General features: G+C 35.2%; 5 protein-coding genes and 1 pseudogene across 8 annotated transcripts; 3 read left to right on the top strand and 3 right to left on the bottom strand.

Annotated features, from left to right (window-relative positions):
• Nucleotides 1-16,797: 16,797 nt before the first annotated feature.
• Nucleotides 16,798-21,034, top strand: LOC142527172 (uncharacterized). The gene is made up of 2 exons (XM_075631898.1): nt 16,798-16,964; nt 20,304-21,034. Exon 2 carries the CDS (start codon nt 20,330-20,332, stop codon nt 20,861-20,863), a length of 534 nt encoding a protein of 177 aa, XP_075488013.1. The 5' UTR covers nt 16,798-16,964; nt 20,304-20,329; the 3' UTR covers nt 20,864-21,034.
• A 15,043-nt stretch (nt 21,035-36,077) lies between these two features.
• LOC142527276 (uncharacterized) lies at nt 36,078-43,645 on the top strand. 2 transcript variants are annotated; one of them, XM_075632031.1, is made up of 8 exons: nt 36,078-36,250; nt 36,321-36,459; nt 36,747-36,882; nt 36,970-37,023; nt 37,610-37,656; nt 37,742-37,846; nt 43,113-43,167; nt 43,334-43,645. In XM_075632031.1, exons 2-8 carry the CDS (start codon nt 36,421-36,423, stop codon nt 43,348-43,350), a joined length of 453 nt encoding a protein of 150 aa, XP_075488146.1. In that variant the 5' UTR covers nt 36,078-36,250; nt 36,321-36,420; the 3' UTR covers nt 43,351-43,645. The 2 variants fall into 2 exon arrangements, with proteins under 2 accessions (XP_075488146.1, XP_075488145.1); XM_075632030.1 differs by having other exon boundaries at nt 36,760-36,882.
• An 18,179-nt stretch (nt 43,646-61,824) lies between these two features.
• On the bottom strand, nt 61,825-64,044 carry LOC142527097 (putative CCR4-associated factor 1 homolog 7). 3 transcript variants are annotated; one of them, XM_075631812.1, is made up of 3 exons: nt 63,934-64,044; nt 63,305-63,670; nt 61,825-62,962 (listed from the first exon to the last, which is right to left on the bottom strand). In XM_075631812.1, the coding sequence occupies exon 3, from the start codon at nt 62,865-62,867 to the stop codon at nt 62,037-62,039; it is 831 nt and encodes a 276-aa protein (XP_075487927.1). In that variant the 5' UTR covers nt 62,868-62,962; nt 63,305-63,670; nt 63,934-64,044; the 3' UTR covers nt 61,825-62,036. The 3 variants fall into 3 exon arrangements, with proteins under 3 accessions (XP_075487927.1, XP_075487926.1, XP_075487928.1); XM_075631811.1 differs by lacking the exon at nt 63,305-63,670; XM_075631813.1 differs by lacking the exon at nt 63,305-63,670 and having other exon boundaries at nt 61,825-62,953; nt 63,934-64,035.
• Nucleotides 64,045-71,405: 7,361 nt separating this feature from the next.
• On the bottom strand, nt 71,406-73,625 carry LOC142526036 (uncharacterized). Its single transcript, XM_075630311.1, has 3 exons — nt 72,681-73,625; nt 72,035-72,277; nt 71,406-71,942 (listed from the first exon to the last, which is right to left on the bottom strand). The coding sequence occupies exons 1-3, from the start codon at nt 73,623-73,625 to the stop codon at nt 71,406-71,408; spliced, it is 1,725 nt and encodes a 574-aa protein (XP_075486426.1).
• Nucleotides 73,626-84,613: 10,988 nt separating this feature from the next.
• Nucleotides 84,614-87,366, bottom strand: LOC142527788 (protein STAY-GREEN homolog, chloroplastic-like). Its single transcript, XM_075632724.1, has 4 exons — nt 87,081-87,366; nt 86,818-86,991; nt 85,894-86,061; nt 84,614-85,270 (listed from the first exon to the last, which is right to left on the bottom strand). The coding sequence occupies exons 1-4, from the start codon at nt 87,207-87,209 to the stop codon at nt 84,911-84,913; spliced, it is 831 nt and encodes a 276-aa protein (XP_075488839.1). The 5' UTR covers nt 87,210-87,366; the 3' UTR covers nt 84,614-84,910.
• A 10,192-nt stretch (nt 87,367-97,558) lies between these two features.
• Nucleotides 97,559-110,728, top strand: LOC142526361 (phospholipase D gamma 1-like; annotated as a pseudogene).
• The last annotated feature ends 2,329 nt before the right edge of the window (nt 110,729-113,057 follow it).

A 113,057-nucleotide genomic window follows, 5' to 3' on the forward strand; every position in this document is an offset into this window, starting at 1 on the left:
TCAAGTGTTGAATTAATTAAATAACATTGGGCCTTGTAAGCCCAATTGGAAATAATTATTTAACTAGTGGGCTTGAGTAAAATCAAGTAAAGTTTAATTGGGCTCAAATATGTTTGAGACAATTTAAATAGTCCATGGGCCTTGTAATAGTTACAAGCCCAAGTCACATTGCATGCTTGGGAGGTGAAGAGTTGGGGAATACTTTTGACTAAAATAATGCATGGCATGCAACCTTTTTGGATCAATTTTTTGCACTACCAAGACAACTCTTACCTCCCTCATTCTACACCATGTTGGCCGAAATTTTAGGGAATTTTCTCTCCAAGTTTTTCTCTTCTTTTCTTCTTCAAGTGTTGAGGAAGAAATATTCTTCTCCTTGAAAAATCCTCTTAATTTTCTAGTGCAAGTATCCCTATTTGTCATGGATATTTATTTGTAAATATTAGTATAGTGGATGATCAAGATTGGAAGATGGTGGCCATGATGATTATGAAGATCGAAGACATGTAAATATTGGAAGCTTATGTAATAGTTGCATTTGCATCCCGTGCATTTCCCTAGGATTGGACCTAGGCCCGTGTTTAGCTCACACGGTCCATTAGTATTGAGGCGATTGATCATCCTTGTTTTGTTTACTGTTTATAATATATGCTCGATATGTTATAAATAATGAGTATGTGCGTTATTATTATGATAATAACAAAGTTGCATGAATCCGGCAAACATACGATCAAACATGGCGAGCTTTTAAATAAAATTAATGATGAGACCTTTCAAAATTAAAAACCCTCACTTTGAATAAGATTCAAAATTGATATCAAGCCCGAAAAGGAGAATTATAAATTTGTTTATAATTTCCATGTCTTCCATCGACAATGGGTGCATGATGAACGCTACCCGTACTCGGGGCTCGGCTCATATTATTGGGGGGCCCCTGGGTGCCGGAAAGCTGTGACATCCATTGACATGGTGATGTGAACTACGTGGAACTCCCATGATTTCGGCTCATATTATTGGGGGAACTCATGGCGACCGTCCATCAAGGTTCAACATCGATGGGTAAGGCTTGACACGTGAAGATGAACGACGTCATATTATTGGGTCATAATCAAACGTAAGACAAAAGTTTACGTAGAGGTTGCATTGTGATGCAATTGGAAACTACCTTTTAGGAATTGTGATTGGCTGATATTATTCGGGATCATAATTCGCTAATTGGACCTTACGTACCTACTGAGGAAAGGAGTTTCCCGTTTTCACTAGAGGGTAGTGAAAGATGTCAAAACAGTGGGAGCAAATATTTATGAAGTAAAAGTCCAAACTTCATATCTTACTAAATATTTTAAATAGTCATCAACATTTATCTGTTTTTACTTTTCAGTACAAATTGACAATGTCTTTGATTCGCAATCCGATATCCGTAATACTCGACAAACACATATTAACTGGACCTAATTACCTCACTTGGCTAAGAAACCTAAAAATCGTCTTGAATTCGGAAAGGGTAGCATATACACTGACTGAGTCGCCCCCTGTTGAGGCTCAGACTGACTGCACTCCTGAGGAATTGCAGGCTTACAAGGAATGGTGTGACCATGACTTGATAGCCAGGTGTTATATGCTGACTTCTATGAATGATGAGCTGCAGAGGCGTTTTGAGGATGCAAAGAGTGCTGCTGACATTCATTTGCATCTCAAGGAGCTCTTTGTGAGCAAACACGGCCTCTTAGGCATGCTACCGTCAAGGAGCTGATCACTTTGCGCATGCGAGATGGGGCCTCGGTCCATGAGCATGGCCTGAAGTTGATTGGGCTCGTGGACAAGCTCGTTGGCATGGATCTGATCTTGCCTTCGGAGTTGACCACCGATGTGTTGCTGTTATCATTGCCTAGCTCATTTGATCCTTTTGTGGTGAACTTCAACATGAACAAGATGGATCCGACCCTTGAGGAGTTGGTGAATATGCTTGTTACGTTTGAATCAACCATCAAGAAAGAGAAGTTGGTTCTGTATGTGGGTTCTTCATCTGGTACGAAGATTGATCCACATGGGAATGGAAAGAAGCGTTCTTTCCAACGTCCCAAGAAGAACGTGCCCTTGATGAGGCAATCTCCGAATTCCGTTGAGGCAGCCAGACCAGTTAAGGCTGACAAGACTGATGATGTATGTCATCACTGCAAGAAGCCTGGACATTGGAGGCATAACTGCAGGGAATTTCTTGCCCAGAAGAGTTCTGGAAACGGTATGTTCTATATCGAAGTAAACATTTCAATTAACTCTACTTCTTGGGTATTGGATACCGGATGTGGCTCACATCTCTGTAATGATTTGCAGGCAATGGGAAGAAGTAGAAAGTTTAGGGAAGGTGTGACCTTCTTAAGGATGGGCAATGGAGCAAGAGTTGCTGCCAAAGCTATTGGAGATGTTTACTTGCTTATGAACAATGATTTTAAGTTAATTTTAAGAGATGTTTTGTTTGTACCGGATTTGGTGAAAAACATTGTTTCCATTTCTATGTTGATAAAGATGGATATTCTTGTTTATTTAGCAAAGGTGTTTGCAACATTTACAAGAATGAATGTTTGATTGGTACTAGAGAACTTGAAAACGATCTCTATAACTTAAAATTGAAAGATATTCCACTAAATGTCCATTTAAAGGCAGACACCATATGAGATATGGATGGGTAAGCCTCCCAAATATTCTTGTCTTAGAATATGGGGGTGCCCTGCTTATGTAAAGCAGGTAGTGGGAGATAAATTGGATAGTCGATCCATTTTATGTTACTTTGTGGGATATCCAAAGAATTCGGTTGGATACTACTTCTATCATCCCCAAGAAACAAAGGTGTTTGTTTCTAGGAATGCAACCTTTTTTGAAAAGGAATTTCTATTGGATAGAAAAGGGGAGATGATAGAACTCGAAGAGGTTCGAGAGACACCCACAATTGTAGAACCCACACCCGAAGAGCCAAGAGAGGAGATACAAGCTCCTAGAAGATCCGAGAGAGTCTCGAGACCACCTATGAGGTATGGTCTGCTTCTTGAAGAGGGCCATGATGAGCCTAACCATGGATGTGATCCAAGGACCTTCAAGGAAGCGTTATATGATGCCGATTCATCCAAATGGCTTGAAGCTATGGAATCTGAGATGAATTCCATGCATTCGAACCAAGTGTGGAATCTCGTGGATCCACCTGAGGGAATTGTTCCCATAGGGTGTAAATGGATTTACAAGAGGAAACTTGGGGCGGATGGGAAGGTATTGACCTTCAAGGCGCGATTAGTGGCAAAAGGATATACTCAAAGACAAGGAGTTGATTTTGAGGAACCTTTTCTCCAGTTGCAATGTTCAAGTCCATAAGGATTTTGCTAGCCATAGCTGCATGGTATGACTATGAGATATGGCAGATGGATGTTAAGACAGCCTTTCTTAATGGGAATATTAAGGAAGAGATTTACATACCCAAAGGGTTTACATCCATCGGAAGTGAGCATATGGTATGCAAACTTCAAAGATCTATTTATGGTCTAAAACAGGCATCTAGGAGTTGGAACCTCAGATTCGACAGTACAATCAAATAGTTTGGTTTTGATAAGAATCATGAGGAACCCTGTGTGTATAAGAAGGTCAGTGGGAGTGTAGTGACATTCCTGGTGTTTTATGTTGATGACATTCTAATCATTGGGAATGATGTAGGAATGTTGCAATCAACTAAGATATGGTTAGCAAGTAAGTTCTCGATACAGGACTTGGGTGAAGCATCTTTTGTATTGGGAATACAGATCTATAGAGATAGATCAAGAAGATTGCTTGGTCTCACCCAGTCCACATACATTGATACCATCGTGAAGCGGTTCTCGATGGATGAGTCCAAGAGATGACATCTACCAATGTGTCATGGCGTGTCCCTATCCAAGTCTATCTCCCAAGACTAATGCAGAGATAGCGGCGATGACAAGCATTCCTTATGCATCTGCGATTGGTAGCATCATGTATGGGATGATATCTACACGTTCTGACGTGGCTTTCGCACTAAGTGTAGTGAGTAGATATCACTCGAACCCTGGTCTTCCACACTGAAAAGCTGTGAAAGACATCCTCAAGTAGTTGAGAAGGACCAATAAATTGTTCTTGGTCTATGAGGTGGAGAACTGAAATTGGAAGGCTATACCGACTCTAGCTTCCAAAGCGATATCGATGACTCGAAGTCAACCTCTGGGTTTGTATTCATGCTCAATGGTGCTGTTGTCTCTTGGAAAAGTTCCAAGAAAGACAATACTGCGGATTCCAGCACAGAGGCCGAATACATTGCTGCATCAGATGCAGCAAGGGAGGCTGTTTGGATAAGGAATTTCATCTAAGAGTTGGACGTCATTCCTTATGGAGTTGCTCCTCACCCGGTGTTGTGTGACAACACGGGAGCTTTAGCTCAAGCAAAGGAGCCAAGGTCTCATTAGAAGTCCAAACATGTATTGAGAAAGTATCACATCCTCGGAGAGATTGTGGAAAGAGGAAGAAGTGTCTTTTGACATAGTCGGCTCCGCAGATAATGTTGCTGATCCACTAGCTAAGCCTTTACCTGGACATTATTCGAGATGCATCGCGAATCAATGGGTTTGAAGCATATGGGTAGTTGGCTCTAGTGTAAGTGAGAGATTGTTAGAGTAGGTGCCCGTCGAGCCAAGTGTTGGCCGAGTGTTCACAATGAAACTCTATGTATAAGCAATCTTTATTTTAATAATATTTGAAATTATTGTTTTGGCAAATCTTTATCTGTATACCCATGCTAGTTGCATAGATAAAGCCCTTGAATATACAAATAGTAAAAAGAATATGAGATGCTCATATGATGAGTATCATGAAACTCATATTTGGAATACTGTATATTCTAAACAGTTCCTAGTCGATTCAGCCGCCGCTAAGAAGGATATAGGCCGCTAGAGTTCGAGACTAGTATCTGCGATGTGAGTACCATGTTTCATTGGTATGGGACATTGTGATGTTCGAGCATGCAGATAGGTGCTCCTGGTAGAGTGCACTGAACAACCCTTTATAAAGGACTTTCCAAGTGGTTCTCACTTATCGAGTGGAAACGTCCTAGTTTATGGTTGTACACCATTAGTCCTTATGACCCGGGACAACATTGAGACTCTATGTGCTAGAATTACACTTTGACTTGTTTACCGACTCTCAAGGGGTCATCAGGTGGCAAGGTTGGGTGTTCTGTCGAAACAAATAGGAGTCGATGCATTGTAGTCGGGGATTCACCGCTTACCTTCGGGTATGGATATCCTATGTGTTCTCATGTATGTGTAGGTTGAAATATCTGATCAGAGTATGGTGGTAATTATGAAAGGGGTTTCATAGATTACACCATCGATGCAACTACGACATGACACATAGTATCGATTCATTGACAACTCTCGATAAATCAATGGTTGTCGAATCGGTCGGGATATATGAGTTGAAGGGACCGTACTGTACGCTAGCCATAATTGAATGGTTCTTGCAGGCACTATCATTTGATACCTAGGGAATCATGTAAGCGATGCTGCTAGGCGTTTAACATGATTGGTTGGGTACTATCGGACTTGAGTTCTGACGTTCTTATTATCAAGGAGTTGATAAGTAAGAATGGGGCAATTGGGGTATGCTCATATAAGGACATGTTTAGTCCGAATCACATGGAGATGTGAACCCACGGCTAGTTGTATCAATGAACCATTGAGGGCCACACAAGTACTAGCTTTCTAGATCCCGTTGAGAAGTAAAAATAGTTCAATGTGTTGAACGGCTTATAAATGAGTTTATAAGCGTTGACAAAAATAGAAGTATGACTTCTATGAGAGAAATGTAATTTTTAATTTATGAATGTGTTCCTAAATTAAAAAATAAGCCAAGTAAATAATGTATTTGAAAATTGTGATTTTCATAAACATTGTTATGGACTAAATTAAATTAATTCAAGTGTTGAATTAATAAAACACTAGTGGGGCTAGTAGAGTCCAAATAATTAAATTAATTCAAGTGTTGAATTAATTAAATAACATTGGGCCTTGTAGAGCCCAATTGGAAATAATTATTTAACTAGTGGGCTTGAGTAAAATCAAGTAAAGTTTAATTGGGCTCAAATATGTTTGAGACAATTTAAATAGTCCATGGGCCTTGTAATAGTTACAAGTCCAAGTCACATTGCATGCTTGGGAGGTGAAGAGTTAGGGAATACTTTTGACTAAAATAATGCATGGCATGCAACCTTTTTGGATCAACTTTTTGCACTACCAAGACAACTCTTCCCTCCCTCATTCTACACCATGTTGGCCGAAATTTTAGGGAATTTTCTCTCCAAGTTTTTCTCTTCTTTTCTTCTTCAAGTGTTGAGGAAGAAATATTCTTCTCCTTGAAAAATCCTCTTAATTTTCTAGTGCAAATTAAGAGGGGATTTACCTAGTTGGTGGTGGGTCCTAATTTTGGAGGTTGGAAGCTTGAAGATTTGTTATCCACTCAAGAGCTAAAGTGTTTACACTTTAGTTGGTGCCATCATCAACCTCAAGAGGTTGATAGGTAACGATTTTCTCAACACCCTATGTATGATATTTGGTGTTTTATTGTATTTGCTACACATAACATGAGGTGGCCGAAATATCTTGATGAAAATCAAAATTTTTAACTTTCAGTTGCGCTTCCGGTCATCGTAACCGATCCCCTTTCATCTTTGTCAGAGTATCCCAGATAACTTTGGCCTGTTTTTATCTCAGAGATACTTGACAATACTTCATCTGCTATAGCCAAGTGCAAATTGGCAACAACATTGTCATTCATCTCATTCCACTTTCCATCATCCGCAATTTCCACCGGTCTATCTCCAATAGCCGCCAAACAATTCTTCTTTCTTAAAACTGCTTGTATCTTTATTTTCCACAGCATAAAATTGTTTCCATTGAACTTTGCTATCTCGTACCTTCCCGCCATTATGTCTACAACAATTTTAGTAGACTGGACAAAATAATTCCGTCTTAAATAAAAATCTCAAAAAATCTTTTCTGATGTGGAAGATCAGTCTAGGCTGCAACCACAGAGCATACTCAGAATTTTAAGAAATTTTAAAACAAGGCTCTGATACCACTTGTTGGTCTCACGTGCGGAATTTGAGATAATAAAACCCGAAAATAAAGAATAAACTGGACACCGAGATTTACGTGGAAAACTCCTAAAAATTATTAGGGTAAAATACCACGGGTAAGATGAAAAGAATTCCACTATAATATTTTGTAGTGTACAACTCACTCACTGTGTTTCCAAAGAGAACACACACTCTCTTAATACAGGAGAACAAAACACCTCACAAATATTATAGAACTAAGCACTCAAATGCTTATAAGATGAGAGAAAACTCGAAGAAGGGATGATTTCAGAATGAATGGGGGAGCTCTATTTATAGAGCCCATTGACCATGTGAATACGCGTATTCATATTTTCTTCGGCTGCAAATTAATACACGTTTTGCTTCTTTTCTTTGACTATTAAATAGTCTGTCATGCCCCACCTATTGCCGACATTTTACACTCCCAAAATTTTGGGTTCTCACATCAAGTGCCCGTCTGAGAGGTTATTTCCAATCATATCTGATGCATGCAAATGTTGAAACACAGAGGTAACAACATCTCAGACGGGCAGACCATTTGAGCACATGTTACTATAGAAAATAACCTCTCTGACGACATACCATTTAGAGCATATATATGCTCATTTCATTATTTTTTAGGACACTTCTTATAGTGAATGTTCTAAAGTTGGTCAAACACAAGGAGCCCGTCGAAGTAAAAGTTACTGCAATCTCTAAGCTATGCAGTTCAGCAAAGTTTAAAAGTCAATTAGCATGGAAAAGACTCATCAGCAGTTTTCGTCTAAGCTTATTCATGGGAATTTTCAAAGCAAACTTTTGAGAATATACTTATAGAGGGCGATCCTCGAAAAACCGACAAACAAATAATCAAATGATCTAGACTTGAAACACATACGAATACGCTTTCCTAAAACTATATTTGTCCCCTTTCAATGTTACTTAAGGAGTATGACAAATAGTTTTTGGGATATGACAAGCCTTTGCAATAATTTCTACAAGTAACAATAGATAATATTTAGGAGCTTGGAAATATGTATTTAGTTTGAATAAAAGATTTCAAATGAGTTGTAATAATCATTTTTTTTAGCTCACAATCACATGCACTATTTGTAGCCACCGAGAAGTCATCTTCAAAAGTCACAATGAATGAGATGTATCTTTTATCAAATATTACTAGTCAATGCACACGATGTTAGATTTAAAAAATAACTGAAAAATAATTTATTTATTATTTTTTTAAAAATAATTAACAATAAAACTGCATGTGGCAACAGTTAATTTCAATGGTCGTGTCATTTATAGATAATGATTTGAAACTAACATTTTCAACGGCTAAGACCTTTAAATTTCAAAATGAAATCAAGAGTTTATATATATAATTATATTGAACAAATTCTAACAATCCCGCACTTGTTCAAAATAATTTAGCATTCAAATCATACTCTGTGTTTATTAATACAGTATGATATCTTTCGATTTGAATCACACCTTAGTAAAAAATCACAAAACAATTGTAAAATTAATGATAGCTTGATTGCTTTGAATCATAATTTCTTATGAATTAATCACACAAACACTCATTTTCACAAGTTCAAATTTCTTGCTCAGTGCTTTAATTTATAGGCCTCGCACTCACCCATTCTCTGAACTTTTCAGAAATCAACTCTCAACTTTCTTTTAAGACAGCACCACCTTTAAGTTCATATAGGAAAGATTCTTCCAGTATCTATGTTACATTGAGATACTTGTTTTTTGAACTGAATCTTATTAAGAACAATTTATGTTCGACCATCTAACTGTAATATCTAGTACCTTTTCATCAAAGATGGGTCACTTATAATAAAATACTGCACACTTTTCACAATCAATAACTTGTTCTTACCCTTTGAACCTTATATTATTCAAATAATAATATTTGGTAGGGTTGCCATTATTGGTAATTTATTTCAATCAAGGAGTTTTAATCTCATTTTCCTCGATGTAGATTTTACTAATAAGAGGCTTAGTAAAATGATCTGCTAGATTTTCACTATATTACACATATGTGAGAAATAATTCCACTTTTAGTTAATTTTCTCACATAAGTATGTCTTAGGCTTATATGCCTAGATTTTCCGTTGTATATCTCATTATACGCCTTTGCAAGAGTGGCTTGACTATCATATAATATTGATATTGAACCAATACTATTTGAAGTCAAAGGTATTTCACACAAAAGATCACATAACCATTCTGCCTCTTTTCCTGCTTCGGCTAATGCAATAAATTCCTAATCCATGGTGGAATATGATATGCAAGTTTGTTTCTTGGATCTCCAAGATATTGCACCTCCTCCAACAGTAAACACACACCTCGAAGTAGATTTATTGTCTCCGACACTCGATATCCAACTAGCATCTGTATTTCTTTCAAATATAGCAGGAAATGTTGAATAGTGCAATCCAAGGTTCTTGGTTTTCCTTAAATAACCAAAAGCACTTCCAATAGCCTTCCAATGATAATTATTTGGATTGTTGGTAAACCTACTCAGTTTACTAACAGCAAAAGCAATGTCCGGCCTTGTGCATTGCAATGCATACATTAGACTACCAATTGCACTTGCATACTCAAGTTGTGTCACTGTCTTTCCATTATTCTTGATTAGTTTGATGCTCAGATCAATTGGAGTACTAGCTTCTTTAATATTCAAATGTTTGACCTTATCAAGCATTTTCTCAATGTAATGTGCTTGATTTAGTTCATAACCCCCACTATTTCTTGTGACTTTAATTCCAAGTATAATATCCGCTAGGCCAAGATCCTTCATTAATTTGAATATGGAAGATAGAAACCTCTATGTTTCAAATATGCCTTTCCGTGTTATTACTTACTATTAACAAATCATCAACATAGAGACAAATAAATATGATTAAATTTTTTCAAAAAATTTATGATAAAGACATTTATCAACAGTATTGTGAACAAAACCATTTGAAATAACATTATTATCAAATTTTGCAAGCCATTTTTTGGGGCTTGCTTCAAGCCATATAAGGATTTAATAATTTGCACACTTTCTTCTCATTTCTTGGTACAACAAAACCTTCAGGTTGTTCCATGTATACCTCCTCATCGAGATCACCACTAAGAAATGTCGTTTTTACATCCATTTGATGTACTATTAAATCATGAATAGAAGCTAATGCAAATAAAATCCTTATGGTTGTAATTCTAGCAACAGAAGCATATGTGTCAAAATAATCGATTTCTTCTTGTTGTTTATACCCTTTAGCTACTAGTCTATCTTTGAATGTTAGAAGTGTTCCATCATTATGATACTTTCTTTTAAACCCACTTACAACCAATAGGCTTAGAACCATAAGGTAAATCAACAAGTTCCCAATTGTGATCTGATAAAATAGAATTCATTTCATCATCTACACCATCTTTCCAAAGACTAGTCTCTTGAAGACATAGCTTCTTTATATGTAATAGGATCACTTTCAATTTGTAAGACAATTGGAACTGTTCTCACTATTTCATTTCTACTTCCTTCTACCAAGCAAAGAGATATTAACTGAGAATCAATCTCATTAGGATCTATATATTTTATTTTCCTTGTTCTTTAGTTTTTTCTAGGTTCAAAAGTTTGTTCAATAACCTTAGTAGATTTGTCATTTTGTGATCCATCTACAATCTTCTCTTGATATTTATAGTATGGAACTAATTTAGGACTATCTTCCACAGTGAGTGAATCCTCAAAAAATTCAACATCCCTTGATTGTCACGCTCCAGGGACGGGGGTTGGTTGACACCGGTGTTGCTCTCAAATTTACATTCGAAAACAACAAGCCTCAGAAGTACAAAATTCAGAAACCAGTCTTTTTATTCATAAATACTGAATATCTCAATGTCTGATACAAACTCAAATGTTTTACAGCAGAAATGTAAAACCGAACATAATACTGAGAAAAATAACAGTCTTATTCACCAGCCCCAGAACTGATGATGTTCTTCTTCTTCTAACAATTTTTTCTCGCTCTTATCTGAGATGGATTTGGTGGGTGAGTGATATGGTTGTCACTCAGTAAGCGAGGACTCAGTAAGCGAGGGCGGGAATAACTCCCAGTTTTCGAAATCATTTTCATACAGAAACAGTAATATGAATAATATACAGAAATTCTCATTTTCATAACAGAAATCAGTATTCAGTATTCTGAAATCATTAATCAGTATTCTGAAATCAGTAATTAGTATTCAGTAATCAGTAATCAGAAATTTAACAAGTAAGCACTGAGAACGTTCGTGAATTTCATGGCTAAACTGATATCAGTCCCTATATGTTCTCTCCTCTAAGGGGTGAGGCCAGTAATCAGTAATCAGTAATCAGTAATGTTCAGAATATATATTCCTACCATTAGTTCACTAAGTTTCAGTGCTTAAAAAATCAGAATTCAGAAATACTTAAAACAGAACTTATCAAACCGATTTCAAGATATTTATACATAGCCCACTTACCGTAATTTGCTAGGGTTTCGGTTGAAGTCTACTGAAAATCTGATTGCTCTCGCTACTGGATTTTACAGCTTCGAAAAATGCACTATCTTAGCTCTAATTTCAAGTGTAACTCAAGATTTTGGTAACATCAATTTTAGATATTGAAGGTGCTATTTATAGGCCAAAATATGACTGTTAGTCTTCCAATTAATGACCATAATCTGCCATTAACAGCCTTTATTTCATGTTAAATGCTTCAGTTACAAGTCCTGAGCAGAACCAATAGCTATCTGCTGGAATCTCGCTGCTGAACTCTTCTGCTGCTGGATTCTGTCTGCTGGATTTTGTCTGCTGGAAAATACCATCTTCTAAAATCTAAGTTGCTGCTGGGATTGTTAGCTTCTGCTGAAATTTGCTAGCTGCTGCTACTGCTGTAATTTCAGGTTCTCACGTTGATTTTATTATAACGTTGATTCTAATTCTAGAAGTCTATATGCTTTACTATTTGTAGCATATCCAACAAATGCACACGTAATTCATCTTGGACCTAATTTAGTCCTCCTTGGGTTTGTGTTTTTGCAATAAGCAAGACACCCCCACACCCTTAAGTAACCTATATTTGGTTTTCTTCCTTTCCATATCTCATAAGGAGATATATCATTCCTTTTTAGAGGAGTTCGATTCACAATATAACATGTAGCTAGCAATGCTTCTCCCCATAAAATAAATGGCAATTTTGCATTTAAAATCATAGAATTTATCATCTCTACCAATGTTCGATTCGTTCTTTCCGCCAAACCGTTTTGTTTGGGATTTCGAAGTGCAGAACATTGATGCAAATTTCCATTTTATTCACAAAATAAATTAAATTCATTTGAGAAATATTCACCACCTCTATCACTCCTAAGTATATTAATCTTTTTATTAAGTTGATTTTCTACTAAAGCTTTATATACTTTAAACATGTTAAAGGCTTCATCCTTATGTTTTATTAAGTAAACAAAAGTTAACCTTGAACAATCATCTATGAAAGTAGTAAAATATCTATTTCCTCCTCTTGTTAACATTCCATTTAATTCACAAATATCCGAATGAACAAGATCTAGAGTTTGAGTATTTCTTTCAACATTTTGAAATGGTTTCTCAGTCATCTTATATTTAACACAAATTTCACATTTTAAGGCCACATTTAACCATTCTGTTCATTGTAGATTTTCGTATATGTGCTAATATGCTATGCCATAAAGAAATAGAGTCGATCATGTGTAAGCAGAAGAAATACATTTATTTATTTCGTTGTCACTAGTACAAAATTTGACCATCCCATCACAAGAAAATCCTTTCCCAACAAAGTTATTAGATATTGAAAGAGTCAATTTCCAAGGCTCTTATGCAGCCTTAATCTTTGCCTTGCTAAGTAGTTCACCACTAACTAGATTTCGATTCATGTCCGGAACATGAAGAACATTTGTCAAAGTTATTGTCTTTCCCAAAGTAAAGTTTAAAACTGCCCTTCTTTTACCAACAACTTTGGAACGCCCTTCATTTCCCATTTGAATTTCTTGTCCATCTTCAACCTCTTTACAATTTTTGAACAATGACTTATCATATGCAACATGGACTGTAGCACATGTCACGCCCCGAGACCGGGGTTAGTCGACACCGGCGTTCTTTTACAACCGCACAATTGAAAACAACAAGCTTCGTAGTACAGTATAAATCAAAAATCAGTTTATTACTCATAATCAATCATAGAATTGTCTTTACAACATAGATTCGTAAAATGATAAAAATATGCAGAAGTGTTTACAACTTACATTAAATTTAAACTGATAATCTTGAAAATCACCAGCTCAAAACTAGTCTGACTCTTCTTCTTCGAGCTGTTCCTCAGGCTTATCTGAGAAAGGATTGTAAGGGGTGAGTGATATGGTTGTCACTCAGCAAATGAGGACCTTTCGAGCACAACATAACAATATGCATAAGTTTCGAAACACATACCATGTACAGTGTGACTCATATCACATGCATAACATTAACTAGGACTGAGATTCCTCTACTTTCCATGGTTTACTGATATCAGTCCCTAATTTTTACTCCTCTAAGGGGGCGATGCCATATAGCGGTTACATCCCCACCGCGTAAGGGTCCTATCATATCTTTGAGATTCTCTCCCATATCCAGTCGAATCCTCACAGTGCCCACACACACCATATGATAATCGTATCAAAAATGGAGTAGAAGAAGAATTTGCACTCGACCGAATTTTCGAAAACGAAAAATGCATAACCGAAAAATAAAACTTTAAAACAAATCCACTTACTTTAGACTAGAAGAAAAAAACGTGAAGAATTAGGAAACTATAGAATAATCATGCAATCGACACCTCAAAAACGCAGCAGCACATCTACCGAAAAATCAGCCGCCTTGTAAAATTCCTTGCGCCTTAATGAACTGTTGGATCGGGCTTAAACTTTTACAGTACGTTCATAAGTACGTCAAATAAATTATGAACGGTGGAGATCGGGTTTGAAAGTCTTTTTGACCTGCTTATGGACGACAAACCATAGGTATGCTGTTCACGCCTAAAATATGAGCAGTTTTCTTGCGAATATTATAAACAAAAAACCTAACCGTTGGATTTTTTTAAATTTGGATATGTTGTTCAAAACATATGAAAGCATATTCTGAACAGTGGAGATCGGATTCTGAGCACCTGAGAAAGAGAAATAATTTTCTGAACTTGGACAGAATTTTAATGACTGCAGCAGAATTTTGGAGAACAAAATTTCGAAAATTCTTGGGAGAGATTAGAGAGAATTTTCGAAAATCTTGTATAAATGGTGTGAAATTTGAATGGGAGGGTCTTCCTATTTATAACGGTGAGGATGAAAATTTTACCATAATTCGGTTGATATTCTTCCATAAATTGGAGATGCTCCTTTCATAAATTTCGAGATACTTCTTCCTTAAATATTGATATGCTTCCTTGTAGAGAAAAACTACATTGTATGTAATATTTTCTTCCAATTAGGTGGATGTCCAGCATTAATTTATCTTGTATAATGCATTGGATTTCGAATGTCTTGTATTTATTGGCTTGAAATTTCAAATACCATGTATTATTTAATATTTTCAAATTTATTATTTTTACAATAATACCATAATTCGAAAATAAATTCTTATACATGTCTATATTTCAAAATTGCACTCCCAAAATTTTGAGTTCTCACAGCACATGTGTCATACCACCAACCTAGAACTTTTCCTTGAACAACATCAACATGACTTATAGTTGCCACAATGTTGTCCATTTCCACAAACAAAGCATGATCCTTTGGACATCCTTTTGAATTTATCTATGGATTTTTTCGGACCAAATGGATTTCTTTTCCTTTTATTGTTATTGTCGAATTTTGTAGGCTGATTTATGATGTTGGCTTTAGATGTGTCTTCATGTGAATTTTCATTCTCATCTCTCGTCATAGATTCTTGCTCAATATGCAAATACTTTTGTATTTGTTCCAAGGAAAAATTTTCAGAACTATGAAGAATCTTTTTTCGGTAACTTTTCCACGTAGATGGAAATTTTTCAATGATTGCACCCACTTGAAAGGATTCCGGTAACTCGATCTTGACAGCCCTCATTTTGTTAACAATAACTTGCAATTCATGTACTTGAGGCAACAATGGTTTATCATCAAGAAATTTGTAAAAAGCTAGTTTAGTCTGAACTTAATACTATAAAAAATGAAACTCGTATTCTACTCAACTAAATGAAAAAATAGTATACAAATTGTTCTCGAATACAATAAATTACAATGAATTCTCTTAACACTTAATGATCCTCAATGATCAGGTACAATTATTTGTAAAGTATGCTCGACTGACTGAATTTAGATTAAATACTTGAGTGCTTGAACATGTGTGAAAGTTGTAGAGCTTTACTCAATTGAATTTCTTCTCTATTTGTAGACTCTGAGTCAAACGGTCTCGAGTTTCAAAAAGGATCCGTTCCAAATAAAAATGTTTGTTGGCTTGTCTTTTATCTACTTCAACATTATCTGACAATTGTACGCTAATGCGGTTAGTTTTGTACATAAAAACTTATCCAATCATCATTTTAGCTTCTCTAGACGTAAATCGATTGAGAATGTATGTTAATTTCCTCGACTGATTTACTTAAGTTTAGCATAGTTCAGTTTTGCTTTATGATTTGTTTAACACCTATACCTAAATTGATCCAACATAGAGAAATGTCCGGAGCTAACAAAAGATGACCCAATCTTTCCGACCAAGTAGCACAAAATCCACAATTATGAAAATTGTTCAAAACGATTGTATAATTTATAAGTTGTTTTTAAAAAGTTCTGTCGTCTTAATTTCAAAATGTTTTATTATGTTCAAACATATTTTTGTGTACTATATCATAAAGATTGATTATTGGGTAGCAATAAGTATTATTAAAATAATATGTATTATTTCTAGCATTATTTTAATTTTATTTATTATTTTATAATTAGTTAGTATTAATTACTAATAACATTTTATGTTAACACCACCATTATAACAACAATAATAATCCTATGATCATTATTACAATTATACTTATAATTATTATTATTGTAGTTACTAATAATAAATATTAATTGTTGCTATTGTCATTATTATATTATTATAAGTAAATTATTTTTTATAATAATAAAACTAATTTTATATATATATATATATATATATATATATAACTATGTTAATATAATATTTAATTTGTATTATTTTCATATATAAATTTTTTAAATAATTATCAAAACAAAAAAGATTTAATAGTAAAGACATTAAAATCTTTAAACTTCATAATCTTTTATCAAAACATCTAAATAGTTTGTTCACTCAGTAATGAAATATTTTTTAATTTCCATAAAAAAATCTCAATTTTTTTTATCTTCTTTCTAAAATAATCTCAATCATTTACTAATTAACAATATTATTTTTAAAGAACAAATATTAATATAATTTTTAAATTATTTAATGTATTTCACCATTTTTAAAATTTATTTTAATTTCTTCTCACGTGTACATTTTTTAGTAATACTTTTTTTCACTGTAGTCGCATTTAAATTGCTTGAATTTTGCTATAAAAAAAAATTTGCTGATATATAAATTTTATATTTTAATTTTTAATAACTTAATTAATTGATGGACTCGCCAAATGCCCAAACACCACAGTAGGTTAAGCCTAATTTTCAATTTTGCGGAGCTCGAATGAAGCGAAGTTCATCGCAGAATCTCGTGAAATTCTTCTCCAGATGGTAGTCATCGCCGGCTGAGTGATTTATATGCTGACGGAGTTCATTTTAAGGTAAAACCTTTTTATTCTCGGAGATCAATGTTTATTCCGAGTTGCAGATTTTGATTTGAACCGAAATCGGTGGAAAAGGAAATAATCTGTAAACCCCGTTATATTTATGTTCTATTGCCTCTCAAGATATGAGTTATTTTTTATCTGTTGTTGAATCTGGTTTTTGGGTTTTAGTATTGTAAGAAAAAATTATTAGTTTGAATTCTGATGGAGGTAGGGCATTAAGCTTGTCATGTTTTTGAGATGTTAGATCACTGATTGGAAGACCGAGCTTTATTTGATGACAATATGTGTCAAGGTTGGGGACTTGAGTATGTTTCTGGTCTCTCGGGAAATGGGAATATGATTTCGGTATCTTAGTGTTCAGAGGTGTGTAATATAATCTCTTTGTTATAAAGATAAATATCATGACATCAAGTGAGTTTTGGAAAGATGTTATGATTTGATCTATGAGACGGGAGAGGGATATAATCTGCCTTTTTATTTATTGCAGAAAAATGATTTTGTATCAAACTCAATATAATGCTTAACTGATCTAAGGTTAAGATGTGGTGCACAGTTGGATTATTGTTATCTTCAGTGAAGTAGGGGTGCCATATTCATAATGGTTATGAAAACACATTGAATGTTAATGTTACTAGATGGTACAGAGACGTGAATAGTTTTAGAATTACCTATGAGTGTGGAGAATACTAGGAAAACTTATTTCCGAAGTTCAGGAAGTCCATTTCTTGTATCTGTAAGCTTTTTTTTTTTTGGAGGATTGGTTTAGTGATTAAAATAACTGTAGACTATCTCATTACAATCGTGATTGTTTTAATTCGCCTGTCTGAGACTTGTACATTTAGGATAGACTTTTGAAACTGGAAAACCTGTGTTGCCAACTTGCCATATAATATCTACTGATTAAATATTTTAATTATTGAAAAGATTGGATGTTGACGTGGGACTATTGTACCTGTGGACTTCCGTAACTCTGATAAGCTTTTGTGGTTCTTCGAATGAATTTTTGTAGAACTTGGGGTATATACATAAAGAAAAAATGAATTTATATAGTGGAAAATGTCTTAATAAATGAGGTCCGGCAAACAAGTACTATGGTAGCAGTGTTGTAAAAATTGTCCTAGGCGCCGGCGGACCGCGCCAAAAAAGTTCTAGTCTGCCAGCCTAGGCGGCCCTGAAAGTTAGTTTTTTTGTGTTATTTTTTTTGGTTTTTTTTTTTTTTGAAAAGTTTTTTGGGCTTTTAATAATTTAAATTAAAAGCCTATTAAAAAATGAAAAATAATATTTTTATATACTCTAAACCAAAATTTAACGAGAAATGTGATTTGTTGGTTTGCCTTAACATACTAAAATTCATCTTATTATGTTGATACTGTTGAATCCGGCTAGCGGCGACTAGTCTCCGTCTGGACCGCCTAGGCGCTGCTTTTGCGCCTGGCAAATTTTAGAACTTTGTCTGGTAGTCTTTGAAAGTAACTGTGGGTAATTTGAGGATACACAAACTCTATAAAATAAAGAAGAGAGAATTTTAGGAATACCCATTGATTTTCAATTTCCAACAGTTTAAATGCATGGTATTTCATTACAGTCATGTTACTTCTACATGTGTAGGAAAAGGAAATTGGTTGCTACATTATCTTGCAGCCATAGTATAATTTAATCAATTTTCCATGTTGGTTCTCTTCTTCCTCTTAAAGATTGTTTTTCCTAGCATGAATCTGATTACTGATTACGGCATATTCTCTAGTACATTTAATGATCTTAGCTTTTTACCTGTGCATGTTGACCTTCTACCCACCTCAGAATGACATACAAAGTTTAGCAATTTATTCGGTGATGTCAATTATCCTGATTCGTTACTAGTGACATTTGTTATGAGTTGGAGAATCACCTTTGCTTTCTTTAGCTTTCCTTACGGGTGTTCAATATGGTTATGACTTTTTCATTGACACTAATTATATGCGTGATTAAGGAGTTTTCAGTTTGTAATTGTAAATTTCTCAGATGCATTAGAAACACCTATACAGAAATTTGAGGTCTTCTGAGTTCTTCTATGTGGACTTAATATTCCAATTGCAGTGTTAAGGTTGAATTTATCAGTATGCACTAAATATTCATCTAGTTAAGTCCAAGAGAGAAGGTGGAAACGAAATGCAGATACTGCCTCAACTATTTGAAGAACAAGTTTTTTCTCTTCTTCTCACTTCTATCTGTTTGTATAAATGCGAGAGAGCTGTTCTGGTACAGGATTATTCCTAATATGGAATTAATTTTTTGGTGTTTTTCATTGTCAACATTTTAAATTTGGATAAAATAGTTTCGGGTCGAAATTGCCTTTAACATTTGAAGAAATGACATGGTTATTATCCTGGATTTTATTCAGATCAATGCATACTGGATATTTAGTTAATCAATTTTCTTAATGCATGTACGATTTTAAGTAGAAAAAGTTAGTTTGCTTTTGTTTTTGGGAGTTTTCAGGTCCCTGGACAATGGTTGCTTCAGAATCTACATGAGTTTTTCTGATTCGTTTTCTCTGTCTTCTGATTTTACTTTGGAGAAAGCCTGTAAAGTTCTTCAAAATGATACTTCGAAATGTCATTTATATGCCTCTGCTAATTATGAGACCCTACTCGTGGATACACATAACAAAAGGGAAAAGCGTAGGAAATGAGGCAGTTCTTTTTCATCTATAGCATATTTCACAATTTATAGAGCACATAATTAACTCTAAGAAGCGTGTCTCTACTAATAAATGATTACCTGGAATCGATAAATAGTAGTATACTTTCCAAGAAAAGGTGACTATCCAAGGGGCTGGTTGAGTGACAACCTTTAAAGGCCAAAACTATGTCAGTGGGTGAGGTTTTTGGAGAGGCCAGTCTTTTGTCAATTCCTAGTGACTATAAACTTTTGCATGCGTTATGAAAAATTTAGAAATTGAAACACCACTGTATTAGTCTTGCTTAATTACGCGTGAATATTCAGCAAAAAATGTAATTAGATTAGCATTTTTGTCTCTTTTCACACCCACGATGTAAAAAAGATAGCAATGATGCAGAATGATGGAGAAATAATGCCATTGGACACCATGGACAATAAAATGAAGTAACAGAGCAATATATATACTGAGAGGGGGTGGTAGCGCTATATGCCCTTGTTTACATGAAAACATATTTTATGTTATGGAGTTGGTATGGGCAATGTTTTCCATCTCTCAGTAAGAATTTCTTGATTACTTTGCACCACAGGTGGTATTTAAATTTATTTAAACTGGTTGATACTCATGTTTCGATTATTTGGTCTGTTAATTTTGACTTTGATGAATACTTCCAGGTAAATTACCCGAACCTGCTTCGATTATGGGTGAATCATTTACAATTAAGCTAAGCAGTAATTTGGTTAGGAACCTTCTCGATGATGGTGAGAAGTTAAAAAAGAAAACAAAGAAGTCGAAACCAAAGATTCCACCAGAGCCAAAAAATTCCCAACCGAAGCAGCTTTCTATAGATTCGGAGACATTTACAAAACTTCCCTCTGCGGCAGGATGGCCACTTCAGCCTCCTGTGTACCTCCCAACTCTTCCTCCTAAATCTGAAAATGTGGAGTTAGATTCCATCAAGTCTCTCCTTCAGGACAGCCAGAACGTCGTGGAAAGATTGCAGAAACAGGAGGAGAATATGTTACAAGAGGTTACACAAAGAGCTAAGGCTCTCCATGATGAGGAGTTTAAGCTTCCAAATCGCCAGCCAATGCCCTGTTTGAATGAGAAAGATGAATGTTTGAAGTGCTACAAGGAGCATGCCAAGGACCCCCTCAAATGTGCTAATCTGGTTAAAGATTTCGCAGACTGTGCACGAAGAGTTAGGCAACAAGTCAATGCAGCAGAGAACTAGAGATCCTGATTGGCTCATATATTTTGGCCCAAGCTCGTAGGCGGTATAAAATTTACAATAAAGATTTTCTTGGAAGTATGTTGAGTTTCTTGATGTCGGAAACACCTCTTTGCTTTATGGATGCATTTTTTTGGATGGAATCCTTTTTGGGGAAAACATCTGACTTTTGTATGGCCTTCGAATTGAATATTGATGGAATGTTGGGTTTGAGAAAAGGAAAAAAAATGTCGAATAAAAAAAAGATTTTTGGCCTGGTGTGTTGGAATTTCGATTCCTTTTGAGGGGTTGATGCCGAGAGAGAATCGATTTTGGGATAATAATACAGGGATTCTTTATGGTCAATGTACCCCTATTAAGTGAATTAGTGAATCGCGCAAGTTCTTTCGGTTAAAACATTGTGCGACTCCGAAATGAAACTTTTTATGTTGGAATATTTTATGTTCGCAATCCTGATTTTGATGTTAACAAAATTTGTTATCGTGCTTCTAACATATTTACTTAAGTGTGAAGTTATTAACACAAGAAGGAAACTGAAATAGAGTTTAGCCAAATTGAATTTCTAGCGAGGCTTCGGTGTTTTGATAATATTTCTCAGCTGAATGATTCAAATGACAATCCGTCAACTTGACCGATTAGAAAATTCAATTTGAAGCAAGTTGTATTTCACGTCAGTTGGGCAAAATCGGATGTTATCTAGGTCAAACCGTTCGCCAAATGACCAAACTAATTGTTCGAAAACAGCAATCAGTTGATATGAGCAGTTGCGGTATTTTAGTCATATCTCTCAGCTTAGTTATTGGAATTAAACGATTCAGTATGCGTTCGAAAGATAAGACGATGATCAACAAATCATCTTCAGAAGTTAAAGTCTGAATCGAAGCTTAAAATGCTGATAAATTACGATGAAGCTACTGGTTTTGCACAAACTGAAATCAGCAAGCTGATTTCAGCACATCAGAGTGAACCGCTGACCAGTTTCAACCGCTGATCAGTTTTCAACCACTGACCAATTCAACCACTGATCAGTTTTCAACCGCTGAACGACCAGTTTAAGCTCGGGAAAATGTCCAGCAAGGTGAATTTGACCGTTGCAATTTCAGAAACAGCACAAAAACTTTCCAAACGGTCATATTCTTGTGTCTAACGTATATATCATTGTTGGGGCTATAAATACAACATATTGAAGATAAAAAAAAGAGCTGTTTGAAGGGGATTCAAAGCATGGGTAGTTAGCACGAACAAATCTGCTAGTTGAGAGCACAAGCCCTTGTGTGAGGATACATTGGAAATGTATAATGTAAATAATAAATTCCTCACACACGATCACTTACACATATACAAGAGAGTTGAACTTCAAAGTTTAGTTGAGTGAGTCTTCACACAAAGACATTAAATATTGTGTTTGTAGTCTTGGCATAAGAGACGTTAAACATTATGCGGATTGTGAAGTTGCGGCCTACAATCGAGAGTGTGCTAGGAATTTCAATTAGGTAAAAGAGATAAGTTTTAAGTTGAAATAGGTTTATACAAAGTGTTGTATAAATGAAAGTATTCTAGTGGTTCCTTCCCAAGGGAAAGAAGGGGTGAAGTAGGAGTTAATAATCTCCGAACATCCATAAACAAATTCATGTCTATTTATTTATTTTATTTACTTATCATTTCCATTGCTTTTAAAGATATATTGTTGAAGCATTTTATGTGTTCTTCAAATACCAAAATATTGTATACCAAGTGTTTGATAAAATGCTGCAACCAAAATATTTTTACTCATTCAACTTATATATATTTTAAATGCTTTACAAAAATGATTAATCGATTTCTACGAAGAATTATTTTGAGTGTCTTCCGCTTGGTTTGAAAACCAAACTCGATTTAATTCATCGGTGTTCAATATTTCAAGAACCAAGCTATTGTAGCTCAACGATAATCCTCTAATCGATCCTGTCACTTTATGATCATTGTACTCCAAAAATATATTTCAATTGCATCCATGTAAAGCTTATCGGCAATTGCTTTTAAATGAAAGATCCAATTAAAATATTTATTGTATCTGAAAATCGAAGGATTATAAACAGCATTCCTTCAACACGCCCTTCATGAAAGGACTCAAATGGGAATATGTTTTTACACAAAATATTTTTATTTGAATGAAAAACAATTTCAAATAATTATTACAATACAAAACCAATGACAAATTGTAACTATCTTCTTGTGACATATCGAAAAAGCATAAAACTCTTTATAAAGATCTTTTACAACACATATTTTTAAAAAGAGTAGGTATCTTGTGAGATGGTCTCACGAATTTTTATCTGTCAATCCTACCGATATTCACAATAAAAAGTAATAATCTTAGTATAAAAAATAATATTTTTTTATGGATGATCAAAATAAAAGATCCGTCTCACAAAATACGACCTATGAAACCGTCTCACACAAGTTTTTGCCTTATAAAAATATGACACATTTGCTCTATTTCCAAAAGGTTTTACCTCGGATTTTTAAAAACACTCGGTTTTAAAAGATCATTAATTTTCCAGAAGAGATTATATGTTTTTTGGAGTTTCTAGGGGGTGTTAAATGCTATTTGCCCCAAATACTGATAAAAGTGCTTTAGAATCTTGAAAAACCTAACAAAAATTTACTTTTTGATTTCATAAATTTTTTTTTAGGATAAATTGTCGTGAAATCTCCAACATTCTTAAATTTGTTGTTAGTTTCTATGTCAAACAAAGTTTGTTCTCACTCTCTTACAAAACTACAAGAATTATGTCCTTTACAGTGAATAATTGTTGATAAAACCAATGAATAAGATTTCTAAGTAGGATTTTTTAGTTGAAATTGCACTTTATGATTGAGTTTGTGTTTTATCTTTTCTCAATAGCATTCATTTGTGGTTTTTGAGTTCTGGTTGGCGAGAGGCATCTCGTTAAACCCTTACTTAAAAGGATCATTTATGACAAACCGAATGATATCATGAGATTTTTTTATTATGGAATAATTTTATGAAAGTTTACTCTATCGTGTCGATTCTACCGATTTGATGCCCAATATTTAGAGTTCAGTTTTTAGAGTGGATTTGTGTTTCGTCTATTTCAATCATGGAGTGATTATCTGAAAAATTTTGAAGTGCTCTATTATAACGATTTCATGCACAAATTTTATGGTTTAGTTCCTGAATCTAAAAATTAGGGATTATCTAGAAATTCCTTAGAGTACTCCATCTATTATAATGATTTCATACCAAATTTTTCTGGGTTTAGTTCTTGAATCGAAAAATTGTTACATTTTTGGGGATTATTTGGAAATTTCTTAGAGCACTCGATTATAATGATATCATCCCCAATTTTTATATATGGTTTTGTACTTGAATAGAAAAATTGTTTAATTTTGCCGAATTATCTGTAACTTCCTTAGAGTACTTAATTATAACGAGTTCATGCCTAAATTTTAATAGTTTAGTTCTTAAACAGAAAATTTGTAAAATTTTCAGGGATGATCTGGAATTCTAACTTTGCGTTTTGGGTAGCTATAAGTGTAAAAAAACAATTGTTTGTGATTTCAATAGCCAGTAGTTATAGTTTGATGTATATGATTGTGAGTCTTCCGAAAAATGTGCGGAGATTACTCTTGAATTTATGATTTTGCAATACGTAGCTTCACAAAACAATGTATACAAGACTTTGAACAATGATGATGTTCTTAATATGATTTATCTTCGTACATGTATGAAGCTCGTTATCTTAAAATTGATGGTAGAGAGTAAAAAAATCTGTTTCGGCAATCTAAATTTTTTTAGGTAAAATATATTAGATCTCTTATCATTTGTAGTTTTATAAATTTTTATGTTACATCTAGAAGTCTGAAATTGTGCAATTGTTGAAAATGTTGTGGTTATATAATCAATGTTTTAGTATTAAATAATAGTATATTTTCATGGCTGATTAGTAACTTTATGAATCTCGAAAGATTTGAAAACAATTTAGCACAAATGCACATGATATCGTTTATTTGATAATACTGTTCTTATGTATATTCTATAATTTTTATTTTGTATGTTAATTACTTGTTTTATACTTATTTGTTTATTATGCATTGTAATAATTTTATATCCAACTGGTAAGGATTGAGGAGGAGGAAGAACATGGGCCTAAGATTGTAGGGGCAATCCCGAGCTTGGCCCAACTTTTTATTGGATACACTCACACACACATATATATATATATATATATATATATATATATATATTCAAGAGTATACAGAGCTTGAGTATATTTCTTTTTCTTCTCTGTATCTTGACTGTTAAAATAACATACTCCTATAAATTGTGTTTTAAAAAAGATAGTCATTCTTCTGGCTATCTCGCTAAAAGATTCTCCGGATATGACTGATTCTTTGTTTTCTACCAAAGTCATATCCCATTCAATTTTAATTGAATCTCATAAGACTCATTTCCAGAAGTTTAATGAATCATTATTCTCTATTGAGATCGAGTGTGTCCTGCTGCTATTTTCATAGCTGATGTCCAATCATATATGAGATTTTCTTTGTTTTTGAAATCTAATACATCTAGGTTAAGCATAACCTCATAAGGATGTATATGTTCTAAAAAAGATTTCCCATAGGGTGTTTGGTGCAAAAGAATTTGATTCTTCCTTGACCTTGTTCCCGCTGGGTGTGATTCTCCACCAGTATAAAAGTCTGATTGGGATTCTCTCATATTTATATTCTGAGATTCCGCACTTTCTCTTGGTGGTTCCTGCGAAGATGATCAGGTTATGATGGGTTGTTCGCCCCCAGTTGTGTTCATCTTTAGATCTACAATCTTGAGATTTGCAAAAGATTCTGCAAGGTCTTGGAGATCTTCTAGACCAATCTTTTCTAAAGTTGTCATCAGATTGATATCTTTTCTGAGACTGTTTTGATTAGATTGATCATTTTTTATTCTTCAGTTAAATGTTTTGACATCAATTTGGCCTTCCCTTTTTGATGTAATAAGGGTTCAGTACCAAATAATGGTGATAACCTTTTTCTGAAGCCCTCTTACTAGAACTTGGTTGTTGTTCTAGGTTTTGAAGTCTTGTTCGAATATCCTTTAATATTCTAATAATTCTTCCTGGTTTTCAAGGATTTTCTCCACATTTTGCGGTACATAATACAACATATTTCCATAATTTTGTATTGTCTTTTGAATTTCTCCAATATCTCCGGAAAGTTTAGAGGAATCCAGTACTATTTCTCGGAACATGTTATTTTGAATCATAAGTTTACCTTAGAACTCTGATAAGTTCCTCTGTTTTCTTGATATCTAACATTGATTAGATCTTCCTGCTTCGAATATTCCAAAGATTTGGAATATATCTTGTAAATAATTAATCCGAATAATTAATCTCAAACCTGGGTTCGGATTCATGTTATTTGGTTAAATTCTCCTCATCGAACATTTAATTACCTAATAATAGTAAATCTGTATGTTTGAAATAATTTTACCTCGGCTCTTATACCATTTAGCCCCAGGAAAATCAATCATTTGAAATTAACACTTATAAGGGTAGTATTGTCTTTTTTGAATGGTTTAGGGGGTTTAAATAAATTTTTTGGATACAGGGAGTTATGATAAAATTGAAGTTAAGTTTGAAGATTTATTTACAAATTAACCTATATTATAAGGGGTGTGTGTACTCATACTACCTATACATAGGGATGTAAACAATTCAAACCACATTAAACAGTATCAGACTTGAGCTTGGTCTGTTTAGGATTGTTTGAGGCTCGAGCTTGATTCGAGCTTCTATTATCAGGCTCGAGCTCGGTTTGTATTGAAATTACTAAGCTCGAAAAAAGCTCGAGCTCGGCTCGTTAAAAGCTCGTTTATCATGTTAATCAAGCCGGGCTCGAGCTTGATTCATTAATAGCTCATTTATCATGTTTAACAAGCCTGACTTGAGCTCGGCTCGTTTTCGAGCTCGTAAAGCATAGAATTAAGCTCGATTTTGAGCTTGATTTGAACTTGTTAAAAATTAAATATATCTACGAACTAATTTTAAATCAGACATAAGAATATAAATTCATTCATAAATAACCAAAACGACAAAAAGAACAACTAAAAAAACATAAACTCATTATATTATTGAACATCCCAAATTAATACATCCAATATCCAGATAACAAATATTTGTCATACACTGATATCACCATATAAATAACATTGCAGTAATTTCACTCATTTAATACTCCATTCGCTGTGTTCCAAATAAATTTTATTTTTTAATCAATATAAATTCATTATATTCAATTTAATATAATATTTTAGGATAATAATTTTTAAAGTTTCTCAACATGTATACTTGGTGATGTAACTTTTTTGGGGAAAAAAGAATAAGTTTATGTATTTCTGTTGATTTATTATGTTTTACAGAACATTTTAGTATAATGATATGCAAATAAGATAAAAAAAATATAATTGTGACTATGTGGTGTAAATTAATCTTTTTTTCAACTATGTTTTGTGTTCAATTACTTCCATTAACATTAGTACTAATATTTTTATTTTTCAACTCAAAAAATGAGCCAAGTTCGAGCTGACGAGCCATCTAAACGAGTCGAGCTCGAGAGCCTATTATCAAACATGTTTGCGAGCTTATTATCAAACAAGTTTGCAAGTTCACAAGCCAAATATCCTTAGGCTTGAGCTTGGTTTGATTAAATTTTTGAGCTCGAAATCGAGCTTGAGTTTGGCTTGATATGATTAACAAACGAACTCAAACGAGCTTTTTATCGAGCCGAGCTTCAAAGAGCTCGCAAACGGTTTGGTTCATTTACATCTCTACCTATACATGTGTGCATTTGTATATAGGAAGTTAAGTAAATGAGACTAATATCTTTTAGTTTGTTTTATTTATTTATTTATTTTTTTGGGTCTCACAAAAAAAAGTCTTTTTATTTTATTTTATATGGGTTTGGATAGGCTTTTTTTTAGGGGTGGGCATAAAACCTGAAAAACCGAAAACATCGACCGAACCAAATAATTCGGTTTAAATGATTTGGTTTTATCAGTTTTTCGGTCGGTTATGGTTTTAAAATTTATGAAATTCGTTTTTTCGGTTCTGTTTTAATCCCCCAAAAAACCGAATAATTGAACCGGCCATATTTTTGTTAAGTATAGATTTTTATGTATAATGAGCCATATTATTTTTAAGTATAAGATTTTTATATATAATGAGTCTATTAAAACTTAGGAACTTAGTATCATTAACCCTTAATTTTCAATCCGATTGTTTTCTCTTCTTTCTCACCACTCATCAGTCGACGTTTTCTTTTCTTTTCTGTTCTATATATATTTCTTTAATTTTTTCGTAAGATCATTGATGTTCCATTCGAGCTGGTTGACACTTTGTTATCATTCTTATTACTGAATATTTCGTTCGATTAATGCATTTTCCGTGTTTACATGATTAATTAGTTATATATTGTTATTATATTCGTATGACATGTTTGTACACAACACAATTTATATATATATATAAGATTAAGTCCCACAAATTAAATATTTGAAAAATACTATGATTTATATTTTAAAGGCATAAAGTGTAATATCCAATATTTTTGTATAATCGTGATAATATTTCGTACTAGGATTTGCGCAATCTTCGGGTATCTATATCATTATAAGATGTAAGATTTGCAAGATTATCTAAAGTTAGTGGATAATTATATCGTGTACAATATTTTGGAGCTTGAGATTTAAGATAATATTATGCATATTTTTGAACTTGAGACAATAAATAGATCATGATATAAGAAATTAAATAAGAAATTTTTGGATATAATCAGGTAAATTTTGAGATATAAATTCAAAGTTGAAAAGATTATAACAGATAGAGATATAAGATTTGAGATGATATTGATATTTGGGTAAGGATAATGAGATAGATAATAGATAATAATCTATCATAAATTCAAAATTTAATTCAAAGTTTAAACGAGGAGATAACACATGATCTGGATCACAACCACCCCCTATGAATAGGTGAAGCTCTCATTCAGAATTTACACATCAAATTTTCGAGTTTTGCTTTTCAATTTTCGAAAATTCCTCTCCAAAATTCTGCACGAGTCATCAAAATTCTGTCCAAGTTCAGAAATTCGTTTCTCTCGCTCGGCTTGTCGGAATCCGATCTTTACCATTCAGAATATGCTTCTATATGTTTTGAATAACATATTCAAATTTCGGCCAAATCCAACGGTTAGTTTTTTATTTATAGTTTTCGTAAGAAAACTGCTCAGATTTTAGGCGAGAAACATCATACCTACGGTTTTTCATCCATAAGCAGGTTAAAACGACTTCTGAACTCGATCTCCACCGTTCATAATTTAAGTAACGTACTTATGAACGTACTGTAAAAGATTGAGCCCGAACGGTTCAATAAGGTGCAAGGAATTTACAAGACGACTGATTTTTCGGTAGATGTGCTGTTGCGTTTTCGAAGCATGATTCTTCTATGGTTTCCGAGTTCTTCATGTTTTCTTCCAGTCTAAGATAAGTGGGCTTGTTTTAAAATATGTTGCGTACGAATTATTTCGTTTTCGAAAGTTTCGGTTGAGCACCTTCACTCTGTTTCTACGTTCTTTTTTTGTGCGATTTTGGTACGTTTACGTGTTGGCACTGTGAGGATTCACTGAAAATGGGTGGGAATCCCAACGTATGGCCCTTCACGATGGGATAGAACCGTTTTATGGCCTCGCCCCCTTAATGGATTAAAAATTAGGGACTGATATCAGTAAACCATAGAAGGTGGAAAAATCGCAGTGCTGTTATGATATGAATATGACGATATGTTATGAAAAGCATGATATGTTTACGTGTTATTTTCGAAAATTGTGTAAATATTTTTATGTTGTGCTTGAACGGCCCCCACTTGCTGAGTGACGACCATATCACTCACCCCTTACTCTACCCCCCCAGATAAATCAAAAGAAGAAATAGAAAAAGTTGATATTTATTTTGAGAATATATCTATCAGAGATAAGTTGACTTAAGCTTCTGATTTAAGGAAAAAAAAATTTGACTCGAGGATGATAAGTTATTTATGAAAACTAATATGAGAAAAGTTGATATAAGGATTATATAATAAGTTTTGGGTACTGTACTATAGAAGTTGATTTTGTGTCGATAGTTAATTGTGTGAGCAATATGTTTGGGTTATCAAGAATATTAAGCACTAACTTTAAATATGTAGGACATTGGAATATCTTGTGAGAAAATATCATTTGGTTAAGGAATTTATATTATTTTGGAATAACAAGTAGGCTACGACCTTACGTAAAAAAAAAAAGTAAGTTATGAGATATTGATGGGTATCAAGGAAAGTATAGTACAATAAGTTTTGACTTTTATGGTACTAAGAATGATTCAAAGAGAATGACATTCAATGAACTCCTTTGTTTTAGAGCGTGATAGGCTCGTGATCTTGATGAAAGTAAGATTTAGTAAAAGAATAATTATTTGAGGAAACGACTAGGTTATAATTTTCGGGATTTAAGTCAATAAGCTATAGACCAATACTGAGTTAAGTTTCAATATTCTATATGGGTTTTAAGTTTTGAGATAGTAATTGGGATAATTTCAAGATAAGATAAAATTAGTATCAATTCGCATATATTCAGTGCCGACTTAACTCAACTCACTTCGGTAGATTTCGACGCCATCCTAAGGATGAACTGATTAGCTAAGAGCCGTGCGAGAGTAGATGGCCAGAGTAAAAATGTCAAACTCTGAACCCCAAACCAAGAAGAAATCAGATACCATGGCTATGCCAAGAAACAGAAATGCATTTTTTCTGTTACCCAGAATTGGAAAGCCATAATATCGGGAGAAGAAGTTTACCTAGCAATGATGAACAAAGTGCAAGAAGGAGATAAGCTGAAATTGGAAGATATTCAAGTAGTACGAAAATTTTCGGACGTTTTTTCAGAAAAGCTTCTTGGAATGTTCTCGGACTAAGAAGTAGAGTTCGAGATAAATTTGGTACCACTGATGCATTAATCTCCAATAAACTGTACCAAATGGCTCCAGATGAACTCAAGTAGCTAAAAGAATAACTCCAATAGTTGTTAGATAAAAAAAATAATGGATTAGGCCAAATGCATCTCTTTGGGGAGCCCCGGTCCTATTTGTAAAGAAGAATTATTAAAGTATGAGATTGTGTATAGATTATAGAGAACTCTATAAGATCACAATCAAGAATAAATATCTTCTTCCAATGATAAAAGATCTTTTCGATCAACGTAAAGGAGCTATATTCTTCTCCAAGCTTGACCTGAGGACATGCTATCATCAGCTATAGGTCAGAGCAGAAGACACCCCAATGTCAGCATTCAGAATAAGGTCATGTAAGATCGAAATCAAAGTATCAGTGGACCCAAAGAAAGTAGATGAAATTCTAAGTTATCCGAAACATAAGAATGCAACAGAAATTAGAAGTTTCTTTGGATTACCATGCTATTAGCTGAAATTCGTCGATGGCTTCTCTTCAGTAGGCGTATCACTGAGAGACTCGCACAAAGAACTATGAATTCAACTGAAGAGAAAGATATGAAAGAGCTTTCAAACATTAAAGGAGAAGCTAGCATCTACACCAATTTTGGTATTATCTACTGAGGACAACGATTTTACCATCTACAGTAAAGCAACAAAGGAAGATATCAGATACGTACTCATGCGAGACAGGCGAGTCAACTGAAGCCGCATGAGCAAACCTATGCTACTCACTGATCTCGAGTTGGCAGCAGTGATCGTTGCTTTGAAAATTTGGAGACGCTATCTCTACGATGCTAAGTGTGAAATATTCACAAACCACCAAGCCTCGAGTATTTGTGCAAGAAAAAAGAATTAAAAATGAGGCAAAGAAGGTGGATAGAGTTACTCGAGGCCGACATTGACTTCACAATAAGCTACCACGCCAGCAAGGCAAATAAGGTAGTCGATGCTTTGATTCAAACATGGGTAAGATAACATAACATCACTCTCCGCGAAACAATGCCTTCGGGAAGCAATCAAGTTAAATCAGAGTTGAGACATGACACTAGAAAAGTTCAAAGAACAAGCCAAGAAAATAAAGTCGTCAGATTTTCAAGTGGACCCAGACGGAATCTTAGGGATGAGAAGACAGAGTGTTTTTGAAGATTTCACCTTTTCGAGGCATTGTCAGATTTGGCAAATGCGGGAAATTGTCTCCTAGATACATCGGTCCATATGAGATTCTTGAAAAGATTGGCGATCGAGCCTATCGACTGGCTCTTCCTCCTTCTCTATCCTGGATACATGACGTTTTTCATGTATCGATGTTGCGTAAATATATGCTTGATGCTTCTCATGTCATTCGGCCTGACGAAGCTGAGCTGGATCAGACGTTGAGTTATATTGAACAACCAATACAGATTCTTGATCGAAAAGAAAAACAGCTCAAAACGAAGACTATTCCACTAGTGAAAGTCCAGTGGAGTCGTCATGGCACTGAAGAAGCGATTGGGAGACAGAGTCAGAGATGAGACAGAGATATCCCGAGTTATTTCTATGATGTGAGTGTTCATTCCATTTTCGATTACATTGCCTCTTTTACTTGATTTAATTGATTGTCTGCGATTTCGAGGACGAAATCATTTCTTAGAGGGGGAGAAATGTAAGGCCCGAGAATTTGATTATCATAATCAGATTTGTGTTGTTGATAATTAAGGTAATTGTAGACGCTTTGTATCGGACCGGAAGAGACGAGAAAGTAGATGCAAATTATAGATATGAGATGAACTCGGCGCATATGCGCCACTAGACCCGCGCACATGCGCGAAAAGTACAGAAGTATCGGTGCACATGCGCGAGATAAGGCGCGCATATGCGCGACACCTCCAGAACCTTTGGCGCATATGCGCAAGATGAAGCGCGCATATGCGCGAGGTGTTGAATTTGCCTTGGCCGAGACCGGTAGGTCTCGCGCATATGCGCGGGTGATGTCGCGCATATGCGCGAGACGTGTACTTCAAAGAATTACAACACTTGTCCTTGTCATGCAATATAAAGGATATGTGTCTTCATTTCCTCTCCTGGACAGCTGAGAATCGAGAGGGAGAAGGGATCAAGGAAAAGGAAAGTTCTTTCACTTTTGAAGCTAGCTTGTACAAGATTTTTACATCCAAACTTTAATCCGACTTTGGTTTTGAGTTCCTCTCATCGCTAGCTACAAGAAGATGTAAGTTTCATTCAATTCCAGCACATTTTGATATATATGTGTTAGGAGAAGGATGAATTGAGTTCTATAATATGTTCTTGAGATTATTGATATCGTAGAAACGCAACCGGATCGAAGAACGGACGTTGTATGCTATAGTTATTATTTTCCAGCATGTTTAGAATTAAATATGCAGATTTTGAGTACTATCATGTGCTTATGATGATGATTATGAGTTGAGAATTATGAATTGGTGATATATGTTGAGAGATGGATTGACCGGTATTGAGAAATTACATTGTTATGCCGTCAAATGGTACCGAGGTCAAGTATTGAATTGGATATGTGTTAATTGAGATTAGAGATTGATAGAATATGTATCAACATTTCCATTTCAGATTTGATAGTGACAGATTCGTCATCGAGACTTCGACATCGACAGACATTGTGCGACGAAAGGTATAATGCATGTTTTGTTTGGGGAAGACACAACTCAAATAAGATTCAATTTGAGTTTCCCAACAAAATCACATACTAGATCAGTTGCTTGTCTTTTGATATGATTATGATTTGTTTATATATTATATTCAAATCTTTTGATATGATTATGCATTTATAGATTTATATTCATGTATTTGAGATAGGAGAGTCATTGGCAGATTTGCCAAACTACTAGATGTTCGGTGGTATCGACGCTTCGGACCAGATTCAATCCGATTGTAGACATTCGATAAAGATATGACCGAAGTCTAGGAATAAGACGTACAGTCACCCCGATTGGGAGGGTAGGTGACAGCCATTGACGTCTTATTCACACCGGGATCCCTAGAGTAGAGTCGATTCGAGTCGAGACATGATTTGATTTGAATTGCATGTGTAGACAGATCGGTTTCATAGACTATGGAGCCATTGTTATTGCTTTCATGCATGAATTATGATTTCTTATCAGCATGTATACATGTTTTATACTGGGATTTGTTCTCACCGGAGTTTCCGGCTGTTGTTATGTCTGTATGTGTGCATAACAACAGGTGGGGCAGGATCTGGGTCACGTCAGAGATGAGATCAAGATAGCGTGGTGACTACGGACGCAGAAGATCACTATTGATATTGTACTAGATTTGTACTACTCGTAGTTTATGGTTTGTATTAAACATTAGTGATGTGTTTGTAGAAAAACATGACATGTATATTATATGTGTTATAAATAAATGAAGAAAGATATTATGCGTAGTATTTACATTTGAATTAATGTTAAAAAGCGAAAATTTGACCCCCATTTTGAATAAAGATCCAATTAATCCCGAAAAAAATTGAGTTAGAGCCCGGGTCCCCATAGTATTCCTCCTAGCAAACAAATAGATTTCAATGGAAGAAAAAGAGCTTACTTTGAAAATGTTATGATTGTATGCAAATTTGACATGTGCTTCACTTTTGTACGGGGTGGTTTGGAAGGATTCTGCTCATGTTTCTAAAAATTTTAAAGAGCCTACGCAAAGGGAAAAATTACATTTTCAACTCTCACAAAAGGTTTGATGTTAATATATCTTATGTTTTTTAATTGTTTAAAAATTAATATTTATAACTTAACTCCTATTTTTTGCAGGTAAGTATTATTACTTGAGGTTGGTTATCCTACTTTCAAAGGATTTATGGGGAGTATAAAGATATTAGATATCACTTACCATAATTTCAATTGGCTCCAAAATTCAGATCAAGAAATGAAGTATTTAATTATAATCATTCAAATTTAAGAACGGTCATTGAAAGAACATTTGGAGTATGTAATGCATGATGCAAGGTATTACAATTGCATGCCGACCTTTTCTCTGGACACAATGCAAATTATAGTGGCGTGTTTTGCTTTGCACAATTTCATGAGACGGTATGATGCGACTGGAGATATTATTGAACAACTAGAAAATATTGATGATTTGCAGGAAATCGAGTAAGATGGAGAAAATGATTATGTCTATGATAGAAGTATAAAATGAAATGAGCTAACACAAGACAACATTAGACAACTAAAGGAAGTGAGAGATGATATAAGAAATTAACCGCCAATACAACTAGGGGTGAGCAAGATTTCGGTTAAACCGAATTACCCGACCGAACTAGAGCCAATTCGGAAATTCGATTCAGTTATTTCGGAAATTCGATTTTCAAATTTGAAAAAATTCGGTATATCGGTTAATTTGGTTCGGTTATGGTTTTCAAAATTTTGAAATCGGTTAACCGATATAATAAATACTATTATTTAATAAATTTTTATTATTTATCAATTTATATATATATATATATATATTTTAATTTTTAATTTTAAAATCAACCATAATTCTAATCTATGTGTGTGATCTTATATTTTTATGAATTTATGTAGAATATAGTGTTAAAAAAATTACATATTTAATTAAAGTTAAATCACAGATTTTTTTTTTTAAAACTAATCGGTTAATTCGGTCACCAACCGACTTTAATTCGGTTCGATTTTTATCGGTTATGAAAATTAATTTGGTCGGTTCGGTTATGGCTAAATATTTCGGTTCAGTTCAGTTATGGCTAATTCTGTTCGGTTCGACCGAACCGACCGAATGCTCACCCCTAAATACAACAATGTCAACATTAAAATAAGATTTTATATAAATAACTTATAGCCAATGGAATGTGGGAACAAACAATTGTTTTTATATTTTTTTAGATTTCAATATGTATGGATGGATATTGTTATGACTTATAAATTTAATGTGTTATTCAAATTTTTTATATTTATAGATTATATCTAGAGAATTATAATAGAAAAATTATCTCAATTAATGAATTAAAAAACACTTCAATAATAATCATCAAACAAATTTTATGAATAAAAACAATATTTTTTTTATCTATTTTTTTATCCAAAAACAAAAATAGCACAACTTTTACTTAAAAACAACACTTTCAAAAGCAAACTTAAAAAAAACTTTTTTTCAAGTAAAAAACTACTAAAAAGTAAAGGGGCTAAAAAATGGGCAATAGTAAGTTAACCTATTAACCCCAGCATCGGCCGTTGCTGCGAGTTTTCGTTCATTCTTCGATGTCGTACAGAGGGAGAGGAAGAGGAAGAGGTCGCGGCGGCGGCTTCGGCTTTCGGCCGGCCAAGCAAGTTTCTTTTGAACTATTTCCGGTAATCTCCACTCTCTGTTTACTTAAATTTTTGCTAAATTCTACCGTCACTTTATATCTTGTAATTTTAGGAAATTGAGGGTTTAGGGAAGGCGGAGTACTCGGCTGAGCATTTGCGGTTGATTCAGTGGGGTCACGAATTGCAAAAGTTTTGGAAGAATTCCCCCTATTATGTTAAAGATAAAGATAGCAGCCAACGAGACGAGGAGAGTGAGTTTTCTGCTTCAATTTTAATGGTTCTATTAATAATTTGTTCAGCTGGGAAAGTAAATACTGTTTCTTGTTTTGTATGTGTAATTTCTATATGGGAAGCAGAAAATATCCGATTCTCAAAATTGTGTAATACATGGATTTATTATTTCTGATCATGTCGCTTTGAGCATCCTTGATCGTAGCTTCATTTTGTGGGAACTTTCGTTTTTTTTCTCGAAAAATTCGTAACATCTTTTATTTCTTATTCAAATGGTTAATTGAATTAGCTCTTATATCTTCTCCAGCGAATGGTTGCAGGAGAGCAGAAATCATACATAGAAAGGTATTCCGATAGGAAGTCTCAGGCGATAAAGGTTAAGTCACGACTCTCGGACTATATGGAATTGACTCCAGGTTATTTGCCTGGAGAACTAGCTATAGGTATATACTCTTACCTGTTCTGGAAAGCCCCGTAGCTTCTTTTTTGCTGAATGTCTTCACATATTCATTTTGTTATGAATGAAACAGGTGGGAAGAAGGGAAAGCGTGCTGTCAAGAGAGTAAGATGGACTGTAGCATCAGGTATGATGGGAACAAATATTGTCTTTTCTCTCTTTTTTTGGAATTTTTACAATTGCATGAAATTTGTGAACACGTGAAAAGGAAGAATTTTTTTTTCAGTTTTTGGGATTTGGAAATGGTGATCTTGCAGCTTATTATGTACCGAGCCTGTATTATTTGTATCTTTGTTAATTTTGACTCCATAAAATTAGAGTTAGGAGGTGCTTGATTCAGGTTTTTATATACTTTTAACACTGGTGCTTGGGTGGTGATGGTGCGCAATGCTGGTTACTTTGAGCCAAACTTAGATTGTTGGTAGGGCAGGGGATCAATTTTCATGTCTTTGCAGTTGCAATGGAGGGCTGATTGCGGAAAAAATAATAGTGAAGCAAATTGAATGGTGTTGTTTTCCCCAAGGTGTAGGCGTTATTCTATTCCAATAGTATGATGAACTTACTCTCCTTATTCATTGCAATAATTAATTTTGTAATCTATGAGTTGGTTGAGGTAATGTCATCCATATTCTTTTTTTAGGCATGAATGCATGATGAATGAACATTGGTTTATTTCTCTCTTTTTTTTGAGTGACTTTATGGTTCATCCACAGATTTGCCAGAACAGGATCCAATTGAGAAGTTTTTACAAAATAATCAGGTATATTCTCCCATTGCACCTGAATTTCTATTTAATATTTCCTAATTTCAAATATTGTTTTTATGTCGCAATGTTCATGGTTCAGGACCAAGAAGGAGATGACAAGAAAGAAGACGAAAATGAGGAAGAAGATGAAGAAAACAATGATGAGAATGAAGAAGAATACAGTGACGAGGGAGATTATGAACAAGTATGCTACATTGCTTTGATTTATCCTTTTCAGTGATTTTTTTCTAATTTAAGCCAACAAGCTTCTATAATGAAGTGCATGGTAGTATCTCTGGGGCGATCTAATTTTTCTAGAAGATCTCTTGAGTTCAATCACTGAAGTTTGTGGGTCTTCTTCATCTTGTGCAACTGCTTCTTCATCTTCCTGGTTACTGCTTTTCAACTCATTCACGGGAATATTTATCAATGACACTTCATCTGTCTTCTTGACTTCAGGACATTCATCTCTAGCTCCAATGCTTGACCTGTCCTTGTACAATACTTGCTCACTGAAAATTACATCTCTTGTCCGAATGATCTTCCGATTTTGGTCATCCCAAAAACGATAAAGAAACTCATTTTCTCCATAACCGATAAAGGAACACTTTATAGATTTCGGATCAAGTTTTGTTCTGCTAACTGAATTATGAACATACGATATACATCCAAACACTTATTTTGTGCAGTCAAGCAGTACTAAAGGTCATATGCTGTAGTTTTAACGACATCAACCCATAATGATTTTGGTAATCCAGAGTGCAATCTCGTGTTCCTAGCGCGTTCATTCAAGGTTCTGTTAATCTTTTCAACTACACCATTTTGTGATGTGAACCAGAAATGATTTTCTCCATCTTGATTCCGTTTTGTGCACAATATTTCTTGAACTCATCTTCATATTTACCACCATTATAAGACCGTAAGACTTCACCTTCAAGTTGGTCTCATTACCAATCATGGCTTTCCACTTTGTCCCTTAAACATCAGACTTATTTTTCATAAAATAAACCCAAACTTTTCTGCTCGAATCGTTGATAATTGTGACATAATATCTTGAACTTCCAAGGGATGTCACAGGAGATGGTCCCCATACATCAGTATGAACCAGCTTTGCTGCTTTCGGCTCTCTACCGACTTTTGGAAAACTCACTTTTTCTGCTTTCCAAATATACAACTTTCACATAGTTTGTGTTCAAGTGTCTTTAATTCTGGTAGCTTCCCATTTGATACAAACATCTTCATTTCAATCTCACTCATATGCCCAAGTTTACAATGCCATAGACTTGAATTAGCTTCAGCATCCGCAGTTGCCAATGTATCTCTGCAGTTGCCAATGTATCTCTGCAACTAGAAGCCATATAAGGTGTTTCAATTTTCTTTCCTCGAGCAACAATAATGGCTCCTTTGTTCACTTTCCAGGAACCATCTCCAAAGGTCACATTAAGGCCATCGAGTTGTCACACTGAGACCAAATTGCGTGTCAATTTTGGTACATGCCTTACTTTGTTGATTTTCCATATAGATCCTTTTGACATCTTGATACAGACATCACTCATACCAGCTATTTCCAAAGGTTTTCAATCTGTCATGAAAACTTTTACGTATTCACCAGCAATGTAATTATCGAATACATCACGATTACAAGTGGTATGGAACGAATTTCCTGAGTCCATAACCCAAGAATCAACCGAAATTTCCATGAATACTAATAATGCATCATGTATCTCCTCAGTAACAACATTGGCATTGTTCTTTATTGATTTGCAGTTCTTTTTCAAATGATCATGCTCACCACAACTCCAACACTTCAAATTCTTTTCAAGGTGTTTTTGTCTTTTTCATTTCTATATTTGGATTTATCGTGCCAGGTTAAAACTTTTTTCGCAACTCCAGCCCCTGCATCTGTTCTCGAGATTTAGAGCATATCTCGATGATGTTCCTTCACCCGATTACGTCTTGCAAACTTATTTAGCAAGAATTTGATCTTTGAAATAATTGTATTGTAGTTTTCTTTTGCCAACAGAGTTGCTAACCACTGCCCGTATATCAGTTCTAAAATATTTGGTAAAGACGCCAAAAGAACAAGTGCACAAATCTCATCATTAAAATTATTTTCAACCGATGTTAGCTGAGAAACAATCGTGTTGAACTCATTGATGTGTGCAACCGCCGAAGCATCTTCTCCTATCTTCAAGTTGAATAACTTTTTCGTGAGGTGTACTTTATTGTTTGCTAATGACTTTTTGTATATATCCGACAAAATGGACATCATTCCCTCTGTTGTTTGTGCCTCCGTCACATCGTGCCACATTCTTCGTTAGGGTCAATCGTATCACACCTAGCACATGGCGGTCAAAGAGCTTCCATTCATTAGTCTCCATCTTTTCCGGCTTCTTTCTTAATAGGGGTTGATGCAGCAGCTTCTTGGTATACAGATAATCTGTTTTGTAACCGCTTGAACGAAAAATATGTTCTGTAGAGCTAGTTGATACCAGGTCCCGACTCTCGATCCATCATCTCCAGCCACCGCTTCTCTAGCCTTAGCGAAAAGTCTCAAAAAGATTTTTTAGGTTAGGAAGATCAGACAAAGCTGCAACCACATAGCATACTCAGAATTCTTAATTTATAACAAGGCTCTGAGACCAGTTGTTGTGGAATATACCGAAGTGATTGTCACGAAGGTAATACAACACCAAAAACGTGGGATAAAATAATCAACAAAAACACAAAAATTTACGTGGTTCACCCAATATAGGGCACGTTCACGGAGCTATTGCAAATTTTTATTACAAGAAGAAAATTACAAGTGTATACAACAAAAACACTCGATATCTCGCAATTTTAATTCGTGTATAACCGAGAATATAATTTCTCAAACTTACTCAACAAAATAGCGCTCAATCTTTTCCAGTCACTTGATTTGCTATCTTGAGCTTGAGAAGCTTTGAAGGAAGCTTCCGATGGTATGATTAAAAAGAAGCAAAAGGCCACCTATTTATATGTGTAAACTATGGTGTGATCTCATGCAAGGTTTTCCATCAAATACGGCAGCTGGTCAAGAAAGTTTTGTTGCATGTGTTTGTTTGACTTTTTTTCACCTACCATCTCATCCGCCTAACATTTCTCCCACTTGAACACTTGATTTCAATTATGTCTTTGCACCATCAATTCAACAACTCATATTTCCCTTTGTTATGACTTATGCCTGCATATCGGCTGGATTTTTACTTCCAGGCTAGTTGTCAAGGGCGCAAGGCACAGCGAGGCACACAAGGGCCCTGAAGCCTGAGGCGCAAGGCGAGGTGGTCGCCTTACCGAGCAAGGCACACATTTTTAAATTTTTTTAAAATATTTTTATTTTAGAATATGAAATATTTAAATCACAATGTCACATAAAACAAAAAATAATTAATAAGTTCATAGTAATTAGTAACATGATTAAATTTCTTCAATCATCCAAATCTAGTTCATCTTTTTCCATCGAATCATCAGAGTCCCCAAAACTTTTGGACTTGTATTCTTCTTCGTCTTCATCACATTCTTGATTAACATCAATTTCTTCTTCCTCTTCATCCAAAAGATGTGAAATCGGCCGTTTTCTGGTTGTTTTGGATGTAGATGCCCTTACCTCGTTCTTCTGTTCAACGATCTCTTATTCTTCCGACGTTGGGGCGTTAAGTTGTTAGGGTTTGGGCTTTTTGTTTTAAACAAGTAATTTTTTTTAAAAAAAACAGAGAAGTTGCAACTTCTTTGTTTTTTTATTTAAAAAAAAAATTCACTCAGGGCGCTGAGTGAACTTCCAAGGATTTCATCTGCAGCACCCAAATCCTTCATAGCAAATTCTTTTGATAACTCTTTCTTGAGTTTGTCAATCTCCTCCATAAAAGCTTCTGATATCAACATATCATCTACATATAGCAGTAGAATTATATAAGAACCATCAAGCTTCTTAACATAACAACAATGATCATTTTGACACCTCATGAAACTATTATTACTCATGAATCAATCTTGTCTTGTACCGTTTGCTATCATCATGTTCTTATTTTAACCGATACACCCACTTGTTATGCAAAAAGAAGAGATTGATATAAAAGAAAAGCAGATGGAAGGAAGAGAAATTCATGTAGAAGACAGAGAGAATACCAAAGAGGGGAAATTGGAAGATATGGAAAATATAGACAAAAAAGATGAAATAGAAGAAAATATCACAATAAAAAAGGAATAAGAAAATATAGAAGAATAGAAAGAAGAGATTTGAAATTTCTGAATATGAGTTTTTAATATCAACTTGTGATTGATTTATTTGATTCTAGCACATTGCATGATTTGAGGACAAATCTTTTTGAATAAAGGGAGAATGATGTGATCTTTACTATGATAAACAAGCAAATTAATGGTGGAACATGAAGTACCTTGATTCTTATATATTGAACATGATAAAAGAAATTCGAGATCAAGAGATTGAAGATTGAAAATTGAATAAATTCAAGAAGTTGATTTGGAAGTTTAAATTATCTATTTAATTTTGGTTAGTAATTATCATATTTTAAGTTCATAAGTCCAAGGGATGTTGAATTCCATAATCTAGAAAGTTTACCTTAATTAGGATTCTTGTGTTTTACAAGTTCGTAAGTCCAACGGCTGTTGGATTCCATAATCTAGAGAGTTTACCTTAATTAAGATTATTGTGTTCTACTGGGAAACTTTAGATTATCTTTTGCTTATAAATATCTCATTGTATTAAACACAAAGAGGTTTTTTTAAGTTTATATCAGGGTTTTTCTGTCTTTAAGTTTCGACTTGTTGCACCTCTGCGTGTGTTTATAAAAAAAATCAAAGTTATCAACTTTGTGGTGTTTGACGATTGTTTTTCAACTGGGTTTCCAATGACTAGTTCTTTGGAGGTGTAGTTAATTACAATTGTTGTTTTGTGTTATTTCTGTTGCTAGACTTTAGAGTTTAGAGGTGGAAATACGAAGCTCGAGTCAAAGAAGATAGGGACGTTTCCGTGAATTCTTGTTGTATGTAGAATCGAGCGCATGCGTTTAATATATTCGTGTTTGTGTTTCTCCTGCTTACAAGAAATCATATCAGAGTCTAGTTTAGTAGTGGATTTCACAAACACTTGTTTCAAAGATTGAGACCTAGTTTTTACTAGAATTCTTGTTGATCCTTGAATTAAGGGCATGATTGACATCAATTTCCTCTTTGATTTTTCATGCATACAAGGATTCGAATCATTCTATCTTTTTCATGCATATTAGGATTCAAATCATTCTATCTCCTGTAATGTTTTGGAGATTATATCCGAATTGGTTTTACATAATTTTGACTATTTCATGTAAGAGGAATTGCCTGAGACAAAATAATATGGTTTGAATGATTGATGCTTCCTTAACGTCTCCGAAATGTATCATAAATAGTTGATACTTCTCGAGTCATTGGCTAACAGCTTCGCGGTTTTACAGGGTGAATATTTTGATGATGATGAAGACGACTACAATATGCCTGAATCCGACGATGGTATACATAATACATCATATCTCCCATGCTTTCCGCTATTTTTCTCCCTTTGTTGGTTTCATTTCTCAATACATGCAATAATACTTTACTTTTCGTCAACAACCATTAAAACATATTTTCCTTTGCTATCTGATGCATCTACGTTGTTAAATTTGTGATGTTGCAGATGGCCCAACTTACTGATTTCTGATTTGGTGACGGATGTCTTCTGCTACTTGGGGTCGTTGCGTGTCAGTTTAAGTCCTATACGTCTTGTTTACATTGAGCTTCACATATATTTGATTGTGCACTTATATTTATGTTTCTATTGCTTCTTATCTGCGTCCAAATGTTGTTGAACCAAAGAACAATGATGATTTCTGACCCACCATGCATATTATGCTTGGTTAGTACAGCAACTCAAGTGACTTTTTCGCAAATGTTACCTACCAGCTGTTAACATACAACAAACAATACATGTTATTTCAATTTTTGCCTATGTAGTAGTTGTATGCATTTCTTGTGGACTTCGTCGGTGGAATCTATCCTTTCATCATATGTTTCAACCCTATTGCTCTCTGCATAGTTTTACAAGGGTCGTGCTATTGCTTAAATATTATAAAGTTTGATCAAATTCAACGAAATACCGTAAAAATGGGTGATTTAAAATAAATGTAATAAAATATAGGTAATAACAATGCAGTATGTGGAACATGGAAACATAATGGGTTCTTAGTGTTTGTTCTATAACAATAAGAATATATGAGATGATATGTGAATTAAATTATCTTAAATGTATTAAAAGTTGCTCAAATCATATATGTTTAGAATAATTGGTGCGTTGACGTTGTGCAACCGAACTTAAATTTCTACTTTTTAAGTAAAATGAGTGTAATGGTAAGTAATCTCGAATACATAAGGAACAAGAGATTTATTTCTTTCGAGGAAGACAATTAAAATGGGGGGTTTGTTTGATAAAAATTAAATAAAATAATAGAACTAATTTAGCAGCAAGAAGAAATAAACAATCAAGATGCATAACTAATAAAATGTAAAATTTGATACTACCAAGCTCTGATTCAAGGGGGTTTCACTATTCATTTATATCACTGTTTATCGGCTAACATATTATTTATTCATGCAGTTACAGGTAATTAACCTTAAAATTATATAGATAGCCACTAAAATATTTGTGTTTCCTAATTTAATTGATCAAACCCAGAATCCAGTCAAGACTTATCAATAAATAACTGAGTACGATAGTGTTCCATATTAATTAAAAGTAGCATTTACGTTTTGTGAATAGTTAATTCTAAAATATAACAACCGAGATAGCTACAATTGATAGATCTAGTTTCATTGATTTATTTAGACTAAATATGATATGGTAGCACAACATATGTAATCTGTCGCTACTCAAGTTTCAATCGTTCATTACAATTACGAATCAATGAATTCATGGATAACAGTAAAAATTCATACATCAAATTAATTTGTCAGATTAGTCCAGCATACAAATTTCATAGAATTAAATATAAATCAACATGTACTTGAAACAAACAAGAATCTTAAATTAAACACAATAACCTCACAATGATAAAATCGAAATAATGGAGTTTTCCCTTGAATCAGAAATAAAAACTTAGCCTAGAGTTGTAGAGAGAAGATGAGAAATTCTTGCGCATTCTTCCTGTTCTTCACGTTGAAGAGGTAAAGGAAGAAAAGAGAACTTCTATTTTTCTAATTATGTGAGTCTCCTTCTCTTCTTCATGTATAATGGTTATCGGGTCAAGGAGAAAAGACCACTAAATTAAAGAAAACCTAATGTACAAAAAATAAACTACCAAAAGGGATGATAGAGTTTTTATGGAATAAAACTATATTTTATTTTTATTTCTCACAATAACAATATCGAAAAATTTTCACAAGTCAAACACCATAATTAGGAGTGTAAAATATGATATTATCTTTGCAATTTTCGGACTTCAGATTTAGTTGTGCAGACAGCTGAGGAGCAGTCACACGCGTGATCACGCCGCCTTGCGGAAAGTCCACTTCTGAAATTTTTCTGGTTCATATTGACAACTTTAATTGTGATATAAAATCATTTTCTTTAGATCATATTTATCTTAAGACCAGTTAAATTTCTCCTACAACAAATAACACAAAAGTATATCAATTAAGCAATGTAGGAAGTGGCAACGATGAGAAATATGACAACAAAAATATAAACTATTACGAGCCTATCAATAATATAGTGCCAATTTAGCGAATGATATCTCGCTAATTGATTTCTTGTATAAAAAACAATATTGTAAAGTTCTCATATTTGATAATAATATTGATATATGTATGAAACACCGTTCCAATAAATTATATTTGAGCCCCATACGTGCTTTACTTTGAAGATTTTTCCAGTTCGTAACAGTTACGAATTCTCAATGTCATAAAAAAATATTTAAGCCGATAAAATAAACAGATTTGGCATCTCATGGCTAAAATCCACCAAGGCAGACCTAGTGGCTAAAATTTATCCTACGGCGAATAAACTTCACCAAAATTTATTCATCCACGAAGATTGTAGAAATTTTGTTTGATCTTGGGAGTATTTGGGAGAGATGCAAGAAGGAAGTGCCAGAATGACAATTTCTTTTTAGGGTAAAACTAATGAAACAAAAACCTGAAGTGGTGACATTTTGTCTATAGTTTCTGTTAGAAAACACCACAATGTCAATCTGAAGCAATAAGAGTTCCAAAGAATGAAGTGGAAAGAATCTTGAAAAGAAATATAACGGTACAGTATTGAGAAAATGTGTTGGTGTTCTTGTACAGAGTGCAGTACTGCTTTCTTTTCGTATTTGTGATGTACATATATATGGTCTATAGAAACCTGACTCAACAACAGACTTACAATTGATTTAACCAATTAACTATGTAATTGATGAACTGTTTTAACAATTAAGGAAATGTGAATGCCATCAATCAGTACGTAAGCGATATCAGCTGATCTTGAAAGCGTTTCGACACCCATCCTGCTTTGGGCCAAATCAACCACTATTGTTTTATCAAATACCATGATATTGCTTCATATTTGCATTCAGATGTCTTCTGCAAGAGAGTTTATTTTGCGGCATTGTTTTGTACAAGTATAGGTCAGATGTTGTTCCAGTTGCTTGTCGGGCTGCCGCTGATGCTGAAATTCGGTTTGTTTGTGTTACCAATTTTAGGTTGCGATCTCACCACTCTCAATACACAATATCTATATGTATGTGTGTGTGTAAAGATCTCAAAACACAATATATGTGTATATCTATATACACACACGCACTGGAAACTCTCAAGTGGAACATGGTTGAAAACAAATGTGTGTCAGGATAGAAACTACATGCATTATTATCTCATTAGATCACATAGGATATTCACGCTCATAGGCTGTTGTTTGTGGTATTCAAATATGAGAGGAAAGCAAGAAAAACATAGATGAATGGCTTTGTAGAGGCAAGTGTTGAACACTTTCTCCTTAAGAAGAATTTGCCCCTCACAATGTGCTAGAGGTTGTGGCAATCTTCTCCCAAGATACAACTACAACACTTGAATAATGAGCACTCAAATATTCAAGTTCTATCACAAAGAAATGAAGAAACTCTCTCTTGAAGAAGAAGGAAGAAGACAATATGCAAAATGATGTTATGATATGTGTAATCTATTTTGATTTTCAAAAATCAATCATTTAAAGTTTTCATGTTAAAAGACATGATCTTTCATTCATAGGTGGTGTCTCTTGGCCATTGTAACAGATCACAATCATCAAACAATGCCAAGGAAATGAAAAACATCAGAAAATTCGAAGGGACACGAAGACCTGCAGGCACCCGCTTCGCGCCTGCACGCGCGCGCGCGCTGTCGCGCGCTCTCGGCAGCGTTCGGCAGCTCCTGCCGCGCGCGCTCGGCCCGCCACTGGCAGGTGCGCGCACCCGCGCGCGGGTGCGTGCCTGCCACTGGTAGGAGGCAGGTGCCCGGGTGCGCGCCGTCTACTGTACACGCGAATTTCTTTTTCTTCGATTTTCATCCCTTACACGTTTCAACTACTCGTTTAAGTTTTTTTTGAACATTTGATGAACTCTTCTCGAGTTTATTCAGAACCATCGAACTTAATATTCGTTCATTAAGCTTCGTTCTTCGTTTCGAATTTTTCCAAATCAAACACATTGATTTATTTGCTTAATTTTCATTCATTAAGCACCAAAATTCCAACAATCCCCCACATGAATGAAATTAATGCATGAATGCTCGTGATGCATAAGAGAGAGTATATATGAAAAATTATCACATCAGGAGACGTAGCTTTTGGCTTTGAACCTGCCCTAGTGGAATACAATCGAATTTACTAGGCCACGAAGTGAACGTGATGTCTTGAACTTCTTGGCGGTTCATGTAAAACCAGACAACTGTACCCACATGATAATCTTTCTTCCATTTCCATTTTGTTTTATCGGTTGTGTCCGTTTTGGCCATGGAACACATCTTGGCTTCATACGTGTTTCATCGAGGCGGCCCATCCTCACACGTACATAGGTGATCTCCTTGTAAAAGGGTATCCTACTTACCCCACTTTTGCAAGCTACGGAATCATTAAAAGTACAATACTTAACCTCACTACCATTGTAGGCAACTTCACTCATCGTCTTAGGAATGAGAAGTGATTCCTCAAATTCTCATAATTTAGTTGTCCCATTGAACCAAGATCTTGGGATCTTCAATCAACAAGGTTGGGTTGCCACTATGAAAACTTTATTTGGTAGGTTTTAAACTCATTCCTCTTGACAGACAGTACATTTGATCTCTATTTAATGCTTTTGTAAGCGGATCCGCTAAGTTATCCTTTGATTTAATATAATCAACAGATATAACTCCATTAGAGATCAACTGTTGCACAGTATTATGTCTTCGATGTATGTGTCGAGACTTGCCATTGTACATACTGTTTTGTGCCCTTGCAATTGCCGACTGACTGTCGCAATGTATCAAGATTGCTGGAACTGGACTTGTCCAACATGGAATGTCCTCTAGAAAGTTGCGAAGCCATTCAGCTTCTTCTGCAGCTTTATCTAGCGCTATGAACTCCGATTCCAGAGTAGATCTAGCAATGCAAGTTTGTTTCGATGACCTCCAAGAGACTGCTCCTCCACCAATGCTAAATACATAGCCGCTGGTGGATTTGGAGTCATTGGTATCAGAAATCCAATTTGCATCACAGTATCCTTCAAGTACTGCTGGATACCTTGTATAATTTAGTCCATATTCTGAGGTGTGCTTTAAATATCTAAGCACTCTTGTCAACGCCTTCCAGTGTGCATCACTAGGATTACTTGTAAACCGACTTAACTTGTTAACCGCACAAGCGATGTCAGGTCTAGTACAATTAGTGATGTACATAAGACTTCCAATAATTTTGGAGTATTCCAGTTGAGAAACTGGTTCTCCACGATTCTTCGCCAAATGAACATTTATGTCTAAAGGCGTTTTTAGGGGGGTAGAGTCATAAGCGTTAAACTTCTTTAACACTGTTTCTACATAATGAGATTGAGATATGACTATTGCTTCTGGAGTTCTAAAGATTTTAATCCCTAGAATTACATCATCAATACCCATATCTTTCATATCAAAATGTTTTGTCAACATTTTCTTTGTACCCTTAATCAACTCTTGGTTATTTCCCATTATTAGCATGTCATCCACATATAGACATACCATCACATAAGATTCTCGAGTACCTTTAATGTAAACACATTTGTCACACTCATTAATCTTAAATCCATTTGACAATACTACCTTGTCAAGTTTTTTTGCCACTGCTTGGGCGCTTGTTTAAGTCCGTATAGCGACTTAATTAAACGACAGACCTTTCTTTCTTGTCCTTTAACTATGAAGCCTTCAGGTTGCTCCACATATATTTCTTCTTCAAGTTCACCATTTAAGAATGTCGTTTTGACATCCATTTGATGTATCTCAAGGTTATGCAAAGCTGCAATAGCAATGAGCACACGAATGGATGTTATTCTTGAAACTGGTGAATACGTGTCGAAGAAATCATGACCTTCTCTTTGTCTATAGCCTTTGGCCACAAGCCTGGCTTTTTATTTTTCAATACTTCCATCAACTCTCATTTTCTTTTTCAATATCCATTTGCATCCCAATGGCTTGGTACCTGGTGGAAGATTCACTAGTTCCCAAGTATGGTTTTGCAAAATAGAATCCATTTCAGAGTTGATGGCTTCTTTCTAATAAGGAGCGTCAGGGCTAGCCAGAGCATCTTGTATGTTCTTTGGTTCATTCTCCAACATAAAAGTATGGAAGTCTGGACCAAAGAACTTTGAGATTCTAGCCCTTTTGCTTCTTCTTGCCTCTTGCTCCTTTGAAGAGCCTTCCAATGGTATAGCATTTTCATTTAGAGTTGGCTCATGTGTAGGTAATTGACCTTCATGCTCCATCTCAAGTTTCCGCTTGCTAGAACCATTTTCTTTCCTTTCTTTACAAGAAAATATGTTTTCAAAGAATACTGCATTCTTGACTCAATTTTCATGCCCGTATTCATTTCTGTATTTTCAGATTTGTGCACTATAAACCTATAGGCACTACTATTATGTGCATATCCAATGAATATGCAGTCGATCGTCTTTGGTCCAATTCGCTCTTGTTTAGGCTTTGGTATTTCAACCTTAGCTAGACACCCCCACACTTTGAGATACTTGTAGGAAGGTTTGTGACCTTTCTACAATTCATAAGGTGACTTGTCATTTTTCTTGTGGGGTATCTTGTTCAGGATGTGATTAGCCGATAGTATTGCTTCCCCCCACAAGTTTTGGGGTAGTCCTGAACTTATTAACATAGCATTCATCATATCTTTCAGAGTTCGATTCTTTCTTTCGGCAATGCCATTCGATTGTCATGAAGAATCACAGATTCTATAGAGGTACCACAATCCAAATTTTTCGCCGAAGGAAACAAATTAACCCGACTCAGATGATACAAGCACAAGGTACACAGTACACGTAAACCTACTCCAAATTCAAGTGTTCTTCCTCATGTAACTAAATTCACAGGGCCAATATATCGCTGAAACCACCTTTAAAACATTTCTGAAAAACGAAAGATAACTGGGCCTCTCCTCTCTTCTAATGTGTGGCCGAGCTATAATTGTGGAAGGTGGATTTGTTTCTGATGTAACTCAACTTGTTCAGGATGAGAGTGAGAATGTCTCAGGCATGTGAAAGGTTTTTTTTTAACTTATACCCACAGATATGCAGAATTCATCAAACGGTGCTCCGTATTCGCCCCCTCTATCGCTTCGAACCCTCTTTATTTGTTTGCCTAGTTGATTCTCAACTTTGGTCTTATAACATTTGAATGCTTCAAGAGCTTAATCTTTTGACCTCAAAAGATAAATGTAACAGTACCTTGTATTATCACCAGTGAATGTCACGTAGTATCTTTTCCCTCCTCTTGTTTGTACAAACTTTAAATCACCAAGATCGGTGTGTATTAGTTCTAGAGGAGTTGTACATCTTTCAATCGAGTGGTAAGGCGCTTTGGTCATTTTTGCTTCAACACATATCTCGCATTTTTGTGTTGGATCGACGTTGTGTTTAGGCAATAATTCAAGTTTCATTAAACGTTGCAAGGTATTAAAATTTACGTGTCCTAAACGAACATGCCATAAATGAGAACACTCGAGCAAGTAAATAGAACTTTTGTCTTTATTACTTTCAACCACATTTTGGCGTATAGCCATTACATTCAACTTGAAAAGGTTCTCATCGAGATATCCTTTTCCAATAAAATGACCATTCTTGGTCAATACAACCTTGTTAGACTCAAATACTAGTCTAAACCCATGTTTGACCAACAGAGACCCCGACACGAGGTTCTTTCTTATGTCTGGTACATGAAGTGCATCAACAAGGGTTACTTCCAAACCCGATGTCATCTTCAGTACCACATTTCCGGTGCCCACCACCTCAGATGTAGCGGAGTTCCCCATGTAAAGTTTTCTCCCAGCCGATGGAGTGTATGTGGAGAACATCCCCTTGTTTGAGCATATGTGTCGAGTTGCTCCAGTATCAACCCACCACTCGTTTGGGTTTTCCACCAAATTGGCTTCCAAAATAACTGCAGTCAAATCAAGTTGAGAAAAATCAAATGGTACCGACCTTTCTTGAACTACATTGGCTTGAGGATTTCCCTTCTTTGGCTTCCTACAATTCTTCGCCATGTGATTTGGTTTTCGCAGTTATAACAAGTGCCTTTGAACTTCTTCTTATTTGGTGGTTGTTGGCCTTGTCGTGGTTGCTTCTCAAACTTTCTATTCTTCCCTTGAGAACTCGATTCGACAATGTTCACCCTTGCTGCCATTTTACTTGCCTTGGCCTCGGTGCTCTTGTTGTCCTCTTCTATTCTCAATCTCATAATGAGATCCTCCAATCCCATTTCCTTTCTTTTGTGCTTGAAATAATTCTTAAAATCCTTCCACAATGGAGGGAGTTTCTCTATCATGGCCGCAACTTGGAAGGACTCGCTTAGACTCATTCCTTCCGCATGAATCTCATGCAAGAGAAGTTGTAGTTCTTGCACTTGACTCATAACAGATTTTGAGTCCACCATCTTGAAGTCCAAAAACCTCCCAACAATGAACTTCTTCAAGCCCGCATCCTCCGCCCTGTATTTCTTATCAAGCATATCCCAAAGTTCCTTGGCGGTTTTGACTTGACAATACACATTGTATAATGCATTGTCAAGTCCATTTAGGATGTAGTTCTTATACAAGAAGTCACTTTGGTTCCATGCATCCAAAGCGGCCCTCATGTTGGTATCTGTTTCGTTTTCAGCAACGGTGGGAGGATCCTCCTTCAAGAACCTTGACAAACTCAAGGTTGTGAGATACAAAATCATCTTTTGTTGCCATCTTTTGAAGTCAGCACCAGAAAATTTCTCCGGTTTCTCTCCTTGTGAAATGGTTGCATGTGGTGTTGTAGATGTTGATGCCATTGATAATCTTCTTGCAAATGATCAAAATCCAAATTCTTCTTAAGATTGTTGTTTGTGGTATTCAAATATGAGAGGAAAGCAAGAAGAAAATAGATGAATGGCTTTGTAGAGGCAAGTGTTGAACACTTTCTCCTTAAGAAGAATTTGTCCCTCACAATGTGCTAGAGGTTGTGACAATCTTCTCCCAAGATACAACTACAACACTTAAATAATGAGCACTCAAATATTCAAGTTCTATCACAAAGAAATGAAGAAACTCTCTCTTGAAGAAGAAGGAAGAAGACAATATGCAAAATGATGTAATGATATGTGTAATCTATTTTGATTTTCAAAAATCAACCATTTAAAGTTTTCATGTTAAAAGACATGATCTTTCATTCATAGGTGGTGTCCCTTGGCCATTGTAACAGATCACAATCATCAAACAATGCCAGGGAAATGAAAAAATATCAGTCATGAAATACATATCTTAATTACTGTATATTATAAACATGTTCTTAGTTTATACAACAGCCTAAAAGAAGGATAAATGTCGCTTGAGCTCGAGACTAGCACATGTGATATCTGGTAACATGTTTCATTGTAGGGACATAGAGATATTCAAACCTACAGATGAGTGCTCATATGATGAGCTCACTGAACAATCATCTCTCAAATTTTTCAAGTTGTTATCATTTATTGAGTGCATAAGTTTGTGGTTATCTTAAGACCTTAGACAACTCTAAGACTCTACGTGTTAGTACTACATTTGACTAATTTATCGGCTCGTAAGAAGGTAATCAGTGGGGCTAGATTGGGTGTAATGGTGACACACATAGGAGCCATTACATTGTAGTTGGGATTCACTGCACACCTATGGATGTAGATATCATATGTGATCTAATGAGTTAATAGTACAAATAATCTCTGGCCAGAGTATGTGATGTGCTTTAAGGTAAAGTGGTTCTCTAGTTACACATGTGATGCCACTATAATCGCTCGTAAACACATTGCCTTGTTATCAAATTCATATGCAACCCTCGATATATCATTGATCGCTGATTCGATCAAGATACATAAGATGAATAGATTGTAATGTACGTTAACCATAATATACTGGTTTTTGCAGGCTCTACCATTTATAATCAATGAATCCTCTGACGATGCTACTATACACTCTTGCCATTATTTGATGAGTGCAATTATAATGAGTTCTGACGTTCTTATGATCAAAGAGTTGCTACATAGAACGAGAATAACTAGGGTAAGCTCGAATAAAAATAAATTTTATCATGAATCACAATGAGTTGGGAACCCATGAGTAGTTGTATCTCTGAACCATTGAGGGTTACACAAGTATTAATTTCTTTTTCCCATTGAGATTGTCAAATTCAATTCAAGGGATTGAATTTGGTGACTAGAGTTTGAGATCAAACATTATTAGCTTATAAAGGATATTTCATTTTTGGAAATTTGATAGTGAGACTGCTAAAAACAGTACAACTGCTTAACTTTTGTGGAAGTGTTCCAAAATTGTAGTCGTCCTGAATGTGTTCAGTGGGTCAAGAATCAAAACACAAATCATAATACCAACTATTTATATTCATCACATCGGTGATATCATCAAAATTTGGTTCTAATACACGTGGAGAGTTTTGATTGACTTGGAGTATAAAAATCCTAGATTTGAGAAACTTGGAATGTAGGAATTTTAGCTCAATCAAACTTGTAGATGACATAAGTGGGGTTGGTCACACATCTATAAATAGGGTTTGTGAACCTACCGTTGGACACAACTTTTCAACTCAACATTTTCAGCTTCCTCTCTCTCTCAAATCTAGGAAGTGACCGAATTATACCCTATATTTTAGGGATTTTGAGCGTCATTTTTGTTCTTCATCTGAACGTTGAAAATTATTCTAGATTTACTAGTGCAAACTAGAAGAGGATTAAAGTCATCTTTCATGGACTTGATAAAGGAGATATCGAAGAAAGATATGATATTTCAAAGTCATCAAGAAGGAGCAATCCATTCTTAGGTATTTTTAACAATAATTACCTTCGATAATCCCTAAATAGTTGGAGTCATTCCCAAATATTTACGTTTGGAGGTGAACCTTCTAATAAACACCTTATTATTGTGATTAGCCATAAGAGTTCCCAAGGTTAAATTTGAATGTCAAAAATAAAATTTTAAAAATTCTGTTGAATCTTGTGCATGAGACAATGATACATCAAAATGATCGTGCCATGCGGGCCCTGGCCCAAGCCCAAAATCCATATCACAAGCTCTCAAAATATCTTCAATTATTTGAACTGATATTTCGTACTTCCCATCTCTCTCTGGGTGACATGATGTGCTCTAGTCCCCAAGAACTTCTGAAAACTTTCAGAAAATATTGAGTAAATCACGGATCTCAGTTACTGACTATGCTCACTGGTACACCATGGTACTTGAGTATTTCTTAAATATACAATCTTGCCATCTGGGCAAAATTATAATCTCGTCTATGCGCAAAAAGTGCATTGATTTGGTGAGTCTGTCCACAACAATCCATAAAGCATCACATTTTCTAGATGAGAAAAATAACTGGGTGACAAAGTCCATCGTAACATTCTCCCACTTCCACGCTTCCATTTGGGAATCAGAAGATTTTAAAGTAGACCTCTCAATTGTGGAAGCTCTACCTTGACTTGCTAACAAACAAGACATTTGGAGATATACTGATAAACACTTTTTTTTCTTCATGCTTTCCACAAAAAACGAGTCTTAAAATCTTTATAATTTTCATGCTTCCTAGATGGATAATTAATTTTCTTAGATGAGCCTGGGATAAGATTTCATCCTTGAGGTTAGCATCGTCAGGTACTACAACTATTCCGGATAAACATAGCATCCCATCTAGCCGAAAAGCAAACCCTAGCGTATTTTCTCTATTAGACAACATTGCTAACTTTTGTATTTTCAGATCCAACAAATGTGCATCTCTTATTCGTGTAAAAAATGATGGCTCAAATAAATTGTAGCAACAATGACGCTTTCCATTTTTTCTTGTGTCGAAATTGAAACCCTATCGAAAAAACAATTTAATTGTAGTTGAAACGGTATTGGCTCCTAATGCAGTTAATCTGTCTTTTCGAATGAGAGCATCGAATGTGAGATTTCTTATCCGGGATGGTACTTGATTTCACACTCGTAGTCCTTCAACATATCCATCCATCACCGTTGGTGCATATTCAACTCTACCTGGGTGAAAAAGTACTGCAAGCTCTCATGATGAGAATATATCTCATTCATCTTTCCATACAGATAATTTAGCTAAATCTTTAATGTGAATAATATTATCGCCAGCTCCAGATCATGAACATGATAATTCTTTTTGTGAACTTTTAACTGTCTGGAGGCATGAGTAATCACATGCCCATTCTGATTCAAGACACAAACCAATCCTTACAACGAGGCATCAATGTAGAAAACATATCCTCCTTATCTTGATGGCAATGGAAACACTGGAAATGTCATCAGATGTTGACGTAGTTATTTGAAACTTGCTTCACATTATGTGGTCCAATCAAACTGTGCACTCTTTGCATCAGCTGCGTAAGCGATCTAACAATTTGTGAGAATCCTAAGATGAATCTCAGATAATAACATGCTAGGCCAAGAAAAATATGCATCTCCTGAACGTTCTTGGATGCAACCAAATAAACATGGTTTCAACATTATTCGGATTCACTGATATTTCATCCTTGGAAATGACGTGTCCCAAAACACTAATCTGTCAATCTTGAATTCACATTTGCTTAATTTGGCATATAATTGGTTATTTATCTAGTTCTGCAAAACAATCAGCATATGTTGAGCATGTTAATCTGGACTATAATAATACACTATGATTTTGTCATTGAAGACTATGACAAACTTCTTGTCGAAGTCTTTGAACAATCTATTAATCAAATCCATGAATATTTCTAGTGTGTTTGTCAACATGAAAGACACCACTAAGAACTTATAATGATCATACATTGTTCGCAAATATTGTCTAAATAATATCCTCTTGTCGCATTTGCAGTTGGTGATAGCCATATTGCTGGTCAGTCTTCAAATAGAACGAACTACCTTGCCACTTATCAAGCAAATTATTGATGCGAGGCAAAGTATACTCATTCTTGACAGTCATGCGGTTCAACTGTCTGTAGTCAATATAGAGCCTCATATAATCATCTTTATTCAAGAATAACACAGGATCCAACTATCCAGGTGTTTATGCGGTAATAGCTCTTCTTTTAAACCTTTACGAACTTTCTTCGGTCTCTTAATCAAGTCTACAGTCAAAAAATTTGTTCCTCATATAGATCGCACTAGATATCTAAACTAAATTTGTGTCGAGAGTTGATCGCTAGAATTTCAAAAATTCTGGCAATGATGCTTATAGAGGAACCTGGTCATGTGAGAGGAGAGAGGGAGAGTATTTTGGTGAACAAAAACTTGCGCGTAAAATTATGTTATTTCATATAATGCTTAATGAAATATTTATAAATTTTAATTATTGATCTAATCAGGACTTTTCTTGAATCAAGATACTGTATTTCTATTATGCAAAAACTCTCATATAGGTATTTTTCAATCTTGAAAATATCATACATCATTAAATTATTATCAAATTTTGTTAATACAATATATATACTCACATATATAATTATACACACATATATATACATATTATATATTTATTTACGCTTTGAATTAAATTGCTTTTATTTAAACTTATGTCACCCTCAATGGTCAAGGGATATATCTAGATGTGGGTTCACAACTACATGTGGTTAAGAACAACATATGTCCTATACGAGCTTATCCTATTTAACCTCATTCTTTTCATCAACCCTTTGATCAAAAACGTCAGAACTCAAGTTTGATTGCACACATCGGATCATGGTAAGAGCGTCTAGTTGCATCGTCTCATGATCCCTTATGCATCACTGATAGTTCCTGTAAGAACCTTAAGTTATGGTTAGCGTATGGTACAAACCCTTAAACTCGTATATTCCGATCGAATATTCAACCATTAGTATATTGAGATATGCAAATTCGATAACGATGCGATGTATTTTTGAGTAATAATTGTGACATGGTATGTTCAACCGAGGAAACTTCTTTCCAAAATGCACATATCATACTTTGGCCAGATATTCCTTGTATTGTTAGCTTATCAGATCACATAGAATATATTCACTCATATGTGAGCGGTGAATCTCCGAATACAATGCATTGACTCCTATATATTTTGAAACTACACCAAATCTCGCCAGATGATGACTCTCAATAGAGTCGATAAACGGATCAAAGTCATGCTAGTATGAAGAGTCTCCACGTTGTCTCAGGTTAAATGACTAATGATGTACAACCATAACATCAGACTATTTCACTCGATAAGTGACAACTACTTGGAAAGACCCAGGGAAAGTTATTCGGTGCATCATCAAATGATCACTCATTTTATTAATGGACATCTTTATGTCCTTACCAATGAAACACGACGTTTACATATCAGATACTAGTATCAAATTCGAGCGACCTTTATCTTTATTGTTGGATTGAGAAACACAAGAAATCTTGATTTTGATGATAAAAATTGTTATTGTGTTGCTAATATATTTACTCGAGTGTGAAGTTGCTAACTCAAGTTGGAAGCTAAAACTCGATTTTAACCAAACTGAAATCTGGTGAGCTTCAATTTTTTGATGATATCTCATAGTTCGTTGATCTGAATGACCTGTCGCCAAAACTACTGGACAGAAATCGCAACTTGGTACAAGTAGCATCGCACATCTATTGAGTTAAATCAGATGTTATCTAGGAAAATGATGTTTCAAGACCAAACTGATTGTAAGAAAACAACAATTAGTTGAGTATGAGCAGTTTAGGTTTTTTAGTCATCCTGATCAGCTCGTTTATCGATATGAAACAATTCAGTATGCCTTACGAAGCTAAGACTGTTGAGCTACAAATCATATTCACTAGTCAAAGTCTGAATCGGAAGTGTAAGATATTGATAAATTACGATAAAAATATAAGTTCTGTGCAGACCGAAATCATCCTTTTCAGACCTCATCAGTTGGGTTTAATTGAGCTGGTTCAGTTGAGAAGGTTAAGTTGAGTAGACGAACAAAACTGAACAAAAGTATCAAAATCACTTGGGCTCGGGAAAAGTGGCCAACAATGCGGAAATGGTCGTTTCAATATTAGAAACAGTACAGAAACATTTCAAACGGTCATATTCGTGTATCTAATGTATTTATCATTGTTAGGGTATATAAATACATCTTGAAGATCATATACATGATTGCAATGGGATTCAAAGCATGGGCAACCTACATGAAGATATTAGCTAGAATGAGAGCAAGCCCAAATGTGTGATGATGCATTTGAGAGATGAATACACTATAAATGATTAAATCCTCACACACAATCACTCACACATATACATGAGAGTTGAGTTTCAAGGTTTAGTTGAATGAGTTTTCACACAAAGACATTAAAGATTGTGTTTATAGTTTTGACATAAGAGACGTTAAACATTACGCGGATTGTGATATTGTGATCTATAATCAAGAGTGTGCTATGAGTTTCAATTAGGTGAGAGATGAGTTCTAAGTTGAAATGAGTTTGTACAAAGAGTTGTATAAATCAAAGTCTTCTAATGGATCCTTCCCAAGAGAAGAAGGGGTGATGTAAGAGTTGTTAATCTTCGAACATCGATAAACAAATTTGTCTCTATTTATTTATTGCATTTACTTATCATTTCTATTATTTTTAAGATGCATTGTTGAAGCATTTTATGTGTATTTCAAATATCAAAATATTGCATACCAAGTGTTTGATAAAATGTTTTAACCAAAATGTTTTTTATTCATTCAACTTGCATATCTTTTAAATACTTTACAAAATATTTAATTGATTTTTACAAATGATTATTTTAAGTGTCTTCCTCTTAGATTAAAAACCAAACTTGATCTAATTTATTGTTGTTTAATATCTCAAGAACCAAGCTATTGTAGCTCAACGATTATCCTCCAATCAATCCTATCACTTATTTTAGGCGGATGAACAGACTAAAAACCAGTTTAGAATATTTTGTATACTTTCTATTGAGTTTCATTGATTTCACGTTGAGAGACAGACCTTATGATACCTATTGTATATTTAGTTACTTTATTTATACAGCTTGTATGGATATACAAATAAAGTAAATTGTCATAATTAGATAAAAACGTAAAATATCATTAAAATAAATATTGTTTTTAAATAAGAGTTAAATAAGTCCAAACAACAAGTTAGATAGTTGGAAACCTACTCTAACACTAATTTTATCTAAATTCGAGCCTTAAAAATTGTTGATCTTCAACTCAGTTTATCTACACCCTTCATCCACATTATGGACATGATAATTAAACATTGTTAAAAGCTAATCATTTGACGTAAAAAGAAAATACAAGAAAACGGAGGCCTAATTTGATCCATCGTTGGTCCAAGTTCATTTACTATCATTATTCTAATAGTAAGGGAAATGGATTGAAGAATAATTTAGAAATAAATATAATCTTTAAGGCTATTTTATTTATTCCAAATAAAGCTTATAATCTTAAAAATAAGTTACATGACCTTACTTCTTTTAAGGATTTTTAAATTTATTTTGAGACATTATAATATTTCAAAAATATTTTTTTAAGAAACATTATTAAGTATCTTATCAATTTTTAAATATTTTACAAGAAGTGTTATATGTATTATATAAAGGGAGAAAAAGACTCCACTTTTGAGACCAAACGCACAAAACACAATCAATTTCATGCGGATGAGTTTTGAACTTTTTTCCTGAGGAGAACTAGCATGAGGAATAATTACGCTGGTCATTCTTGACATGCATTAATATTTTAATATAAAAATAGTGTAAAATATAATAATTATTCGTATTCGAGTCATTTTTTTCATATCAAAATTTGTGTTTAAATTTTAGTTTCCAATAAAAAAAAATAAGGGTAGTTTGACATGAAAATAGCGAATTATTTATTATAACAATATTTTTATTTTTTTGATAGATAAACTTAAAATATATTAATAAAAAAAATATAAGTACATCATACAACATGTTGTATTTTGTGAAACAGATCTCTTATTTGGGTCATCCATGAAAAAATATTATTCTTTATGCTACGAGTATTACTTTTTATTGTGAATATCGGTAGGGTTGACCCATCTCACATATAAAGATTCGTGAAATCTTCTCACAAGAAACCTACTCAATAACAAGTCATAACATATCAAGAGCAGTAGCGCACAGCCATATAAGTTATATAATCTAGTACATTCTCTATAAGGCTAATAGGAATATACAAGTATAGACAACGAAAAACATAAACTTCGATGTTGAAAAATAAAGCATCAATTGAGGGGACTTCACCATCAAATATCATAGCATTTTATGCTGTTTGGAAGGCAAGCAAATGAGCTTTATTAATAGGAGAAGGCCTACTGTGTAGGCATGCTTGAACCACTCTAAAGTAACACGAATGGTAGACATGGAAAAATGGATGTGAAGTAAATCCTTAATCATGATCCAAAAATCTGTCTAAAAATACACTCCAAGAAGAGATGATCAATAGTCTTCAAGTGGCCAAAGCATAGAATACAATTCTTGTCAACAAGGAAAGGGAGTCGCTCTAGTGAGAAGCTTCTCTTTCACAGAAAGCCACAGAATGAAGGCATTCTATGGCAAGATAAATGGCTTCCAGACAACAGTCGTACAAGGGTTACAGAACAAAGGAAGCGTAGGAACTGTGGTGCACAGAAAAGAATAGGCTTGATTGGAGCCCGGGAAGGGGTACCACTTAGAAAGGAGGCTAACAGTGGCATGGATAGAACCAATATGCAACACAAATTCATCACGAATAGCAAGAAACTTCTTGCTCAAGGGGGAATCTAAAGTATGAGGCTCTCAATGCCAAACAGAAACATGAGACAAGTAATCATGATGTATCCACTTTACCCAAAGAGAGTCGGCCTTTGAATGGATGACCCGGGGAATCTTGTCTAGCAATGCGTTATTCCAAATTCGAAGATCATGAAGGCCCACACCACCAAGTTCCTTAGGGCGACAAAGGGAACTCCGAGCAATAGGAGAGGATGCTTAGAGTTCCAAACAAATCCACGACATAGAGTACAAACTATCAATAATCCAAAAGGAAGAGGCAAAATCGAAGGCCAATAAGCATCTTTTATTACATAGATAGATAGTGTCGGTAAACAAGGGAAACTGGTCAGCAGACAACTAATATAGCACCTGCCAAACATTTGTGAGTTGATGATTCCTGCTCTCCATTGGGTTACTTCATACCACACCTAGAGATCTACTAGCCCTTCATGTCCTAAAACTCGAAATAACCTCAAAGATATACAATCATCAGTACTTTTACTCAATATCTTGTGCATCTCCTGGTAACAAATTGTGCAACAGAGCCAAGAATGTGCGTGGGAACTTATGTCCATGAATTTCAATCCAAAGAAATTAAACAAGTCGAAAAGCAAGCTAAAGTGATCCCTTGAAACGAGCCGGAGATTCCAAAATGAATTTAAGACACAGACAAGAATGCTGAAATGGTAAGATTTTTATTATTGCAACACTAAATTAGTCAGTCACCTTTTACAACTGCAATTTTTGATTTACAATCACAACAGTTGAAAAGAACAAAAGCAACCAGGAAACTAAAGGGCGAAATTTTTCTGCAAATGTGTAAATTCACATGGGATTTCCATGCTTTACAAGTACTACAAGTCTACAAGTGATACAGGAGTGTTTCCTTCATTATTTTTTGGACTCATCCTCAGAATCAAGACCGTATAAAACTCCTCCATACCTCTCTGTAGAGCCATTGAAGAAGTTGTCTTTCAACTTCTTGAAGGCACGTGAGGTGAGTAGACTATCCGAACCCGCCTGATGACAAATCCCAAACCTCTCTATTTCTAGGAGTTCGGCTAACTTATTCAATCCACCGTGAAGGCTGTTACAGAATTTCATCAAATGTTTGATGTCGTACACCACTGGGAAGTATATATTAAGTAACTCAAAGAATCCAGCTTGAGTTTCGGGTAAACTTCGACAAGTCAACAGCTTAAGCAAGTATCCAAAGTCGTAGCCGCTATGGAACGTCACCCAGTGGACATTATCATTCAAAACAATCCCAGAAGACATCAAGAGCTCGGAAAATCGGTTCACATCAACACCCATTTCATTATTTTTCTTGAAGTCAATCCCAGATTGCCTCAACAATTCAATTGAATCATTTGCAAATACATCCTCACTCACCTTAAATTCACAGAAATTAAACTGCCAAATGCAGCTTGTACCCGTCCCACAAGTAGGTAAATTCCCATCTTTATCCGAAAATGTGAGACCCAACTGGATTAGCTTCAACATGTCAACATTATCCTTCAAGGTCTGATAATTATACTCATTGATACGCTTAAAGTTGCCAACAGGGCGAAGAACAACTCCAGGGAACTCCGTGTCCATAGCAATATAGGGATAATCATCAACTATATCACGAATCAGAGTAAACTCTGACTCAAGATTGTCATTCCATACCTCTCTGATTTGAATAGAATCGGTCTTCGGCAACTCCGATGTTTCATCCATTTCTTATTGATTTTTATACTATTGGGCAGGAAAGATGTAGTCTTCAGCAACTAAACAACTACAATTATAGTAGCCTTGAATTCAATCTGCCAACTCTGCAAATATCACATGACAACAAAGCAAGCCCGGAAATTAACTCAACGCAAAAAAAGATCAGCTACTAAACAGAAAATGGTCAATAATTGATCAAGGGTTAAATCAAATAAAAACATACATGAAAAAAATTCTTGTGCCACTTCATTTACACTCTAAAATTCTGAACTCTAAAAACTGAAAACACCGCAACTCCTCACAAAAGCGATAACTCCAATTGTATAAATGTGTCACTCTTAATGTATAAATGAGTTGTAATCACCTCCATGGGAAAAAAGCTCACTATTGTTAGAGCACACATGATTGACTGGGTAAAACATTGATCAAATTGTATTAGTTATCACTTACGAAATTCTGAATCCTGAATCCCTGATCGTTGATCAAATTGTATCAATTATCACTTGAGAAATTCTGAATCCTGAATCCCTAATCACATTGCACTTAACACAATAATTATCAGACACCGGTCTACACATTCAAAATTCATGACATTAATCCCAAACCTTAGATAAATTTAATTATGTCCAGTTCACAGATAATATGAATGAATTTTACAATTTAAATTCAAACCCAAAACTAAAAATCAGAACCCATCTGTGAATACTTGGAAATCATCTCCTAGCTCTCAAACGGGGCCAATCATATCCAAAGAACAGTCAACCCAGCAGCCGAGGCTTTAACAAGGTAAAATTTCAAAGATACGCGCTAACCTAAACAAATAAAAACCCCGATCTTAAAACCCAAACATACCAAACACCCAAAACGCATAAACATAAAGCTTGAAATGGTCAAGGGTAGAGATCCGGGTACCAGGATCTAGCTTCCGTCGAGATCCAACACAGTAGATTTTAAGGCAATGTTTAAAAATATACAGAACCGAAATAAAGGGAAAATATATTCAAATTTGCATCTAATATTGTTAGTAACGAGAGATACAATAATCGAGTAACGAAGACGAAGACGAATTACAAACCTGCAGCGAAGATTGAATTTAGTCACCGAGGAGGAGGAGATTAGGGTTCTTCTTGTTCACATCAATGGAACCTTATACTGAGTCATGCAGTGGTCATAGATTTCTAATGATCTTAAATATAATTTCAATATACGATATTTTAAACTAGCATGCGAGATCGTCTCACGGATCTTAATCTGTGAAACGGACCAATCCTACTCATATTCACAATAAAAAATAACACTCTTAGCATAAAAAGTAATACTTTTTCATAGATGACCCAAATAAGAGATCCGTCTCACAAATACAACTTGACCGTCTCACACAAGTTTTTGTCGATAACTATATATTTTTAAAATATTTTATAATTTCTTTGACATAGATAATTATTTGTATTTAATAATTCAATAATTATTATAATTATATCATATTATCGAATAATAAATAAAAGAGTCTCATCGACAGAACTATTTGAGGTTAGACTAGGGTTAAGTCCACGTAGGAAATATATATTAACTCATATATATTAATATTATTTATTTTAAATTATTTGGGCCTAATATTACTTATAAAATTTTATTTTTTGGCATAAAATTTACTATCCTAATTTTCTAATTTTTTGTATTTGGACCAAATTTTTATGAATTTAAGCTTGCTAATTTTTTGGAATGGATAAATATATGTAATTATGTTGAAAACTATGATATATAGGTAAAATACCATATTATAAATTAGATTTTGAATGTTGTATTCTATTATAAATCATAAAAGAGATAATTAATTGCTCTAATAATGACTACATATTATCCAAAAAAATTAGTTTCTGATGATATGAACCAGGTGATATTTACATTGATTAAATGAACAAATATCTATGTAATTAACATTTTAATTACAATTTTCAACACATTGGTCTTCACTATTTGAATAATAAATGAATTTTTATATATATAATATAGTTAGATATGAGCATAAATTAAATCAAAAAAATTATACCCCTATGATATCATATAAACTGTAACACCCTTCTTTTATGCTTGACGTGATTAAGAATAATTATGCTCATAATTAAAATAGAGTTTGACATATACATCTATCATATAATAATCCGACCTATGGATACAAATTGGATGGTTTATAAAATTTTAATATGACGTTCCTATATTTCGGACGATCCAATAACCCAAGTAATAGTTAATTCGTATAACGTATATTCCACGACTTGCTTATATAAACATAAACACGTCTACCTCAACATAATCACAAGACAGATATTTCGTCCACAGTTTTTCTCAATCCTTTCTATATACAAACACACATTTAACGTTATACATATAAACATAGACAGCGTAAAACTTATTTCAAACCCTAACGTAAAATCAACTATAATACGCATATGCCGAAGCCATGATAATAGCATGTCCAGATTCTTGTCGAAGTAGAACACTTCACAAGTATCCATTGGTGAACCGGCAATCCTACTCATCTTCATTACCTGATCTTGTAATACATGAGCTACGTGAGTTTATAAAACTCAATAAGTTGGAGGTTTCTTTCGTACTTGAGCCCCATTTGTTGACCTTTACTACTGTGATTACTTTATTATATAGCTACTACTGTGATGACTGTCAGAGTGCCCTGTGACAATCCCACGATCCATGAACATATATTGGCCAATAGGTTGGTGGGCTTAAAACCACCCATGATGTCAACGAGCCTGTATATCTTATAATAACATGTTTCATTCATTTCGTACCATTTTCATGTCATGACATAGCACCTCTCTTGAACATTCATGATCTTTCATATCTAATACATAACAATGATATATGATGGTGATATGTTTTCATCAATAAACATATTAACAAAGTACATATAACAATAATCAATAGAAAATATTTGAAACTCATAATATAACTGTTTGACTCGAAAATTACAGGGCGTGCCAGGCACGTGATCGAGAGCCCGAATTCAGTATACGTATAACCCATGCATTTATTAAATTGTTAAATAATTTATTTAAGTTGGAAATGGTTTTTTTAGAGATGCATAACTTATGAAACTGCATTATTTCAAATTATTATGTTTATGTGATGCACGTTAAAAGTTTTCTAGAGTTTCATGTTTCAGGTGATTATTCAATGCGAGATCGAGGAGAAGAGACCGATGACGATTTTGACAATTTTAAAATGTGGCAAATTATTTTTAAGTTTAGATTGGGAGCATTTGATTTATAAGTTTTAGTATTTTAAAAGTCTAAATTATTTATTTAATTGATTTTAGAATTTTAAAACTTTTAAAGTTATGACACTTGTGCAAGTTATTTTAAATTTAGAGATTTTATTATAATTAGGGGAGGGTTAGTATTTTTAATTAGCTGTTAATTATTAATTAAGCAAAACTTTTCCCCTAATTACTCTCAAACTCACGCACACACACACACTTTTACACACACTCACTCACGATATCACACACACATTTTATTCCACAATTCAGATTTTTATTTTTAGAACAAAACCTAGGGTTCCTAGAAGGAAGAGCAGCCGCCCCTATTCCCCACGATTTCCAGCAAGTTTTCGTCACTTTCGTTGCAAGAAAATCGTTACACGATCGTCCCGGATCAACCATCGCTTCCTTCCCGCTTCGGTGTCGTCAGTTTCGATAACGTTAAAGATTTAAAGGCATGTATATTCTATTTTTCCTGCGTCGATCTCATTATATTATGCGTTGTGTTATTTACTATGCGTAAAAATCCATGTGTGATGTGCAAAATTTGAGCGGAAAATTGTTGGATCGATTTTTAAAATGTTTTTAGATCTAAAACTCGTAATTTGCTGTCATTTGAATTACTGCGATTTTTCGGTCGAGTTTCTGGAAAAACTTTCAACATATGAAACGTAGAACTTTTTGATACCTTCGATTTGACAGTAAATTTGAAATATTTGAATAAGAAATGAATGAGTTATGATCGTTTTCGTGGGACTGCTCAAACTGCGACTTTTATGAAAATGTGTTCTTGACATGTTCTTGAAGCTATTTATTGCAGGCTTCGTTGGGCATCGCCGGGCTTGTGATATATTTAGATATGTTATGGGATGTATTTAGGTGTTATTTGGTGGTTCGTTTGGGTCGGGATTGGCTTGGGATGTAATAGAAGTCGTAGGAAGCGAAACGATGTCGAATTACGGGTTATTGTTGTATTGAAGTTTCTTGTCGATGCTTGGGGACGTTTGGGGTGTTTGTACGGGTTTGAATCAATGTAATAGCATCCTATGATGAGTCTCGAGGTGTTGGTTCATGGTCCTTAGGCTTGGATTGAAAGAGTGAATGAATAAGATAGGCGAATTTTCGTGAATTTCCATGTCCAGAGGCTACCCGGACCCCTCCCCGGAACCCTGACACTGGAGTCCGTGTCCTTTTTCCTTCAAAAATAAGAAATTCCAGTGCCTACCCGGACCCATACACAGGGTACGTGTACCCCCCTTTAAAAAAAATTATTTTTTTAATATGAATATAAAGTATAGGATTTGTTTTGTGGGTATGAATATAAAATATATGATTTTTTTTTGGGGTTCTATGTCATGGTTTAGTACGATGATTAAACGAGGTCAAATCCCGAGTGATTTAGAATGTCATAAGCTATTTATTTACTTCGGTGGTGAGCCCGAGTATCTACGTCTAAGTTATGGAAGATAAGGGTTTGAACTCATGATAGTATGTGCAGCAGTGGCCCTAAGCGAGATCCAACGAATCCTTCAACGCCAAGTAAGTATGTTCGACGTGCAAAAGAAAATATTTCAATCCACCCTGTTAAAGCATTCCTCTACGCAAAATGATGAAGTTCATGTATGTACAAGTATGTACGATGTAAGCATGTTTAAGAAAAGTTTTACGTTTATGGCACGTCTATGATATGTATGTATGTTCAAGCTTTTATATGCACGTTCAAGTTCAAGTATGTACGTTCTATTTTAAAGTTGCATGTGATTTTATTACGTATTACTTGTTACTTCCAGTTTATACATGCTGAGTCTTTAAACTCATTAGACTTGATCGATGCAGGTGAGGATGAGTTTGAAGAGACGAGAGGTGAGGACCAGTGAGCTGGCTTGGACTGAACGGAAGGCTAAACCCGAGGACCGCCCATAGTTTTTATGTTTTTAAGCGATGCTTCAACTATTCTGATTTTACGTTTTGGTTTATGATGTTTAAACAAGTATTTTTCTTTAGCAAACTTTATATGTGATCTATCTCATTGCAAATACTTTTTGTTGGACAGTTTATCTATGATCACAACCTGAAAGTTTATTTTATATTTAAGAAAAATTTTATTTTTCCGCAAATTTCAAGTAGTTCAAAAAACGATACGTTACAAAAGTTGTGAATGATCTGACTCCGTTTACCAAACGTTGCGAGTCTCGATTCAACCGTTAGTTATAGTTTCTTCGAAATGGCTCAAAAACGTAAACACAAAATGAGGAATATGATAAGATTATAGGAGGAATCCATTAACAACATCAAATATCATTATGTTGTTATGAACTTGACCAATATTTTTACAAAGGAGACTGATGAACATATGGAATATTTGGAATACTTTACTACTAGAATTAGAAATTGACATGAACAGATATAAAATTGATAAGGAATTCTGTAGAGCTTTTGCTGTAGTTTTCTTTGTTGATTTTGTCGGGGCCTTTTTCTGATTATTCCTTCTGCTTTTGTCACCCTCCACGGGGGAGTTTCAGCCACATTCCACGATCTCCCCACGATTTCCACGTCGTGTAATGGTGCATCGTGCTTTTCCCTGGGCCAACCGCTATTCTCCTGGACTTTCCTTTGTTGGGCTACTGCTCATGGGCTTCAAGGAATATTTTTTGGACACAACAATTGCCCCCCGTAGCCAATTTGGCTATATTTAATAATTATAATGTATTAGCCCATTTATAAGTTGGGCCCAAGTGTTAATACGATATATAGGATGAGGCAGGGGGGAGAAAAAAGAAAACAAAAAAAAAAAACAAGAAAGAAAAGAGAAAGAAAAAAAGAGTTTGTTTCCCCCCACACTCCTTCTCTGTCTTCTTACCCCAAAAATCATCAAACTCTTCAATGTTCTCACAACCAATCCTCCTTCGCATCAAGCCACAATTTCTCAGGATAGGTATATTTCTCCATTTTTCTCAATCTTCCATCACAAAACATTGTAGAATATGTCACATCTTCAAGCTGCATTCAAGGTATTCGTGAATATGTTTGAATGAGTTTTTGATGAGCAACACCTTGCAACACCCACGGCATGATATCTTAAATAATCTGCTTTCAATGTTTTCAACTTTTCAGGATTCAAGCCTCACTTGTTCGGAGACGTTGATTCAAGTGGGAGATTTCAAAGCACAGAAAGAGAGGTTGGACAGTATGCTATATGAGAGAAAGGTTATCCTAACAACTCTCCAATAGAAGAATGCGAACTTTGACTCCAAGGAAGAGATGGTAAAGAAATTGGAGGCCGAACTCGCTCAGCATAAAACCGACATGATGGCCCTTCTGCATGACAATGAAGCCTTGAAAGTTTCCTCCAATAAGCTCAAGGCCGATATCCAGCACTTGGGTAATGATCTGGTGCAATTAAAGCATGCTTGCCAGCAGTGAGAGCACACCTTGCAAACAGCTGAGCAGACTCAGGCAGAGTGTCTGTCCAAATGGGAAGAGTTGCGTCAACTTGATCTCTCTTGAAAACCCCTTCTCATCTTTATGGCGACCCTAGTTTATGTTTTGGCATTTTTATGAAATTTCTGGACCATAGTGTAGTACTTTCTTGACTTGTTGCACTTGTCTGCCATGATCTGGCTTGTTCTTTTTTCTGTTTCGTGAATGTTGGGGAATGGTCAGAAACTCAACTTTGCCGTTAGAATACACTGTTGTCTGGGTATCTGTTGCTTGGGATTTGTTTGCAGGTGTTTATATTTTTGACATATTACATTTACAAGGAAAACTCTGCCAAAATTTTTCTAAAAAGTGAATATTTAATAACGACGCAAACAAATGCAAATCAACATACATTCCCAATGAACTGCCAAACCACATTTTTCGAATAAAGCTCACCGAAGTTTCAAGACATGCACTAAATGAACTTCGCTTTGTCACCGATTTGACCAACTAACACAACAAGCACTTTACCCAAATTAACTACAGCGAACTCCACGAGCTAGTATTTTTATTTACTTACAAATGCTCCATCATTATTTACAAACAAGTTCAGCAAGGAATGGTTTAAAAGCTTATTCCTCTCATATTTACAGGAACTTCTTACAAGTTAATATGACAGATTCAAACAAAGTGGTCATCTAGCCTACTTTGTACCAAACTCATTTGTATCCAGCTTCATGAACCCTTTGTCTCCGACATCCCTACCCAACTACTTGGATAATAACGCTTCAAATACTTGCCATTAATGCACCTTCTATGTGGCTCTCCATCCAGACTTGCCAACTAATATGCGTTTCCATATAAAACTTGATAAACATTGAATGGCCCTTCCCAATTGGGCGACCATTTGCCGAATTCTCTGTCTTTGGATCCGAGGGGTAGAATCACCTTCCAAACCACGTCTCCCTCCTCAAATATTTTCTTATTCACATGTTTATTGTAACTTCTGGCCACCTTGGATTTCTGAAGCATGAAAGCATTATACATTTGCATTCTCAACTCATCCAAATCTTCAAGTTCCATAATCATAGTTTCCGTGTAGAGCTCTGGCTCCAATTCATTTTTCTTCATCACTCTCAAAGAAGGGATCACCAATTCCATAGGCAATACTGCATCGTGTCCATAAGTCAAGGTGAAAGGGCTTAGACCAGTAGCACTTCTTTTTGATGTCCGATAAGCCCACAAAGTTTCCGATAGCAGCCGGTGCCAATCTCGGGGGTTATCCTCCATCATCTTTTTCAACATCTTGATTAATACTTGGTTTGAAGCTTCAGCTTGACCGTTGGATTGGGGATAATGATGTGAAGAATTAATCAACTGGATCCCATATTCCTCAGCAAATTCCTTCATTTCTGACCCCACAACATAGTTTCCTGGTCGGTTGTGATTGACTGCGGGATTCCAAATCTGTGAATAATATGCTCATTCACAAATGTAACAACATCTATCTGCTCTACTTTCTTCATGAGGAGGGCTTCAACCCACTTGGTGAAGAAATCAGTAGCCACAATTATAAAAGAATGCCCTTTAGATGAAAGATGATAAATTTTTCCTATCAAATCCATGTCCCACCCCTGGAACGGCCACGGCTTTATGACTGCGTGCATTTCATCAGCTGATATCATCTGGATATTTCCGTGTTTTTGACACTGTTGACACCCCCTCAAATATCTTATACAGTCCTTTAGCATCGATGGCCAAAAATGGCCATGTCTGCGGATTAACCATCTCATTTTGATCTCCGACTGGTGTGCTCCACATATTCCTTCATGTACTTGTTGCATTACTCACATGGCCTCTAGGAAACCCAGACATCGCAACAATAAAACATCGTCCCTTTTCCTATACAGTTCATCTTCCATCAAGACATAATGTAGAATTCTCATCTTCAAACCATAGTGCACATTATGCTCAGGATTTCTCAATGCATCTTTTATCCCATCTCTCCAATCCCCAGCGAGGTCAACATCAATATCAAAAGTATCCACTTGTATTCCTCGCTGATGAATAGAAGGATGATTTCTCCTTTGTATCAACAAAAGTTTATGGGTGAGCTCGGGCGACATCTTTAAGCCAGAAGCAATCTGAGCCAATTCATCAGCTTCCCAATTGTCTTGCCTTGGCACGTGTTGGAACGTCACATCTTCAAAATCATCAAGGAGTTGTGAAGCAGCAGTAAAATAAGGGGCCAATGCCAAACTCGAACATTTATATTCCCCTGACATTTGCTTGAGAACCAACTGGGAATCTCCGATAATCAACACATCTTTAGCGCCCAAATCTCGTAAAATTTTTAAACCAATCACTAGCGCTTCGTATTCAACCTGATTATTGGTGCATGGAAAGTCCAGATTGAATGACAAAGTTGTCTTAACTCCTGTTGGGGATGTTATCACGACTCCAACTCCCGATGCACTCTTGTGCTCGAACCATCAAACTTCAAAATCCAGGGCTGATTAACACAGAATACTGGGATATCCATTGGTGCGCTCCCTGCCACATCAACCATAGGGTGGTCTGCCAGAAAACCAGCAATGGCTTGGCCTTTCACCCATTTTTGGGGGCAATAAATCAAGGTGAATTCGGCCAGTGCCAGCGACCATTTGCCAATCCTTCCAGTCAAGATAGGCCTGTGAAGCATGTATTTGACAAGATCTGTCTGTGAAATCACATAAACTCTTGAATGGATCAGATAATGCCTCAATTTAGTACATGAATAATATAAAGCCAAACACAATTTCTCTATGACGGAGTATATAACCTCCACCTTTGTAAGTGATCGACTCAAATAATAGATGGCATGCTCATGATTCTCTTGGTTGTTTTGTGGTAATAGACACCCAATAGAATCTTGAGCGGCTGATACATACAGTTCGAGGGGGAAACCACGCCGTGGGGGACATCAAAACAGGAGGTTTAGACAAGTACTCTTTTATTTTATCAAAAGCTTCTTGGTGACACTTTTCTCATTTAAATTCCTCCGAGTCTTTCAGCTTTAATAATAAAGAAAATTCTCGAGTTTTACCTGCAAAGTTTGAGATAAATCTTCTTAAATAATTTACCTGACCGGGGAATCTTTGCAGCTCTTTCTTATTCTTTGGTGGCATCATTGTCATGATAGTTTTAACCTTATTTTTGTCCACCTCTACTCCCCGCTGGTGAACTAAAAAACCAAGGAAATTCCCAGCTTGTACACCGAAAGCACATTTCAAAGGATTCAACTTCAAATTGTGTTGCCTCATCCTTATAAAACTCTTCCTGAGGTGACCAATATGATCAGATGCTTTTTTCGACTTAACAACAATGTCATCAATATATACTTCCAAGCACTGACCGATCATTTCATGGAAAATAGTATTCATGGCCCTTTGGTAAGTTGCTCCTGCGTTTTTTAAACCAAATGGCATAACAAGCAATTCGAACGTGCCAATTGCCTCAAGACATCTAAAAGCTGTTTTGGATACATCTTCCTCTTTTATTTGATTGTATCCTGAAAATCCATCCATGAATGACATCAACTCGTTTTTCGCCACTGCATCGACTAGCATATTGGCCACAGGCATGACATAAACGTCTTTCGGGGTGGCACAATTTAAATCCCTGAAATCTATGCAAACTCGAAGCTTCTCATTCTTCTTCATAACGGGAACTATGTTTGCAAGCCATTCCGTGTATCTTACTGGACGGATGAATTTCGCTTTGAGCAATTTTTCGATTTCTTCTTTTACCCTTGCTTCAATGGCCTTGGACATCCTTCTAGACGGCTGTTGGTATGATTTGAAACCATCTTTAATTGGTAGGCGATGTTCCACCAATTTACTGTCTAAACCCGGCATATCTTCATATTCCCACGCGAAACAATCTTTGAATTCCACGAGAAGTTTCACAATTTCTTTCTTCATTTCTTCCTCTAACAAGTCACTGATATAGGTAAGTTTGGGGCATTCCACGGTTCCCAGATTTACTTCTTTCAAAAGATCCTGAGTCTCTGGCTGCCGATCTTCCATCTGAGCCGGAGCTAAGACTATATCTTCCAACTGTAATTTTGTTTCCTTATTGTTATCACATTCATCTTCAAATATTATTTAAGTTTCGTCAATGTCCCACAATTCCAGAGATTGTACTTCATTCACCAGCTGCTGCAATGTGGCTTTCCATTCGGAAGTTGCAAGCCACTCCCATCACCTCTTTAGTGAACTTAATCATCGACCTCTTCGATAATAGGTCGGACCATGGGTCTAGGAGAGACCATGGCGGTGGGTTTGAGAATTTTTTCAACTGCTTCTCTTACTTTTTTAGTATCCATGTAGACTGCTCCTTGCTGTCCATTCGCTTTGTAGTCCCGAATCTTAATAGGACCGAAGGCTCCATCATAATACCTGGCCTCTACTGCGTTGGAATTAGATTGATACGGCTGTGAATCAGCCTGTACCACCTCCACCTCATCTCCTCTCCACATCAACAGTAGCTGGTGCATGGATGATGGTACACAATGATTGGTGTGAATCCAATCTCTTCCTAACAAAGCCTGGAAGATAGCGCTGGAATTGACCACAAAAAAATCCGACAGCGAGGATTGGGACCCTATAGTAATGTTTTCTGGCAGCACTCCCAAAGTTTTTGTAGATTCCCCAGTAAAAGCTGCCACAGAGACTTCGGTAGGGATCAAGTCTTCCACATTCTTCCCCAACTTCTGAAAGATTATGTATGGCAAAATATTCACAGCAGATCCATTATCTATCAGCACTCTAGACAACGAATTTCCATTCACGTGTGCTACAATGTAGAGTGGTTTGATATGTTTCGTCATTTCGTTGGTGGGTCGCTTTATCAACACTCTTTTCTCTTCATCGACAAGAACACTGACGCTCTCATTCAAAATATTAGTTTGAATGGATTCTGTACCAGTTTGATTTCCAGTGAATACATTGGATTCAAACGTTCTTTTGTGTTTAAACTCCTCTGGCAGCATTGACGAACCAGTGGCACATTCAAATGAAATGAGAATCTGTCGTTGATATGGATCAGATTATGTTTGATTTGAGTATTGATCAGAACGGGTCTTGAATTGAGTTAGACATTGATACAGTGTATTCGATATTGTTATTGCCAGATTGATTTGACAGGCAGTGAGTTCGAGACTTCGATAGAGCCAGATCGACAGAACAAAACGAAAGGTATAAATTGATGTTGATGCGGGATTGCACAACTCGAGTTAGATGCGACTTGAGTTTCCCAAAATCACATATTGTACCTTATTGCATTGATATTTGCAATTGAATGAGATTGATATCTTTGGTCTATTGATTTATGTATTGAGTCATAGGCGGATGCGCCTAGTCGTAGACGATTGATCTCGTGACAGAGGTGCCCGATAGTGATGGAATCGTCACTGGGCCATTTCACATTGTCACAGAGGTTTGGCAGATATGCCAGGGCGGATGTGCCTAGTCTGTGGCTGATTCGCCAAGACGCCGGACGTTTGGTCGTATCGATATGTTGGGGAGTAGAGCAGCTCATATCGCTGAGATTCGATACGGAAAGGGCCAAAGTCCGTGAATGAGAACGTACCACCACCCCGATCGGGAGTGTAGGTGGGTGTATGTTCTTATTCAGATCGAGATCCCTAGATTAGGATAAGTCGAGTCAGAGTCATAGAGTGTGATTCAGAGTTTGTATTGATTCATGTTTCTGATTTTGATACATGTTATGAATATCTGCTTCATTCTGTTATATCTGTTTATATGAAATGCATGTATACATGATTTATACTGGGAATGTAATTCTCACCGGAGTTATCCGGCTGTTGTCTTGTTTGTATGTGTGCAATGACAACAGGTGGGACAGGATCAGGATCAGGAAGAGGATGAGAGATTATAGTTAGCGTAGAGATCCGGGCCCAGAAGCAGAATAGGATTCAGCACTGGATGTATAGTCGTTGAACCTAGTTGAGATAGAGACATGTAGTACATGAATTGTACTTTAATTTTTACATGTATATCAGATAGATTAATGCTACGTTTCCGCATTTATAATTTAAAAAGAAAAAAATTTAGTCGCACTTTTCTTAATTGTTATATTTGACATTAATAATGATTAAGACATGAATTAGCGTCCGGGTCCCCATAGCAGGTGGTATCAGAGCGATAAATCCTTTAGATTGAGATAGAAGCTAGTGAGATGGGGTAGATTGAGTTTTCTTTCCTTGTTTTGATTGCTAGCATGATTTACTGCTTTGTAATACATGTTACTTGATTTATCTGACTTGATTTGGTAATATGTATTATTTAAAGTGAATCTGAACCGATTCTTGATCAGCAGTAAGATGATCAGAGGAGGACTGAAACAGGTTTGTTGTATCTGGTTACTAACCCTTTTGATAATCAGATTTATCTCCTCGAAGAATCCCAGAACAGGGATAGTATCTTGATTGATCAGATGGATGTGTCAGAAACTCCGATGGAAATACAGTTGAAGAGGTTTCAATCATTGACACCGCCGATTCTGAGGGGTACTGAGACGACTGTTGATTGTGAGAGCTGGATAGATGATATAGAGATATTGTTTGATTCACTTGAGTACTCGGATGAATGTAGAGTTAAACTGATTGGGCATCAGTTACAGGAGGTCGTAAAGAGCTGGTGGATTGCAACCAAAGAAGCCTTAGAACAGCGTGGTACAGTGATTACGTGGGAAATCTTCAAAGTAGAATTTTATCGAAGGTTTTTTCCAGTTTCGTACCGAGAAGATAAGAGGGTAGAATTTGAAAATTTGAAACAGGGTCAGCTAAACATTGAAGAATATGTTGCTCAATTTTCTACCTTGCTATGTTTTGCTCCTCACGTGGCTGAGAATGATGAAGCTGTGACTGATCAGTTTGTTAAGGGATTGAATCCTGAGATATTGACATTGATAAACACAGGCCGACCCTATAATTTTACTGATGCTCTGAGTAGAGCCAAGAGAGCCGAAGCCAGTCTGATGAGACAGAAAGGAGCTTCGTTTGTGCCTCCAGCATCGAGACCACAGCAACCACCTCTCGGACTTGAGACTGGTAGTAGCAGTGGTGGAAAGAAAGACTATTTGAAAGCCCGAAAGAAACAGTTCAAGAAGTTAGGAAGCAGTTCGTCTAGTTCCAGTGGTTCTAGTCAGAGTTACACCGGGGTCTATTGTAGCACTTGCGGAGGGAGACATCCCACTGAGCAATGCCAAGGAGTAACTGGTAGTTGCCGTATCTGCAAACGATCAGGACATTTTGCGAGAGTATGTCCACAGAGAGGTTCCCGAAGATTCCAGGGAGCAGAATCATTTGGATCAGTGACTCAGACAGATAGACCATCATATGTTGTTCGCTCTTTCCAACTACCCCCTACTCAGACACAACCAGGGCCTAGAAGGAAGGCAGAGTAGTGGCAGTGACCGAGGAACAGACCCAGGATGCACTTGATGATATAGTGGCAGGTAACTGTTCTTTTATGATTATTCCGTATATGTATTGAGAGATTCTCGTACATCCTATGTATGAGTTCTGAATGAACTGCATTGATGTATGCTTTATCTGTTGAGTCAGTGTCTGCTGTAGTATTTTATCTCCTTACCGTTTGGGGAGAGTTTTGATATCAGTGAACTCTGTGAAACATCATATACTACAGTGAGATGAGAATGAGACTGAGTTAGCTGGTATTGTACTTGTGTTGTCTGAGTATGACTGCATTATTGATATTGATATACTGATCAAGTACAGAGTTATCATAGACTGATTTCGGAAAATGGTAAGATTCGGACCTGAAATGGCCGAAGAAGGAATATTGTACGGTAAGGATTCTAGATTTAGAATTCCTTTGATATTCGTATTATCTATGACTCGATCATTACAGAAAGGAGCAGAGGGACTCCTTATGTATTCAGTTGACTTACTGAAGTTGAGTCCATCATTGGCTGATTTGCCAGTGACATGAGAGTTACTGATGTTTTCCCCAGATGAGACTCCGGGTTTGATTCCAGCCAGGGAGATTGATTTCAGCCTTTACTTGATACCATGTACTGTTTTAATTTAAAACACCGTACCGAATGATACCGATTGAATTGAAGGATTTGAAAAATCAGGTAGAAGATTTAAAAATCAGGTAGAAGATTTACTAGCCGAGAGTTACATTTGATTGAGTGTTTCTCTTTGGGATGTATCAGCTATGGTTGTGAGTTGATAAACTCTGTGTTCAGAATATTTTGATGATTCTCTGATTAGTTGATCTATGATATTCTGATATATTCGAAGAATATGACTGATTTTGTTGAATATTTGAGTATTGTATTTAATATTCTGAGAATTGGAAAGTGGTATACAGAAACTGTTGAGATGTGAATCTTGATTAAGACAGATTGTATTCAGGTCTTGTTATATCTGAAAATGATATATCTGTTGATCCTAGCACAATGAAGCCGTGATTAGTTAGCTGAGAATGACATCAGTGTCAGAAATTTGTAGTTGCATGAGTTTAGCAGGCTACTGTATATGATTGTTATTTTGAATTGCTTGAGAATGATTATTTTTTGGAGCAGCATTTGATACAGATTGTATACAGTTGAGACTCGATACTGTTCAAGCCGAACCAGAGCTAATTTTGAGAGTTAAAACAGTTCAGAAATTTGATCAGGATATTCAGAACTCGATATCGACAGTCAGAGCAGGGCATCGATCAGAATAACAGGTACGTGACAGTGTACTGTATATGAATAATCGTATTGTTGTGCCAGATATTTCAGAATTGAAACGACAGATGTTGTCAGAAGTATACATCAGTCGATTCAGTATTGATCCTGGTGGCAGAAAAGGTACAATGATCTGAAAAGACAGTTTTTGAGAAAAACAGATAAAATTAGAAATGGCAGAGTTTGTACTGAAATGTCTGAATTGCCGACAGATGAAGACAGAAAACAAGAAACCAAGATATTGGTTATATAGCTTATCGATTCCTGAATGGAAATGAGATCACATTTCCAGGGATATCGTGATGAAGCTACTGCAATACTCCCGAGATTGAGTATCGATTTGAGTTAAGAATGACAGACTGATCAAGTCTGCAAGTTTTATTTCGTACACGTACGTACAGATATGACTAGATTACTGAGATTTCTGTTAGAAAAGTGATCAGATTACACAGAGTGCCGAGAGTTGATTATATCAGACCATGATTTTGGTTAGCCTTACACGTTTGGCAGAGTGTATAGCAGGTTCTTCCATATATCACCCACAGAGTGAGGGATAGTCAGAGCGGACTATCCAGATACTGGAAGATATAGTTAGAACTATAGTGCTTGATTTTAGCACTAGTTGACAAAATTCGTTGTCATTGTGAGAATTATCGTACAGTAACTGTTATTAAACGAGTACTGAAATAACATCGTTTGAAGTATTGTGCGACAAGAAGTGCAGATTACCTTCTTTATTAGAATAGTATCTCTGAGGTACCTGAGATTGGACCTGATATAATCAGAGATATGACAAAGAAAGTGCCGCTGATTCAGAAGAAAATGAAAGCAGCACAAGATAGACGGACTGAATATGCCAACGTCAGACGACGACCTATGGTATTTGATATAGGAGATTGAATATTGAATTGATTTAGCCTAAACAGATTTGATGGCAGATGACGATGTTGATTTGTTATGAGCTGTTGAATTTGGTATATACGGATATTGTATAGCCAATATTCTGAGATTGATTCTATTAAAGTTACTTCGAGTTGTACTATGACATTATGCTTCTTGAATTATTATTCCAGATGGGAATCAGAATCAATAGAAGAAAGATAATTCAGAATGAAGACTATTCCGTTGTTGAAAGTTCAAGGGAATGGTTAGGGCATCAAGGAAGCTATTTGGAAGACAGAATCTGAGATGAGATAAAGATTCTAGAATTGTTTCATTGAGGTGAGTTTTCTTCTTAACTTCTGTATATCTCCTTCTTGCATCTGATTTGGTATCTGATATGCTTACCTGTGACATACGAGTTGATTGCTTGTGATTTCGGGGATGAAACGTATCTTAGGGGAGGAGAAATCTAAGGCCCGAGAATTTGATTACCGTAATCTAAAATGATTTTGGATAAATTGATGTGATTATAGACGGAAAGGATCAGACCGGGGAAGCCGGAAAGAAGTTGGAATTATGTGCGAGGAAAAGACCTCGCACATATGCGCGACCCCGCCGGGCACATATGCGCGAGGCAGGCAGAGGACCTCGCGTATATGCGCGACATGGATCCGCGCATGTGCGCGAGGGTACCCGAGAGTTGTGAAGAATGGTGAAGGACCTCGCGCATATGCGCCGAATGAGGGCGCGCATATGCGCGAGCTGCCGAGAAGCTTATCGTGGAGACCAGTAGGTCTCGCGCATATGCGTCGGTTGAGGTCGCGCATATGCGCGAGACGTGTTACTTGAAAGAATGAGCCACCTAGCCTTCTCATGCAACGTGTATATATATATATACAAGCTTTCATTTAGTATGGAAAAGAGAAGGGAAAAACTGAGAAACCGAGGCCATCTTCAAGTTCTTGATTTTAGATTTGGATTGTTCAAAATCCGTCCGTCTGAATTATAATCCGACTTCAGTACTGTGTTTCTATCGACGCAGGCTACAACTGGACGTAAGTTTTACTAAGTTTTGATATGTCTTGAAATTATGATGTTGAGGGAATCAGATATAATTTATATATGATGTTCTTGCGATATTAGACATCGTATAATCAAAATCGGATTGAGGAACGGATACCGTATGAAATTGTTATGAATTTTCAGAGTTGATTTGATTGTGATTAGACCGATTTGATATCAGAATTGTGTTGTCATCAATTATGAAGTGTTGGGATTGATACTGTATTGCTGGGTATATTAATATTATTCAGATTTGGATCAGAGGAGTTGTTGATTATATATACTGATATTGTATTGCCGGTATTTCGAGATTGTATCATGATATCGTTGATATGGATCGGATTATGTTTGATTTGAGTATTGATCAGAACAGGTCTTGAATTGAGTTAGACATTGATACAGTGTATTCGATATTGTTATTGCCAGATTGATTTGACAGGCAGTGAGTTCGAGACTTCGATAGAGCCAGATCGACAGAACGAAACGAAAGGTATAAATTGATGTTGATGCGGGATTGCACAACTCGAGTTAGATGCGACTTGAGTTTCCCAAAATCACATATTGTACCTTATTGCATTGATATTTGCAATTGAATGAGATTGATATCTTTGGTCTATTGATTTATGTATTGAGTCATAGGCGGATGCGCCTAGTCGTAGACGATTGATCTCGTGACAGAGGTGCCCGATAGTGATGGAATCGTCACTGGGCCATTGCACATTGTCACAGAGGTTTGGCAGATATGCCAGGGCGGATGTGCCTAGTCTGTGGCTGATTCGCCAAGACGCCGGACGTTTGGTCGTATCGATATGTTGGGGAGTAGAGCAGCTCCTATCGCTGAGATTCGATACGAAAAGGGCCAAAGTCCGTGAATGAGAACGTACCACCACCCCGATCGGGAGTGTAGGTGGGTGTATGTTCTTATTCAGATTGAGATCCCTAGATTAGGATAAGTCGAGTCAGAGTCATAGAGTGTGATTCAGAGTTTGTATTGATTCATGTTTCTGATTTTGATACATGTTATGAATATCTGTTTCATTCTGTTATATCTGTTTATATGAAATGCATGTATACATGATTTATACTGGGAATATAATTCTCACCGGAGTTATCCGGCTGTTGTCTTGTTTGTATGTGTACATGACAACAGGTGGGACATGATCAGGATCAGGAAGAGGATGAGAGATTATAGTTAGCGTGGAGATCCGGGCCCAGAAGCAGAATAGGATTCAGCACTGGATGTATAGTCGTTGAACCTAGTTGAGATAGAGACATGTAGTAAATGAATTGTACTTTAATTTTTACATGTATATCAGATAGATTACTGCTACGTTTCCGCATTTATAATTTAAAAAGAAAAAAATTTAGTCGCACTTTTCTTAATTGTTATATTTGACATTAATAATGATTAAGACATGAATTAGCGTCCGGGTCCCCACATTACTATTACACAATTATTATTTTAATTAGCAAATTCTAAATACACTAATTAAATAATTCTAAACTCATTATAATCACGATCGACTATCAGACAGTGTCGATATGACGAGGGCACAAATCTTATTCATATAATGAAAAAGAAAAATTTCTAAAGCCAAAATTTTCCACTAATCCATTTTTTTCAACCGTCAGTTTTGTGAACTCTTCACTAAAAAACAGTCAGTTCCACTCTTCTCACTTAATTAACAGTTAAGCTAAATTCAACAACTTCCAATAATGAAATATACTCATAAACTTCTTTATAAGAAATTTATTTGATCTTCGTCAAACAACAGTCACCAAATTTCTTGAATATGATTATCTCAATGAGAACAAAAAATCCAATACTTGTGTGACCCTCAATGGTTTAGGGGTACAACTAGCTGTGAGTTCACAACTTCATGCGATTCAGAACAATAATTGTTCTTATTCGGGCTTACCCTAATTAGCCTCATTATTGTCATCAACCTCTAGATCAAAACATCGGAATTTAAGTCAGATTGTACCGATCGGATCATGGTAAGAGTATCCAGTAGCATCACCCCACGATCCCCTAGGTATCCGTGATAATGACTTCAAGAACCAGTAAGTATGGTTAGCGTATGGTACACTCCCTTCAACTCACATATCCCGATTGAATCTACAACCATTGTTATATCGAGAGATGTAAATGAATTCGATAATGATATGATGTATCTTTGTGTAAAAATAGTGATATCGTATGTGTAACTAAGAAAATATATTTCTCTAAAGCACATGTCTTGCTCTGACCAAAGACTCCTTACACTATTAACTCATCAGATCAAATATGATATCTCTACTTGTAGGCGAGCAGTGAATTCCCGACTACAATGTATTGGCTCCTACATATTTTGAAACTACACCCAATCTCGCCACCTGATTACTCTCAATGGAGTTGGTAAACAGATCTAAATGCATGCTAGTATGCAGAGCCTCAATGTTGTCCCGGGTAAAAGGAATAATGATGCACAACCATAACCGCTGATAAATGATAACAACTTGGACTGTTCGAGGGAAGGTTCTTCAGTGCCTCATCAAACGATCACACATCTGTATGAATGGACATCCTAATGTCCTTACCGATGAAACGTGATGTTTTCATCACAAATGCTAGTCTAAGGCTCGAACGACATTTATCATTGTTTTAAGCGGCTGAATCGACTAGAAAAATATTAAGAATATACGGTATACTTCTTAATGAGTTTCATGATCCACTAGATTCGTGGAACTCATGGAAATCATGGTACTTACATTATATTCAAAGGACTTTAACTATGCAACTTGCATGTGAATACAGATAAATTAAATGTTATAATTGGATAAGACCGTAAAATATTATTAAAATAAATATATATTTTTTTTCACATAAGATCCAATAAAGCTCAAGCCACTAGTTGAATCGCTTGGCACCTACTCAAACAGAGAGATCGAACTCCTGTAAAGTTTTCTCATGGGGCATGTGAGTGAGGAAAGGCTTGATCCGATGACAAATCCAAGGCGGCAATACGGTGCGATCCAACGGCAAAACCAAAAGACAGACACTCGATCCTACAGTCTGGTATGAGAGCTCTTATACGGATTCGATTCTCATGAATGACAAGAAGTGCAATTATTGATAAAACCAGATGACAATTGTTGGGGCATTAACTCAAATTGATTTAGGGGCTGGGAAGAGAGAGCGGAAACACCAACAGTAGTGGGAGTTCAAAAATAGGGTACGCGAGAAATCGTCCAAGACATCACACAAAAAAGGAAGAAATGAACAGAAGAAAAACACAACTCATCGCTGAAACTCTACAACAAGAAGTTCGCAAAGTATCATTGCTTTCTTTAGGCCTCTTGTCTAATTCTTCCAGAGTTTTGTCTAGTTTATCATTAAGTTTCATCAACTTTCATAGTGTTTTATATTATTTTAGTTTCTTTGTGATTATATAAATACAGTAATCACATAAATTTTATCTATATTTTTTAATATTGTTTTTCCATTTAAATACTTTTTTTTAGTGTGAATATTGTTTAAAGACAACCTAACTAACGATCAAATTTGATATCAACACTGTATGATTTATCCGGAGTCAAAAGAGTTTTTCACGTTTTCACTCAATTTGATACATGGTTATTACACTCAATTTGGTACATGGCTATTAGGAGTTAAGAGTCACAATTTTCACTCAATTTGGTGCAATTAATGGTACATGGTTATTAGGAGTTGGAGTTTATTACGTTTTCACTCAATTTGATGTATGATACGCGCGCTTTTTACAAATATGGAGCAGACAAAGTCCTATATTGACCAAAATTTGACTAATTACATGTTACAAGATCTGTACTTAGGAACATTTTTTTGGGGGATTTTCTCATTCTAGGACAGCAATAGATTTTTCCCGAAAAGCTCATGAAAAAGGTCGAGTGTCGTCTACTTCGATATTATTGAATTTTCTTTTACAAGTCTACCAAATCATAGCAATATAGTACTTTATTTAAAAATAAATTGTTTGAAATCTGAACTAGGAGATCACCCCTTCTATTTTGGAGTGACAGAAAGATAGTACCATTCGAGCTTTTTTTTTTTTCATGTTTTCCCGGAGTTCTGGAGAAAGCTGCAATCAATAGGATTTCACTAATCCTCTCTTCCTGAAAATAAGAGCGTGAAATTCTTTTTTCCTTTCCGCAGGGACCAGGAGATTGGATCTAACCGTAAGAAGAATGCTTGGTATAAATAACTCACTTCTTAGGTCTTCGACCCCCTCAATCACTACGAACGCCCCTCGATTAGTGCAATGGAACGTGTCTATTTAACCAAATCTAATCTAACACAAAATGTGCATAAAAAAAACCCATGTACATTAAATCATCATATAAATTAACACAGACGTATAATATTTACAAGACCTTGAATCCAACATCAAATCATTATGGTATGCCTACAAATTTCATGTGGAACTTAACTTTCACTTGAATGATTCTAACAATAAATCATAATCTCACCTTTTACCTTACCTTAAACCTAAGGTACAGTTTCCTACCGTATCTACCCAATATACCTAAAACCCAACATTTTATACATCGAGGATCAAATAGAGATCTCGAAAAACCAACCGTGCCACTACAACCTCGAACAGCAGAAATAATGTGGTCGTCAAGACCCGCCGGAGACGACATTATTCGGGCTGTCCAAGCCAATGGAGATGATCCCATCAGCCTGATTAGGGGCAGCGGGCCAACCAGAGACCAAGGTGATTGGTGGGAAACAGCATTTGCATGTCTCTTGGCATGGCTTCGGAGTGTCCACTTGTTTACGGTCAATACTGCTTACAAGCGAAATGTGGTCGGAATCGACTGGTATGGAGGGAGAAGCTGGCTCTTTCAGAGGGCCCCAACACTCGATCTTGTTGAATTCTGGAATGTTGGAGTGGAAATATACCCAAACCAATGCATCTTGTAGCTCTGGGTAATTGTTGAGTAAGTTCACATCTCCATGAACAAATGCCTTCAAAACCTAATAAATATTTTTCCCCCAAGTTTTTAATAAATCATATATTTAACTGAAGTATCTCTACTCGAAATAAAATGCGGAAAAACATCGAAAGATCGTCTTTCGATTAGTCAAATTATGCTTACTTAAATCTAATATTGGCCTATTAGATGGCTAAAACCTTGCCAAACTACATTTGGATCTTTCGTTTCCAGATTCGAATTTCATATCCTTGTTCATTCAAATCATTCGGGAAATCTTCGCACACATCATTCTCAATTCTAAGGTGTACTGCCAAAGAGGCCAAGACATTTCAAATTCTCGGGGTCATTTTAAATCATCCTTCTTTTTTCAAATCCATTAAACTTGTGTGAGACGGTCTCACGGGTCGTATTTTGTGAGACGAGTCTTTATTTGGGTCATCCATGAAAAATTATTACTTTTTATGCTAAGAGTATTACTTTTTATTGTGAATATCGGTAGGATTGACCCGTCTCACAAATAAAGATTCGTGAGACCGTCTCATAAGAGACCTACTCTTTCAGAATAAAAATACTTCAGCTTAAAATGAAAATTTTCAAGGGAAAAACTCTCGATCCTAAATAATATATAAATGGAATATAAGAAAAGCAACGTATAATATTTACCACGGGAAGTTCTTTGCAAAAAATGAAGAATCTGAGCCTCGCAAACATATCCAACAAGAAATGGCCGCCGCTTATGTGACAATGAACATGGAGTGACATTTTATCTTTGATCTTCTTCCACTCCGCCACCACTTCATCTCTCTGTAATCTGTTGTACCACCCTTGCAACTACATCCAATAATAATATTATTTCGATCTTAATCTACTAATTTACACAATTTTTTCCTAACTTTAGTCCCTTTTCACCGAGACTAGGTCTCTTATGAGATGGTCTCAGGAATTTTTATCTATGAGACGGGTCAACCCTACCGATATTCATTCACAATAAAAAGTAATACGCTTCGCATAAAAAATAATATTTTTTCATGGATAATCTAAATAAGATATCCGTTTCACAAAATACGACCCGTGAAACTGTCTCACACAAGTTTTTGTCTTTTACCGAATTGATGTCGAACATATACTCGGCAATAATTTTTTATGTCACGCCCTTATTTTTTTTTTACTAAGATAATAAAACAGAAAAAAATACAAATTTGAAAACTACGACCATGAATTGACCATATCAACCTGACGAAAAACAACAAAAAAAAAACATGCAAATTGCAAAAGCCACGATTCATGTTTTCATAATTTCACAAATTTTCGAATAATATTAATATGTAAAGAAATCGATAAATCAAGGCCGAAATAGTCCACTTTCTTGTCTTTGTTAGGGGATTTTTAATTAAATAAATAAAACACCATCTACTTGCACGCTTTCTAACTTTTCTCGAATAATCTTGAATACCGACAGATACAAGAAAATATTACCAGTGAGATCTCCCATGTTTCCCATTAAAGATAAAATAAAAATTAAAAAAATAGTAAATATCAATAATCCCATCATTAACCTGAATGAATAATATCATAAAAAATATTAACCTGTGAATTATCGATGGTTTGAGATATAGCAAGAGTGAGCTTGGATGTGATATCACTGTGTGTAAGTGTGTAAGTTCTTGGAAGCTTTCCGGGGTGTTTCTTCTCGTCAACTCCTACGAACAGAACTTTCAGCTTCGATGCTTCAAATATAGCTGGCCCAAATAATCTCGCAACCTGAGAATTGTATTCAACAAACAAAAAATTGAAAAAACATATATGAAATAATATGTTTTCAAGGAAAAAAAATCAAACAAAACCCTTACTGCGGATTGCTTCTTCTTGGTGGAACATCTCCTCCTTGCTCTGTGAAGAGAGAAGAATGGTTGTTCTTCAGAAAACGGCTGTATTTTGAGCTTTGAAGGGAGTACCAAAGCCAGAGTTAGAGCACCCATAGCAAGGATTTGGGAGGACACAAGTTTTATTGAAAGAGTTCGGTATTTCAGAGGGGGATTTTCTCCGGCTGTCTGGTGAGATTATGGCTAGTTTGGGAAAGCGTACAAGCTTGGCATGAAACGTGGAACTTTGTGCGAGAGTGATGCGGTAGTAGTTGCGTGACAAACTAATACTAAGAAAGGGAAAGAAATTTGTGCTCGATTTTATATTGATTTCACTTGTATAAATATTTAATATTTGGCGTAAATTTTCGTTAAACTGTTTCACAATTAATTTTACAAGATATATTTTTAATTCAATTCAACTCATGTAAAAATATTATTTTTATACAAAAAATATTAATTTTCATGTTAGATATAAGTCGAATCGACTCGTCTCAATCTACCTCATGAATATAGATTATGAAACCGTATAAAAACAACTTATTAAATGGAAACCGTCTCAAAAAAGTACTTACTTTTAACATATTATTATTATTATTATATAAAACAGACGATATATTTAACAGTTGTGGTATTGCATGGTTAAAAGCGGACCACGTAAATGGGGCTCGATAGTCTGCAGCAAATAGCAATCAAGTGTTGACACTTGACTTGCGTGTGTCGTGCGCATTTCTTGAAGGAACGTGAAACAAGCAAAAATCGTTGGAAATTTTTATATATGTTTTTATTTTTCAAATATAAAGTTTATTATTGAGAAATTAATTTTTCTTCTATTTTCTCCTATGTTAAAGGGTAAAAGCATTTCTTCCACTTATGGTTTCATTAACAAAAATCTTGCTTAAGAAAACAAATTTTAGATAACCATCTCCGGATCGAATACTTAATTACATTACAAAACTCTTCTACTTTGAATGATTGATCTTCAGCCTTATCAGATTCATGGAAAGTTTACTTTTAAGTCATATTATTTTTTATTGTAAAAATATCATTTTTATTAGTTATGTTATAAAGTAATATTGTGTAATATACGTTGATTTGAGTGAAAAATATTATTTTTTATGTCAAAATTATTAATTTTTACTGTAGACATGAAACATGACCGATCTTGTATATCTTGATATATTGATATGTGAGATCGTTGTACAAAATACATATTCAAATTATAAATAAAATTGATATCGAAAAGATTCAAAAGGCCGGGGATGGCTGGAAAAATTTTTGTCTTGATTCGGAATATTCAAAAGTTGAAAAAAACTATTTGGAGCTAAATGCAGAAGAAAGGCGTGTCAATGAGGAATATGGAACACATAGTTTTGTCTCCATTCTAGTCTATCAAGGCTAAAAATCAGCTTACCTTTTTTTTTAAAAAAGGAATTTTTTTTAAATTTACCTTTATTTTTTCCTTAAAATTTTGCTAAGTTTGAAGAAATTGGGCGTTTTAGTGTAAAAAATGCTAGAATGGACATTTTAAAAAATACAACAATAATTATAAAGAATTTGTCAAAATTAAAATTATTTTAATAGGTTTCCAAATAATTTTGCCTAAATAATAATACATTAGATTAGGTGGCTGCTTCCAATTGCCAACCCTAACCTAGCTATCCATAAATAATTGATTAGGGCTTGATTGATTGTTCATATTTGGTGATCCAATGCTTGGGTTGTATATTTGTATCCCAATAGATATCAGGCTTGGACGATTGAGTATGTGCAATGCCAACTATCTCTGGAACAATCTAGGTTTGCGTACATGTGTTTCCTCATTTTACTGTTGCCATAATAAAAAATTTGGTCCAAAAATTTTCAGTTTCCCTCTTGTCACACCCCGCGTCGAGAGCCATTCGACATGACAGTTTTTTTTTTTTTGACAAATAAAAATTCGTAAAACAAGAAGTCGTGGTACAGTACAGATCAAACCATACTATTTTAACTGACTTTTGATAAGATCTGCATCACATGTCAACTTGATAAAAAACTTACATCTAGTTTTAAAAACAAATGTTATAACTCTTCAACCAAAAGCTTGGATCTGTTACACATTTTGTCAAGTTTATTGTACTTTGTAGTATTTGGTGAATTCATACTATTTTGTAAATTCAGAATTATGTTGGGAATTTATTTCATCATTTTTCAGTTATATTCTTTTGTTTTTAGGGCATATTAGTTTAGAATATTATAACTAACATTCAAATTTGGAATTCGTTTTCGTTTGATTTATATAAGTTAGATTTTTACTCTTTTTACACAAATCGGTGCTTTTAGCTCTTGGCACACGCCCACATTCCAACAAAATTGGGCAAACAAAATTGGCACTCCCGGTGGACCATAAATTATGTCACCACAGACGAGGAAATTCTGAGAAAGGAATAGGAGTTTATGGCAGAAGAGGTAAATGCTCAACAAAGAAACATGATGTTCATGCTTGCTTGAAGAATTTCGCAGGGGAAAAGATCAGAACAAACAAACCATACAGAAAACAAGTGACAGAGACGTGATTCAGGGAGTTATCAACCTAAGGCTAATGACCAAGTGTCTGGGAGTTCTAAAGTAGGTTACCTTCAACACCTAGAGACGATACTCCCTAATCATGAAGAAACGTCACTTGATAGAAAGGATGAAGCTATTAGTCAAGAGATTCAGTTAAATTCTCAAGGGAACGAAACTAATACCAGCCTAGAGAGTTTGAATATGAGGCCATGTACCGTTTCCAATGAGTAAATGATGGTGCAAAAGCTCGGGGATCACAACCAACCAACAAGGAGTTGAAATGCATAAGTACTATAAATATCATCGTGCATTAAACCATACTAGAATTTGTTGGCCTTTTGAAAACTTTTTCCAGGAGAAAGAGAAAATAGAAAGTTAGTGGATTCTCGAGTCCGATATTGGCAACGAAACTAATACCAGCCTAGAGAGTTTGAATATGGGTTGGGCCTATAGGCTACCAAAAAGGTGGCATGTAAAAAATCTTATGAATTAGGGAGTTAGATTGATAAAAGTAGGCATCTGAGTTGGAGAAAATAAAGAACAAGAGAGAATTAAATGTATCAATTATTGTGAATAAAGTTGATTTTGCATGATGTGGTAGGCATCAGGGTCACTTTTAATGAAGTTAGAGACTTTGTTTCATGTCATTTACATTATGGATTTCTAAAATGAATGGAGAGTCTATGCCAATACATGGCTTTGATTCCAACACCATCTAAATCACTTCTTCATCATCGAATCCCGATCCAACAACACTCCACAATTCTTCTCCAGACAAAATAAATAAAGGAAGCATAATGAACGTGTATAAGGGAAAGAGGCCCAATTGAAGTGCGATGTATGTAAATGGTTGTTTGGGTTGGGGAAGTGTGACCCTGGTAAAATGCAACACACAAACAATATATCAGAGTTACTTTTTGGCAGCCAACTCATGATCATATGAGTGATTCCTCATTAAAGTCACCATTTTTTTCCCAAGTACAATGGGGGAGTACGACCAACACATGACCTATAGGTGTCATAGACAAAACCCACAAGCGTAGTATGCAAAGAATTATGCATGAACACAAATGACTGCTTGGGAAGGGGATGTGACCCAGGTGAAATGCGACACCCAAGTTCGAATATAAAAAGGACATAACATTTGTTAAAGATTCATTTGCTCATGATAAAGCTGCTATGAGGAGTGCAACCAAAATATAGCTTGTTAATAGTTTTCTCATTAATACTTTCCACCGACGAAAGAGTTCACAAATTTGTTTCCATAGCCAAAATTCTTTCGTAACTTGTTTAATCTCTTGAATTTTTTTACCCCAGATTGGAATTAATTCTTGTCCAAAAAGCCTTGGGACAACGACATACAATTCTTGTTTGATTGTGACAATGATGTTTTCAATAACTCAGCAGCTGGTGGAGGAATTTCTGGAGTTGTGGGCTGATCTATAGCCCGAAATAGTTGCAAAAAGTGTGGCAATGCATCCAACTCTCCCTTCAGGTAAATGGTAAGTACAAATGCAAAAGATCCAAGGACATACCTATTTCAGTAGGTGTAGAAGATGGGACATGGAGAATGACCAAAGCAGAGGCAATCATAGACTCCAGAATGCTAGAAGAACTGGTGTGAAAGGTGGGAGACACAGATGTGGTAACACCGTCCAATGGGAGAGTTGGTAAAGTCAACATGATAGAAGAAGTGAAAGTCTCTCTAGCCACATACCTAGAAACCAACAATAAAGGGTTAAGGCACTGGGAGTAAAAAATTCTTCACAAAACGACAAAGTAGCAAATTCACACCCATTCTCAGAGCCAACAGATTGATTGGAACCGAAAACGATTGCCAAGAGAGATGGATAACACAAATAGGTAAGAAACTAGCAAAGATAATCTAACACATACAACAAGGCCAACCAATGGTCATCTTGCCACAACCACAATGCAAAGGCTAACAGATGGCCAAACATCATCAAACTACCCAACTCCCCGCAAGAGTTCAACATAAACAAATAAAAAAATGGTGGTGGTATATAAATATTTACAAGGAGCCAACATGAAAATATCATAGAATAACATAAAAGTAACTACCATATCAGCAAAACTAGCCATCATTCCTTCAAATTTCTCTCGAAAATTCAAAGTACAACGAGATATGCATTCAATAACATACACTTTGTTTCTATGAAGTCAGAACACCTCAGAATGAATCATGGAAAACATAAAGAGATTAAGTGCGATGTCCCTTAATTTTTAACGTTAAAATACTACTAATTTTTTTTCTCATGAAATTCGAACCCTCACTTAAAAATAAACACAACATTTAAAAATCTTAAATGCATACAAATCCATAAATTGTTAACCACAAAATCATATGTCACTATAAAATAATCCAATTACTAACTTCAAAATAAAGCATAAAATCTCTAAATAAATAATCCTCAAAATCTTTACGTAAATACTAAGTAAGTGTAGGAAATAAAGTCCCTCAGGAGTGTACTGTCGGACTGGATCCACTCTAACGTCACCCTCCAAATCGTCCTCACCTGCAACAATCCAAACCTAGTGAGTCTAACGACTCATCGCGTTCTAACCATATGTAGCAAATAATACATATACATGCGCATGTATTAAAATCATACTTTCATTTATTTGAAATAAGCTAGCATAAATTTGTAAACATAAATAAATCATTAAATCATAAAGCTTTCCATTATCGTGTATCATTTTTTGATGAAGTTTGATATTTGAAAGTGACTAGCTGTAATCATATCATCATGTGGTCGATCGATCGGTCTTAGCTCCCCAACTTTCGTCACTGGACCACGGCAAAAAATGAAAATACGATCGTCGGGCTTCCTCTGTGGCATTCTCCCGTAAACGGGCTCCATCTGTAACCTTTTTCCTCACGATATCCCCAATCATATCATATGTCACAACCAATTCACATCCTTTAAAATATTTTTTCTTTCGTTTTATTTCTAAAATATCATACATATCCTTCAAAATCGTAAAATAACATTTTTTTGGGAAAATCATACAGTCTTTGCATACATCATAAAAATATCATATTTCATCGTAAACATTTTTAAAATATCATTTAGCATGTATTATCATTCTTCGAGACACTGTCAGACCTTTCGCACTATCCAGGACGTAAAATGAGCATTTTACCCCTGGACTCCAAAATTCCCGATTTTGACTTTTTCTTGCTTTTATTGACCGAGACTAACCCATAGCATCATAGAAACTTAAATTTGACTTCTAATATTTTCCTTTGGCATAAACCCGAGTCTTTCTATTTAATAACTTAATAACTAAACTATGAAGCGTTTTAAACCCGAATCAATTCAAAACTTAATATTTTTCATCCCAAATTTTAAACATAGACTTTTAATACCTAAACTATCCTCGTGAGCCACGAACCAACCCCCGTGGACCCATGGTTCGAGCCACTTTTATTCTCCTAGCCAAAACCCTACCCTAGCCTCTAAATCGAGTCACGATTTCCCAACCTCGAACCACCCTCAAGACAGCGCGGACCCCAACTGAATCAAACCCTAGCCTACCGTCCTGGATATACATTTAATATAAAATAAAAGTTTACAAAAATTCGTTTTCGAAGATAATAATTTTTGGGCCTTTAAAAGTCCTTCGTTTGACTAAAACCGGCTTCCCGGATAAAATCGGGCTCGTCTCGTATAATATTCGGACTCCAGTATTTTTAGAAAATTTTAATCCTAATTAATCATATTATCGAGCCTTAAAAATATTTATCAAAAATATCTATCATCTTAGTCGTCTCGGGTCTCCTTTCTCTAGCCTAATATCGAATATCCGGATATAATCCTTAATTTCATGGAACCATGCAATCTAAACATTTAATCATGTAATATGTATAATTTAAGCATTTAAAATCAATTAAATAAAGCAATTTAAATAATTTACATGCATGCGGTTTATGTAGACTGATTTTTGGACGTTAAATTAAGACTCATTGAATCAAGGAAACAAACAACTCCATGTAATCATATTTCACAACAAGCCCAAATAATGCATTGACTAATTTCATAGATCAAGAAATCGAATACTATGACATAAGATTCAAGAAAGGGGCATGAAAGCTACCAATGATCATAGAGAATGGAAAATGAACATGCAGAGCAGTGGAACTCGCAACAGGGGTCGACAAAGCAATACCCTCGTTCCAAAGGGGAGTTGAACCAATTGTTGGTAAAGCATCAACTGGAGTACTGATCATGTTATTGGATGGCCTTGAAGCAGACAAACCAAGAAAGGGATTCCCTAGATCAGCGTCGAAGAGAGAAACACAACTCAATTCAACAACAAAAAAATCTGCAAATTCTTTGAAAATTTCAATCTTTTATGTTTTAAGTTTTCCTACAATTTCATTTGGATTTTTAGTTTTACAGCATCTTTATTCTAGTTTATTTCGTCAAGTTTATTATAATTTGTAGTATTTGGTAAATTTATGTTGTTTTGTAAATTCAAAACTATGTTGGGATTTATTTCATCATTTTTCCATTTTATTCATTTGTTTTTAGGGCATATCATTTTAGGAGATTAGAACTATAATGATCAAATTTAGAGTTCACTTTCGTTTGATTTATAAAAATTAGATTTTCACGCTTTTTACATAAATCACTACTTTTAGCACCTAGCACGTCTGCATTCCATTAAAAATGTGCAAACAGTGAGTTTATAAGATTTTCTAATTATACTTTTGTAAACTCACCTTCAGTCATGTTATTAAGTTTCATAACCTTGGTGATTTTGTTTACATTATTTTGCATGAGCACACAAGCGTAATTAGAATATAACCAAATATTATAATATAATTATAGAATAACTCATATTAACAATTTATAATTTATTAAAATATATTTACTCATATAAATAAGTATTATCCAAATAAACTAATGTATTATAAATTAGACCAAACAAACTGAAGGCAAGAATTCAGCTCTAAGAAAAGAATCGTAGATAATTAAAAAGATGAAGTATGCAAAAAAAGGAAACATGTGTGATCACAAAAAAACTCAAAAGTAAATGAGAAAGGGTTAAAAGTTATTTTTGAAAATAAAAATTATTTCTAACTTCGAATTGTTCCTTGGAACATTTTTGTAGCATTCGGAACAGGAAAAAAATGATATATTTTTTTTTTGCCGTCATGAAACACGTCCCAGTATTTTCATTTGGGAATTTTAGAATTAAAAAAGGTGTGTATATAGGATTTTTTTTTAAATTATAAAAGACTATTGCAAAATGTAGAGTAAAGAAGACCATTTTTAAAAATATGGTTATGAAAACAAAAAAATATTATTTTTTACTATTTCTCTCATTTATGTTTTGACAAAAACTTGTGTGAGACGGTCTCACGGATCGTATTTTATGAGACATATATCTTATTTGGGTCATCCATGAAAAAGTATTACTTTTTATTGTGAATATCGGTAGGGTTGACCCGTCTCACAGATAAAGATTCGTGAGACCGTCTCACAAGAGACTTACTAATCTGTTTTTACCCAAACAAACACCTATTTATTTATTTTTCTCAAAAAAATACCCTTTTGCACGATAACCACAAAAAATAGCATTGATCTCAAACAAAGCCGTGATGTTTTATGCCTATTTTTGTAGAACTACAAAATGCACATATACTCGAATAAAATATTTGCCAAACTCCAAAAGTTCTTCTCTCGTTGCATACTATCAGTTTTAATTTTATTAACCAGAGACTTAAAAATAAATATATATTTTTCACTTTTCTCTCCTAATATTTACTCTTGTCCTTATAAAAAATTAAATTTTTTTTTTTGCTCTCCAACTTTCATTTTCAGACTTGGTGCTTGAAGTATGACCATGGATTCGAGGGAAATATTCAACGCTTTATGCATTTCCACTCAGTGATCTATCCATCTCTCTGTATCTCATTTATTAGTACATCGACTTCTGCTTTTATTATCACCTTATGATATATCTATACTGTCTACATTAGCTATCTATACTATATCTATAGTATTTATATTTGAATATTTCTACGTTATTTTTATGGTTTTAAATTTTAATACAATATTTTAAAACTCTGTATCTCATTTACAAGGGTAGATTTATGTTGATTCTTGTAAATTTTTTTGCAAGATTTTTATAGAATTTTATAAAAAAAATGTTTATATAAAATTCTATATATTTTGTATCTAATTATAACATATTATTTTTATTGACTTTTTTAAACTAATAACTAATTGACATAGATAACATATTCAGTTTGAAATATATTTTTAAAATTTATATTAGTAAATAAATTTATTTATTTAGAAGTTAAATCATTTAATCTTTACATGTATATGCATATATATGTGGTTTATATGTATGTTCGCAGGGACGAATCCAGAAATTAAAGTTGAGGTGGGCTTGAACTTAATATAATAAGTTAATATATATATATATATATATATATATATATATATATAATATGAGATATTAATATAAAAATAGTTAGCAAAATTACATTGGTATTTTTTTAAAAAAACATATTGTTCCTAGCGTAGAAGAGTTAATTTTCAAAAAAGAAGTTTAATCAATATCATTTTTAAAATTTATATATTATTTAAATTAATATGTAACCCGTGTAATATAAGACAATTTTCACTTAGATTCAAAATTTACATTTTAAAACTATTTTTAATATATTTTAAATGTATTTTCGAAATTAAATTCTATTAAATAAAAGAATTGATAAAATAAATTTATCACTTTTATAAGTTATTTGCACCAAACCCCCTTTGAAATATCGAAAATCTACATTTATTCACTTTGAAAGTTAAATAAGTATTCTAGATATTAACTTTTATGAGTTATTTGCACTTGTGATATCTTTAAAAAAAAATTAGACAATGCTTAAATCTCTATATATATTTACAAAAAAAAATTAGAATTGACTCGAATCTCTATAACTCCTTGTAAAAAAAATTGACCTGAGCTACAGCTTAGGACGGGCCAAGCATAGGTCCGTCCCTGTATGTTCATAAATTTTTAAAAATATATCTATGTATATTGTGTTAGAATTGATAATATACATATATATATATATATATATATATATATATATATATATATATTCGATATTAGAAATCATAAAATAAAGAAATAAATTATCATTTTTAAACAACAAAAAAAATAAATTATTTTGTCAATTATATCATAATTTTTTTTTGAATAATAACTTAAAGTCTTAATTTTTATTTATTTTTTATCATGTTTATTGTGAGACTATTCAACTATTAAGAATTAAGCGATGTTATTTTTTGGATCATATTTTATTATTTTGAATATTATATTAATTTATATAAATCATAAATTAAAATCACAAAATCAATTTTAGAATTCAAAATTTTCGAGGATATTAAAAAAATTTATTAATGAGCAATCAAACAGAAAAAATTGAAAAGGAAAAAAAGAAAATGAATATAGAGATAAATTTTGAAAATTAAAATAGTGATAGAGATAAATGAAAGGAGAGAAGATGATAAGAGAAGTGGTGTGAGGTGACAGAGTGAAAGAAAGAACTTGTGTATGAGTTAGAAATTCTAACAATTTATCCAAATTTTTTGGGTTGAATCAAAAAGAATTTTGACGATTTATATTTGTACTTTAGACTTTAATATTTGTATACTATTAATTTCATGAAGTTATTAAAATTTTATTAAATATTTGAACATATCTAGACTTTTATAGTTTTTAAAGTGAATGATGAATACCACTTATTTTTTTAGAACTCTATAAAATTTATTTTAAATACCACTAAACCTAGGTAGAATATCTAAAAATATAAATTTTAAAATTTACAGAATTATTAAAATCTTTTAATTTAGACAGCTTAGTTTTGTTCTTGATTCTGTATTTGGATTGTTGACTTACATATTGCAGGTCTTCTTCACTGCTGGCTTATAGGGTGATGATTATCCGCTTCCCACAAGAATATTTTGGATTCTTGGATCTGTTTAGTTGTGAAATATTCTTGTTTCGATGACTTGCAATATCCCATTTCAATGTAGATTCATGTCTTTTGCTATTTTCTTGAAATAATGTTGTGGTTGCATAAATTGATAAAGGTTGAATCTTGATAGTTTCGGTGGCTATTATTTCAGCAATCTTAGGTATTGTTAGATCTTTTGGATTGTTCATTGTGTTCTTGATCATTCCTTTCGAAGTTATACGCAATCTTGTTTCAAATTCAACTGTGAAGTAGTGTCGAAAAAATGGCTCATTTTCCTTATTCTGAATCCATGTCCGAGGGGTCACAGCATGGCCAGAGTGTGGAGCATGTGCCTTTCAAGACCTCTTCAGGGTCACTTAAGGTATTATTGCTGCATGGAAATTTAGATATTTGGGTGAAAGAAGCAAAAAATCTTCCAAATATGGATTCATTTCACTAGGGCTTAGGTGATATGTTTGGGAAATTGTCTGTAAAATTTGGCGGTAAGGTTGATGGAAACACGTCTAACAAGGTGACAACTGACCCATATGTTACAATTGTGGTATCCAATGCTGTGATCGGTAGATTTTTTTGATTAAGAACACTGAGAACCCAGTTTGGGAACAACATTTTCATGTTCCAGTTGCACATTACGGTGCAGAAATACAATTTGTGGTTAAAGATAGTGATGTTGTGGGATCTCAGATTATTGGGGCCGTCGGAATCCCTGTAGAGGAGATAATATCGGGTGTGAGAATAGAAGGTACTTATCCAATACTCGGGGCGAATGGGAAGCCATGTAATGAAGGGGCAATTTTGAGTTTGTCCATTCAGTACATAATAATCGAAAATGTACCTGTCCCCCTTTACCATGGCGGAGTGGGAGTGGAGTCGGATCGTACATTTCAGGGTGTTCCTCGTACTTATTTTCCACTTAGGAGAGGGTGGAAGGTGACCCTTTATCAAGATGCCCATTTCGATGATCATATGTTCCCAACTTTGTATATTGCTGGCGGCAAAGAGTATGTTCCAGGATCTTGTTGGCATGATATTTTCGTTGCAATCAGCCAAGCTCGTCGACTAATTTACATAACAGGGTGGTCTGTTTATCACTTAGTTCAACTTGTTAGAGGCGATTCGAATGTAACAAATAGCACGTTGGGCGAGATTTTGAAAGCCAAGTCTCAAGAGGGTGTGAGGGTGCTGATCCTTGTATGGGATGATCCAACATCTCGGAGTTTGTTGGGGTACAAACATGTAAGAATCTTGTCTGTGATGGCTATTTTTTGCATAACTATTGAATCATTTGGTGAAATCTTTTTCTATTTATTGATGTTATACTTTCTTGATATACTCTGCAATTTAATAGCATTCAGCCTGAGATTTTATATGTTCAAAAAATTAATGACATTTGAAGGATTCGTGCTTCGAGTTCAAAGATTGTATTTCTGATGTTGCTCCTGAAAAATTTAGTTCATTTTGGAGAAAACTGTTACTTAGCCTCTAATTGGGAGACTGCTTATGATGTAGAAAAGCGGATCAATATCGATTAAGAATCATAAACAGGCTAAATTTTGCGGGCTTACATTTTCTTAGTCAGTAGCTACATTGTTTTCCTGTTGTAATATAGTGCACTTTTAACATGGTGGCATATTTTTCATTGTGTGTGACTTTCAGGAAGGCATAATGGATACAGGTGATGAGGATACACACAACTTTTTCAAGCATTCATCTGTTCAAGTACTCTTATGTCCACAACTGCGAAGAAAGGTAGCTGGGTCAAACAGCAGGTTCGATTCTACATCTCGTTGCATTTTCAGATAAAGTTCGATGTCATTTACTGCAAAATGTGCACCTAGGAATGAATGAGTCCAACATTTGTATAAGGTTTAAAATGTGTCATGTTTAAAGTTCCGCTTTATCATCAGGAAACAGGAACAAAATATACTCATCATCAGAAGAGTGTGATAATAGATGCTGATGCAGGCAACTTTCGGAGGAAGGTCATAGCGTTTGTTGGAGGCCTTGACCTATGCAAGGGACGATATGATACCAGAAAACACCCAATATTTAGCACATTACAAAGTGTTCACAAAGATGACCATCACAATCCTAATTACACGGTATTCTTTTGTCAAATTTTTACCCATTTCATCATGCATTTACCTGTTTCCTGAATCATCTTCTAGGTTTTGTTGGTGTGTGCGCGCTAATTTGATATACAGTAAGTAGTGTTATGTTTTATAAGCTGTGTTGAAATTTTATTCAACATTCTAATTTTTTTTTTTTTGATCAGAAACTATGATTTAATATATTATAAAAGGTTGTTACAACTTAAGTGGATGAGCGGTCCACAATACATAGAATTCATGCTTCCACAGTAGTAACCCTATAGCATTTTATCAAAAGTTAGCTAGCAATAGATAAAACTCCAATCCCTAGCAAGGTCCGAGACCGTCAGATGCTGAAATTGTGGTACATTGATTGTCCATGTCGCCACTCTGAATCTGATTTTCTCCCATAACTCTTCCCACGAGTCTTCTATCTCCCTGAAGATTCTACTGTTCCGCTCCAACCAGATAGACCAAAAGATTCAGTGTACGATTATATACCAAAATGTATGCTGTCCCTTCCCCTTAAGGAAGCCCGGCTCCATTATGAACAAATCTTTCGATCCTCTTGGGAAAATCCACTCGAATCCCATGTGTCGCATAACTTTGTTCCAGATTCTAGTCTCAAATGAACAATGCAATAAAATATGATCATGGTCTTCGTCAGCTTCCTTGCATAGAGTACACCACTGTGGTGATAATATAATGCCAGGCATTCGTTTCTGCACCGCATCACAAGTCTGCAATTTACCCAAAGCCACAATCCAAGAAAACACCTTTACCTTTAGTGGTATAGGTACTTGCCAAATGTTAGAATAGTATGGGAAAACATTAATTGAGTTGTCTGGGAAGAAAGAGTTATAAAGAGATGACACAGAAAAAACACCAGAAGGATCACCTAACCAAACCCGAACATCCCCTAATCCCACGCACAACCTAACTGAGTCTAAGACACCTAATAGGTCACTGATTTAACCCTCTTCTGAACCTCACATCCCACTGAAAGTTAGACACACCCTGAGAGGCGGAAATAAAATAGAAGTGGTTGATTGGCTTGTTAGTCGACAGTGAAAGACGGAAAAGATTAGGAAACAACTCTCTAAAGGACACCACACCCACCCACCTATCCTCCCAAAAACGTAGGAAATTCCCCCCCTTAAGCACCGTGCCAATCAACTGGTGACAATTCGAGTAAGAACGAGAAATAAACTTCCATGAGCTTCTAAAAGTCGAGTTCTTTACCAACTTTACGTCGCTTCCATTATCCTGAGTCCCGTAGATGCTTTACCAAAACATTTTTCCACATAGGTTCATGTTCCACCGCGCATCTCCACCACCATTTGCCTAGAAGCGCCAAATTTCTCATCCGAATGTTCCCCAAACCTAGACCTCCTCTCTCTTTCGGCTTGCACACTTGTTCCCAACTGACAACATGGGAGTGCGTCTCCCCGTCGGGTCCATCCCACAAAAAGTCCCTCATCAGTTTTTCCATAAGCTTTGCCACTCGATTAGGTACCTTGAAGAGGGACATAAAGTAAGTTGGCATGGCACTTAGGACCGATCTAATCAAGGTCAACCGGCCTCCTCTTGTTATGAATGACTTTTTCCAACTCGCTAATTTTTTAGACATTTTTTTAATCACGTGTTCCCAGAATTCCATTTTCGTTGGATTACCTCCCAAAGGTGCCCCAAGATACTTAATCGGCCATTGCTCTTTCTTGCACCCAATACTTCTTGCCACTTTGTCAACATCGTCATCCGAGTAATTCAAACCTAAAACTGAGGTATTTTCGAAGTTGATTTTGAGACCAGATTTCATACAAAACAATTTCAATAAGCCCACCACTTCCAGCAAATGTCTTTCGGATTGTACAAGGAATAGCGTGTCATCAGCAAACTGGATGTGTGAAATTTCGATTTTATCCCTCCCAACCACAAGTCCTCTTACAACATTTTCAGCCTTGGCCTTGTCGACTAATCGCCCCAAACCATCAATAACCAGATTAAACAGTAAAGGAGATAAAGGGTCTCCTTGTCTGAGACCCCTCTCCCCTTTAAACTTCCCCCGCAGCCTTCCATTGATAAAAATCGAGAACGAAGCATTAGAGATGCATCCCTTAATCCACTTCCTCCACTTTTCTCCGAACCCTTTCTTAGTAAGAACAAAATCAACAAATCTCCAGTCCACATTGTCGTAAGCTTTTTCCAAATCAACTTTCAATATCCACCCTTTCCTCTTTTTCCTTCTATACTCCTCCACAACTTCGTTGGCGATTAGACAACAATCCTCTATCTGTCTTCCTTTTATGAATGCGAACTGATTTTCCGCTATTGTGTTGCTCATCACCACCTTCAATCTGTTTGTCAAGATTTTTGCCAAAATTTTGTATAAACTTGTTGTCAGACTGATTGGTCGAAAGTCTTTAATCTTCATCGCCTCTTGTATCTCTGGTATAAGGCAGATATAGGTTTCATTCGTAGATGCATTGACAATTCCTCCCTCAAAAAATTCAGCGAACACTTTCATAAGATCCGCTTTAACCGTATCCCAATTTTTCTGATAAAAGGCCAACGTAAAACCATCCGGCCCCGGTGCTTTGTTTCCATCACAGTCAAACACTGCTCCTTTGATCTCATCCTCCGAAAAGTTAACCTCCAAGCGTTCTGCATCAACCGAATCTAATGGCCTCCACTCCAACCCCTCAATGTCCGTACCGTCTCCTTCCGATGCCCTATACAGATTTTTGTAAAAACCAACAATTTTGTTCTCAATTTCTTCTTCTTCTGAAACCAAAGACCCATCCTCCAACTCTATCTTTTCAATCATTGCTCTATTCCTTCGGCCAATCAATAATGAGTGGAAGAACTTAGTGTTTTGGTCTCCTTCTTTGAGCCATTTCACTTTTGCTTTTTGACTCTCCATTTGAAATTTTCGGATGTTTAAGGTTTCCAGCTCACATCTTGCTTCTCTTCGGTGCTCTTGTAGGTTGGCAGACGAATTTCCCCCCTCCTCTCTCGCGTCCAATTGTGAAATTTTATTTTGCAACTCCGAGATTCTGACATTCACATCACCGAAGACCTCAACGTTCCATTTTTTGACACTTCATTTTAATTGTATGAGTTTACTCATGAACCTGAAACCCTCTCACCCTTGTGTGATACCAGTATTCCACCATGCCGCGACTTCGTCTTTGAATTTGTAGTGCGACAACCAAGCATTCTCGAACCTGAACGGTGAAGGACCCCATCTCAATCTCGCAGTGTCTAACAAAAGAGGGTAGTGATCCGATGTAATTCTCGGTAGCAATGTCTGTCTGATTGAAGGGAAGATGTCCATCCATCCCCCTGATATGAAGAACCTATCAAGTCTGCAACAAATTGGATTGGCCCTGAAATTGGACCAAGTGAACCTAGCATTCAGTAGAGGAGGGTCGTGCAGATTCAATTCCTCTATTAGATTGTCAAAACAGTGCATACTAGTGGTATATGAGTTGCTGTTCATTTTTTCGCTCAAGTTACGAACCACATTAAAATCTCCGCCTACGCACCACCTCTCTCCACAAATGGAATTCAAACCCGCTAATTCATCCCAGAAAAAATCTCGCTGTCTTGGCTTGCAAGGACCGTACACTGCTGTGAACCACCAATTGATGTCATCTTTCCACTTGATTTCAATAGAGACTGAGAAATCCCCGATCAAATTGTCAGTTACTGAGACCACTCTAGGATCCCACATCACAAGTATTCCCCCTGATCTTCCTTCCGCCGGTAACGTGACCCAATCTACGAATCTCGATTCCACAAACTTGCAACGAAGCAACGATCAACCATCATTTTCTTAGTCTCTAAATAAGTTACAAGATAAGAGGTTCATACAATTTTTTCTTGATAATTGCAATAAAACAAAAATAGGGGCCTGCTGTTGGTTGTCCACGGGAGCCTTGGCATGATTTACACTGTAGAATCGATGGTCCGGCTGCATATGATATCTTAACGAATTTTGAGGAGCGATGGAAGAGGGCCTCAAAGCAGCGTAGTAGTTTTCAGAAAATGAAAGCTTTGTATGATGATAGCTTACTCAAGCTTGAAAGGATTCCGGACATGTTGGGATTAGCGGAGGTTGCCAGCCTTTGTCCAAGTATGATATTTTGATGTTTCCCATTTTGTTCCCAAACTTCAAATTTTTGCAAGCCATTGTTTCAACTAAATCTGTTGCATATATAGGTTTTTCGTTCAATTGACTCCAACTCCGTTAAAGGTTTTCCCAAGGATCCAAAGGAAGCAACAGACAGGGTAAGCAATATTTTATCTATTATTTATCTTTGAGAATATTCATGATCTAATACTTTTGCTGCACTGAATCAGAATCTGGTTTGTGGGAAGAATGTGCTCATAGATATGAGCATACATACAGCTTATGTAGAGGCAATTCGTGCAGCACAGCGTTTCATTTACATCGAGAATCAGTATTTCATTGGTTCATCCTTCAATTGGGATAATTATAAGGACTTGGGTAAGGAGCTCATATTATTTTGTGTATAAAATATGCACATGTAATCATTTTATGACAATTCAGACCCAAATTGTTTAACTTTTCTTTGATTGCTTTCAAGGTTTGATTTCTGGTTTTCCTTTGTTTATTCGGTGTTAAAACATAGAACTATATAAGGAGTGTTTCCTTTTGTTTATTAGGGGCAAACAATTTAATTCCCATGGAAATTGCTCTGAAGATTGCAAACAAAATCAGGGCAAAGGAGAGGTTCTCTGTATTCATTGTCATTCCAATGTGGCCTGAGGGGGTTCCTACCAGTACTGCCACTCAAAGAATTCTTTTTTGGCAGGTAGGTTCTCACTTTCCCAGTGACCAAAAAAATCTATTCCTGTTTTATCTCTTTAAAATTATTATCCTGTATAAGATATCAAATTCATTTTTTAATGCAGCTAGTTATGCATGCTTTTCTTATTGTTCATAATATTCTGAAATACGTTATTTTTTAAATACCATGAATAGGTCTCGAGAATGCCTTACGTCTAGCTACAGTTGAAATGTGGCACTTAGGCTGATAACAGTTTAAAGATCTGAGGAGAAACATTGCTACAGTGGATAGCATTTTGCAAAGTGGTAGGTGTTCTTCCTTCATGCAGGAGAAAAGTTATTATCAAGGCAAATGTGAGATATTCTAATTGTTTGCTGACCAGGATTTGTAGTCATGTGTCAAAGTCCATTTTTCTGTTTATAACAGAGATGTGAATGAAAGAAATTCTTCATCAGCGGCAATTCTTCCTCACCAACGACATCCAAGGCCAGTTTCCATAATTTGGGCAAAAAGAAACTGTACGCTTTGTACATATCATTCTTTCCCTCAATCCAATGACTCAAAATTGCTATAGAGTCATCCACTGAGCCATGTACTAGTATATCATCCTGGATTGAAAAGATCTTCTTAACAAGACACGAATCATTCTTATGTATTATTCGGTCCAATATACTTCTCCCTCGAAGAAAAATTTGATTAATATTTGATCCACGAGGTGTCTTTTTTTTCTTGGATATTCTATAAAGTCTTGGCAAGAATAGCATTATTCTACGACCTCAAATCTCGTAGTCCCATTCCACCATTCTCTTTTGATACCCAAAATGACAAAATGTGGACCAAGCAATCGAAGGATGATTACTTGTCCACAAGAATTTTGTGAGAACCCGAATTTCCAGCAATAACTAGCTTTTTGCAGCAGCTAGCAATATTCAACAGCAATGCAAAGATTTCAGCAGAAGCTAACAATTTCAGCAGCAACTACCAGCATATAGAATCCAGCAGCAGAAGTGTTCAGTAGCGCGAGATTCCAGCAGACAGCTACTGATTCTGCTTATGACTTGTAACTGAAGCATTTAACATGGAATAAAGGCTGTTAATGGCATCTAATGGCATATTATAGCCATTCATTGGGAGGCGAACACTCAGAATTTTGCCTATATATAACACCCTCAAATCTTTGAAATGGTGTTACACAAATATTGAGTTATCACTTGAAATTCGAGCAGAAAAGTCCAGTAGCGAGACGAAGCAAATTCCAGACTTCAACCGAAACATTTTAGCAAATTACGGTAAGTGGGCTTATGTATAAATATCTTGAAACCAATTTGATAATTTCTGTTTTGAAGCAAAGTATATGTATTTTTTATTTCTGATATCTGGTTTTTGAAGCACTGAAACCTAGTGAACTAATGGTAGGAATATATATTCTGAAACATTCATGATTCCTGATTTCTGATTACTGGCCTCACCCTTTAGAGGAGAGAACATATAGGGGACTGATATCAGTTTAGCCATGAAATTCACAAACGTGCTCAGTGCTTGCTTGCTAAATTTTAAGTTCTGATTTCTGTTCTGAAACCTGTTATTCCTGAATACTGATTCCTGTTCTGGAAGTAAGAGTTTCTGTATATTATTTGTATTATTGTTTCTATTGAAAATGTTTTTGAAAACTGTGAGTTATTCTCGCCCCCACTTATTGAGTGACAACCATATCACTCACCCACCAAACCTATCTCAGATAAGAATGAGGAAGAAACGTTAGAAGAAGAGCATAATCAGTTCTGGGGCTGGTGAAGAAGGCTGTTACTTCTCAGTTTGAATTTATGTTTTTATGTTCCGCTGCATCTGTTAAAACATTGATATGTCTGGTTTTACATTTCCGCTGAAAAATATTAGTTATTTGAGTTTGTATCGGACAATGAAATATTCATTATTATGAATAAAAGACTAGTTTATGAATTTGTACTTCTGAGGCTTGTTGTTTTCGAATGTAAATTTGAGAGCAACACCGGTGTCGGGCAGTCCTGTCCCTAGGGCGTGACAAATTTCCTACACAGCAAGTAAATTTTGTTAATGATACCAAAAGGAACGGGGAGAATCTTAAGCAAGAAGCATTTTATCCCTTGAATGACAACACTTGTAAGCTCCGCGTAAGACAATGTTTTACTTGTCCAAGCTGTAATACGCTCTGATTTAATGTCAACTAAAACACCATAATCGACAACACGAAGCTTTTCCATGGATAAGGGAATTCCTAGATATCTGAAAGGGAATACCCCTACCTGGAACCCCGCAATCTGCAGAATCTCTTTTCGAGACAATGTATCCACACCTGCTAAATAAATTTTCGATTTTAGTAAAATTGGCTCTCAACCCAGCAGTCCGCCCAAATTCATCAAAACACAACATAATTGTCCGAACACTATCCACATCTCCTCTTCAAAAAAGTAATAGATCTCGACGTATGTCAAAAGTGTGATTTTAAAGCGAGAACATTTGGAATGGTGTTTGTACCTTGGCTCTCTACCAAGAGAATTAAGTTTCCTCGTCAATCCCTCCAAGCAAATAGCAAACAAAAATGGACAAGAAGTTATCGGAGACCTCTTGCTCTTTGGAAGAAACCATGAAGCTGCCAATTAATGGAAATTGAGAAAGAGGTGGTGGAGATACATTCCATAACTCAATCAATAAATTTCTCCGGAATTTGCAACCAAGTCATCGCCTCTCTAATATAGTCACAATGTATAGTATCATATGTTTTCTGCAAGTTCACTTTCAAAGTACATCTGTGAAAGATATACTTCCAGGCGGAATTTTGCATTGTTAAAACTAGGAATTGAGTTCATGCATACAAGTATAATGTATGTGCATTGACTTGAATAAATACGACGAAATTGACATGATATGAAGCTGCATAATGGCAATATTAAAACACAAATTGTAGGATATTAGCATGATTCTATGTTTAAAAGGAAGGAGATGCATGATATGCACGTTCAAAATATTAAACATATGTAAAGAGATGAAGAATGTGTTGGATAGAGAAGTTATTTGATTAAAAGTTTTTAAATGATATTTGATGGATTTTCAAAAGCCAGAAAATGTGGCTTCTGGATTTTGTAATAGTTCCTTGCTCGGAGAAATTGAAATCAATGGAGTGATTTTTTAAGCTATAGTTTCTATATTCAAAACGGCCCAAGTTTATTTATTTCAATGATCAGCTTATGATGAGATGACGAGCTTTTTGAGTTGTCCGAGTTATTAGGTGTGTTAGGGAGAATTAGGTTGATTGAGGGTGTAGATGATTTTCGTGTGTGGAGAGGGGATTCTTCTGGTTTATTTTCAGTAAAATCTTTCTTCGAGTCTTTTTTTCCCCATACTACTTTCCCTGTTTCTCCTCTCTTCCATATTATTTGGAAGGGCCCGGTTCCAAAATAGATTCAGGTATTTTCGTGGACAGCGACTCAGGGTAAGCCACCGACCTCGAAGATGATGCAAAAAAGGTGGCCCTCAATTGCTATGTGCCCAAATTGGTGTGTCTTGTGTAGAAATGAAACAAAAACTCAGGATCATATGCTCATCCATTGTCCATTCGCGATAGGATTGTGGGCTAGAGCTTTGCAAGAGCTTGGATTGGTTTGGGTGATGCCTAAGTCAACAAGGAATTTATTCTCTATGGATTCAGGACAGCTAACAGGTAAAAGAGGAAGAATTTTTTGGCAAGTCGTGGTACATTGCATATGCTGGATAGTATGGCTGGAAAAAAATCGCAGAATTTTTATGATAAGAAAGAAACAAGAGAACAATGCTGGGAAAAAATTAAGATCAAAATGGTTATGTGGGTCGGCGCTCATGATGACTTCAAAAATGTCTCGATATTTGACATTTCGCGAGACTGCGCTTATGTATATCAGTAATACAACATTGATATTTTGTATTTCATGATGAAAGTGGACTGCTAGTCCACTATCTACTGATGTACTTATTTCTTATCATATTATTAATAAAATACCGTTGCTTATTAAAAAAAAAAGAAGCTTATAATGAGAATTATACTCATTTTGTCAGCTATTGTTGCTATTAACTGCGACAGAAACACTTTTATAGAAAATTTTAAAATTTTTCGCTTGAAAAATACTCACGCAAAAAATTTAAAACACGATGAACATGAAGGTAAATCGTATAGGGAACCGAGAAGAGTGGGAGTTAATGACATGATAATAGGAAGAAACTGATATATATTACCAGAGAGATGTCCATGGAAGAATTTGGCCAAATAAAATTCATCTTAGTTAGAAGTGTAGAGGTTTTCCGTGGAATAAAAGAGATCAAACTATTTGTTCAGGTGTTCTTGTATAATAAATAGGTATAGATATTTTAGAAATTTTATTGACTGCGTTAAGACGCAGTTGAAAAAATTATTTATCTGAGATATCTGCTGCTATACTTTTTTCGATGTTATGACTTGAAAAAGCTAACAATATTTTCTCATGTCTGCAGTATAACACTATGCAAATGATGTATGGAACCATATACAAGGCTTTAGTAGAGGTTGGACTCGAGAACGAGTATGAACCACAGGATTACTTAAATTTCTTTTGTCTTGGGAATCGTGAGGCTGACAACAACAACGGAGGCTCATCAGATTTAAACGAATCTTTTGCAAATACACCACAAGTATGTTTCCTTGATCCTTAACTACTTCTAATTTTACTTGTTTCAACATGCTTACATGCATGTGAACCTTTATTATCACCATTCAGGAGCTTAGTAAGAAAAACCGGCGATTCATGATCTATGTGCACTCCAAGGGAATAATAGTGGACGATGAGTATGTGATGATTGGTTCTGCTACATCAATCAGCGCTCTCTAGAAGGAACCAGAGATACTGAAATCGCAATCGGTGCATATCAACCTCGTTATACATGGGCACGGAGACATTCATCTCCACACGGAGAGGTAAAGTATGGTAATTTGTGTTTTCAAGGCCATATTCGTTTCAGACTTTTAGTTGCTATTTTCACCAGTCTAGTCTAGTGAAGATTTTTATTACAGTAATAATAGAATAAATTGCGGAAGAACTGTTCTAATTTGTAGTTTATTCCTTCCTATTAAATTCACTTTCTGAAATTCAACAGTGTTATCCCACTAAATGTGAATTTGGAGGGCCCATATTTAGTCATCATAAAATATTCACAACGATATAATTAGAATGTTAAACAGAAACGTGTATAAATCAACGAGGCTGCAGAAACCGGGAAAAAATATCTACTTATATGTACATGGATCCACATGACTTCGAGGGACACGAAACATCTATCAACAGGTTTCTGCATGCATGAATTCTGATGCACTAGTTTTAACGTATATCATTTTCTTACTTTTCAATCATATCATGGACGTGGATGCAAAGATAACCAGAGTTGTTCTCTGCTCCAGATATATGGATACAGGATGGCACTATGGGCAGAACACACGGGGACTTTAGAGGAATGTTTCGAGCATCCAGAAAGCGTTGAATGCACTAGACGCATAAAATGGATGGGTGAGCAGAACTGGAAACAATTTGCAGCTGACGAAATAAGTGAAATGATAGGCCATCTACTCAAGTATCCAGTTGAGGTTGATAGAATGGGAAAGGTGAAGCCTCTTCCTGGCTGTGAAACATTCCCTGATATGGGTGGCAAAATCATCGGCACCTTTTCTGGTATTCAAGAAAATCTAACCATATGACAAAGCACTCTATCTGCAATCCTTTGTTTTCATAAATTTGATGCCAACATTTATTTTGTTTGTTTATATATAGTTGTTGGTATCTTTTGTATCTGGGGGTTAACTTTTTGTTTCCAATTTTATATACATAGAAAAGTTTCTATTCAAGCGTAGAAAGTGTGCAAACTTAATTGTTGTTTCTTTCATTGTAAGTAGTTATAATGAAAGAACTTCACTTCTTGCGGCTTTCTCCCCTGTGTAAGAGTCATCCATTGTTAGCTTAATATTGATTCGGACAAGAGAAGTATTAGTTCTTTTTTCCCGTCAGACTGCTTTCTTTTATATTTACCTTTTAGATTGGATTAAGTTATGTGTAATCGAATCGAATAGGGTTAGAGTAGGTGTCCAGCTAACCAACTTATGGTTTGAGCTTTATTGAGTGTGATGTAAAAACGATCTTTATTTTAATAATATTTTACGTTTTTATCCAATTATGAAATTTACTTTATCTGTATACTCGTTCAAGATGAATAGATAAAGTTCTTGAATTTGCAAAAGGTACCATGTGCTCTGTCTCTCAACGTAAGATCATGATGTAGATGTCATGTTTCATTGGTAAGGGTATTAATATGCCCATTCATACAGATGAGTGATCATTCGATGATGCACTGAACAACCCTCCCTCAAACTTTTCAAGTTGTTATCACTTATCTAGTGGAATAGTACGCTATTATGATTGTATATCATTTTACCTTTTATCCACGACAATGAGAGGCCCTTCGTACTAGCATGAACTTTGATCCGTTTACCTACTCAATTGAGGGGCCATCAGGTGACGATGTTATGTGTAGTTTCGAAATACGTAAAAGTCAATGCATTGTAGTTGGGGATTCACTACTCACCTATGGCTATATGTATCATATGTGATATGACAAGTTAATAGTGTAAGGAATTTCTGGCCAGAGTAAGACGTGTGCGTTAATAGTGTAAGGAATCTCTAGCCAGAGTAAGACGTGTGCATTTTGAAAATGTGTCTCCTCAATTGCACATATCATATCATTATTATTACTCAAAGATATAACACAAAGTTATCAAATTCATTTGCAACTCGACATACCATTAGGTTGCAGATTAGATCGAGATATATGAGTTAAAAGGACTGTACTATACGTTAACTATAACTTAAGGTTCTTGCACGCACTACCGGTGATACCTAGAGGATCATACGACGATACTGCTAGATGCTCTTATCATGATCCGATAGATGTAATCAGATTTGAGTTTTGACGTTCTTGATCAAGAGGTTGATTTCCTCACAATTTTGGCCACTCCAAGTTTTTTAAGAAAAAATTTCGGCCACCCTCTTCCATAGAACCGACGCCCCGACGTCGTCGCATCGCAGGCTGAATTTTGAGAATTTCAGTGATCTAATCTCGACGTAAATTTCGTTTAGATATCTAATACTAGGGATGTAAACGAACCAAACCGTTTGTGAGCTATTCGAAACTCGATTCGATAAAAGCTCGTTTGAGCTCGTTTAATGAGGCTTGTTAAGATAAACAAACCAAACTCAAGTTTTACAGTATTCGGCTCGTTAGCTCGTGAACATGTTCGTTGGTAAGTTCATTAGTAATTTTTTAGATGAAAAAATAATAGTTTTGATATTTGATTTATTGATTTTGCATGCTATTTATGAAATATATAGAAAAATCTATTAAATCTATTTATTATTAATAAATTTACAAATTTTAATAAAAATAATATATTTTTCTTTAAATATATAATTTACTTTTTAATTAATTTAATGAAAATTTAAATGTATAATTCATATTTATTAAGCTTGTTTAGGCTCGATAAAGGCTTGAATAAGCTCGTGAGCCATGCATATATTCGTTAAATAAAGCTCGAGCTCGACTCGATTATAAACGAACCAAGCTAAAACATTCAAGAGTTCGGCTCGGCTCGACTCGACTCGATTATATCCCTATCTAATACGATCTATACGAGAAATCTATTATCTGATTGTGGACTTGATTAGACGATCGAAGAAATGAGAAGTTTCATTCATAGGGATTTACAAGAAGCACTATATCCGCATAAAAAAAGAATAATTAGAACCAACGTTATACATGCAATGATAAATTGAACTAAACATTCTATGAATGTTTATTTAAATCATAAACGTCAAAAACATTTGAACGTAAAAACAAAAATTTTAAACTTCTGCTGCATCTTGAGTGTGAGTATACGGTACATCAACAGGCTCTAGGGATAATCATGAACTTGGTAACACTTATCAACCGTGTGACCAGGATAATGACTATGAGAGCATGTTGGAAGCGAAGATCTCGAGCTTGGAGAGAAATTGATACATTGTACAGCTATTGAAAAATGAACGTTTGAGTTCCAAACTCACCAAGAGTAATATACCTTATTTTATTGATATGTCGATAATATTATATTAGTTTACATTATAGTGATGGATTTATTTTCCTTGCTTTCTCGCTTTTTCTCAGGTTTTTCCACATTTTTTTTTATCTTTTTAAAAATTGGGAACATAATTAATAAAGAATGAGTTATTTTGATACATGAACTATAAATAAATTATCATGTTGATATATGACTATTGAAAATAGTTTAAATCATACATGGTCCATTTGAAAAATAATTTCTCTTAACACAAAAAGAAGGGGATTCATTAGCGCGACGAATCAGTGAAATGACAAAATCTATAAAAATTATTCAACAGGCCATGTAAATGTAAATTATCATAATATAATTTTAAAA

This window comes from Primulina tabacum, chromosome 15 (assembly GCF_025594145.1).
Source record: "Primulina tabacum isolate GXHZ01 chromosome 15, ASM2559414v2, whole genome shotgun sequence".
Lineage (NCBI taxonomy): Eukaryota > Viridiplantae > Streptophyta > Magnoliopsida > Lamiales > Gesneriaceae > Primulina > Primulina tabacum.

Bases quoted from the DNA above. Each gene is read 5' to 3' on its own strand.
- LOC142527788 (XM_075632724.1), bottom strand. From the start codon at position 87,209: ATGGGTGCTCTAACTCTGGCTTTGGTACTCCCTTCAAAGCTCAAAATA. The intron at 86,992-87,080 runs GTAAGGGTTTTG...TACAATTCTCAG, and splicing joins CCAAGAAGAAGCAATCCGCA to GTTGCGAGATTATTTGGGCC. The intron at 86,062-86,817 runs GTTAATATTTTT...TATTGGATGTAG, and splicing joins AAACCATCGATAATTCACAG to TTGCAAGGGTGGTACAACAG.
- LOC142527276 (XM_075632030.1), top strand. From the start codon at position 36,161: ATGTCGTACAGAGGGAGAGGAAGAGGAAGAGGTCGCGGCGGCGGCTTC. The intron at 36,460-36,759 runs GTGAGTTTTCTG...GAATGGTTGCAG, and splicing joins CAGCCAACGAGACGAGGAGA to GAGAGCAGAAATCATACATA. The intron at 37,847-43,112 runs GTATGCTACATT...GCGGTTTTACAG, and splicing joins ACGAGGGAGATTATGAACAA to GGTGAATATTTTGATGATGA.
- LOC142527097 (XM_075631811.1), bottom strand. From the start codon at position 62,867: ATGGATGAAACATCGGAGTTGCCGAAGACCGATTCTATTCAAATCAGA.
- LOC142526036 (XM_075630311.1), bottom strand. From the start codon at position 73,625: ATGGAAGATCGGCAGCCAGAGACTCAGGATCTTTTGAAAGAAGTAAAT. The intron at 72,278-72,680 runs GTAAATTATTTA...GTGATTTCACAG, and splicing joins TGCAAAGATTCCCCGGTCAG to ACAGATCTTGTCAAATACAT. The intron at 71,943-72,034 runs GTGCATCGGGAG...ACCAATAATCAG, and splicing joins TTGATGGTTCGAGCACAAGA to GTTGAATACGAAGCGCTAGT.
- LOC142527172 (XM_075631898.1), top strand. From the start codon at position 20,330: ATGGGTGAATCATTTACAATTAAGCTAAGCAGTAATTTGGTTAGGAAC.